The sequence below is a fragment of the Cyprinus carpio genome, chromosome B1 (genome assembly GCF_018340385.1).
Source record: "Cyprinus carpio isolate SPL01 chromosome B1, ASM1834038v1, whole genome shotgun sequence".
NCBI classification, from domain to species: Eukaryota; Metazoa; Chordata; class Actinopteri; order Cypriniformes; family Cyprinidae; genus Cyprinus; species Cyprinus carpio.
In genome coordinates, this window is record NC_056597.1 from 20,948,979 (window position 1) to 21,083,267 (window position 134,289).

The 134,289-nt window shown below is 36.3% G+C and overlaps 2 protein-coding genes across 5 annotated transcripts; one reads left to right on the top strand and one right to left on the bottom strand.

The window, feature by feature from the left end:
• Positions 1-16,089: 16,089 nt before the first annotated feature.
• On the top strand, positions 16,090-93,773 carry LOC109069615 (neuropilin-2-like). Of its 3 annotated transcripts, XM_042716997.1 has the most exons (17): positions 16,092-16,775; positions 24,811-24,988; positions 34,881-35,062; positions 48,359-48,589; positions 49,522-49,677; positions 50,048-50,217; positions 52,829-52,984; positions 61,766-61,910; positions 62,325-62,674; positions 63,491-63,635; positions 74,566-74,649; positions 75,140-75,301; positions 78,320-78,579; positions 79,217-79,310; positions 81,073-81,105; positions 89,793-89,852; positions 91,559-93,773. In XM_042716997.1, exons 1-17 carry the CDS (start codon positions 16,703-16,705, stop codon positions 91,861-91,863), a joined length of 2,784 nt encoding a protein of 927 aa, XP_042572931.1. In that variant the 5' UTR covers positions 16,092-16,702; the 3' UTR covers positions 91,864-93,773. The 3 variants fall into 3 exon arrangements, with proteins under 3 accessions (XP_042572933.1, XP_042572931.1, XP_042572932.1); XM_042716999.1 differs by lacking the exons at positions 89,793-89,852; positions 91,559-93,773 and adding an exon at positions 85,573-89,240 and having other exon boundaries at positions 16,090-16,775; XM_042716998.1 differs by lacking the exon at positions 81,073-81,105.
• Positions 93,774-105,793: 12,020 nt separating this feature from the next.
• LOC109049278 (carboxypeptidase O-like) lies at positions 105,794-110,112 on the bottom strand. Of its 2 annotated transcripts, XM_042717606.1 has the most exons (8): positions 109,920-110,107; positions 109,609-109,669; positions 109,061-109,165; positions 108,500-108,616; positions 108,301-108,394; positions 107,381-107,583; positions 107,194-107,278; positions 105,815-106,328 (listed from the first exon to the last, which is right to left on the bottom strand). In XM_042717606.1, the coding sequence occupies exons 1-8, from the start codon at positions 109,967-109,969 to the stop codon at positions 106,114-106,116; spliced, it is 930 nt and encodes a 309-aa protein (XP_042573540.1). In that variant the 5' UTR covers positions 109,970-110,107; the 3' UTR covers positions 105,815-106,113. The 2 variants fall into 2 exon arrangements, with proteins under 2 accessions (XP_042573541.1, XP_042573540.1); XM_042717607.1 differs by lacking the exon at positions 108,500-108,616 and having other exon boundaries at positions 105,794-106,328; positions 109,920-110,112.
• Between the last annotated feature and the right edge of the window lie 24,177 nt (positions 110,113-134,289).

The following is a 134,289-nucleotide window of genomic DNA, read 5'->3' on the forward strand; positions in this document are numbered from 1 at the left end:
CTCTCTCTCTCTCTCTCTCTCTCTCTCTCTCTGTGTTAGTCTTATTGCGGTTCACCTGTTCATTACATGTCAACAGAAAGTGACAGTCTTCCTCAAGCCACAGGTATTTCTCAACATTCTCTCTCTCCTTTCTCTTTGACTAGCTTTCTGTCGCTGTGCTCTGTAGACATGCTTTTGATATAGACTCAATCTAAAGCCTCTACTCATACATAACGTGCACTACTGTGCTGATTTTAAGTCTTAAAAATCAATGTGAAATCAAAATTAATTATTTTCTTTTTATTTTTTTTTATTTTTTTTTATCATGCACAGCCATCTTATAAACTATTCATCAATGCATATTAATGTAAAAAGGTTTGGTTGGTAACACTTTTCATGATCCAAATTAATTCCCAATGGAGAAAACCATCTTCTGTCCTACAACTCATTTTTCAATATCCTTTTCCTCCCAGAAATCTGTCACATTGTGAAAGAAAATTCTGATTTATAGATCAAAGATTAACTTTTCACAAAAAAATTAATAAATAAATCAGGACGCAAGTTTATACGATTTTGTTTTGTGTAAAAAAACCAAAGCATGTAGTCTTTACACTAGTTTGCCTACTTGGCAGAGTTATCTTTTTAAGGACTGCAGTCCAGCATTAAACCAAAACACACACACAGACGAGTCTCCTAATGGCCAGTTTGGCAGTGTGTGTCTCTGCAGTTATTTGGCTGGCTTTTACCCAAGTCCACACACACTCTCTCATGGTTTCACTCACCCACCGACTGAGATACGAAAACAGACACAGCATGCAAAATACAGACACAGGAGTGCCTTAACGACGAGTGCAACATCTTTATTAAAAGTCGCTTGTAGATTGCGTGACGTTGAGCGAGTAACTGTGTGCTGACCTGAAGTGCGACGCAGATGAGAAAAAATTTGAGATCAGACCCCTAAAAGAGTGACTCTCACAGGCTGTACGAACACACACACACACACACACACACAAAAGCAATCTCCAAATGGATCTTAAATGATGCCCAGCATCCTTTCTTTTTATACCAGCCCACATCCAAATGCACACACACACATAAGTGATAAATAGAGCCCATTAATGCTCACAGGCATTGGATTTAGATGGATAGTAGGCCGTGTGCTCGGAGTAGCACTTTAAAATAAGCTGAGCTTCTGTATTATAAGACAAAGGACATTTTGCTTAAATAAAGATCCATTTACTGTGAGGAAGTGAAAGAGAGAGATTGTAGGGAAGTGAAGGCAAAGAAAGAATCTTAAAAGAGAAAAAAAGGCTGCATCGAACAATAGCTTCCTGTAATATCGAAATGAACTCATCATTTTGTAGCCATTGTCAAAGTAATTGCTTGTTATTGTGGGATTATTGGGTCATAATGAGTCAGGGCATATACTAAGTAAAGGTTTATGGAACTCAATTTGTGGCACGTTTGAAGCAAGAGCATTGCAGTTAGCACATGTGACAATGTCTGTTATTGTGTAAATGTGATTGGCAGAAGAATAAAGTGAGAGCAAAATGATTTTTAAATGATTTTTAATTGGTTTAAAATAATGTGATTGGTTTAAATTGGTTTATAATTTTGGTTTATAATTATATCATAAATGCTTATTTTAGCATTTCTAACATCCGTAAAACTATTATTGTAGAAGAAAATGTTATTTCTCAGAGGTTTCTGTTTCATTTGCATGTTGACCTTTTTCCACGGATATGTTTCCTAAAACTCCTTGAAAGAAATAAAAATAGACTCAAAATAACTTAAAACAATTATTAACACAGTATAGATCTAATACTGATCGCATAAACTGGTATTGGATGACTTTTAGATGGAAATGGCTCAGGTTTGTATTTAGATTTATGACTTTTGATTGCAAACTGAGATGTGATATTATTGGCCTCTATCGGGAGAAATGTCTGAGAAGCTTAACAATTCATATATTTGAAACAGCCTATTTGTGATTTTGTGTTGTATATATGCAGTAAAAATATCCCATCCATGTAGCCATTAGCAAGCAGATGGGGTAAATGAAATATTCAGTTGTCTTTGTTTACATGCTTGTATTTATATCTGCATGAGCAGTTTTCCACACAGCAGACATGTGCACAAATAAAAATGATTTGCATGTTATGTCGTGTCACAAATGCTGTTTGTGTACATTAGAACGCCCCTCATTATCTGAGACAAAACGTGAGCACAGACTCAATCTCATTTCCATAGCAACTCCAATCAGTGATGCACATGCTAACGAGCCCCTCCTTAAAATCCCTCATTTAACCCTCGCAAATCCACACGCACAAACTCAGATTTACTGATGCTTTTTATATTTCCAGAACGCTCTCCCAGCATTTCATATTCATACCCATAAAATGACATCAAACCCTCACATCGACTTCATCAGTACTGACTGACTTTTGATTAATTTTCCTTGCACAACTTACCACTTCAGTAAAAATGTACTATGTGTTTTGGTTGCTAGTTTGGTTTTTTAATTCATTTCATCATCCATCAGGTAAAAAAAAAGTGGGTAAGTGTAATTGCTTAGAAAAGCAATCTCACACCTGTCCTCAACATGGCAAGCAAATGAATGAACAGTTGCACATGTATTCAATTTATGAGTTACACGCCAATGTTTAATAGCTTCTTAGCACTTGAGGTTTGTTGGAATTTCTAACTAGCAATAGTAAACATAACTGATATGCCTTTTTGAACAATGCATCTTCAGAAAACTAAATAGATAGGGATTTACAATATTTAACAGATTGACTTATTCCAAGCAACATAATCTTAGTACTAATTCTTATTCCATATAAACAGTTATCTGTATTTGTGATCTATGTGTGTTCTCTTTATCCTTTACAATTAGCTGTGAATTGCCTCTTAACACCCATTGTTAACACCTCCTTGAGAAACCCTTCCCTGATAACGGCAGCCAATGAGAGTCTGTTCATGAGTGTTTGGATGGCTCAGCAAACGGCTCTGTCTGACAGGAGGAGTGGCGGCTTCCTGTGACAGAGACAGATATATAGAGAGCTGAAGGAGAACTCCAGGATTTCAAGAGGACCACATTGTTTGGTGCTGGACAATGGCAGAATGTTCTGGCTGAAGAGCAGCTCCAGGGCGTTCGGGATTTTAAAAGGTGCATGGAGCAGTAAAAAAGATCGATCTTTGCGGTGTTATCCCAAATTAACCCCCAAAAAGTTTGGGGTCAGTAAAATTTACTTTCATTTAGCAAGAATGCATTACATTGATCAAAACTGACAGTACAGATTGTTACATTGTTGCAAACAATTTCTAAACAAAAAATATCACCATTTCTACAAAAGTATTAGGCAGCAAAACATTTTTCAGCATGAAATGAGAAATATTTTTTGTGCAGCAAATCGGCATATTAGAATGATTTTTGACTGGAGTAATGATGCCGTATAAATAACATTTTTACATGTTTTTTGTTAAAACAAGTCAACATTAAAATAAGAAAAAACCTGTTTCTGAAGTAACTGATGATGAGTATTTTACACTATTAAGCATATTACCTTGCATGTACACAACAGTGCATTCACAATGTTAGCAATGTCCCATGATGCATCTGAGAAGTGTATTGTTTTGATTATAATGCCCTTCATATGGGGTCACTCATGGTGTTTGTTTCCTGCCCTCAGCTTCAGTGTGAGCACAGCTTTACCTTCACATCTTATATAATCAGCTGGCGTCTGATGAGAATGCTGTCATGTCACCGGTAAAAAGCACGTCCATCATCACATCTCCAGCCAATAGCCTGAGGAGAGGTGGGTCACGGGGGGCTGTGATTGGCTGAGAGGTCTCTGGTCTGCCTTCAGGCTAGAAGTATGTCTGTATGAGCCTGTCCAGCTGCTCAAATTTGTCTGTGTGTTCATATCTGTCTGAAGAACAAAGAAACATTTACACCACAACAAAAAGCATTGCTTTTTCTACCATAGTATAGTATTATTATGACTATGAAACTTTGTATACAATTGTACTGAATTGACTAACTATATAAGTATAAAAGATACTTCATACAAAGCCATGTTGCATGTTTAAAAACATGGTAAATTTTATGGTCCATGTCCAAAAAAAAAACAAAAAAAACAAAAACTTACACTTGCAAAAGATTACCATGGTATTACCGAATCGTTGTTGTTGTTGTTTTTTTTTTTTTTTTACATTTACCATATTGGTAACATGTTATTTTAGGAAGTGCCTTAGGATACCATATAAATATCATTTTACATATTTGAAATTATTCTGATATCCTTGTACTGCCACATAGTATTGTGTTTTATTGTCATAGTATGGACATATTACCAGGACCAAAGAACATTTTATTACCAGGGTACCAAATAATTATTATTATTGTTTATTTATTTATTTATTGAGAACTGGTCTGTATATCTTTTTTGCTCTCAGACAAAGGAAGTATAATTGAGAAATGAAGTATAATGTCATCTTTGGCACTTTCTCTGGCTGCTGGCAGTCAACAGCCATTACTAAATGAATCTACTAATGAATCTTTTATCATCCTCTTAAGGTAAACTGTCTACTTTAATTATTGTCTTCATACTCTTTCCACAAATGGTCAGAGTGCTTATATATACACTCACAGGCCCATGTGATATCTACTATGCTAGGCTCTCTTCCAAACCCTAGTAAGCTGCCTCTCTGTCTGCATTAACCGCTAACATAAAATCTTATACATTGAAAAAACAATTTTCACTTAGAAATTGCTAGTAAATTTCACAAGCAATTACAAAAAGTCTCTATCCTGCACAATTCTCATTAGAACTAGTGGTCCAACATCGAATCTCACCAGCACTGATGACATTCACGTTGTTCTTGGACATCCTCTTTTCCATACAAATCACACTACCAAACCAAATTCAAATTATTCAATCTTGTTTTTATCCATACGAAGTACATGACCAAGCCACTGGTGTTGTCTTTTTGCATGATCATTTCCATCTGATTAAGAGCCTTTCTGATGTTATTGTTTCTCATCTTATCTATGATGGAAACTCCAAGTATTTTTCTAAGTGCTGCCATCTCAAATACAAGTAGTTGTTTTTTTCAAGTAAGTGTCCATGCTTTGCAACCATACAAGGCAATCGGGAGGATGAGGGATCTGTACAGTCTCATTTTGGTCTCATTCTTGATGATTGATGATTGATTCCAGATGTTGTTCAGATCGCTCAAAACTTTCAAGGCAATGGCTGTTCTTATTCTGATGTCTATAGAGCAGTCACAGTTTTCAGCGAGTTGTTCCAAGGTACTTAAATCTTTCCACGTGCTGCAGTTCCTTCCCTCTGAGCAACAGTCCTTCCTTTATTCCATTTTTCACTGTTTGCTCAGATTTTTTACTTAGAAGCATCCACTCTGTTTTGTAGTCACTTATCTCTTGCCCATGCTTTTAACTTACCTTGTCGACTCTGTCTAAAACAGGGGTGGGGAACGTTGATCCTGGAGGGCCACTGTCCTGCAGAGTTTAGCTCCAACCCTGAAAAAAAAAATGCCTACCTGTATCCTGAAGACCTTGATTAGCTTGTTAAGATCAACTTTACCAGGGTTGGAGCTAAACTCTGCAGGGACACAGGCCCTCCAGGATCAACGTTCCCCACCCCTGGTCTAAAAAGACCTGAGCATGTTTAAGTACTTGTGTCGAGAGACCAATATCATCGGCTAAACATAAGTTGTCAATAGTTCTGCCATTTACACATGCTCCATGGCTCTCCAGATCATCAAGTGCCTCTTGCATAATGTGCTCCAGATAGATGTTGAAGAGATCTGGAGACAAAATGCAGCCTTGTCAAACACCAACTGTTTGCTGGAACCAATCTGTCATATCGTTCCTGACTCTTATAGCACTTTGCATTTTCTGGTACAGATTCTCAGTCAGATTGATCAGCTTGCAGTGTATTCCATAGTGGTGTAGTACTTTCCAAAGGCCTTGATGCAACACTCGGTCAAAGGCTTCAGTAAAGATTAAGTAAAGTTCTTTGTCTTGCAGTGCGAGGTACTTCTCTACTATCAGTCTGAGTGAGAAAATCTGTTCGATAGTGCCTCTACCTGGTCTGAATCCGGCTTGTTCCTCTGCTATCTGAGACTCAATATCATTCTTCATCTGGCTCCTGATAATTTAAAGGATGATCTTACTTGAGTGGCAAATGAGGCTAATTGTACGGTAGTTTATCATTAAGTTGTATCCCCTTTTTTTGGGATGGTGACCATGAGGAAACTCACCAGTGACCCAAATTTTATTGCAAATCCTGTGCATAATATAAACTATGGCTTCGTTGCCACTTTTGATTAGCTCGCTTTCAATATCCCATCAATACCAGGAGATTTCTGCGATTTGATCTTGGAGATGGCTGTTCTAATTTCACTCTCAAGGATGTCTGGTTCATGCACATTTCTCTTGCAGTTTGGCCAGAACATCCTCATCTGCCTCAGTAGGTGCATTGTAAAGACCACTGCCATACTCATACCATCTATTAAGTACATCAGTATCCTTGGTGAACATGTTTCCGTCTTCATTTCTGATGTTACCACATCTTTCATTTATTTTGACTCCTTTCTTGAGCATTTTGACCTTTTGGAAGAGAGTGCGCATGTCGTTCTTTTGTCTTGCTTCTTCGGTTTCGCAACTTTGTTTGCTGAACCATGCGTCATGGCATTTCACAACCTTGTTGTCTATGTCGGTCTTCAGCTGAGAGTATCATTGTTTTAAAATCATGTCATCTGTGCAGTTGTTCTTTTTTTTGCCCACATCTATGCGTTCATCATCCAGCAAGAGGACTTCATCGGTGATCCACCGAGCTTTTTTATGTCTTCTAAAGCCAATTACCTCTTTAGCTGTCTATCGTGCCATTAATAATGTCGAGTGCATCATCCAAGCTGGATTCTCCTATTGTGTTGCCAAGCACCTCAAAACGGTTCTTGAACTCGGTCTCATAGAGCTCTTTGACTTTCAGTATTACGCAGTCTTTCAATGTTCAACTTGTCCTCTTTATAACCACATCCTAAATTTGCCCATTACTAGATTTTGGTCATTGAACACGTTTGGTACTAGTGCGCTTGGAAAGCTGCATGCATTGGTGGTGCAGCTTCTCCATCTCTGATCAATCATGATGTAATCGATCATCTGTTGCATTCTGTAACCTGGTGAACTCCAAGTCCATTTCCGTGACGGTTTGTGGCTGAACCAGGTGTTCACAATGCTCAGCTTGTTAAGCCTACAAAACTGTAGAAGTCGCTTATCTGTATCATTCATTGATCCATATCCAAAGCGCCCCAAAACACCTTTCCATGCAGCATTGTCCGTGCCGACCTGTGCATTGAAGTCTCCCATCAAGACCTTAATGTCCCTTCTTGGCATGTTATCGATGGTGTGTTGTAACATCTTATAAAAGTCATCCAGAGTGTCATCGCTATGGCTAGTAGTTGGTGCATATGCTTGGATAATAGTGATGCTATAACCCTGACCAGTGAATCTCGCACTGATTAGCCTTGAAGACACTGGGTTCCAATTGATTAGACTCTTGGATGTCTTTTTTGAAAGAAGTAGCCTACACCTCCTTGATGTGTCTTTTCTTCACCTGAATACAAGAGCTCGTGTTCTACGGTGCCTTGTTTAGATCTACGTACCTCAGAAAGACCAATGACGTCCCATCTAAACCACTTGTTAAGTTGGTTGAGATGTAATTCTTTGTTCCTTCCCTGTAACCAATTTTCTGAAGTAGGTTCCAGGGTTGTCCTAGAACAATGACGGGGGACTTGTTTGTCCAGGTGACCACTCAGCTGGCATTTTTCTTTATTTAGTCATCTGCTCATGGTTGTTTCTTGTGGGATATTTCATGAGGCGGTTCCACACGCCTCTCCTCGCTAGCTAGTTCTCTAGCATAGGTAACGCCGTTGACCTCATGGTTAGGTTCATACGCTGTTTAGAAAGCTTTTAACTATCAAGGGTATTACCACACCCTACTCACAACTAGTGAGCTAGACCAGTTACTTAACCGGCGCCGGTCACTTGCCGTTCAGGATTTGGCACGTCTCTTTGACTCTTCGTGCCGCTCATGTCATGACGTCATGAGCTGGATATTTATATTATAAATATAAGTATTATTTAATATAAATATTTAAATAAATATATTAATAGATATAAATATTATTTAAACACTATTAGAGGATTTATTAATATTTGCATTAGCTTCTATTTTTATATTTTTATATACTTTCCATTTTAATTTTACATTTTAGTAATTGTGTGCTTTAGTCATTTTATTATTATATTTTTTTAAATTTCCATTTAATTAATTTTTTTCGTAAATGTAGTGCTTCAACACTTAATCTTAGTTCTCATTTTTAGTTTTAAAGTTTGTTTTCATTTAATAGTATATAATTTTTTTTTATTTCAGTTTTCAATTTACAAATACAGTTTTAGTTTGATTTAACAATAACAAAACTGACATGTAAATATTATTCATGTGAAGCAAATCTACTAACTCTCACAGCTGATTTACAGTAGAGCCTAATGCTAGCATGTTCCTAAGATAGTGACTCAAAACTTAATAAATACTCAGTAAATAATGCTAATATATATGTTTTTCAATATTTCAAATTTCTAATATCCACCATACTGAATGAACGTTTCATCCAGTTCATCTGCATTTATGGAGGGAGACAAGAACATATTTAGCTTTGGTGGACATTAACTGAACATTGCATGTTTGTTTAACATATATTTTCACCCCCCCCCCCCCCACAAAATTTAGTATGAGTACATATAATAATTGAGGGAGAAAGACTTCTGATGAGCCTCTGTTTACTGAAATTGAATTTGTTTCATAATTGATAGTTTACATGAAGCTGCTTTGAAACAATATGTGCTGTATAAAGCGCTGTAAGTAAATGTGACTTGACTTGAAATATTGCAAATACAACTTTGTTCCTTGTCTCTGTGGCACTGATGACGTTTTAAATTGTCCAGCTCCATGTAAGGCTGAATATCTGATCATGAAGATGTTATTGCTAATTAGACAGCATTTGTGTTTATTGTAATGTTTTCCCACTGTGTAAAAAAATAAGGTGTGATATAAACTCAAGTGAGCGAGTATGTGTGGTGCACTGTAAGGGTGGGTCTCCAGCAGGATAGGTAGATTAAAGGATACATGCATAAATTACAGTGTGATGGAAGAGCAGTGGGTGGGCTGGGACGCTCTGAAATGAACTGTGCATATTTTTAGAGGAAAGACAGGCTTCAGTCGATGCTCCGCTGTGTCTCGCCACTTGTGGAAGACAAATTATCGTGCACTGTTCGTAAACTATCTTAGAGGAGTGCTCATGAATAATAAACCATGCTGTTATTAATGGCAGTGCAGGGGTGTATTTTCTGCTTCTTCATGCTTGTGTGTGTCATGGATGTTTAGACGTCATAGTCTTATCTCTTTGTGTACTAAAAGACCTCAGAAGGAAATTTATAGGGGCGAGCGTGTTCACAAATGAGCGCTGTAACATTTAGCATGGTAATTTCCTTCATTTATATTTGTGTGAGTTGCCCATCTCTGTTATGAAGTCTTTGGGATGTAATGTGTAGTATAAACAGTTGAGACAGGTTTATTCAAGATCTGAATTCTGGTAAGAATGACTTTTAAGACTATAGGCCAGCAGAGAGAGATAGAGAGAGATGGTTGGAGTTGTATGTTTTTTTGCTGCTAATCTCCAATAAAGATTACAGACTCTTTCATTTGTATTCTTAATGTGACAGCACCACCGCCAACCAGGCCTTTAGCACACATCTGTTCCTCATCGCTTTTCAATTATCCCCGTGAAAGTGACCCAGTCCTGTTTCGCTGTCGCCCCATCACGTTCTCAGTTTGTGCCATTCGAATGAAAAGCAAACCTATATTACACCTGTTTTCTTACTTTTCCATTCCTTATTGATTGATTAACATTCTCAGCACACTGTTGTTTGGTGAAACTCAATGAAAACACTACATTGAAATCCTGAAATGTCACATTTTTGGAAGTTTTATGCACCATTGTACACAGAAAAACCTTGCTCTTTCCTGAACGCTACAAAGCAGAATGAAAGTATAAAATAGGATTTAATGCTGCCGTCTAGTGAGTCTATTTAGCAGAAATCAAAGTTGTTTCTAAATGAACTCTTTTGTTACATACATGCAAAATATTATCTGAGTATCATCCTGTAGAATCAGAGGTGAAATCGCTTAAATATCTCAGTTGTTTCCCCTTAAAAATCATTAAGATTGAATAGAAGGAAAATGCTGACTCAGATGCTTCTCAAAAATTTCTCTTCATATAAAAATCTTTGTTTTTCCATTAGAGTTTAAGTAGATATTTTAACAGTGTTTTAAACTGTACTCAGATTTGCTAAGATTCTATGTTTGGAAACACGAGTCAGCAATCCTAATATGAATTCAATCATTTCTCATCTAATAGTCATTCGAAACCAATCTATGCAATCTACATTGGCTCTGTGTCAACAATTACTTTAAGTCTAATTTTCCAAGATCAAATGATTTAACATGTTATCCACATTAGTCTGCGTTATGTCATAACTCTTACTGTGTGTCAGCAACTGTCTCACTTGGTGTCTATTTGAATATGTCTCAAAATAGGAAAGACAAAGCTCAGAGTATTAAATGTTTTTTTTAATGATGGAATCTCAACTTGTTTGATGCATGTTTTCCAGATTCCATGCATGGATGAGGAAATGTGATGTGTAGTACTGTAGCAGAGGGCGGTAGGAATGGATATTTAATGTTGACCTCTTACGAAGTAACTATGACTCATATGCTTACGTAAATACTGAAGTTCCTCTGAGTGTCTGCAATGACACGCATTGAGTGTGCATGTGTGTTTATGCAGTCGTACAACACAAGGGAAGGAAGTGCGCAAAGAACCACCAGGAAAATGAAGGTTCTTATTCATTGAATCATATGTACTTTCATGTGAACTGATTACACACAGGATGCATCTTACCTTTTGTCTTGGCTATTTTCAAGCAGTTTTTCTGTCCATATGCGTCAGATCGATGTTTTGGACTGTTGTGTTACAAGATTTTTTTTTATTACAAATTCAAGGAGGACTTGAAGTTAAAAAACAGCCCCTTAGTGTTGTATGGTCAGAAATATGAAAGTCTCAAACTTCATTTAAAACAAAGATTTTTTTTTGTGTTTATGTTGCCACTGACAGCAGGCTTATGGAGTGAAACAGGATGTGACCTCATAGTCTTTGAAGCCCTGCCATTGCTCCTGTGTAGAGAAGGATGTTGAGTGAGACAGACCTGATGACCAATTGTACTCATGGTTCTCTGTTCCTCACACACACACTGGAAAAAATGATTTTGTGGTGAAGTAAATATAGCAGAAAGTACTTTCACTGAATATGTTACTTCAAGCTTGGCTTGAAAATGTCAAGCAAATCCTAGATTTGTAGTCAATTTAAGCATGAAGAAATGCTCATGTTTATGTGTCCTCACGAATTGATTCAAAAGAACTTTGTAATAAATGCAGTTTTTACACACCGAGTAATGAAATTAAATGATATTCAGTTAACTAGTGGACTTACAGATTAGACAACATACATTCAGTCCTTTATATCACTGTGCTGATTTATGTTTCTTAAAAGTAAAATGTATGACTGAGTTTATTTATATTTTATATATTAAATGTTTCAGATCTGCAAGTTATGTCAACGTAAATGCTTTAAGATGCATTTACTGATTTTATTAAATGTCACAAACTAAGGTTTACATATTGTTATATCATTGAAATTCCCTCATGAAAAAATGCAAGCCTCTTATGTACAGTAAATGGCTCATCCATTCATTTTTTTTCTTGCACTACAGACTTTTATCCACTTAGTTTGACCATTTCCACCAGTGACCCTAAACGAGCCATTCTTGCGAATAAACCTTAAGGCTCACACACACACACACACACACGCACACTCACACACACACACACACACACACACACACACACACCCACACACACACACACACACACACATATATATATATATAATGTATGTCACATGGGAATATCTGAACTGATTATTAGCGTGTTTTTATTATCATCATTTTAGATTTTTAGACCGTGGCAGAAAAAACACCCTGACCTTGTCTGCTTAAAGTTAACTCAAATTTGCATAAATGAATAAAAACAAAGTCTAGCAAAACAATAAATTGGCCTTTTTGAGTCATCAGTACTAAAACTGAATGTTAAACATGCTGCTGCGTGTTGCATGAAAATCTGTCCTTCCACTTGCCTACTGTAAATTCCTGGTGTGAAGGCCTTCCCAAAAGCAGTTCTTGGTGAAGTATTTTCGGCATGGCATAGCTCTGCTGTGTCATTAAAAAACCTCTGTGTCTGTAGTTAGAGCTTTTGATTGTAGAGCAGCTTGGTTTGGGTGGGGTGGTTCTGTTCTGTGGCCGCCGGTCCAGAAACATATGACATTTCAGCCTTAGATTACGGTTCTCATTTAATCTGTGCCAATGGGCTGAGAAACACACCTTAAATCCTTAAACCGTGTGGTCTGCACAAAAGTCATGCATGTTGTGGCTTTAGTGTGGAACCTTAAGGCACAGAATACTTCACTGTATGCTTCTTTTAAAATGAAGAAGGTATTAGTCAGTAATTTAAGTTTCAGATTTTATGCTACACTGTTCACATGATCTCGTCATGTTGCATGTGAGTGGCGTTCAGTAATCATCTTTGAAGTTAACTTGCATGGATAATTCAGCTCAAATCCTAACGTTTGGCTCAAATAATCAGTCATAAAGATCACTGCTGTAATTAATTTCAGCTCAGTTGTCACACTGGAAGGGGAAGGTCAAATTGAGTACATTGCATTCTACACTACAATTCAAAAGAAGTTTGGGGTAAATAAGATTATTATTGTTATTTAACCTCTTAAGACCCTGTGGCCTCATATGAGGACATAATATTTTTGTGAATTTCTCTGAGACTGTACATGTTTATTACGCATTTTGGGAGTCATAACAAATGAATAGGGGAAGAAATTATATTTCAATATTCTATGAAATATTATATATTATTATGAAAATCTTGTCAATTTTTACTCCCATTATTACACTTCTTTTTTTCATTACATGTTGCCCCAAAAATACATTAATATGCAAATTAGATTTAGTTTATAGATACATTGTATATAATGAGAAAACACGTTTATGGTCATTTTACACACATTTTGCAGAAAGAAAATTTGTATATTAAATCATTCTGTTATAACAGTTGAAAATCATCTTTATACAAAGTTTGGTAAAAAAAAAAAAAAAAATCTTAAAAACTAAAAATGTATTGGTGATTTAAAAAATCAATTGCATGTTCATTTATTTCTTTTAGTTTTTTTTTTTTTTTTTTAAAGAAATTGAGTTCCGATGTCCTCTACTGAGGACACAGGATAACTTACGAATGAAATATCTTAAAAAAAAAACAAAAAAACAAAAAACAAAAAAAAACAACATTATTTTTAATGCTCTAAATAATGTTAAGCATGTAAAAAATATTTTTTTCCTAAAACTTTTTTCTCGGGTCTTAAGAGTCTTAAGAGGTTAAAGAAATTAATACTTTTATTTAGCAAGTATGCGTTAAATTCATTGAAAGTGACAATTAAGACATTTATAATGTTACAAAATATTTACAAAATGACAAATCAGCATATGATTTCTTAAGGATCAGGTGACACTGAAGACTGGAGTAATGATGCTGAAAATTCAGCTGTGCATCACAGGAATAAATTACATTTTAAAATATATTAAAATGGAAAATAGTTGTTTTAGGTTTTAATAATAAGTGCAGCCTTCGTGAGCAGAAGAGACTTCTATATATATATATATATATATATATATATATATATATATATATATATATATATATATATATATATTAAAAAAATCTTACCGAACCCAAACTTTTGAATGGGAGTTTACATGCAAAAAATAAATAAATAAATAAATAAATAAATAAAAAATATCTTATATTATTTACGATACCAGAAGTTAATCCTAAAACACTATTCCCATGATTAAAAGAGATTTAAAGCTCAAAAAACACAGTATTTTATGGAATAATTAATATAAAGGTTTAACAAAAATTCAAGCTGCATGTTGCATGTACCTTTTAGTATTTATTAACATGCATTTTAATGCATTACTGTACACACACATTTTTTTTTTTTTTTTTGGTATGCATAAAAGACTTACAACCATTAAAAAGTCTTAATATTTCCAAATTTTTCTCGGAAATACTCTGGTAATACTCTTATTATCTGCTAAAATAATAAGAGTAGTATGTAATATGCTCTTGTGAACATATAGGCATTATGTATGAGTAATGTCTAAGAAAAAAAAAATCCTCAATGTATCCTTTAACAGTCTAAACAGATGAGATTTTTTTCTAAATAAGAAACCGTGAAATGTTAGTTCATCAGGAAGGAATGGCTATGCACCAGACATTAATCTAGTCCAACTGCTGTGAAGGTCGACACTTCTGGCTATGCTCCTGCTCTGCCCTTGACGACCCATGTTGTTCAGGTCCTGTGGTCAGGTCTGTCCCCCTGCAGGTCAAATCACGCAATGACTTGAGATTTCTGAGCTGTGGCAAAACATGAAACAAACATTGCCACACGTTGCCTCATGTAATTGTGCATTGCACACCTTGCCTCATATCACGATGACCATTACTATTCACGTGGGCAAAGACTATGAACTTTGCATTTGTATTGCAAGCAAGCCACCTTCCTGGAAAGGTGGACTTGAATTTGTATGATTTATCATGGTTTCATCATATCATATGATATCTTGAAAGTTAATTGCATTCCAGGCTGTGTATTATTGCTAGAGAGGAAGGCCAGTCAAAATCCAAAAATAACATGCACTGTAGCTTTGAATGTGTGTGTGTGTATGTGTGTGGGGGCCTGAGTTTCTGGCAACTGATGAGGTACACAAGTGTGTGAGAGAGAATTAGAGAGAGAGAGAAAGGGAGTGCTGATGTTTTATTCACAAATGAATCATTGTTTTGAAACGGTTATACATTTGACTATAACATGACTCTTAGAGAAAACATTGACACAGTGTGTCTTGTTTGAAAACATAGTGAAAATCACACGGCTATGTAAAACTTCTGATTGGTCTGTTGCTGCATTCGGCAGATGATGATAAACTTAATCTACAGTTCCATTTATTAAGAAATGACCTAACAGATTAATCATGTTTGAACTACTTCATTGAAAGTGATTTGCTAAAATGAATCAGACTGTCAGAGCTGAGAACGCGAGAGAAAGGGATGATTTAATATAAAAAAATATTTAAAAAAAATACTTTTACCATGTATAGTTATTTTGCTACTGAAATAGCCTATTACTACTACTAATCATAATAATCTTAAACGCTAATGGTAACTTTTAAGCTATGACTGATGGATATTTTCATTGAAATTAACCAATTTAGCACAAGAAACATTGATGAATCATAATCGTTTTTTTTTTTTTTTTTTTTTTTTTTTTTACAAATCTATTAACTACTCATTTGAATGCAACTTCTGATAACTTTGGAGCGATGACCGATTCAATGAATAGGCTAAACGAATCGCTAAAATGAATCTGCCTCTAAGCTTTAGAACGCGAGAGAAACTTGAATGATCCACAAACGGAAACTCTTTAAAGAGTCGCTTAAACTGTTCGTGTTTATTTTAACAACAACAACAATTATAAGAAGAAGCCACGAGTGCGGGGGAACCTTTGTGGTAACTTTTGAACGATTACCGATTCTATGGATCCGTTCGTTGAACGAACCGATTCGCTAAAATGAGCCAGACTTCTCAACGCTCAGAGAGAGAGAGAGAGAGAGAGAGAGAGAGAGAGAGAGAGAGAGAGAGAGAGAGAGAGAGAGAATGTTCTCTAATCAGTGACTGAGGGGAGGCGGGCCAAGAAAGCTCAGTGTAATGCGATAGCTGCGCCGCTCAGAAATGCTATTACACACATACTCTCTCTCTCTCGTTCTCTCTCTCTCTCTCTCTCTCTCTCTCTCTCTCTCTCTCACACACACACACACACACTCGCGCTCTCCGGCACATCCACACGCGCTGTCACAGCTCTGCGCGAGCACAGCAGTGCGCAACAACACGCTTCTGTGCGCAACGCAATTCCTCTCCTGTCTGGCAGTTTGGACAAAACTTGGTGCCTCCCGAGTATGACTGAATGACTTTCGAAAGCAAGACGGGATCAGAACATTTAAACCAGGAGGGCAGCGTGTTTTAAGCGGACGATTAAGGGAGAGATCCCTGCGGAAACCTCTATCAAACCATCGGAGACCAATAAGGCGACGGAGCGCAATAATGCACGCAAATCCGTGACAGTTGAAGACCTCTAATTTAGTATTATTTGAGGAAAAGCCGGCTGTTTTATGACAAAGCATGACTTTATGAGTACCTGAAATAGATCATGCACAGTTTGCATTTGCTGTGCGCAATTGGCTAAACAAAACTGCATTTGAATATGAAATTCTGAGCACTATTAAGGCAGAAAGGCTAGTTTTCTTTTCTTTTCTCACTCTGTATTATCGGCGTTTGTTTCTTGGAGAAGATCACTAGTTGAATACAGGTCACTTCTTCAAGGCAGCGCGTTTTTTGGAAAGATGGATTTCTGGATATCTCACCAAGGGATTGCGTTTATTTTTTGCTTCGTTCTGAAAGTCGGCGCAACAGAAAGTAAGTTGGTCTTTTTTTCTTTAGCTTTCATAACGGTATCTGTGTGTCTAAATTCCCATCCAGTGAGGCTATCCGCAAATGGCAAACAGATTTCTCTCCTGGCGAAGCGAAGCGACGTGCGTTTCTGATGTCCATGCAAACCATGCTGGGAAAAGGAGAGCTTCTGGTTTTATTTAGTGGAGAAAAAGAGCAAATTTATATCTAATAAGGGGCAGCCGCACAAATAAATGTGAAACACTTTGTCTGAGCCCTGCAGTCTTACATCCTTAGAATAAGTGCTTTGCCGAGACATTGTATTTTTATTATTTATTTATTTATTTTGTTTAGATAGGCTAGATAGTTTCATGTCTAAAGATGAAACAGAGACATTCAGACTTAGGAATCTGGACAACTTAAGATTTCCAGACCAAACTGGGGTGTAATGTATGTCATAGCCTAGGTTATAGCTAATCATAAAAAGTAACTAAAAAAGGTTCTGATTTCAACGGTAAAGGTTTTAAAGCCTAATCTAACTTTTTTTTTTAAAGTTCCTCTAAGAAATAATTGGCCTATATGTAGATATAAATATAATGCAAACATCAAGAACGTTTTCTATAAAGAACGATAGATACTGATGGACTTAAAGTAGCCTACCGTGTCAGTATTGTTCAGTTGTAGTGTCAAACAGGAATACTCACCACTGTAACGACGAGAAAACAGAGTCACGGCGCGAGCGGACTTCAGTGCACGCGTACAGCTTGGCTATATATTGCATTAGTGTTAATTGCGACGTGTTTCGCCCATTTCTCCCGGAAAAACAAAACAATGGTTCATTAGAAGCTTTCAAAAAAGCAGAAGTGATAAGGCTGCAGTAACACAATGTCGTCCAAGTTTCCACAGGAGAGTGTTCTCACAGATATCGTCAACAATACATCGTTAATTTGAACGTCAACAGCTATTAAGAGAAAGTAAGCATTTTTGTAATTGGTCGTTTGGCTCAAAACCTCTTAGTTATGGAGGTATTGTGATAATATACATACTATTAATGGTGTTTTTGTGCTATTTACAGTCATCTCTATGCCCTAGTCTTCTCAAAGAACATACATTTATTTAGAGTACAGCAGCACCTGCAATTTTAGACCAACAGGTTGAAAAAAAAAACGAAACAAAAAAACGATGAAGCAGCTAGAATTAGTGGTGAAAGGTCTTCAAATAATGGAAAGCTGCAGCTGCGAATGAAAGAACCCTACTTGCTTATGGATGACATTGGCTTGATTTAGGCTCTGTGCCATTGTTGCATTATTGCTCTTGACAGATAGGCTACAAACTTTCATCATTGGAGCAGCTGGCTTACGGGTATGGTGGCATTGCAAATGATATTAGTTATTAGGAATAACCACTTTAAAGTGGTTAGATTAAAGCAGCTTTAAAAAATAGGGCTTGCGCTGTTTGAAGTGCAGAGTTAAGCAGTTGAATACAGATGGAATTTTACAATGTTGTTTATTTTCTGTGATCATTAGCAACGCCTGCAATTACATTTTGATAATTGTTTTCATATTTACTCAGGGGGTAATTTGTGTAAACAGTTTTGATTTGCAAGCCTATATCTTGTTGCAGACAATTATGCCATTATTTTAAGGTTGGGTGTTGAAAAACCCATTTGGACCGCAGCCTGAAAACTACACATGCAGTGCTCTCGTAGGTACTTCTGTAACGCCCCCCTCCCAGAGCAGCATCGACTGCAACAAGCGCAACACAATGCACTGAATTATGGACAACAAAGACACAGCATCTCTTGTGTGAGATCCATGCCTTTAGGGGCCTTTCTCAGTTTTTTTGTTTTGTCCTGGCCAAAAAGTGACACGTTGACCCACATAGAATGATATCAGACTGTCCATGTGTTAACAGTTGCAGTGGCATATTTTCTTCTATTCTCAAAAACACAATTTTTCACCTGCCTCTCTATTCATGCCTATTTACATTTTATCAAACGCTGCACTCAAATCTGGAACCTCCTTAACGAATCCTTCCAGTGTGCTTATCACATATTTAACTTAGATTTTTCTCCTGTTTTAGAAGTTCAAGATTGTTGCAATGATGCGTTTTGGCCTGTTTGCAATTACATTTTTACTGGGTATTTTAAATTTAAGGAACCTGTAACTTATTTAGAGGTAGAAATCCATTATATTTCACCTTGTTTTTGGAAAACAAAGTGACAGAGAGCGTATTAAACTGCTCTTTACTGTTTTTGAGCGGTGTTTGCATGCTTCCATTATGCTAGGATGTAATGGGTGATTGCCAGGGTGTTGCTTTGTGGTTTCAAAGGTGTTCTAGGTGGTATATAGTGTGTTTCTATGCTTTTGCTAGGATATTTTTAGGTGGTTACTTACCCACTTCCCTCATTTTGGTCCTTCTATGGGAGGCTTTTGCCTATTTTATCATCTGCCAGGTAAATTCTCACATCTGATTTTAGGGTTTGTTTAAATCACTAGTATGAACAGTGTTGTAGTTTTAGTAATTATGATAATTGCATATGTTAGCTGCTTTTCTTTACCTCTAAGACAACTTTTTTGTGTCCACTTTAGCATGACATACCTGATTACATTATAAAGAGACACATATAAATACTTCATGTGAACAAACAAATCACTTAGTTCTCCCCAGCGTTCCTGCAAATAGACAGAAAGATGCACACACGTATCTACACACATCTTCTTTTCATCTACAACACCCCGAGTGGTTGTGTATGCCGTTTCATCCTATTTTTCTGGGTTTTGTGAATAGGAGAGATACTAATCTATGCAGAAGCTAGCAGTCTCAGCTCCGAAAAGAAGGTCAGAAATTTGCATTTGGGGCCAGGAAACCACGACCGGATGAGACAGTGGGTGCCGAGAACTCCCTGTATTGCTTGAATTGAGGAGGAATTAAAAACATAGCATAAATAATTGATACGGCCCCTCCTAGTTAGTGTCATTTTGAGCTTTTAGTGGAGCACAAGTGTGGGTGCGAGAGGGAAGACAGACAACGTGACACATTGATGTTTGTAAATTAGGGCACCGCAGAAGTTTCGGTGAGCGATAACTGTAAAATTTATGATGCACGATCAGATGTACACTGGGAACTGGTGACTGAAGTGCATTATAAAATCTCTAAAATCTGATTGGATGAACTGCATTTTTGAGTTTTTGTAAAATAGCTGATGCATGGACACCTGTGACCATACAGCATTTGAATTCCACGTTAATTTAGCAATCATTCTTTATGTCTTAGAAACACCCTAAAGTTGGTCTAATAAATTACTGATTGCTATTAATACATATAATTATTTATTGAATATTGACATCTTGTACCATTTTTATACCACTTAGTTCCAGTTGATAATCTTGTGGTTTATAATGCTCTAACAGTGCTGTTTGTGAAGCTTGGTAGCCCTTTCATAAAGAAATTAAAAAGTGTGGAACCCTTTCCAAAAAGCAAAACCAAGACAAGGGATAATTCAACTGAAGATTCTGTCATCATTTGCTCACCCTCATGTTTTTACAAACCTATGGAAAAGGCAGAATAAGTATCATAAAACTGGTCAATATGACCTGTGCGCCATATTTCATGTCTCTTGAAGCCATATGAAAGCTTTGTAAGAGGAATAAAATGAAATTCATTTCTATTGGACTCTTTTGGTGAGTGCTTAGATGGTAGTGAGACTCGTGAGAAAGAGAGAATGAGAAAGAGTGAGCGAGAAAGCTTTGGTAAGGATGAATGGATCAGTGCTGATTTCCTCACCGCGGGTGACAGCACTTTTTAATTAAGGTGCGAATGGAAGGATGAAGAGAGAAACGGAGAGATAAAGAGCGGGTGAGAGAGATGGAGATATATCATGTTTTCTCTACATGGATGCAACTTATCGCCACAGTGACAGCTCAGCATAGCGATGATTCCATTAATAGAAATTAATACCAGCAGAGAGAAACACAAAACATCTGGGTGTGCATTCAAAACATACACACAAAGAGTGATTCGTATTTAGAGGGCTGTTCGTTTTAGATCCCCTTTTGTTTTTTGACATTTTGACTCTTTTAGTCTTTAAAAGCATCTACTATAGCCTTATATTATTAAGGGATTAGACTAAAAAAAGAAAAATCTGTCATTATTTCCTCACTTTTTATGTTGTTCTAAACATGTTTGACTTTCAGACTGAAATATCAGTCTTTGTTTGCTGGTAATCTTTCCCTCCGGTGATCCCTAACCACTGCATCCAGATCAGTGAGTCAGTGAGTCGAACCTGAGAGGTAAATCTGTGAACAGTTCTTTTGTAAACTAGATTAATTGAAAAGATCTGACTCAAAAAAATGATTTATTTGCTAACCGGACATGGCTACTTTTCTCATGAATGTGCGAACAAGAGCCAGGGATGTGCAATATGAACTAAATATTCATTTAGATATGAAATCTTTTGAGAGAATTGGTTGATTTAGTTCACAAAACTGGATTGAATGATATGTTCACACAGACTCACGGAACCAGTGATCCCGTCACAGTTCGATGACTTTCAGTCTGTTCCTCACAGAAAAGATGGCACACATATGGACCATGTTTATGCAGCTTTTATGGATGTTTATGGTCATATTTGTTTGTCATCATTTTCATTTCAACATCTGCTTTAGTGAAAAGAAAAAGAAAATTGTGAATTTGAAATTACATAAGGGTGAGTAAATATTTTATTTTGGGATGAACAAGCCATTTAAAGTTACACAAACATTATTTTTATTCTTTGTTCATTCCAGCAACCAGGTCTGAAATCTCTTCTCGAGGCTGTCTGTAGCTGCACTCCCCTTCTGTCTCTCTACATGAAAGGACAGATCTGTCTAAAAAAGTGCAAAGCTCGCAAAATCCCCCCTCATAGATTTATCCTCAAGACCCTCTTCCCTGAAAACACACAATAGCGTGATAGACACAGCCAGAGAATACATGCAGACAGAATGAAAATGCTAGAATGATTGCTATCTGTCTGTCCTTTTGTGTTCCTGTAATATATTGGGTAATAATACCGAGATGAGGTGAGGAATTCATGGGAGGAGGGCTGCAAGGGAACTGTCAAGTCATCTTCAGCACAAAATAAGAAGAGAAAATAAGGAAGGAAATTAAACCTATTTTTAGGATGTTTTTTTTTTTTTGCAGTGTGACATTATTTTCACGATGACTGTAAACACAAAAATCCTCAATGTAATGCAAATAATAATAATAATAACAATAATAAATGTTTTTAAAATGGTTTTCGCTGTGCTAGCGTAAGTTAGACAGATGGACACATGCATAGATGGATAGATAGATAGTGTATACATATTTATTACATACTCTTTGTGTGTGCACTTACATTTTACTGGCTAGTTTTCCCCTTCAGAGGATGTAGTTGAAAAGGTTTGGCAGGATTCGGTTGTTACCTTAAATGTCACCTCATTTAAAGTGTACCTTTTAAAAAGACATAATAGCAGTGGAAATGTCAACACTTGAAAGAAGCCCCAACCATCCTTATACCTTTTATTTGGGCTCTTATGACTGGCACAGATGGGAGTCTTGGCTTCAGGCGATACTCAACTCCTTGTCTCAAGATTTTCCACCACACCAATGCATAGTGCTGAAGATCTTTAACGTGGTTTTAGGATGCCCTGCAGCTCGCTTTTGAAGGGCAATTTCACAAGTTTTCAGAAGATTCTGGAGTTGTGCATTTGGGGTTGAGTCTCTTTGTGTCTCATTTTTGTTTTGATTCTCCCTGGCTGCATCGCTATTCCTGTGTTGCTTAAATATTAGAGACTCCATCTGTTCTCATCCGGGTTATGATCGTATAACTCATGCAATGTTAGAAATATGCCCGCTGGTATAGATTCTGCTATACTGTACGTTAGGAGCATATGCGATAAGGGCAAAGTATTCATGAAGTTTGTTCTGTCAGAAAGAGGAGCAGTTTTCCTAACACTAGCTAGACAGCCGTGTTTATCTATGTATTTGCAGAAGCCAACATCAGACCCAGAACTGTCAGTCAAACCACCCTCTTCCACTCTGAACCTGCACTTATTCCCAGTTTCCCTTTCCGACGTGTGCTGTGATGTATCCTGCTAAACATAAGCGTGTTAGCCAGTTCCACTCACCTTTTATGGAGGTGTACATTTTTATCATACAGAAAATGTCATCTTCAGGCTCGTCTTCTCATAAGGTTGATGACAGTAATCATGTGTACCCATGCTCAATGTCTGAGTCATTCCTTTAATGCAGTACCTTTTTAACTCTGTAACCTTAAAAAATTAATATACTTCTATTTTATAAAATATGCACAGGTCAAGCTCAGACACTTCAGCTTTATTCAGTTTAATGTGATTATTTAGTTGCACAAAATGAGCAGGACTGAATTAAAGAGCTTAAGTTAGTCACTGCTAAATGAGGGAGTGACAGATAGCTTGCCTGAGGATGGCATAAAGCTTATTTTGATATATCTCTTTGAAGGCCTTTTGAAACAGGATGAAATGTTTAAGAGTTGAATGTTTTTAGTTGCTATTTACTCACCACACTTCCTAAGGGATGATGTCATTCAGGAACTGGTGTTTGTTAGTTAAGGGGTTTTACAAAAGACTGACAGGATATAAAGTGCATCAAGGACATGGGAAAAACCTATAAAATGATGACCAATTCAAACAATATTTCCAAGAAACATGCTGAATGTTAAAGGGATAGTTAACTGTCTATGCTGTCTATGGAGGGTCAGGAAACTCTCGAATTTCATAAATAATATCTTAATTTGTCTTTCAAAGATGAACAAAGGTCTAACGGTTTTGGAATGACATGAGGGTGAGTAATTAATGACAGCATTTTCATTTTTGGGTGAACTATCCCTTAAATACATTGCTAGTTTTTATTTTTTTCAGAGAAAAGCACACATGCCAACAATTGCATCATCAATTCAAACGTAAATAATTGAACTAATTTAAAATAAATATAATTGTGATAGTTCTGATAAAAAAAAAAACAAATATGTTTGACTTCCATTTATGCAAATTGTGAGTTAAATATTCTGTGAAGGTGACATGAAAATGTGCTGCATAGTAGGAATGACCCATCTGCTAATTCCTCAGTTGTCGTTTGACTGGTATGCGGTTAAAAACCCCTCACTGCACGGTTGTCATGGTGAAAGACCAGAAAGTATTTCTGTCTCCTAATCTTAGCTCCATTTAGAATAATAATGACCAGAGTGATATCCTCTATGTGTGAGGGCAGCATGAAAAAGGGCTGTTGCGCATGTTAGCATGAACGCTAGCATGTGGAAGGAGTGTTTGGTGAAGATAACAGAGAAACCATATTGGGTGAGGTGGTAGAAGAAAAGCTTTGTTATTCTGGATCCCATTGCAGCTTTGGGGGTGACCTCTTGAACCTCCAGAGAAGAGACCTGTGTGTCACTTCCTGTCTCAGAGTTGGCTGTGGTGGATTATTATATCTTGTAGAGAGCATCGGAAATGTGTTGAATGCTTCCAGACTTCTACATTAACATTGGGGGATAACTTAAAAGAACATAAGGTAATTGGAAATGTGGGCGTCATGTCACGGAATTTCAAATTAAAAGCTTTATTTACTGTAGAAATACAGTATCCACATAGCAATGCCATTAGGGAGATGTTATTTTAGCTTTAGGTCAGCATTCCCAACCATTTTTCCCCAAGCAACTTTTATAATGAGATGTATTTTCAAGAGGCCTCTGTGACATCATCAAACAAGCACCAATTACTTGCAGGAACTTGTATTAACGAACACAGTAGGGCTAATGTTGATTTAATGATGGTTTTAACTTCATATAGCATTACTTTTGTCCCTTGTGTGTTTTGACAACTTGATAAGTATTCCTTGGTAGCCATGAAGTGCTCGCTCAGGGATTTGGTAGCTCTTGTGATTTATGTATTTAATTCACAACGTACTGCTTGACCAAATTAGCATTAAGTATGTGGCTAATAACTAACTTACGTAGCACTCTACCTCACCTCACTTTTTTTATTTGTCTATCTCCCTTTTGTCTTAGTTGAGACATGTGGAGGCCAGCTGGATGCCAGTAATGCTGGTTACATCACATCTCCAGGATACCCTCTTGAATACCCACCCCATCAGAGCTGCCAGTGGGTGATCAGCGCACCCGAACCCTCTCAACGTATCGTGCTAAACTTCAACCCCCACTTCGAGCTGGAACGACTGGATTGCAGGTGAGAAGAAAGTCTGGGATAAAGGAAATTAGCTGGAAACAGGGGGAAATTAAGTACTAGTCCTATGGAACGATAAGCATGTGCATGCAATTAATTTACCTCCAGTGGAGCATTTGCAAACCCTGCCCTGTGTGCGGAATTGTTGATGAGGTGAAAGTGGAAGATAAGAGAAAAGAGGGTGTGAAAAAGGAAGACGTCGAATTCACATAATTTATCGGATGAGAGAAAAAGATGTGAGTCAGGGGGAAGGGGTAGAGAGGATGTGTGAGAAAGAGATAGTGGTACGGAAGATTTGGGAGAAAAAGCAACCCGGAGACGTGGAACTATGTGAAGAGAGGAATAACGTTGAGGGTGAAGTTAAGAGAGATATAATAGGGTTTAGAGCGAGCCTAAAGGACTTACGCAGGGATGCAGTGCAGCTGTCACTGGGAAAGGGGGTTGTCTAGAAGGCTTTTTGTGGAACGGTTTCCCCTCAGCTGTAAAATTAATTACGTTCATCCATAGGCTCTCGCTTCTCAGAGTCTGACTTAAATTACAATGACCAGTAGATCGGTTCTACCAATGTCACTGTTTCTTTTACCTTATAGAACAGGGATTGGCAACTCCGGTACTGGAGGGTCACTATCTTGAAGAGTTTAGCTCCATCTCTAATCAAACGTCAGCTCATCAGGACCAAAGATGCCCTTGTCCCTTATAGCTATGAGACTTGGGATATCCTAAAACAAGTGTCTCCAGACCTGCTCCTGGCGGGCCACTATCCTGCAAAGTTTAGATCCAGTTCTAATTAAACAAACTTGAACTAGTTAATCAAGAATATAAACTTCCAGAAAAGTGTGTTGGGGCAAGTTGGAGCTAAACTCTACAGGACATTGGCCATTCAGGAGCAGGATTAGACCCCCTTGGTCTACAAGGTAATTGTTTAAGACACTTCTAACATTTGGACAGATGGCAAAAGGTGTTCTGTTCGTCAACAAATTTTCAAAGGGAATTCAGTTTCTGAATTTTTAATTTTTAATGGGGTGTAGACCTCTAAAGGAGCATTCACACATTTTTAATAGGAGCAGCGACTGCTAGCAATGAAACAAAGTTGAGTAGAGTGTGCAATGTGGCGATCTATTCCCCAAAGTCATGACAAATCTGTAAAAGGTGTACAATGTTAAAGGGATAATTCACACTAAAATTTTAATTTTGTGATCATTTTCTCACCAAACCTGTATGACTTTCTTTCTTCTGGGGAATCAAAAGGAGAAAACTCACCCACAGGTTTGATACAAAATGAAAATTAAAAAATTGCGACTGAGTTTTCATTTTTGGGTGAACTATTCCATTAAGACTCTCTCGATGAATGACAAATGGTCTTGTACTTTGGATGCATTAGTCAAAATTACTGTCTGGGTTTTTACTGTCTGAAATTACTATCTTTCATCTTCAGTGCTGTATTGTCCCTGCTGGTGTGAAACTGATCTTGTTTTTAAGCACTTTCTTTTATGAGTGGTTTAAACCCACTGTGGCTTCCCCACAGGCCGCCCATGTGCATGACAGCAACAGGGAAGGGTGTGTCTCAGTTACATCTGTTGGATTCCCCTAAAAAACAACCAGCTATGAATATACGGTATCATTTAAATTAGGCCATGTGTCAAGTCCTCATATATGCTTGTGTAAACAAGCAAGATATTCGCTTCTTTCTGCTTTGTGGTACATTTGGAGGTTTTATCCAAACAGTCGATGAAGAGACATTGGGATAAAGTGGTAGAGATAGAGAGAAGGACAGACATCAAACATACACACCTCAGTGGCTGATGTCTTTTACTGATACAGCTCAGGCTAATGCCCCCTCGCTCCCCAAATGAACATTCTGGATTTGCTGTGTACAAATGCTCAATCTCTTTTCCTGCTTGGGTGGCTCCATCAGGTTGGACAGCTCTGGCTGTATTTGTTGTTCAGATTAGGATTCCTAAATGAGATGGAGTGTACAGAGGTTTCAGAATGGTATTACCTTGAAAGACATTCCCAATTGGACTCCAAAAACAGGCGAAAATGTCAGGCCTCTTAGTTCAGGGGAAAATGTAAAGGTGGTTGCTTGAGAGTGTGTGAATGAATAGTAAGTTACAGTAAAACAGGGGTGTCCAGTCCTGCTCTTGGAGGGCCACTTTCCTGCAGAGTTTAGCTCCAACACACCTCCCTGGAAGACTCCTTGATTAGTTGGCTTTGGTTTGTTTAATTAGGGTTGAAGCTAAACTCTCCTGGAAGGTGTCCCTCCAGGAGCTGGAATGGACAGCCCTGCAGTAAAACAACCAACTTATTTAGCCATTTCAGAATGGCTGATCTAAAGCGACATGAGCGACAGAGACTGTTGATGATACAACAATCAACAGTACAGCTACTTGTCAACCTTCAGCAATTTAATCGCTGTCAGTGTGGTTGCCCCTTTAGATCTTAGTAGTCTGGTGTAATGAAAATGATCAAGTGTGCTCAGGGATACATTTGCAACTTGCAAGTAGAATCTTGGAACATATTTCAAAGATTCAATGCCAAGAAAGTCCCTAACTTTGGCAAATTAAGTACATAATTACATATATGTAAACCTTGGAAGTGTCATTGCAGCAGTCCGGTTTCCTGACAAACTGATATAAAGCTGTGCATCCTGCCATAGCGGATATTGAGTAAAACCAGCTGATCAGATTGGAGTTTGCCATTTTGAGAAAGCTCTCTTTTTTGTTTGCTATGTGCAATAATTGTACCTTTAGATGCACAGCTTTTCACCGGGGCAATACTCTTTGAGCCTTATCTACAGTATGCATAAAAGGTGCATATCAGTATCTTAGAGTAGTATAATATGAACCCTTGAGGTACTATTATGAACCTTAGGGGTAAATAAGGTACAAAGATGTCCTTTTATGGGTTCTACCCCAGTTCAAGCTGTTGTACCGCTAAAGGTACAATTTTTGCAATTTTTAATTTTTCTGAGGGTGATATTCAACTTTAGCAGGGAATTAATGTTGTTGTTTATATGCCGCCCATTCAGTAGTGGGCTGAAACTGAGCTGTAAGGGCTTTTGTAGTTGTGGCTCACAAGATTATGATACCAGAAAGCACACACTGTCCATTTACCACACTCATTCTTAACCCTCAATACTGAATAAGGGAAAGGAAAGTGGAAATAAATGTGTGATGAAAAATTGCAAGAGGTGTCAGATGCTTTACGCTACTGTGCTTCATAAACTGGCATCTTTCTAATGGTCCACTTCAAGTGTCCGTCTCCTCCATCTGTATTTTGCTATATATACAATGAGTCATCATCAGCACATTTAAGCAAGGTATGATTGAAAGGCCTGGCTCTGTCTTTTAGATGGCAAACACTTACACACACTAGCAAGCACATTTAAATTAACCTTGTGGTTATGAGTGCTGGCTCGGAGTCTCTGTTACTCGGAGGAGCTGCCTCGGTTTCGCTTAGTTTGCACAATTTACTCTAGACAAGGTCAAAACAGCTTCTTGTGCCCTAAACCATACTAACTAATGTGCTTCTAATAAGCATCTTGTGGCTCACATGATGTAGTTAGGATAGGTGTGGTATCAGTGACATTTTTCAAGAAGCACTTTCAGCAGGGAATTTTTATTCCAGGAGCAAAGCCATATGGCTTTTACCTGGAGGGCTGTGATCAGATTGATCTGAGATAGATGCAATAAAAATAGCAAATGAAATATCTGGCCATATCTTTAATGTGGTACTCTTCTCCTTTGAGATGAAAGAAAAAGGGCGGAGAGGTGAGAAGTGATCTCAATCTTTTGCACTCCTATCTATCTATCTATCTATCTATCTATCTATCTATCTATCTATCTATCTATCTATCTATCTATCTATCTATCTATCTATCTATCTATCTATCTATCTATCTATCTATCTATCTATCTATCTATCTATCTATCTGTCTATCTATCTGTCTATCTGTCCGTCCGTCCGTCTTCTATGAATTTTTTTCAGTCCATTCCTTCAGGTCTCCACCCAGTTTGCCTCATTGTCATTCTTCAAATAGATCCCCATTATATTTTCTCACCCTAACACATTACTCTATATGCAAACAGCAAGTTCTTTCTGAATGCTAAATACAGAGTTCATGTAGTGCATGCAGAGGAGGAAGTAAATTGTTGTAGAAGGATCTAAATGTTGTACTGCAGTGGAAGGGCTTAAGTTGAAACCAGATCTGTTTGAGAATCACCTCTCAGACATAAAATACTGACAGTGAGACAGTTGTTTGGGCTGAGGAGGGAATCTAGAAGAATTACTGGTAAGAGTGAGACAGATGTGTGTGCGATGAAGTCTGCATCACTCAAGGGAGTCTGCGCTTTACTCAAGTGATGAAAGTTCTCACGTTTACTATGCAGCGCTGTCTGCAGATGTTGAGGTGCTAAGCTATTGAGCAGCATCAGCGTTTCTAAGCTGATAACATGATATCACCCTATTTCCACTTTTCCTCAGGGAAGGGGATCAATGTATGTCCTTTGCCCTTAATGAAGAATCAATGCACCCAGCACGTTCAGAAGAGTGAGGTCATGGTCAAGAAGGTCACAGACCAGTGGAGCAAAGGCCACAGGGGTCATGTGCATATAAATAAAAATACCACAGTTACAATGAACAGTTATAATAATGGCTATTCTTAGATCAATAATTGCTCAATGAACATTATAAATTATTTCCAGCTCCTATAGTCTTATTGGAAGTTGTTATAAAATACCTACGCAAAGCTTTTGACTGTATATCAGTTTAATTCAAGCCACAGCCTAGTTCGAAATGCAACTATATGTATTATTGGCAAATACATAAATTATTCCTTTGTCAAAGGTCTGTATATATGTATACATCGAAGTTAGCAAAGACTTGTCTTAGTAGCTTGACGATTTAATAATTATTCAAATAGGTCAATAATGTTTTTTTTTTTTTTTTTAGGACACAGCAGTTTCAGAGATGTTTTTAGGGCATTGGAAATATATCAGCAACCCCGGAGTGTATCAAGATATTGATAGTTTTAAAAAATGCAATCAGTCTGGAGCAGTATAAAGTGACACATTTGGGAATTCAAAGATTTAAAGAAGTCTCTCTTTACCCCGAGAAGCCAATTTTCCCCGAAAAAAAAAAAGTTTTAATATCCTTGATGGAAAAAAGGACCTAATGCATTCTGATAAGGCCTAAGGCTTTCAATGTCAACATAATGGGAATTGGGAGACGGCACGTTTTGACGGGAACTTGCTGAGTCTCGGAAGGCCAGAAAATTCTTTTTCCTAAAGGTGTGAGTTTAGGAAAAAAAATGTCACAAATGGTGCTTTAAAGCCAGCTTTAGTGTTGTTTATGAAAGCCTCAGGCTCTTGTGGTCTACCCCAGTCATCTGTAAATGTCAGCGCTGTATCGGACAGCCATGCTATTTGTTTCCCGACCGGATTGAAGATGGCAACCCTCCCTCCCCCTTGGGAACCCTCCCCGGCATCTATTTAATATTTCACAGGCACTTATAACTTATTAGGCTGCCCCCCCGGGGGCCGAGCGTGCGGCTTTCCATGCAGACTCGCAGCATTATTTAATTTCAATTTTAGTGTCTTGGCTGGTTGACGAGCCGTCCTGGAGCACGTCCTGCGGCTGCTGGCCTAAAAGCATGGCAGAATTTTAATGAGCGGCCATTGTGCTATTCGATATTGAAAAGCCAATGTGATTGTGTGTCAGACCGAATTATATTCTGAAAAAGCCATTGAGCTGAGTTTAAGAAAGATAGAGCTACAGACATAGGATAATAAAGATATGCTATGCAGACTATAATAGCTGTTTGGTTCCAGCTAAGTTTCGTTTCCAGGAATCAGCAAAGAAACTACACTTTGGTCAGATGTGAAATGGCTTGTCAAAATCAGTTTTAGTTCCTGTGCTGAAGCGTTTCATAATAAAACAGAAAGCTTAGGTAGGATATATCAGTTCCTTTTTACTAAGAGCCAGTAGACTTTAAATTTTTAAAACATAAAAGTATTTTAGAATTTATATAAAAATAAATTTTCTAATGATAATACCATTCTTAAGCGTCATACTAAAATAAAATAAAATAAAATAAAATAAAATAAAATAAAATAAAATAAAATAAAATAAAATTAAATTAAATTAAATTAAATTAAATAGTTAAAACTTGATTCTTTTAAAAAAGTCAATTTATAAAGAATTGTTTCAGTATCATCATTCAGTGATCACATAATATGGCAGTACCATGGTACTTTAAAATATATATCATCAATAATTACCTCTTGTATATCGCACCAGGCTACCATTAGTTATTTCTATGGTGCTATAAGGTGCATAGAAGAACACATTATTATAGCAGTTTCCACAATGCCTGATATTACTATTTTTATGCGTCCACTGTAATTTACAATATGTGCATATGGGCTCCTGAGCCAAATATAAGATTCAGCAGCGATTTTTAGCAAGCCAGAGGGTCTTATGATTTAAAAACACATGCTGAAGTGTTGTTTATTGTGTAGGTAGTCAGTTTCAGGCGGTTCAGAGATTAATGAGGTCCAGGCTTATGTTACGCCCAGTGCCACTACAACACATCTCTTTTCATTTGAACTAAGAAACAAACACACTGTATTACTGTATATGCACAAACAAACATGGATAGTAGCATCCTTACCCCTGTGTATCTGTCTGTCAGTGCCTCTCTCCAGACAAACTGCTCTTTAGGGCAGCTAGTGACAGCTCGGGGGACTGTGTAGTCCTGAATAAAATGCTTGAAAAACACCGTAGGTGTGAAAAGCAATTAGCAGTGAAGAGGCTGGGGGGGAGAGGAGACAGAAAGTGAGATTGGAGAGGAAGACAAGTCTGAACATGAGACAGGGACACAGGGCCTTTGCCCTCCTTGTGTCAAGCCTCTCTTCCCCGCTCACACTTACAAACATACCGCTGTCTGGGGAGTTTTCATCACAGCCTGTAGCACCTGAATAACCATTGAATCGTGCATAATTAGCATGCATAATCGCAGCTCTATTGCACCGCGGTAAACAATTTGAACTTTACGCCTATAAAACAATGTTATATTGCTGTGATAATGAGAAAAGGCTTCTTGCGTTCAGTCACAAGTGCTGTGAAATTGATACAAGTATTTTTTGTGAGGTAAATAAGTGATCCGGGCATTTCTGTTGATCAATGGGTATCCTAGTTTGTTTCCACTTTCAAGCACATCTCGAAATGCATTGGAGCGAAGTGTAGGCGTCTAGAGACGGTCAATATCCACATTTGACACACTCACTTGTCACTGCTAATCCCGGAGCCAAGAGCCCCTACAAAATCAATTACAACCTAATTACACTTGCACACAGTTTACAAGCCTTCATCCCAGCTTTTCTAGTGTTTGAGGTGAGATGGACACAAAAAGAAAGTGAGTGAGAGTTTGTGTGTGTGTGTGTGTGTGTGTGTGTGGTTTTACCTATAGTAAAGTTCATACAGTAGCTTTAAGAATCAAACTGTTCCCAAATATATTGAATACATTGTGAATACCATGATGATTTTGATTAAGCCACTAAGTTAGGATATTTTTTTTTTTTAATTTGTCCCCCAAATAATGTCTATGATTGAAACTTCAGTAGAAGAAGTTCAATCAGTTGAGTTCAGATCAGTTACAGTTAATTGACTGAAAACTCTGGTTTGTTACTGCCAAACCACTGAATTATCTGTTTTGCTTAGTCTAGGGTTGTTCTCAAAGTTAAAATAATTCATTAGAAGTCTTATGCATTTGAAGGATTTCTGATGCTTTACATGGAAATTTAAGTTTGTTTGTGAATGTCTATGTAGTCTAAATATACACAGCTGTACCTGAAGTCTCCAAGTGTGCGGTCGGCCAGGGGGGTCCAGAGCAATGAAGAGTCAGAGACACCTGCCTCTTTATGTCATTCTGAGGGGCCCGGGCCGTGTCAGGTTTTCACATACATGCTCCCTGAGTGATATGGAGCCAGCAGTTATGCGGCTCAACCAGTGATAATTCAGAGTCAACTGGGAAGGAAAAGTTAAAAAAGGCAAAATATCATGTCTTCATTCTATTCTTGTTTGTAGGGAAAGTGCTGACACATTCATCGACATCGGTGTGTTTTTGAGTTTCTGTACGATTCTTTGGAGACTGCAAATGTTCTTGGTGTTTCATTATAGATTTTTCATATCAGTGTTTTGGTTTTTGGCTCCTTAAAACACCAGTACAGTGATGGATTTCTAAACATTTTGAAGTTTTATTCATTTACTGAATCATTTCATTCAGGGATTTCAATGAACTTGATTCACTGATTTTTTTTTGTACAATGCACCTTCAACTGACAGAAACACTGATTTTTAATTCTTTGATGCACTGAAGGGCATCTTTTGCCACTTTACTTGTCTGTCTTTCCATAGATTACACACTTTACACAACAAAACAAAAACAAACAAACAAACAAACAAATAAAAGAAAAGATAACAAAGGAAAACAAAACAAAACAAAACAAGTTTATGGCCTTTATATAAGTCCCAGTGCAGTTTTATGTTTAATATAGTAAAATGCTATAAAACCACTGTTTCCATTTTGTTTGTATAGTGTCAAGTGATGTGTTGGTTATTATTTTAACCTTTTTTTAACCACATAATTAAAATATTTGTTCCCAGTATTATTAATAATATTTATTAATAATGTTAATTATTATTATTGCCATCTCACATTTTCCCCCTAAACAAAGTCATTCCTTACAGTCCAGTTCTAAAAATGCTTTGTGAATCAGTTTAACTGAATCATTTCATAGAAATGCTTCTAAAGAATCATTTAATTAATTCAGCTGGCATTGGGCTATGAAACACCTTCTCAAATGATATTCATTTTCATCTTTAAGAGTTTAACACTAAGTTAAAACTAAATTAGTGACATTTTGAAGCAACTTATTTGCCTCCAACATTGTAGTAAGTTTTAAAGGCGCATCGAATCATTTTCTCAGTACAGAGAAGTCTGGTCGGCATGTTGTGCTCCAGAGCAGTTAGGTTGGGAATGATGGCGTATGTTTACAGGGATCTTGTTCTTGTTTAGGGGTTAAATGGGGCAAGCATTCCTGAGGTGTGAGAAGAAGTCTGACTCATGCCTCTCTATGGCCAGATTTATAATAAGGAAGCACTCATGCAGACAACCGGCTGGATTTTTGAGAGTCTTTTGCCTCATTTAGACATTGTGTGTGAAGTGTTTTGGCAAAAGAGGGCAACGCACATTAAGGGATTATTTTGGCCGGACAGGTGGTCATTGTCTCAGCTCCTTCAGTCTGTCTCTGAAGTGACATGAAAAAATGTGTGTTTGTTGTGATAAGGCAGCAGTCCACTGAGGGTCAAAGGTCACCCCAGCTCAAATTAAAGCAACTCCTAGCAGTTCCTTCACAGTTACTCATTGCTGCAGAAGATATTGCATTGCACTTACTTGCATTCTTAATGTTTGTCTCTCCCAGAGGAACATTTTTATTGCTCTAAGGTTCCTCTTTTATTGCTTGGGAGACTTAATGGAGACCTTAGTTATGTTTAAGTGTCAACTTTATCTGATGTAAATAATTTACGAGAAGTATCTATACATCTTTATATATTTTATTTTATCTTATTTATTTTATTTGTTTAATTAATTAAAATGTGAAATAATGTCTTTGTAACTATCTGAAAAAAAAAACAAATATTTTAAAGTATTTTATTTTAGTTAATGTTTATTTTATTTCAGGTAAAGATTTTTTATAGTCTTAAATGTAGATGTAGATTTTAGTTTTAACCATAATAATCCTGTTACAGACTTTGGCTTTTTTTGACAAGGAAGTATGCCAATCAAAACAAATCCAAAAATAGCATTTATGCATGTACTGTTTTTTGCTTTTAGGTATGACTTCATAGAGATCCGAGATGGGAATTCTGAGTCCGCGGACCTGCTGGGAAGGCACTGCAGTAACATCGCTCCTCCTGCCATAATTTCCTCGGGTCCCGTCATCCACATCAAGTTTGTGTCTGATTACGCGCACCAGGGTGCCGGCTTCTCCCTGCGCTACGAGATCTACAAGACTGGTGAGTGAGCTCAATCCTGCTGCTGCCAAGTGGTTAAGGAAACGGATCATTTTTTTCCAAGGAAAATTTCTGTTCCTGACAATGAACAGCTCAAGCATTCTCATCCAATCCTCAAGTCCTTTCACATGTGCTCAGGCGTTCTCATACCACATCAAGACGGGATGCTATTATACGTCTAGATTGCGGCTATTATAATCATTGCGTCACAATGCACCTTTACTTGAAAGAAATAACCATTTTAATTTTAATTGCACTGCTAAGCAACACAAGGCACTTTTCCCATTCCACATTAAGTGATTACCCATTATATATATATATATATATATATATATATATATATATATATATATATATATATATATATATATATATATATATATATATATATATATATATATATATATATATAGTGCCTTGCTAAAGTATTCATACCCCTTCATTTATTTCACATTTTGTTTTGTTGCAGCCTTATGTTAAACTGCTTTAAATTACTTTTTTTTCCCCACATCAATCTACACCCCATACACCATAGTGACAAAGCAAAAACAGAACTGTCACAGCTTTGCAAATTTATTTAAAATAAAAAACTGAAATAAGTTTATTGCATAAGTATTTATACTCTTAACTCATTTCTTAGCTGAAGCACCTTAACAGCCTCAAGTCTTTTGGGGGTATGATGCGACAAGCTTTGCTCATCAGCATTTGGCAATTATCTGCCATTCTTCTCCTCGCCTCTTCACGTCTCAAGCTCTTTCAGGTTGGTTGGGGCAGATGCACATTTTCAGGTTTCTTCAGAAATATTTGATTAGGTTCAAGGCCAGGCTGTGGCTGGGCCACTCAAGGACATTCACAGAGTTGTCTATAAGGCACTCCTGCTGTGTGCTTAGGTTCATTGTCCTGTTGGAATGTGAACCTTCTGCCCAGTCTGAGCTTCTGAATGCTCTGGACTGAGTTTTCATTAAGGCTCTTGATATTTTGGTGCATATAACTTTTCTTCTACTCTGATGAGTCCCTCAGTCCCTGCTGCTGAAAAACAGCCCCACAGCATGAGGCTACTACCAGCACACGTGGTCTGAAGAAGATTGAAGATTGAGTCTGGCCACACAGACACAAAGCCCAGATCGGTGGAGTATCAGGTCCTTGGTCACCAGTCTAGACAAGGCCCTTCTCCATCAGTTGCTCAGTTTGGTCAGGAGACCATCTCTGGGAAGAGTTCTAGTTGTTTCAAACATCTTCCATTGTAGAATATGAAGGTTACATGATTCTGTGAACCTTCAATGAAGCAGATTTTTTTCTGAAGTCTTCCTTAGATGTGTGGCTTGACACAAACCTGTATTTGAGCTCTACAGTCAGTTCTTTTAACCTCAGGGCTTGGTTTTTGCTCAGATATGCATTTTCAGCTGTTAGACCTTTTATTAGGACATGTGTGCCTTTCCGAATCATACCCATTCAATTGAATTTGCCACAGGTTAACTTCACTTGAAGTGTAGTAACGTCTGCAAGCAATATGAATGCTCCTGAGCTAAATTTCAGCTGTCCCAGAATTATTTAAGATTTTTATTTTTAATAAATTTGCAAAGATGTTAAAAACCATTTTTTTGCTTTGCCATTATGGTGTATGGAGTATAGAATGATGTGCGGAAAAAAGTAATTTAAAGCAATTTAACATAAGGCAGCAACATAACAAAATGTGGAAAAAATGCAGGGGTGTTAATACTTTCGCAATGCACTGTGTGTGTGTGTGTATATATATATATATATATATATATATATATATATATATATATATATATATATATATATATATATATATATAAAAATTAAAAAAACTAATTATAAAAATAACTAAAATAAAAAATTGAAATAAAATAAAAGCAGATTTTTATACAAGAGATTTATGCTTTATTCATTTTACACTATATATATATATATATATATATATATATATATATATATATATATATATATATACTGTACATATACACATATATACTATTTTTTTATACAAATATAATTTTTTTTCATGGGTTTTATTATTATTTTAGTTCTTCTGAAGTTTGGCAATATCTTTACAGCTCATTTAAGAACATTCTGTAGTGACATGCAGCTTTGACACTTTCGGTGTCAGTTGTATTTGGTGTCGATGTGTTGTGAGGGTCCTGCTGACAAGATTTCTGCAAATGTTAGGATTCTGCATTTCAAAAAGTAAATGAATCCGGTTTATCCTTTCAACGAGGCAATATTTCTTAAGAAACGCTTGGCACACTACACATAATTCATGATTTTTTCTTGGTAACTGTCTCTCCAGATGTGGAGACAAGCAACACATTTTCTTTCGCCACTCAGTGGTCGGGGTGTTTATGTGTGAACTCTCACTCGGCCTCAACCTTTGATTGATGGTTGATTGGAGCAGGCTGGTTTTTGAGGGTCACGAGTGGCTCAGGTTGATTTTGGAGGCGCTCTTGTTACGCTGTAAATCTCGTTAGCGGAATGACCTCCTGCGACCTTTAACTCGCGGTTCCAGAAGGTCGGGGCTCCTCCGTCCTGCTGCAAGGTCTTCAGACACGCTGATTCTTAAATGTTCCCTCAAAGTTTCCGAAACGCTCCCAGACCAATTAAACATCAAGGGAGAGAAGAAAAGAAAATAAACACCTCAGAGTTTAGAGGAAAGGCGGGGAGGGGGCGACACTTAACTCTCTTTATCCCTCCGCCAGCATGCCAGGAATGCCCTCTTAATTGGACTCTGATCTCTCGTCCTTGGGGAATTAGAGTTTGGAGTGCATTGCAAATTTGTGCATGGACTTTGGAGCCATTTGGAGACATCTGTTGGGATTTTACTGTACTAGAAGCTAGATGTACATACTTGCAAGGCATCAGAAAACTATTTCGATATGTTTAAAAATGCTAGGCCCATTTGTTTCGTGCTAAAGGTGTTCTGGGTGGTTGCTAGAGAGTTGCTAGAGTGTTTTGGGTAGTTGCTAGCATGGCCATAGCCAGGGTTTGAAAATGAGTGAGGTCTGGGGTGGGGTTAAGAATTCTGCACTTTAAAAGAAACAGACATGTAGATGTTTGTGATTGTGAAAGATGTTGTTTCTGTTTTGGAGGAGGGATGATCATTGTTATATCATACCATTAGTTTTCATTAATAACCATCGCTAAAATATAGATGATAACTTTGTCTAGTGCTCTTGTTTTTAGCATAATGAAAATTAAACTAGGCCTACTGCGCTGAATGAAATAGCTTAGACTTATTCATATTTCATTCATTCTGTAACCTACTTGTTCTAAATCTGTGTACTAATGTTAAATGCTTGAGTTTTTGATAGCGTTGATAACATTTCTGACAGATAATACTATGATTTGTGTTTGCTTTACCGAATGTGGTATCCTGTCAGTGTTTTTTTTTTTTTTTTATTAATTTTTTTATGGTTATTGTCAGTTTAAGTGCTGGCGTTGCAGTGTTGCCAAATATTGCTTTGAAAGCAACCCACCCCCCAAAAAATTAATAAAATAAAAACCAAACAAACAGTAATTAGTTAAAAATCTTTTGTAAATAAGCTAAGATAAATATATTGCTAAATCTAAACTGCAACTTCCCACATTATTAACTTTCTAAAGTGTCCAATTAAGCAGAAAATACAAATCCAAAGACACTTATTATAGCCTGATCTGGCAACACAACTATCTGAAGAGAGTTTATTTGCATCTAGCAATGATAATTTTCATACCATGGATACTAAACATTATTGCAAACTGTCTAAACTGAATTAAACATGCAGACACTCATATGAGTAGTTCTAAACAGTAAATTAGTCATTCAGAGAACAAATTTAATGTTTGAACATGAAAAATTATAAAAAGAAATTATTAAATATTATATTAATATGAATAAATATTATAAAATATATGATAACACTATTCATACAAATATATTATTATTGCTATTGATAATAATAAAAATAATAATATTTAATATAAAATGTTAAAAATAAGCTGACTAAAATAAACTAAAAATTGTTTTTACAAATAAATAAATAAATAAATAAATAAATAAATTGTAAAAAATTGTATACAAATGGATTCCTGTGTTTACTTTAATTGATTGATTGATTATTATTATTATTATTATTATTATTATAATAACTGCATATCTATATTTTATTTAATATTTATTTCATATATATTGAATATTATTAAATATAATTTTACATTTTAATTTAATTTATTGGGTGGTTTATAGGTTTATTTTACAGACTTAAGTCAAAAGAGGCCACCCTTAATTCTCTCTGATATTGTGGTCTGTAGATATGGCTCAGGTCCCTCCCTTATTCAAGTCTATGGGATTAGACATAGCTAAGTATAATCAGTGGTAATAGTGATATTTGTCTTGGCAAACACCATTAACTACCACTACAGCGTTCCTTCAAGAACATTGCACTAGCCGCGTACTCGTGGGAGTGCAGCGATTAATGTTGTTTTGCAACAGCAATGATTAGCCTGGTAACATAAGCACCGTGGCTTCATCATGGCTGATGGGAAAAACAGCAGAGTTATTCCATCTCTAAGCCTTCACCTCACCTCAGTAATTGCTGAAATCATCACCATTGCCCTCAGGTACTGTTACCACAGATACAGTTGCTAACTCTAGTAGTATGACTCACGTGATAAGCCCACAATCTCATTTTACACTAACCGGAGACAGCCCAAGAACATCTTTTAATAAAGGCATGATATGCTTTTTCTCTTTTGGGATGTTAATATAGCCATGTGTGGGTGTAGCAGAGACGGAGTGGACAGCATAGATATCTGACTTGTAAATGCTTTTCTGATCACTTGTCGTTGGGGATGTTCCATTTTTGTGCTCTATACTGCCTTTTAGTCATGTCGGAATAATCAATATATTTAACAAATGTATAGTTAATTTAATTAAATAAAGCATTTTTATTTTTTTTTAAATTATGTTTATTATATAGACTTACAGTATAGGCAGACTTTATGTATTTATATATTATGTATGTATTTTATACATTTATAAACATTATTACAATATTTATATTACAAATTCTGCTCAGCCATTTTCAACGTGATAATAATAATAAATGTTTTTTGAGCAGCAAATCAGAATATTTGAATGATTTCTGAAGGATCATGTGACTGGAGTAATGATGCAAAAAGCTTTGAAATAGCAGGAATAAATTACATTTTAAAATATATTAAAATAGAAAACATTTATTTTAAATAGTAAAAATATTTCTCAATGTTACCGCTTTTGCTATATTTTGGATTAAATAAATGCAGGCTTGGTGAGCAGAAGAGAATTCTTTAAAAAACATTACAAATCTAACTGTCCAAAAAATTTTGACTGGTATAGTGTGTGTTTGTGTGTGTGTATATCGAAGTGGTGGTGGGCCAGGGCTTTTTTTAAACTTATTAGGAACATCCCAGGAGGAGGACATGAAGACAGCATTAGTCTTTATGCGTAAGATCCTCATGTTTTCTAGACGCTTCTTTCCAAAGGCAAATGACTGACTGTTGCCTTTACCTGTGCCACAGAATAATGGTTGTTTATTTTTAAAATTCCAGGTTTTGAGGCAAAGTAGTTCAGAAAGTCTGTCTCTACAGGTTTTGAAAGTTATAAAGACTGCCAGAAATGAGCGGGGGAAAAAAGGAGCTCATCTTTGAGGGATCTGTTGTTTACACAAACTGCTCCAATCACTAGAATTGTGGGAAAGTGTTAGCGTGGGTGAATTTTATGCGTTTATGTCTGTTTATATGGAGAGGCGTCACAGAGATAATGATCTCTGGTGAACACTTTCCTCCGATGCATGTTCTGTTATCCAGCATTGGGAGCGAGAACAGCAAACCCTCATTCATGTTCTTGCAGAAATCCCACACTGTTCTCCTGCTGACCCTCGGGTGGCATGCTATCACATTGTTATGTAGACAATCTAATCTGCCTAACGCTCCTTTATTTTGTTTTTGGACTTTTACAGCTTGTTAGGCTTAGAGCAACAACACATTCGAAACCTTCAAAGTTGAACAGTGCTGACAAGACACCTTCAAAAAGTTTTTATACAGTTCAATATGCAGCTCCAAATGAATTAGTTCATGCTTTGCTTGGTCTTGAACAGAATCTCCAAAGACATCTGCAGAATCTGCATTCTTAAAATTTCAGTGCATACCATGCACATTGTATGTTTATTCAATATACTGTATATATTTTGTATAATTTGCTAATGCTCTCAGTTACACACTTCAAATTATTTATTTTTTTGCAGGATAGGAAAGAGTAAAATGAGTTCTGAGGGTGTTGAAAGAACTGGTAATCAGGTGGGAATATAAATGGAGTGGGAATGAAGTGGGAATAAGCCTTTGTGATGCTCCAGACACATTGATATGAATGGATTTCCAGCTTTGTTTAATGATAGAAACCAAATCTATATGTCTTTATTTCTTTGGAGGAACACAAAGGATATTTTAAAGAATATTCCAATATTCCATTTGTCCATATAATGAGAATCAATGGGGTCTAAAATAACACTCAACCACATAGACTTTTACTGTATAGACAATAATACAATGTTGTTACTGTTAAGTAAAAACTAAAAACAAAGAATATATATATATATATAAAAAGTTATTAAAAAAAAAAGCTGAAATAAACTAAAATATATTCAATGATAAACCTAAACTTTAAAAACTTACAAAATAATGCTGAACCTCATAAATTTTAATTGTACAGACAAAAAACAAACAAACAAACAAAAAAAAAAAAAAAAAAACAATGTTGTTATTGTTAACTAAAAACAATGTTGTTATTGTTAACTAAAGCTAAAAACAAATATTATAAAATAAAATAAACTGATATGAAATAAAATACAATATAAATATTTAATTAAAATTTATACAAAAATTAGATCAATAAATAAATGTACTAAAATAAATAAGGTTAATTTGTAGTACTAAAATTACTAAAACTACAATGGAAATTTTAATGAATTAAAGTTAATACAATACGAAATTAATGCAAAAACTACTGAAAATGACAATCACAGAACAAAATTACTGAAACTTTTTTTTTAAATAACACTGCGATAAAAACCCCACAGACATTTTTTTGAAATACATTCATTTGTATTCTGGAGAAGAAATAAAGTCATTCAGGTTTTGAACAACTTGAGAGAGCTAAAGATAACACAGTTTTCATTTTTAAGTGAACTATCCCTTTAAGCTCATGCATTCATCTCAAGTATGAGTCTTGCTGCAAAGTTGTTTTAAACTCTGACCTTTTATCTCCCATGGTTGTGTATAACCTCACGGGCCTGTCAAGACCCATCGCTTCCCTAAACCCCTGTTCATCTTCTCCCCATCCCTTACGCCGCCCCGTTTCTCTGCCCCAGTTTAGTCATGCCAGACTGTTACCCCCAGTGGCATGTGCAACACAACAACCCCCTTCTGCCCCGGTCACATGACTGTTACGCTGTTGCCACGGTTACTGCGGAAGACTTCCCGCCGAGCAGACTTCAGGCCCACTGCCGCCTTCTGAGTGCACACTTGAAAGAAAGCGCTAGCAGAAGCGATTAGGTCCATAGGTCTCTGTCGGTCTGGGTAACATCAGTGCCACCCCCCACCTGTGGTGGAGAAGCGGTCTGGAGGTTATCCTGCTCAGCCAGTGGAATTTACTGCCACTTTAACAGTTGCTTTAAATCAGGTGCCATCTGTCTTGGTGTCTCGATATCTCTTCTCCTGTAAAACGGCCCATTTAAAGCCTTCAGCTCTAACTACCTCTTCTTAAAGCAACCAAACCCATAGGAAAGAAAGAGCTTTCCTCTAGATAGCATTGAAGAGAAATGGATGAAAGAGCATTAATGCAACAAATTTACTTAGCTATCGACCCAGAAGAAAACAAACAGTTCAATAACTTGATCTTGGATGACTTTTAATTCCAACTTTTAATCTAATTATGACTTTGAATGTCACAATTTCATTTTTTTATCTCATAATAATGACTTTTTCAGTAATAAATATGATTTTAGCTCATAATTTCAATGTTTTATATATTTATGACTTAGTATCTCACAATTTTTAAGTTATCTCATAATTATGAATTAGTATCTCATATTTTCACCTTTTTGTCTCATAATTATGGCCTTTTATCTAATTTTTGCCAAGTTAAAATAAATCTTAATGCCACTTAATGAAATCTTAATCTCACAATTTCAACTTTTAATCTCATTATGATTTAGTATTTTACAATTTTGACTTTAATCTTACAATTATGACTTATAATTCCAAACTTTTATGTCATAATTATAGTTTAAAAATTAAAAATTTGACTGTTTTTTTAATTATGACTTAGTATGTCACAATTTGGACTTTTTATTTACATTTTTATTAACTAATTTGTGTTCATTAACTATTTAAAAAATTATTTTAGTAAAAGCATGTTAGAATTGAATTTCAAGCTTGTAATTCTGCACAATGCATGCATACTATCTAGTCTATACACTACCATTCAAAAGTGTGTGGTCAGCAATATATATATATATATATATATATATATATATATATATATATATATATATATATATATATATGGAGTATACTTCTTTTTAGCAATGATGCATTAAATTGGTCAAAACTGAGAGTAAAGTTTCCTAATAGCACAAAGAAATCTTGTAGTGGTATTAAAAATTTTGGTAGTGTATTATAATAATTATATATTTGTCCAGTATATAGTGTCAGATGCCTATACTGAACTGGTGGCAGCTGTAAAACATCATGTTCAATCCTGACTCAAGTGCTGTTCTCAATTCTTCTTCCACGTAGATCCCAAAAGCAGATTTGAAACTTAACCTAGCTTAATAAGTGTCCCTGAGCAACGCTTTTTTAATTGTAAGCACAGATAATCTATTAAAAAGCCATTTAATCTTACAAAACTCTACAGCAGACCATAATAAACCATAACCAATCATCCTGGAAAATGTTCCATTTGTTATTTGTTAAAAAATCACTGCCATTCACTCTGCATAGCAGAATGGCAATTTTCCATTTATTCGTTCAATTTAACGGTTAGATGCATGTTATTTTTATTGTGAATTGAATTCCTGGGATGAATGAAAGACAGAAAGCAGCACCATCAGAGTTTCACTGACATCAAGGTGATCTCGAGCGACTGGTGAAAGCATGTGAATGATGCGGTGAGTGAACACAGACTTTGTCGTCCTGCGAGAGGTCAGTTGAACGAGTGACAGAAGGGGAAAATCCCTCGCACGTTTGAGCACGAGGCTCACGCCACTCCAGTTTCTGCCCAGCAACTAACCCTTTCATTGCCACGCCTCCTCCATTACCGTACGGTCAACTGTTGTGACAGGCAGGCCGCAGACACTGTACCGCAGCGGGAGGCATGTCCCGAGGAGGAGGAGAAGGAAGAAAGAGACTGTTTTTGGTGTGTTCAGAAGCATGAACTAATAAGCAGTAAGAGGGGCTGCTCATGCATGCATGCTCCCCGTGACTGTGCTTTACACACATACACAATGCACTCATGCAGTGGCGGTATGCATGGCAAGCTTGAGTGTGCGGGGCAGCCGGCCAAGTGGAGGAATAGAAGCGGACTTTGATGGGACGACCCACTACTAGAGGAGACTAAGAATCACTAAATGAAGAACTTAATTTAGAACAAACACAGACACAAACCTTTCACAAACACCATGGTCTCTTCTGTCATATAAAGAAAAATAAATACTTACTGTGAAGTTCAAAATATTGATTTAAAACTATAATAGCAAAAATAGCTAAATCTAGGCCAACCAAAGTATTCTAGAGTCAAATGTGAGGCCATCCATCTGAGAGCTAAAGCTTGGCCAAGATTGGGTGATGCAACAGGACAATGATCCCAAGCACAGCAGCAAATCAGAACGGCTGAAAAAGAAAAGAATCAAGGTGTTGCAGTAGCCCAGTTAAAGTCCAGACCATATCCTGACTGAATTGCTGAGGCAAGAGCTGTGCATAAACGAATGCCCAGAAACCTCAATAAACTGGAGCAACGTATAGTAAAGAAGAGTGGGACAAAATTGCTCCAGAACAATGTGAGACACTGATAAACTCATACAGAAAATGATCACTATGTTATTGCTGCTTATCGCTGCTACATCCTATAAATACATCCTTCATTTTGTATTGTACAAATATATATGAAAATATGAAATCATAATCATAGGTAAAAGTACATTTAATTCTAAACACATTTAGACAGATCAGTCAGAAAACGTATTTTAAACTTATATATTACTTATATATAACTTATATATTACCAAAATGATTAAGATTAGCCATTTAATACAGGGTGTTTTTAACAGTGGTGGTTGTGGGTGAAATATGAGGCACATGATTTGGGTCAAATCTTCAGTAAATACATTTTATAAGTGTTTATGTATTTAAGAAAATGTATTTGTCTCAATATGATAATATATATATAAGTGTGGCTCATCTTACCCCATTCTCTCCTATGTTCTTCTTTTTATCATTTGCATTGAATTTTCTGCAAATGATTCAGATTTCTCTTGTTAAAAGTGCTTTCTTTGTGTAATAGGGAGGCATGGTGTAACTGTCCTCCACACAAGCCGAAGCAGTGATATTTACATCACTGTGTGTGGGAGAGCGAAGGTAGCGTTTGAAAAGCAGGAAGGCTTGTGTGCGTTTGTATGTGCGCTACGCTGCACCTCGTCTCATTTGTGCTTTCCTCCTGCTTGTGTGGCTTCCTGGGGTTTTTGTCTGTGTTCAAGTGAGCATGTGTATCCAACACATACATTTACTGTGGTACCAACCGTCACTCACATGTGTGTTGAGTGTCACAAACACACTGGAACCTGCTGTTCATTTGGCCTGGAGTTGCACAGGTCCGATGCTCCTCATTAGGCACGTCGAGACACTGACCTCTTGACAGCCTCCACAAGTACCTACAGTATAAGGCCTGTCTCTTCTTTTTATAGAATTCTGGGTAATTTGCTGCCCTCCTCACAGGCTGTTTACCACAAGGAACACTGCAGTGGAGGAAACAGCATCGGTTAGATGGCATCACTGGTGCGAGAAACAAACAAGAGAGACCATGAGTAATTTGCACATGGCTTTACTGAGAAAAATCTGATTGTAGTGGCTGTGTTAGACACCGGAGCCCGTCTCAGAGCTTCTTAAAGGGACAGTCCACTAACAAATGACAATTCTGTCATCATTTGCTCAAAAAATGATGTCATCCTCATGTAATTCCAAACCTGTAGGACGTTGTTCCCTCTGAACACCACAAATGAACATGTTAGGCTGGAGGATCATGTTGTTCTTTTCCATATACTGTATAGATGACGGGCCACTGAGCTTCAAAATATCCCAAACACACACACACACACACATACACACACACACACACACACACACACACACACACACACACACACACACACACACACACACACACACATATATATATATAGTTACATTTAGAATTTGTAATAATTTTCAATTTATTTATTTGATAAATATTAAATATTTATATATGTGTATATATTTATATAATTTTTAGTATTACATTATTATAGTTATACTTATATTATTATAATTACTGATATTTGTATATTTATGTATAAATAAATATAAACACACACATTCATTAATTCAATCATTTATTCATATTTACATTTATTTACTTATTTCAAATTTTTAAGAATGTTTCTTTTCATTATCTGATAAATATTAAATATGTATATGTAAATATCGAGTATATGTATTATTGAAACATGTTAAAAGTACTGATAAAGCATTTGTATATTAATGTATAAATAAATAAAAAACATATGCAAATTTATAGTTAATACAAATGTATAGTTTCAATAATCTATGTGTTTATTTTATAAATATTATATATTTTATATAAATATGTATTATATACTATTTTAATTGTTGTTCTATAATATAATTTTTTGTAGCATAATATTATTTTACTAATTAATTGAATTAATTGAAAAGCAATATGTAAATATGTTAAGTGTATGATCATAAATGTATACATAATGAAAACATATAGAAATGTATTTATTTATTTATTTATTTTTCATTATATTATTTTAATAGTAAAAATTACCCCTTGAAAAAGTTCTGACCCTAATGTCATGAAACATCATAAGTGGCCATTTCTATGATATTCTAATCCCTAAATATGGCTCTGGTTCCTCCTTAATCTTTTGTCCAGTTACACTGTTAGCACCTATAGGTTTGTTTCTACCATGTTTGAGAGCAAGGCATGATGGGCAGCACATTTGAGCGAGGTGAGTGCCGTGCATAATCTGTATACTTTACAAACTGCGTCCATCTTCTGCCACCCACTTAGTCTTGTTTGTTTGGTTTAATCTCTCTTTGTCTCCCTCCGCCTAATATTCACGCTTGTTTTCTCTGCGTCTCATTCAGACAGCATGCCGAGCGCGGTGGCATCGTGAGCAGGGGAGTGGAGAGGTTGAACAGCAGTTTGAAATGTGAATTAGTGGGGAGAGGGGCGTGCGAGAGCTCTCCGAGGCCAGGAATCAGTAACCACGCTTTCATTTTATGACATTCTCTCGCTCGAGTGTGTCTGGTAAACACATGCACAGAATACAGCACCGCAGCACACCTCTGAACAAGAGCAGCCACATTCACCAGAAAATCTCAAAAGGCTTACGAGTGGTTGAGGAATTGCTTACTTTGGAAAATGTGTCTCTTTGGTGAAACACATACGTTTACAACAAATGTGACCCTGGGCCACAAAGTACTCTTAAGTAGCATGGATATATTTGTAGCAAAAGCCAAAAAAAAAAAAAAACATTGTATGGGTCAAAATTATACTTTTTTCTTTTATGCCAAAAATCATTAGGATATTAAGTAAAGATCATGTTCCATGAAGATATTTTGTAAATCTCCTACTGAAAATATATCAAAACTTCATTTTTGATTCGTAATATGCATTCCTAAGGAATTTTTTTTTTTTGTTGCACATATTCAAATAGCTGTATCTCGGCCAAATATTGTCCTATCCTAACAAACCATACATCAAATTGACACTTATGACTGGTTTGGTGGTCCAGGGTCACACATGTTTTTATTTAACAAACTCAGTTTATTCATTGCTTTCTAAGCTGAAGATCCCTTCCGGAAATATATTTAAAAAATATACAGGATATATATATGTATATATTACATTTAAAAAAAAAAAAAAAAAATCAGTCATGTTATTTTAATCCATGTTTCTCTTTTGTGTTTCTGTTTGTTCTGAAGGAGCCGAACACTGTTTCCGAAATTTCAGCGCTCCAACCGGAGTGATTGAGTCTCCTGGTTTCCCTGACAAGTACCCTCATAACTTGGAGTGCTCCTTCATCATCATCTCTCCTCCTCAGACGGAGGTCACACTCACCTTCCAGACCTTTGACCTGGAAAACGACCCTCTGCTGTTGGGGGAAGGAGAATGCAAGTATGACTGGCTGGATGTTTGGGACGGCCTGCCACAAGGTTAGTGCCTGTATTTTAGTCATATACTGTATACATACACAAACTACTGTTCAAAAGTTTGGGATCAGTATGATTTATTTATTTATTTTTTAAATAAATTAGTACTTTTATTCAACAAGGGTGCATTTAATAGATCTGAAGTGACAGTAATGTTACAGAAGATTTAAATTTTGAATAAATGCAGTTCTTTTGAACATTCTATTCATCAGTGAACCATGAAAAAAAAAAGTATCACATTGTCTAGAAAATTATTGAACAGCACATCTGTTTTCAATATTGATAATAATAAATGTTTTTAAACAGCAAATCGGCATGTTCAAATTTTTCAGAAGGATCATGTGACACTGAAGAGTAATGATGCTAAAAATTCAGCTTTGCATCACAGGAATAAATTAACATTTAAAATACATTCATACAGAAAACAGTCATTTTAAATTGTACAAATATTTCACAATATTACATTTTTTACTATATTTTTGATCAAGTAAATGCAGCCTTGGTAAGCATAAGAGCATAATAAACTTTTATTTAAAAATGTTTCTGTGATTTCTTACCTTTTTCCCTCATATCTTTTATCAAATCACACTAATAGTGTGTAGAAGATACAGTGTTCATAGAATTGTGAACATCTCAACCATTCGCACAGTAAGCCAAATTTCTTGGCTTCCCATCTTGCACGCTATCAATCTGGGATCAAACTCAGCTCTTGTCGTGCTGACATCCAGGGATCACATGAGCAAAGGAGGGGGACAGTAAATCAGGGATAAGCAGGAGAGAAATCAGAGGAATACTGTGAGGAAAGCTCGTAATCCATGGAGCCGAGGGAATTTGAGGCACGCGATGCCTCAGCAGATCCACTTCACACTGAGAACCGCTTCTAGCCTGTCTAACTGATCTCAGATCAGCTCATTTCCCTCCTTTCTTGTGTTCAGTGGGACCTCTGATCGGACGATACTGTGGGACGAAGATCCCTCCAGAGATCCAGTCTTCCACAGGCCTTCTGTCGCTCTCCTTCCACACTGACATGGCCGTGGCCAAAGATGGTTTCTCTGCCCGCTATAACATGACTCGCAAGGAAATTAGTGACAGTAAGTATCGTTTTTGTAGGTGAAGTGTATAATTTTCTGATCATTTCAGTCGTCTATCCCAGCAATTAAAAAGAAAATACTATGATGCAAAACATTATCCATGTTATGTTTGTTAATTACATTAGACCAATAGTTTGTGTTTGGAGGCGGGACTATCTGTTTAGTTGACTAATGACAGACAAGGGATGTGTTCAGCCTGTTAAATGCAAAGTTAAATGCATTTAATTTTATTATTTTATATATTTAAAAATATAAATTAAGAATCAAATACATGTAAATACAGTAATAAGAAGAAAGATAAATATATTTAAAAAATACAGTTTAAAAAGTACATGCATTTAGTTTGAATTAATATCTCTTGCTTATTCAGCATTTCACTGTAGCAATGCATTTGGAATGGAGTCTGGTAAGATCTCTGATGATCAGATTTCAGCGTCCAGCTCGTTTTATGATAGTCGCTGGCAGCCCCGTCAGGCACGTCTGAACAACGAGGACAACGCTTGGACGCCTGCTGAGGACAGCAACAAGGAATACATACAGGTGAGCCAGTCATACTCTCGAACTTATTGGTGCATTTGACATTCCTGCAACATTTCATTTGTATAACTTTTTGGCAAATAAAATGTTTAATTTGTTGCAAAAAAAGAGAGGTGATGGAAGTGTAATTTGTTTAATTGGCATCATTCATAAACTATTAAAAGCACAAATTTATATAATTAGTTCAGTTTTGCATAATTTGCTGAATGATTTTAATGAGGCATACTTCAATGTCAGACCATAATTTTATATATTTATTTATTTGTAATTCACTTTTCTTTCTTACTCTACAGGAAAATTTAATTTTTGTAATGTTTTATCCAAATATACCCTACCGTTCAAAAGTAATTGCTGCATTTATCTGATCAAAAATACTGTAAAAACAATAATAATGTTAAATGTTTTTACAATTTAAATGAAATGTTGTCTGTGTTTAATGTATTTTAAAATGTAAGTCATTCTTGTGATGCAGAGTTGAATTTTCAGCATTATTACTCCAGTCTTCAGTGTCACATGATCCTTCAGAAAACAGTCTAATATGCTGATTTGCTGCTCAAAAACATTACTATTATTATCAATGTTAAAAACAGTTGTGCTTCTTAATATTTTTGTGGAATTTTTGTGGCACAGCAATTATTTGAAAAATAATATTTTGTAACATTATAATTAATTATAAATACTTTTGACCAATTGGATGCATCCTTGCTAAATAAAAATATGAATTTCTTAAAAATAATAATAAATAACTGTATTAATAAAAAAAAAAAATAATAAAAAAAAAAAATAAAAAAAAAATCAGACCTGCCCCAAACTGTAGCATTGTTTCATCTAGAAATATGCCATGTTATGAATGAAAAATGGGTTGCATTTGTTGACTTTAAGATATTAACACATATTAAACGATTCTGTCCTTCACAGCCTCATTTGAGTCACATTAAAAAAGCCATTTACCCTGTCCTTGATTTGTTCCCTTTAATTCACTGGGATTCTCAATCTCTCTCTCACACACACGTGTGGTATATTCCTACACACCACTACATTTCCAGAATCTTCTACACCTTCAATAGAGCACTCCATCTTGCACATCAGCATACGCCCCTCAGCTTGAGCGCAGTGTTTGTTGTGCTGGTGCAGACCGATGATGCACGGAAGGTTGCTGTGATGGTAACTGCTCGATGATGGATGAGGACGGTCTAGAGAAATCCGTAGTTAGCAACCTTCTCCAGTGCTATTGATTTCAGAGTTCATAGTGTCTCTCCCCACACCCCTCACCTGCATCCAAACGGCTAGCATTCCTTCTTAAATTTGACAGATTTACAGTATTTTGTTTAATTTGACTTTTATTGCAATTTACTTGAATGTACTGTGTCAAAGTTGAATGTTTTATATAAAATAAAATGACATAAAGTATCACTCAACATAGATATTTGTTGACCGGTAGTGTATATAATACCACAGTTTTCCCAAAAATATTAAAGCAGCATAACATTAATAATAATCAGAAATGTTTCTTGAGCAGAAAATCAGTGTATTAGAATGATTTCTGAAGGATCATGTGACACTAAAGACTGGAGTAATGATGCAGAAAATTCAGCTTTGTATCGCAGGAATATTTTACATTTGAATAGAAATTCAAATAGAAAACAGTTATTTTAAATTGAAATAATATTTCTAGGGCTGTCAAATGATTAATCACGATTAATCACATCCAAAATAAAAGTTTTGTTTACATAATATAAGTATGTGTACAGGGTATATTTATTATGTATATATAAATACACACACATAAATTATATATTTATAAAATATTATACATGTATATACATTTATATATTTAAATTCTTATATTTTATATTATATATAAAATATTTTTAATATATAAACATAACATATTCTTCTTAATATATACATGCATGTGTGTGTATTTATATATACATAATAAATATACACAGTATACACACATATATTATGTAAACAAAACTTTTATTTTGGATGTGATTAATCGTGATTAATCATTTGACAGCCCTAAATATTTCACAATATTATAATTTTACTATATTGTTGATGAAATAAATACAGACTTGATTAGCATTAGTTAAAATGAAAATGATTAAAATTATTCCAAATGGTAGTGTATTCAATAAATATGCAATAAATCATGAATAAGCATAGCTTAAGTGTAATAATAATAATATATCAAGGTTTTTGCAACCATAAACAGCCTAAAGCTAGACTAACACACTAAATTACTTGGTGAAATTGTTTATAATGAACATTAGCATAAATGAATGTAATTATTTGTGCATTTTGCTGTTGCCGCCACTGGAATTCATGTCTGTAGATGGTTTTCATGCTGAATTGTGAAGTGTAGGTCTGGTTTACTGTGGTAAAATGACTGTGGTTTTAAAATAGCACCCTTGCTTTTTCAGACACAGATATGGCTTCACTGGGAGAATAAACTTGTTTTCTATATACATCTTCAAAATAGATTTATTAACTGCAAAGGGACTGTTCATTACTCATATCAGAAATCCTCATTGATCGGCTGTCAAAAGAAGCTAAGTTTGTTATCGTTCCCTGTTTCCCACTTTCATCAATCACTCTCCTTTCCCAGGTGGATCTTCACTTCCTCAAGGTACTGACCGGGATCGCTACCCAAGGAGCCATTTCCAAGGAGACCCATAAGTCCTACTACGTCACCACCTTCAAACTGGAAGTCAGCACTAATGGAGAGGACTGGATGATCTATCGGCACGGCAAAAACCATAAGGTAAGGACCATGCAATACGTTTGTGTTCACTATGTGTTTACAACTGACAAAGAAAACACAAATACAAAGAAATAATCCATTTGTAGGAACAACACTTATAGAGCTGAGACTGGATTCACGAGAATTAAGAGAAATTTGTAAGAACATTCTAGAATTTTTTTCTTAAATTATGAATTCACATTAATTTGTATTGCTTAGAATTGCATTTAAATATTTTAAGAACCGCTTAATTTTATTCTTAGGAAAACTTATTTATTAGCTTACTCATGACGTTTTCCTGTCTAATATAACAAATTCAATGCCCTGGTAAATCGTTATGATAAATTTATCAGTGAATTAATCATGCATTTACCTATTTTTAGGTAGCAAGTACATGGAAGTCAATTTCCGCCACTGAATAAAAAATAAAAATAGGTAAAAATGACTTTTTTTTTCTCAGTATTGCATGATATAAACTCACAATTGTGAGATAAAAACTTGCAATTCTGACTTTTTTCTCACAATTCTTCCTGTTTTTCTCAGAATTGCATGATATAAACTCACAATTGCGAGTTATAAAGTCAGAATTGTGAGATATAGTCACAATTATACGGTAAAAACTCGCAATTCTGACTTATTTTCTCACAGTTCTGATTATTATAATTTTTTTTTGACAGAATTGCGAGTTGCAATTGCAAGTTATAAAGTCAGAATTGCGTTGCGTGATACAAACTTGCAATTTCGAGTTAAAGTCCATTTTTTTTTGGGGGGGGGGGGGAGGGGGCTATTATGTTCTCAGAATTCCGAGTTTATATCTCACAATTATAAGAAAAAAGTCTGAATTGTGACCTTTTTTATTTTTATTCAGTGGCGGAAACAGGCTTCGATACAAGTATGTCTACTTAATTTTTTAGGCTAGAAAATAAAAATGTACTTGTGATCACTTGCCAAGAAATGAACATTTCTAAGAAGTCGTTCTGGGAATACAAAATATTCTTATTTTCTTTTTTCCTTTTCTTTTCTTTTTTTTTTTTTTAGTAATAATAGTAAATAAATAAAAAATAATAATAATGTAACATTTTAGAAACTTCGTGTATTGTGAATCCAGCCAGGTCACATACTAATAAAATCTTATTTTGCCAGCACACCTTTAAAAAACTATCATTAGACCTTTCTTTTCACTAAAAATGTGTGCTTAGATTATTCTAATGAAATCAGAAGGTATTAGATAGGTATTCCATTTGAGCACAAATCCATTGAATTTAATTAGCATAAGCTGCTGTAGGAGGCAACTGAGCATCTGCAGGAAGAAGCAACTCAAGTTCCAGGTGAACTTTGCTGGTCTGAACAGAGAAAGTGACATGGGAACAGGTTGAGAGATGGTTATCTGGAGATGGAGAACAATGAGGCCCTTTTTGCACCCTTATCTCCCTGGCCGTTCCTAATGCCTGTGAGCTACCTGCCGTAAACACACCTGTGTGACCGGTCACACCTGGATCAGCGTGGGATATGCTGATACGCGTTCGCACATTACCGGAATTCAGGGATTTGACCCATTTCGAAGACTGTGTTTCAAATCATTTTCCCTTTCTAGATAAGTTGAGACTGATCCTATTAAGACTAATATGAATTTAGTTTTGAGGAAGGCAGGAATTTTCCAAATTCAATCACAGAGCTTTGGACAAGCCTCAGTACCTCATCATAAAATATTTAAGAAGGATATACAGCATTTGGGTTGTGAAGATTAATGCAGCAAAGTCAAATTATGATGAGGACACAACTGAGCAAACCCGACAGAAATGCATTTGTTTGGCTAGCATTAGCACGGCTAGTAATTAAAGCATCAATCGACCGCCATTGCTTCATTTACCCCATCTGCCCAATGACATGCTAATCTCTATTTGTTTTGACGCTGTCCGTCGCTTGAAAGATCGTCTTTCTCGTTTCGTGACAACTAATCCCACTGTAACCGTGCTGGCCACAGTTTAATCAAAGCCTCGGAAAGATGCTTATGTATTTTAACTTTACGTTGTGCCAAGGGACGCCATGTAATAAAAGAGCTAGGATTAACCTTTTGCTCGTCTTTTTAGTGGATCTGCTTTTGATTAAAAGATTAGTCTCTTGTTTTGGAATAAGTCACACGTGAAAGTAATATTGACCTGCAGATGTGACTGGGCTTAACACTCCGGATGTAGACTAATCCTGGTCTCAAACCACTTTTATTATAGAGTTTAAGATGTAAATTGTTAAACTTCTTTGACAATTTTGAATCCTTGGAATACTGAATCATTTATTATTGTTAATCATTTTGAAACATATAGGGGAAGATCAATTTAATGACATAATGACAGTTGGTAAATTACATGCTTTTTTGCTTTTTACTTATTTATTTATTTTTTTAAATTTGCATTTTGACCATATTAAATGTCTTGATGAAAAAAAAAATATCAAGATATAATTTGAATTTTGTAATATATATATTTAGTAATGCAAAAACTAAAATACAGTCAACACTGAATATAGTTATATAGCAAAATATATATATAAAAAAATTAAAATTAAAATTGTTGGTCATTTTACTGTATTTATTTATTTATTTATTTATTGATTTATTTTTACAGTCCCTTTCTGCTATCTATTCATAAGGGAATCACTTGATGATTAATTAAATGATTAAATATCAATGATTAATTACCCTTGTCGAATGCATTTTCTTCTGTGTAGTGACATATGGACACTTTCAACATGTTGGCTGTTTATACTTAAGGTGTGTTGTTGGATTTTGGTTTGTATAAGCAGAGTGAGCTGTCGGCTCTATCATAAACACACACACACACACACACACACACACACACACATGTATATGTATATGTATATATATATGTATATATATGTATATATATATGTATATATATGTATATATATATGTATATATATGTATATATATATATATATATATATATATATATATATATATATATATATATATTATATATATATATATATATATATATATATATATATATATATATATATATATATATATATATATATATATATATATATATGTTTTTTGTACTCCTGTAGCTCAAGTGGTAGAGCATTGTGTTACCAAGCGCAAGGTTGGGGGTTCGACTCCCCGGGAACACATGATAGGTAAAAAATGATAGCCTGAATGCACTGTAAGTCGCTTTGGATAAAAGAGTCTGCTAAATGCATAAATTTAATTTTAATTTAATTTAATTTAATATATATATATGTCTTTACATTCTTGTGCTTGCCAGTCACAGAAGAAGGAACAAATGTAACCTTATTCTGAGGAAAAAAGCGCTTTAAAATATCACAGTATTCACTTTGTTGCTTAATTTTACCCATACAGTGAACACATTGCAAATACATCATGAATATTTGATACCACTCAGCATTACTGCATACACACATATACAGTCACTAAACCACAAAAAGGTCCCACAAGTGTGAAAAATTGCAGCATACACTGTTTATTATTACAATTCCTATAAATCCCTTGTGGACAGCAAGTAATAAATCTGTCACACAGTCACTTGATACATGATGAATATAGCACATAAAGCCATTTAGCCTTTGTGTTTGCTGCACTTGACAGAAAAGTGACGATTGGGAGAGTTAAAAAGGATGGGAGGAGAGACACAAAGATGTAGGAAGATGGAAAACGAGAAAGACAAAAAGAAATTGGAATTAAGGGGGGTGTTTTGTCATTTCTTTCCCCCATTGAGAGAAAGCTCACCAGAGGGGAGCAGGTATAGTTGAGGAGTGAACACTTCAGTGTTCATTTGCTGTCTCCCTCACACACACATTGTCTGTTTTCCTTCTCTTCAAGACGTTGCTTAAGGCTGGTGAGCCACCAACCGGAACCAGCTTCAACTGTCAACATCTTCATCTAGAGATGAGTGAGGGAAAACAGGTGGACTTCATCTTGATGATTTCCCATTTTGGTTTTTCCTGATTAGTGCTGGTTTAGCAGGATTTCCAGCATATAGTTTCTGGTGCAGCTGAGGGGGAAAACAATGTTTATTGGACCTTTTATATATTTATTTAGTACATTATCTGACATTAAATGTATCATTATTTCTATTTATTGACAAAAAAATGTTTTTTATTAAATTTATTTGATTATGTGGACTGGAGAGTATATTTTTTCAGAGGGCTTAAAGTAGTACACAAGCATATTATTTATTTAATTAATTCATTCAGATGATTCTTTTTCATATGTTTTATTTATTTAACAAAAATATTTTATTAATTATATGAAGACATTTTTTATACAGTTATTTAAATGATCAGGTACTCCATGTACATAAAATAGGTTAAAGGCATTGAACAAAAAATAAATAGAAAGTTAATATACATGAATTTTAATAAACAGTATTATAGGTTTTTATTTATTTTCTTTTTTAATTAATTTCATGTCATAATAAATCTAATGTACATTTGATATTTACTCTGAAATCTTTTGTTCCCGTTCAGATACGTATCTAGCCTTTAAAAGAAGAGCCATGGTTTAACCAACTTTGGGAAAAAGACTCATTTACTGTTTTCTCAACTTAGTTTCTCTGCTCATGTCTTTTGCCTGACATACACTTTCATGACTTTCATCAATACTTAAACACCTCGAGACCTTCTGTCCCCTAGCAGTCTGCATAGGATGTCTGTTCTGACCGACCCAGGGGTGGAGACGGACCCACGCAAGGTTTCACCTCCTAGCGTTGTAGGGACAGTGGAAAGGGTCTTTATAATTTCATGATCTATCACTCGTAGACACACAACATGGCAGGTTTAATTATTTAGTTACCCTAGCTAGTGCTCTACTTCAGCTGGATGGGCGGGACCATCCCATCGTGGGTCACCCGTCGCCAACTCTCTTGTTGTCAGGCAGATTTTGCTCTTGTTTACGACACTGAATAGCTTAAAGATTAAGCTCTATAGATTATTTGAAATTTGGTCATGTCAATATGAAACACATCTTTAGGCTATACAAAAGCATTAGCACTCATCATTTAGTGCACTAAATTGCACAACCTTTTCACAGCAAAAATACAACAACTCAATCTAGAAAGAAAGTTTTAAGCCATTGCTAAAGGCCAGTTCTAAAGAAATTATCTCCCATTATCAAGTAAGAAAAATAGCCTTCGATTGATTGTACAGGAAAAGGTCATTATTCAAGATGACTTGGTCAGGCATTATGGGTTGCTCAGGCTTTATAATCTAAATTAACCTTTGAACTGTGTAACTAGGCTCATTGACAGGGGTCAAAGATCGCTGGTGAACCACTGATGGAATCTTTGATCTCTGCAGGTGAAGAAAACGTTAATGCATTAACCATAAGCAATTCGACCCCTGACCTTCTCTTTAACTGGACCATATTTCTTTTCCTTGTGCTTGATCTACACCCAATTCTAGTGTGATTAATAGTCTTTAGTAGATGCCATTTGATGTGAAAAGAACAAGGCTTGTAAGAATGGAAATACAGTTCATTATGTCAGTCTTTACTGAGGTAAGATCATATTTAATTTTTACAACCCATTTCTTTTTCTTTCTTTCTTTCTTTCTTTCTTTCTTTCTTTCTTTCTTTCTTTCTTTCTTTCTTTCTTTCTTTCTTCTCTTTTTTCTTTCTTTCTTTTTTTCTTTCTTTTTTTTCTTTTTCTTCTTTCCATTGTTTCAATGAGAGAAATATAGCAAGGAAAATGTATGCAATTACATTGTTTCAATGAGAGAAATATACCTAACTACATAAAAATAAGTGCTTCATTTAAGAATGTTTTAAGCATAATTGAAATGAATTGCAAAATAATCAAATTTTTGTGTAAATTTGCTATAATTTTTTATTATATTTTTTTACAAATTATATACACAGAAATTACACATATAATGTAAAAAAATTATGTACTTCATTTTCATGCATGTGTTATGTAAATGTAATCATTAGTTTCTAAACCATTACCAATTAAATTTGACATGCAAATGTACAGATTTTGTTATAATTAACAAACATTTACATAAACATTATTTTATGAATGATTTAAAATACAAATAATTTACTCTAAAATTAGTTTCTAAAATAAATGTTGCATATATTTATGCAAGAATGCACTGTAATTGTGAATTTATTTTAATTTATTTTAATTTTTATTATATTATGAATAAAACAAAATTTGGTATAAAAAATAAATAAATAAAAAAACTATTTTAGTCTTTTTACCCCCAAATTCCATGTTTTTTTTGTATTATTTTTGTAATGTATTAGCAATTTCTGAGTGAAAATTTTTCAAACTAAATCCTACACAAGTTTTTGTTTCGGCGTGGTTACACAGAAATGAATGAGTTGCACTGAATGGACTCTACTTCCATCCCGCTCAGCCTCGGGTTAATTCCTGTCAAATTAAATAAGCCATTTACTCTGATTGGGGACCAGTCCTTCTTTCTCATATTTTTCCAATTCATCTGGTATTTCTGATATTTCCTTCCCATGCTTTTTCAGTCTTGTTGATTGGTCTGTGTTATCATCTCTCAGACCCTGTTCTCCTCCTCCTTGTCTCTTTCGTTTAACCTCTGTCTTCTCTTCCATCGTTATCCGTGAACTCTGTGGAGCTGCCACGATGTTTTGCCACAGAGCTGGATGGCTGACTGCGTCCTATTGCAGCGTCTGGAAAGGGGTCATCCGTCTAGTCAACTGTCTGTCTGTCTGGCTTCAGCAGCCACAACACATTCGAGATCAGCATTTTAAAAAAAGGGTTTGAGAAAACCTTCCCCCACTTCTCCACCCTTCCGTCACTGCAACATTGAAGCATTATGAGTGTGGTCCTTTGTGAGTGTGCCGAATTCCCCTTCTGGGAATACACACACACACACACACATACACACTCACACAGTTGAGTTGATAGAGCATTTGGAGCCTTGAGCATATAGCACAGAAAAGGGATTCTTCCATATGGATTGCTCTGCCCAGAGCCCGTAACTCTCGATGGGACGTGACTTGTGGCCACTGGATAGAGAAGATGAGGCGAACAATGGGGATGAATGAGGTTTAGGCCTTGAGGATAAAAGGAATGGGGGGAAATTTAACGGTGGTGAAAATGAACTCAATAGACTCTTTGTTTGTCTTCGTCTAATCCACTACTTTTTCTAGTGCCACTTGACTTAATCAGCCCGTTTCACTGCCTCACTGGTGTCGGTCATAGTCGCAGCTTTGTAAGTAAGCCAGCATACTTGTGTGTCTGTGTGTGTTCACTTTTGAAAGCCTTTACAGCCCATCTTGGCCTCTGTTACACTTGATCTCAGGTGAGGAATGTTTACGGTTGGCTAAGACACATCCAGCATTCAACCTCCCACATGGATGGAAGAACGCGGATGTGTGTGTGTGTGTGCGCAAGGTCATGTGTTTTCAACCATTTTAACAGTCATAAGTTACAATCTCCTGTGTATTTGTTTTTAAGCCCTATGTATACATCAATGCGCCAGTAGGTGGTGACCAAGTGTCTCCCTTTAGAAATGAGCAGCTAAATCATTTACAGCAAATCATTCATGAACAGAGCACATTTGCGTGATTGAATCATTCATTCAACCAATTCAAAAAGACTTTTCTTTAATTGCGCTCATGCAATTAGTTCAAATGACTGTTGTTAGTTCAGTAAGGAAACAAGGGTTCTTTATGAGTGAGTCATTGAATTATTTACTGAACCGTTTTGTTTAAAACTGTCATTAATTAATGAAGAAAACAGGTGACTGGTCTTAAAAATGCGGTCACCTGTTTAAGTCACTAGCTTCATGAATCCTTGTGACGGTTGTGCAGTTACTTTCAGTAACTTTAGAAATGTTTACTACTTCTTCTTCATCTACAGATTTGATAGCTCATATCTTGTTGTAATACCATTATGTGACTTAAACCTCGAGCTTACTAACTGCATGTCTTGTGTTTTCCTCATTTTGAGAGTACGTTGGTTTACATTTCCGTTATCTGTCAACCATTTGTCTCTACATGGGTACTTCCTCTCTTATCTTTAGAGGTTTTTCACCAGTGTTTAATTTAATCTACCCCTTATCATGCTTTATAGAAAAACTGTAGGATCTCTTATGGTTCTGTGGTATGTGGATCAGAGTGTTTTATCGCAGCAGTTTTATAATGTTCCCACCTTTAATTTGTAACATGCTTTAAGGGATGTCTTTGGGAAAAAAAGATAACAGCAAAGAGAAAATTACATTTACTGAAGTAGGGTGACTCTATGCAACTAACAGTTAAGACATTGCTAAGGTGTTCTAGCTGATGGATATAGCTTGGATTAATGTATGGATATGATTTTGTCATCTGCCCAGATACAAGTATAATCTATGCACACCTTTCCTCAACAAGCTACACAGTTTGACATTTCATTGATGTTCAGCGCACAAACAAGTTACATACCACAGTTTAATACTTAAGGTTAGGGGCTTGTGTTCAGTAAGTTTGAGTGATGCATGAATTAGCAAGCATCACCGGTAAGCTTCAAGCATGCTAGTACATCATTCCCACTGTACATATCAAACTAAGATGTCCTTCAGCTGAATACTTCTTAAAACAGGAGGAATAATATTTATTTTCATTTGTCCTGAATATTTTGCATACAGAAAAAAAAAATCTAAATAGAAGTATCATGAAATAACATGCTTCCTTTGGGAAAAACTCTTTCTGGGTGTCTCCTTTAAATAAAAATAAAAATAAATCAGAGAATAGTTTTGCTGATGCTTTGCAGCAGGTGTAATCAGTGCTGTGTTTTCTCTATGTTGCAGACTTTCCATGCCAACACTGACCCATCTGAGGTGGTTTTGAATCGTATTCCTCACCCCGTTCTGGCCCGGTTTGTTCGTATTCGACCACAGCTCTGGAATAATGGCATTGCACTGCGCTTTGAGCTTTATGGTTGCCAAATTACAGGTGATTGTTCAGAGTTGCATGGTTTGTTTTCATCTTAACATACAATGCATATTTATGAGGTCTTTATATAACTCTTGTCTGTTTAAAAAAAAAAAAAATACCTAAAAATATTCCCCTCTGTTGAAGATCTCAAGTCTATGTTTGTGCATATCCATGCATTTTTTATGTATTTATTTATTTAATTTTGGAACCTTTTTTTAGGACCTTTAGACAAAATAATAATAATAATAATAAAAAAACAACAACAAGAAGAATACGGAGCTCGAGGCAGAAAAAAAACACATCAGTTTTATTCAGAGAACTGTATTAAGTTTACTGTGAGACACTTTAGATAACAGTGTCTGCTACATGACCATTTCATAATTTGAAGGCTGAAGTAAGTGTGTTCTTCTCTCTCATTCTCTTTTCTTTCAGACGCTCCTTGTTCAGAGCTCCAGGGAATGCTGTCCGGGCTCCTCCCTGATTCCCAGATCTCAGCCTCCTCGGTGAGGGACCTTCACTGGGCTCCTGGAGCAGCACGTCTGGTGGCCAGCAGATCAGGTTGGTTTCCTGGCCCTGCCCAGCCTATAGCTGGAGAAGAATGGCTCCAAGTGGACCTCGGGACACCCAAGACAGTGCGAGGAGTGATAACCCAAGGAGCACGGAGTGGGGAAGGAGGAACCAGCTCAGAGAACCGGGCTTTCGTTCGGAAGTACCGTCTAGCACACAGCCTGAATGGGAAAGACTGGAACTTTGTAATGGATAGCAAGACTAGCATGCCCAAGGTATTTATTTTGGCCAGAGCATAATATAAATATATGCAGAATGCTTATTTTATAAACATACAGTACAATTCAAATTGGGGTAAACTATTTCTGGTATGAAACTGTAAAACTAAATTTGGGGTAAACGGTAATTTAAGTAATACTTTTATTCAGCAAGGATGCATTAAATTGCTCAAAAGTGACAGTAAATACATTTATAATGTCACTAAATATTTCTATTTCAAATAAATGCTCTTTTTCAAATAAATGCTGATTTTTCTATTCATTTAAGAATTGTGAAAAACATAAAGTATCACCGATTCTATAAAATTATCAAAAAAATGAAATAAAAAATAGCACAACTGTTTTCAAAACTGATAATAATAAGAAATGTTTCTTTAGCAGCAAAACAGCACATTAACATGATTTCTGAAGGATCATGTGACACTGTAGACTTGGGTAATGATGCTGTAAATTCAGCTTCAGTTATTTGAAATAGTAAAAGGCTTATTTACAACAATTAGAAATCGTACCAACCCCATAGTTTTGAATGATAGTGTAAGTGGTTTGTTACTGTTCTAAGAATATGTATGACATATTCAGTTTTGTTGCTACCAGTCTTTACCATTTTGATTAAGATGGTCTACAAGGTCAAAAACCAAGTCCATTAGATGGTAGTCCAAATTGATCAGTCCAGCTTGGTTCAATGAATCATCATAAATGATTAGCTAAAACCATTTTCTAGGATATTCCAGTAGGGAATCAGGCCATTTGGAATGCATAACTGTTCAGATGCCTATATTCAGTGTGTGTGTAAAACGTCTTTTCTTTCTGTAGCTTTTTGAGGGGAACACACACTATGACACCCCAGAGCTGAGACGTTTTGAGGAACTGGCTGCACAGTTTATCCGCATCTATCCAGAGCGCTGGTCTCCGGCAGGGATCGGAATGAGAATGGAAGTCCTGGGCTGCAACCTGCCAGGTAGGACACGGCTCTCAAATACACCACTATTGTGAAATCATAAGCTAAATTACTTGGTGATGATTGGGCAGTTCCAGTTGTAGGGTGAAATTTATTCTCAGTCTGTACAACTGACACTGAGCAGCTGCCCAGAAACGCACCGTCAGCTGAAAGCTATTGCAGCTTCTACAATGTTTTATTTTTTCATTTTTGGTGGGGAGAAGTAAAAGAGAATGGATAGACTGATGTGAAGAGAAAATAGAAACATGGAAACAGGGATTGTCTCTAAGCGAATTGGATAGGCGAAAGCAACCATTAAAAATTGGTGGAGGCTAGATGAATTTTGTAAGGCTGTAGTGTGATGTCTCAGTTGTGTGTGTGCTGCATTGTTCAAATGTTAGGGGTCAGTAAGATTTTATAACATAGTCAAAACAGTAATATTGTGAAGTATTATTACAATTTAAAATATCTGTTTTCTACTTGAATATATATTTAAAATGTAATTTGTTCCTGTAATGCAAAGCTGAATTTTCAGCATCATTACTCCATTTTCTCTATCTGACTTACTAGAGCATCAACCTGGATGAATACATTCCCATGCCTACAATATAAACATGAAAGCCACACTTACATTACTATAATCAGACGGCGACCCTCTGTGCCAATTATCCTCTCTGTTGTATAATTTATCATAGAGCTGCTGGAGATACATCTGATTGAGTGTGTGTGAGTGTGTGTGTATGCAAATGTACTGTATGCTCCAGTTTTATGTGCGAAAACCAAATGCTCAAAGTTCTAGAGACCTTCAACATGTATATATATATATATATATATATATATATATATATATATATATATATATATATATATATATATATATATATATTATTTTTTATTTGTATAGACTAAGGATAGATATCATATTGAATTGATGCAAATGGAAATTTATACTCTAAAACTGATTTTTAAACTATCCCTTTAAGAAGCACGTCCTCTCTCCCTCGCTCGATTCCATTCTTTTGTTTTAACTTTCTTGCTTTCTAGTAAGTCTCTTCCTCCATTCCTCATCCTCTTCCTTTCCCACCATTTGTTTTCAGGGAGTGTTCTTGCTGTGTAAATGTTTTTCTTTTGTTCCTGTTCTTCTCACTTCTCCTCCTCTTTCTGTTTCTCATTAGAGACCATATTTCACTTTTTCTCATGTTCTTTTTCCCACACACACAAACTCTTATGTTATACATGTTCATCCCACGGAACATCTGTTGTTATGTATGCAAACATATACCTGCCCACATTGTGTTACTTAGTATGTACTTGGTTTAATCTCCCAGTGATTTCTAGTGTTCTGTGTGGTTGCTCGATTCTTAAAAAATGTAAAGTTACATTTAAATGTCAAAATATAGTAGTCAACATTTGAAGTGGATCAAAAAAGTTCATCAAAGTTGTCCCAAGAAAAGAACACATTTTGGTTTTAGGTTTTAGGACAACTTTGATGAAAGGTTTTGATAGACTTCAAAGGTTGACTAGTGTAGTATGAGATAATTAATTAATCTTTTTTGTATTTTATCTCAGCCATGTCGTCACATGAGCATATTTTCAGTTCCTCTGGTTTTATATGCTTTGATCACCATGACGCGATCAAATGTATATAATATATAGTACATTGCATGAATCTGAGGTAAATTATGGGGCCCCAAAGGCAGCTATTTATTTTCCCGGCATGGACTATTGCTCTCTGCTGCCTTGCCAAGCTCTGATTGGCAGGCTGAAATATGCAGGAAAGCTTTATGCATAATTGAGGCTCTATTATTTATTTATATATCTATTTTTTATTATTGATTTATTATTTTTTGCTGAATCAGGGTCTTTGGAGAACGACGTGACAGCTTTCCTGTAGAAAGAGTGAGAATATGATGAAAGCAGAAATGACAGGACAAGAGTAGAGGGAGAGAGAAGAGAATGCTATGGATATGAGCTGAGAAAGGGGGAGCAGAATGGAATGGATGGAAGACAGATTACAGCTATCAACAATATGCTTTCATTTCTTTGCCTTACTTCCCATTACTTCCAACACACTCAGACATGCACACGCGCACACACACACACACACACACACACACACACTGGAGGCAGTGATCTTCCCGCTAGTCTTAATCACATTAAGGCAACTGCAGCCTGTGGTGAGGTGTACAGTTACACGTATTCTTTAAAGAGACGGATAACATACACAGCCATTTTGAAACAGCAATAACCTTCACTCTAGGAAATGACTATAAAAATGGGGCCCAATGTACTGTTAATATGAAAGATTTTTCTGTATTGATTTTTCACAGGTGTTTTATCCATATCTTGAATTACACATTGCATTGTGTTGTGTCGAGTTAAACAAAATCACTGTAATTTAGAGGATGGTGTTCTCACAGAAAATTACAAGCACCTGTTTTTTTTTTTTTATGTTTTTCTTACTGTGTTTAAAAACAGTTATTAAAATTTGAATTATTGAAATTTGAGAATATGTTGAAGGCTACTAAATTTAACAGTTAATGCACAGAAAGAATTTGCTATTATATATATATACACACACACATATACAAAAGCACACACACAAAAAGAAAATTCTGTCATATAATTTTAAAAATATGAGACATATTGAAAATTATTTTTGGTATTTGAAATAAAGTTGAAAAAAAGTATTATATGCAAATCTTAAACTTTATACATATACATATATATGTATATATATATATATATATATATATATATATATATATATATATATATATATATATATATATATATATATAATTTATTTACAGAAGAAACATTTTAAAAACATCAAATTAGAATATGGTGACATGCCAATCAGCTAATCAACTCAAAACACCTGCAAAGGTTTCCTGAGCCTTCAAAATGGTCACTCAGTTTGGTTCACTAGGCTACACAATCATGGGGAAGACTGCTGATCTGACAGTTGTCCAGAAGACAATCATTGACACCCTTCACAAGGAGGATAAGCCACAAACATTCATTGCCAAAGAAGCTGGTTGTTCACAGAGTGCTGTATCCAAGCATGTTAACAGAAAGTTGAGTGGAAGGAAAAAGTGTGGAAGAAAAAGATGCACAACCAACCGAGAGAACCGCAGACTTATGAGTATTGTCAAGCAAAATCGATTTAAGAATTTGAGTGAACTTCACAAGGAATGGACTTTGGCTGGGGTCAAGGCATACAGACTTGTTGAGGAATTTGACTACAGTTGTCGTATTCCTCTTGTTAAGCCACTCCTGAGGCGTCTTACCTGGGCTAAGGAGAAGAAGAACTGGACTGTTGTCCAGTGGTCCAAAGTCCTCTTTTCAGATGAGAGCAAGTTTTGTATTTCATTTGGAAACCAAGGTCCTTGAGTCTGGAGGAAGGGTGGAGAAGCTCATAGCCCAGTGTTAAGTTTCCACAGTCTGTGATGACTTGGGGTGAAATGTCATCTGCTGGTGTTGGTCCATTGTGTTTTTTGAAAACCAAAGTCACTGCACCTGTTTACCAAGAAATGTTGGAGCACTTCATGCTTCCTTCTGCTGACCAGCTTTTTGAAGATGCTGATTTCATTTTTCCAGCAGGATTTGGCACCTGCCCACACTGCCAAAAGCACCAAAAGTTGGTTAAATGACCATGGTGTTGGTTTGCTTGACTGGCCAGCAAACTCACCAGACCTGAACCCCAGAGAGAATCTATGGGGTATTGTCACGAGGAAAATGAGAAACAAGAGACCAAAACATTGCAGATGAGCTGAAGGCCACTGTCAAAGAAACCTGGGCTTCCATACCACATCAGCAGTGCCACAAACTGATCACCTCCATGCCACGCCGAATTGAGGCAGTAATTAAAGCAAAAGGAGCCCCTACAATGTATTGAGTACATGTACAGTAAATGAACATACTTTCCAGAAGGCCAACAATTCACTAAAAAATTTTTTTTTATTATTTTTTTATTGGCCTTATGAAGTATTCTAACTTGTTGAATTGGTGGGTTTTTGTTAAATGTGAGGCAAAATCATCACAATTTAAAGAACCAAAGACTTAAACTACTTCAGTCTGTGTGCATTGAGTTTATTTAATACACAAGTTTCACAATTTGAGTTGAATTACTGAATTAAATGAACTTTTCCACAACATTCAAATTTATTGAGATGCACCTGTATATATATATATATATATATATATATATATATATATAAAAAATAGTATATAAATAATACAAAAACAACACTTCCATGCACATCACACTTTTGCAGTGAGACCTACATTGCAAAGCTGTCGTTGACTTGAGAAGGACGCATAATTATGCTTCCTACCTTTTAGAGCAGCCTTGGAGTGTAACGGTAGAAGTACAGTGGTTTGTGACAACGTTCCCTATATTTGTCTACACACATGTACATACAAAACCATCACATTGTCACGACACGCACACAGACAGGTAGATCCAAGTGCAGTGTTTTATTGAGGCAATCCATAATCAGAAAACATCCAGGCAAAGGTCAACATCCAGGTAATCCGTCCAACACAAGAAACATAAACCACATCCAGAAACACGAAAAAACAGGGAACCAGGAAAACACAGGGTGACATTCAACAAGGACTCCGTAACAATGACAGAAACAACCAGGGTATTTATAGACAGCTGCAAACAAGGTAAGTGGTGACAGCTGAACACAATGAACAGTGATGAACAGATAAGGCTAGTGGGAAATGTAGTTCTAACGAAGGTGACAATAAGGGGAAGTGAGACCTCTAGTGGCCACCCAGGGAGACACAGAACAGACACCGTGACACTACCCCCCCTCTAAGGAGCAGCTTCCAGATGCTCCTCAGAACACAATAAACACAAAACAAAGAGACCAGGAGGGAGGTGGACTGGTGGGGGCAGAACAGGGGGAGGGATGGCGGGCCAGGCCCGTGTAGGGGAACTGGGACCGGCAGCGATGGCTCCGCTGGTAGCCCAGGTGGCTTGGTCAAATCAGGGGGCCACGGTGGACCCGAAAGTTCAGGGGACCACGAGGGACCAGGCAGTTCAGGTGGCCACGGTGGACCCAAAAGTTCAGGGGACCACGAGGGACCAGGCAGTTCAGGTGGCCACGGTGGACCCGAAAGTTCAGGGGACCACGAGGGACCAGGCAGTTCAGGTGGCCACGGTGGATCAGTCCATTCTCGTTGTGCAGACGGCCAGGGAGGAATTCGCCATTTGAGTGGCCCGAACGGAACCTGCCAATCGGGGAGCCAGTAAGGAGCAGGCTGTGGCGATGGCCCGGTCACGGCATTGGGAACGGCATCAGGAACGACCTCAGACAAGGGCACCGCCTCGGGAACGGCCTTGGACACGGGTATCGCCTCCGGAGCCATCTTGTTCCCAACACAGCCCTCCTCACGACACGCACACAGACAGGTAGATCCGCCTCAGGAACGGCCTCAAGAACGGCCTCAGGAACGGCATCAGGAACTCAGGAACGGCCTCAAGAACGGCCTCAGGAACGGCCTCAGGAACGGCATCGGACCAGGGCACCGCCTCGGGAACGACCACCGCATCGGGGACCGCCTCGGCATCGGGCACCGCCTCGGCATCGGGCACCGCCTCGGCCTCGTATCGGGAACCGCCTCTGCCACCGCCTCGGCCTCGGGCATCGCATTGGGAACCGCCTCCTCTGCCTCGGCCACCGCCTCGGCCTCGGGCATCGCATCGGGAACCGCCTCTGCATCGGACATTGCCTCGGGAACCACCTCGGCCACCGCATCAGGCACCGCCTCCTCGGCATCGGGCACCGCCTCGGCATCGGGCACCGCCTCGGCAACGGGCACCGCCTCGGCATCGGGCACCGCCTCGGCAACGGACACCGCCTCGGCAACGGACACCCGCCTCGGCAACGGACATTGCATCGAGAACCACCTCGGCCACCGCATCAGGCACCGCCTCGGCATCGGGCACCGCCTCGGGCACCGCCTCGGCAACGGGCACCGCCTCGGCATCGGACATTGCATCGGGAACCGCCTCGGCCACCGCATCAGGCACCGCCTCGGCATCGGGCACCGTCTCGGCATCGGACACAGCCTCGGGCACCGTCTCGGCATCGGGCCCAGCCTCGGGCACCGCCTCGGCCTCCAGAACCACCTCGAGCCCCGCCTCGGGAACCTCGGGCACGTCCACCTGGACGACAGCGGCCTGCTCGGGAAACGTCCTCCTGGACGGCAGCGGCCCCGCTCGGGAACGTCCTCCTGGACGGCAGCGGCCCGCTCGGGAACGTCCTCCTGGACGGCAGCGGCCCGCTCGGGAACGTCCTCCTGGACGGCAGCGGCCCGCTCGGGAACGTCCTCCTGGACGGCAGCGGCCCCGCTCGGGAACGTCCTCCTGGACGGCAGCGGCCCGCTCGGGAACGTCCTCCTGGACGGCAGCGGCCAGCTCGGGAACCTCCTCCGGGCTTTGAGGAACGGCTGACGCCTGTCTCCTCCTCCTGCGGCCTCTATGATGGCGTGCCGGTGGCTCCTTGACGGAAGACTCAGGCGTTGAGTCAACCATCTTGTCTGCCAACACAGGTGTAGATTCGACCCTCCTGTGCAGTGGTGCTGGGCTGGCGGCCATCTTGTGCTGTGGCGCTGGGCTGGCGGCCATCTTGTGCTGTGGTGCTGCACTGGTGGCCATCTTGGCCATTGGCGCTGGCTCAGCGGCCGTGATGTGAACACTCCCGGGAAACTCTGGGATCTGGCACATCCTGGAAAAATAACTTAATACTGTTTCCGCGGCCATCTTGGGCTGTGACGCTGGGCTGGCGGCCATCTTGTGCTGTGGCGCTGGGCTGGCGGCCATCTTGTGCTGTGGCGCTGGGCTGGCGGCCATCTTGTGCTGTGGCGCTGGGCTGGCGGCCATCTTGTGCTGTGGCGCTGGGCTGGCGGCCATCTTGTACTGTGGCGCTGGATCAGCCGATGTATCCCACCGAGCACGATGGTGCAGGTAATTAGTAAAACCCCAAAAGTCCAGGATCTCCAGCCCCATCATCTCCCATTGAGGCAAAGGATCATCTAGGCAATTGTTAAATAAGTCTTTCAGTGCTGCATCATTATAACCTAGCCCAACCGCCATGGTCCAAAACAATTGCGCCAGGCCACCCACCTCACTCCCCCTTTGGACGAAGGGTGGTTAAGTTCCGGAATCTCCCCCCCTCCGTTCCTCCATGGTGGCTGGGGAACAGATTCGAAATCCCACACCGCTGGATCTAGGCATGACGGAGTCCTTCTGTCACGACACGCACACAGACAGGTAGATCCAAGTGCAGTGTTTTATTGAGGCAATCCAAAATCAGAAAACATCCAGGCAAAGGTCAACATCCAGGTAATCCGTCCAACACAAGAAACATAAACCACATCCAGAAACACGAAAAACCAGGGGAAACCAGGAAAACACAGGGTGACATTCAACAAGGACTCCGTAATAATGACAGAAACAACCAGGGTATTTATAGACAGCTGCAAACAAGGTAAGTGGTGACAGCTGAACACAATGAACAGTGATGAACAGATAAGGCTAGTGGGAAATGTAGTTCTTACGAAGGTGACAATAAGGGGAAGTGAGACCTCTAGTGGCCACCCAGGGAGACACAGAACAGACACCGTGACACACATCTCTGAAAGGTCAAAATCATTACACCACAGTGCCGGCGCTGTGGTGGGGCATTCGAGGGCCGTGCCCCCCCTAGCGGTCATTGATGCCCCTCCTACAGGCCATGGCGTGGCCCAAAAAAAAAAATCCCTTTTAGTTATTATTTTAATATTAAATGTTCAAACTGTAACTTAAAGTAAATAAAATAAAAATAATGGGGAAAATGCATAATTTTGGTTGCTCATGGCACGTTACTAGGCTTCGTCATGGTGAATGCTTATTGGTCGCCGAGTAAACTTGTTACATTTGATTTGCAGCGCGCGCGCAAAATCCATTTCAAGTTGAAGAACAGTTTGTCCGTCTATATTATAGACAGTTGTTAGCAGCTAATTAAAAAAAAAAAAAAAAAACAGGTGAATTGTTGATGAATGTTTGTGGGTTCTAACTGCATTTGTGTTTTATACTTGGCTGTCTGTAAAGATATACGGGCTTATGTCATTTCTGCTTGGTGCGTGCATAAACTGTTGGGAGGTGTGTAACCCAGGTTAAAACCAAGTATTAGCATAAAGTAATAGCAGAAAATACATTTATTTTTGTCCTTTATTTATTTTGTTTAGAAAATGAGTCCTTTAGAGTATTTAAAGTCCTTGAAACCCTAAGAAAAAACGGTGTTTAAAGAAATTATTTTATTTGTTGAAGCACACTTTGTATTTTCTGTATTTTATTTTTTTCCATTTCCTGTATTTTCTTTTCTTTTATCTATTTCTCAAGTTCTACAGAATTTGCATTCTACGCAAATCAAAAACTACAAAATCAGTTAAACCTTATACCCTGTGTGAGTGGCTCATTATTGTTGTGACATCCTTATTCTCTGCAGGCGAATTTTAGTCTTCTGTTGGTCCATACGCAGACATTTGTGTGATGATGTCCAACTCGTTTTATTAAGAAAAAAAGCCTTAAGTTTTCAGAAACATCTATACGAAAACACTTTGTCTGATGGGGACATTTTTTTTGCCGGTTTTTCAAAGCTTCAAACTGATTCAGTGTTTTATTTTTGTCGTCGTAATTTGTAAATTATTTAAGTATAAAAAATATATAGCTATTCATTGTAGGCCAATTTTATGTTTTTTATTTAGCCTATATTATATTTATATTATTATTTTCTGTCCTGTTCTGTTGTTTAGGCTATCTGTTCTGGGCCGGGTTTCCCTCGATGTAGCCTAGCATATCTTAGCTCTTAAAAGCGCTCTCTACGTGCAAGGTTATAAACGTTAGCCGCAATTCCTCGCGCGTTTCCCAAAAATGTAGGCTACTGAACTCATAGAACGCGAGAATGAGTCGCTGTCCATTCGCTGACGTGCTGAACTAGGCTATACTAACCTTATATTGAATCGTATTCTGAACGTTTAACCTAACAATCGTCATCTGTTGTGTATTAGGAATCAAGACAGGTATTAAAAAAAAAAAAAAAAAAAAAAAAAAAAAAAAAAAATTATATAATGACATTTTATATAGATAGATCATTGGAGCTAACATTATAGGGTAGAATGTCATTCTATATAGATCATTGGAACCGTATCCGGTCGGCAAAACAGCAAATTTCAGCGCTGTCTTCTGTTCCTCTTTTAGATAAAACCCCAAGTCTAAAGGCCCGTTCACACCAAGGACGATAAACTATAAAGATAACGATAAAGATATAGTTCTAAAAATCGTTCTCAGTATTAAAGAACAGCAGCGTCCACACCACAACTATAACGATAAAGACAAAGAAAAACGATATCGTTGGAATCACTTTCAAAACGTTTTTTTTTCCCAGCTGATGAACGATAAAAAAATTGACAGCCAATCAGAATCCATCCTGTTGTAACGCGCTCAAGAATTTAAAGCGCCAGACGAGCGTGCGCTTAGAATAAACAGAAGATATCGTTCGCTGGTGTGGACGCTAATATCGTTATCTTTATAGTCATCGTTCTTTTGTGTGAACGGGCCTTAAATCTTTCATTGTCATTCTATATAGATCTTTCAGATTTAGGTCTGGATTTCCATGCTACTATGATGTTGCCAATGCGTCAAAAAAATTTTATCAAACGACAGTGCCCCCCCGCCGATGATCCAATGCCCCTCCAGTAGATCTGCTCTGACGCCGACTCTGTTACACCATGACACACAGCGACCTTTAAACACTGACAGAGCATCTTCAAGGCGTGGAGAGTGTTTGCACATATGTGTACACGTGCACGAGCGTAGTCCCACACAGGTGATGATATTTATCTGTCATGCCTGCACTAATTGAATCAGAAGATAAAGAAAAACAAATGGACAGAGACTGCAGGTGTGGAGGCAAATGAAAGAATGATGGAGGGAAAAGGGATGGTGTAGAGAGGGAGGCAGTTAGCGATAGGGCAGAGGAAGTGGTATTAGCTGGCTAATTGCTTCAGAAAAGGCCATGGCATTACAGTGACAAATATCACCAGCTGTGGCTCACCTTTTATGAATTCAAAATATTAATGTATGCACCGATTCGCTTCCTTTGCAGAAACTACTGTGAGTGACCGTTTGGTTTGTATGTTAGATGTACTTCTTTACTTAGTTAATCTAAAACCTTTTCACTTGATTCTGTTTGTTTGTAAGGTAATGTACAAGATTGCTAAACTATTATTTCACCCTCTAGAAATCTGAATATTGTTCTGCAAGGAAGAAAAATCACAACTCCCTTAAACGTCTTTACATAAATAATTTCTTAACCTCTATTTTTGTCTGTTTTCCATTAAAATACAGTATATACTGTATATAGTGGTGAAAATGTTTCAGGCGTTATAGAAGGCATTTTGGTACCTACAGTTCAAAGTAAACTTAATCTTTGCACTTTTTTTTTTTAAATACCTTAATTGTTGTTGTTGTTTTTTTAACACATAATGGATTGAAGGTCCTGTATATTAGTATGCATATATGTATACATGTGTTGTTTTCATTCAACACCCCATGGCTCGTCTGGGTTTTCTCCCTAAAGCAACGCCATCCATCAGTCTGATGTCATCATTTAAGACAGATGCAAAAACCTGCAGGCGATATGGGGACAAAATTATAGTTTTGCACAGGATTGCATACTGTGCACATAGTTTATGTTCGCCTCTGCGCTGGCATAAATTCAGAGATTGGAGCTTTATGATTTAATTTACGAGTATCTGACTCATGGCTGGCTGCATAATTAAAATGAAAGGGAATCTCATTTGAAATGGAAAGAAAAAGAGATTTGTTTGAATGGAAATGCATTCTGGTCTTGGTTAAGATAAGATTGTTAATTATGTGTTTCCTCTGCAGAAACCTCCACACCAGCTGTAGAGACATCCAAACCAACTCAAGCCTCCTCTGTACAAACCAGCACAATGCAGAAACCCAGTCCAGGTTGGTTTAGATCTATGTATTTTACAATACATGATTTAAGCCTGAGTACATTTCACAAACACATTAAACCTCCAGAAATCAGCTGCATTTGGGTTGTTGTTGCATGCATATGTGAAATGGAAACGAATCAGTCTACCAATAATGCACAGATGTATTTTCACAAGGGAAACTTTGCTTAAGTGAAGTGCTTGTGTATACATGGAGCAATATAATATTTCAAAACTACATAATTATGTGCATGTGACCTTTAAGCACTTTATACCACTTTTTTGTTCAATAAATATCCATATCTCTTTAACATAAGTTACACTATCAGCATTTTCCATGGCTTCTTTGGCAGAGTTGTTGTGATATTTTATATTTTTGCACATTGATGCAGCTGAAGTCAAAGGTCAAAACTCAGTTTAGTTTAAAGTGCCGTTAGCCGTCCAATGTTTTGCCAAGGCTGATGAATATTAATGCGAATGTATTGATGTGTTCTATCTGTCAGTTACCAGCGCTTCCGTGCCGTCTCACAAAGGACTGTGTGATTTTGAGCAAGGATTGTGTGGTTGGACCCTTGACCCGGATTCTGACCTCAGCTGGGCGCTACACAGCTCCAGCAAAAGCACCGCCTTGGGTCAGAGTCAAGATCTTTCCATGGGCTCAAACAGTGAGTATCACACACACACGCACACACACACACACACACACACACACACACACACACACACACACACACACACACACACACACACACACACACACACGCACACACACACACCTTTCCACATTCACATGCATACAGAGGTCGTCATGCCTGTAGGCTCTAGTCTGTGTTCATGCTCGGAAACAAAAAGCGTTTACAAAAACAATCTCTCACAAATATTATATTATATTATATTATATTATATTATATTATATTATATTATATTATATTATATTATATTATATTATATTATATTATAGGGACACAAACAGTTAAACAGTTTAATTAATCCCTTTTTTGTTTATATTGTTATTTATATATAATATAGCATTATTTTTAAATATGCCATTTTTTTATGCCAATATTCAACCAGCTTCTCCATAAAAGATCATGTTGGCAAAGTTTTGGGTGTGAACATCTTGACTTGCACCAAACCGGTACTAACCAGCCGGGACCCACTTAGAAAGTGATGCCAGTATAAACTCAGCAGGGTTATCTCGTGCCCTGTTCTTCATGTAATATGACTTAATTCTAACTCCAAATCAGTTTACCCATAATCATTTTAACACCTCACCCAGATGAGAGGCACTTTGACTGTTTCCAGAACAGCCTTTTAGTTTTCTAACTTCACTACGTGTTTGCGTAAACTCATGTGACCTCATTCCCTCTGTACACGGCGTTCTGCTTTCCACATGTCAGCCACTGGCATGAGATCTAGAAGAGGAAAACAGGATGAATGCTCGGCATGCTTGCTCTCCTCCTTTCTCCCTCCCGAACACTGTCACACTCCCTCTATTTCTATCCCATGACACATCCCAATTAGAAGTGTACACCAGGAACAAAGCATGGCAGTGAAGACAGAAATAACAATTATTGTTTGATTGAAAGGTGGGAGTCTGTGGGCTGCAGATTTTCATGTATATCAAATATGATAAATACATATTTATCAATATGAAAGCAAGATTTCTGGTGAATGACTGGGAAAATAAAGAAATGATGTCATGCAAAACTTTGCTTTTAACTTTGCCTCCCTTGTAGTTTTCGAGTTTGGCTTAATTCCACATTTTATATTTTTTCTTCATGCATATTTAGTTTTATTCTGAAATGCATCAGACTATGAAAGTAAAATAAGTTACCATTTCACATGACACTCTAGGGCATGTGTTGCAGTCATTTCACCACATTTAAGAATAAAGTGCTGACATGGTAAAATCATTGTAATGCTTGGTCTCGACTGACATATTGCTTTTATAAAAAGGCAGCAACAGTAATATGATTGGGATGGCATTATTCAATAAATAATTACATTAATTATTTACAATAAACACAATAAATAATTATTTGGCGTAGTACTATAACTGTAGGCTGTGTAATTTTGCCAAACATTAATATAGAATTCAACTAATGTATATTGTAGATCTGGTATATTTTCAATTATACACTGCTGTTGTGAAAGTTTGGTGGTCGGTAAAAATTTTAAATGTTTCTGAAGTCTCTTGCACTCAGTCAGGCTACATTTATTTGATCAAAATATATTAAAAAAGTTATTTTGAAATGTAATTTATTGTCACACAATCCTTTAGAAATTTAATTTGCTGATCAAGAAATATTTGTATTATTATTTGCCATGTTAAAAACAGGAGAGCCGTGTAATATTTTATTTTTGTTAAAAAAAGAACAACATTTATTTGAGAAATCTTTCTGTTACATTATAAAGTCTTCACTGTCACCTTTGAACAATTAAATGCTTTCTTGCTGAATACAAGTATAACTTTTATTTAAAAATAAATCAATAAAAAATTCTACTTACCCCAAATTTTTGAACAGTAGTGTATATCATTATCATATAATTATATATGTGTTGTAGATGGTGCTAAGCAATATTGTTTAATAATTTATTTTGTTCCAAAACCATTTAAAAGTGTAAGAAGCATTGCAATTTCCCAGGCCTACTTTCTGGAAGTTCAAAAAACCTTTTCAGACTTAAAAGGCGCAGATTCTTGTGGAGAACTGCATTTCCAACCATGTATTCCAGTCCTTCACCTGCCTTCCAGGCGGATTTTTGCATAGACTTCCATGTACTTAAAGCCTCTTTCAAGAGATCATTATTCGTTTCCCTTTATAAATATAGTACTTGCGATCAAAAAGGGGATTTTTTTTTTCACATAAATTAAAGATATTTGCTCCCCACCCCTTCACATCTCCTCATATATGCATTCCCAGTGAAGTTAAAGGGATTGTTATCCTAAACCTATTTTAAATTCATTGCCTTGGAATATTTTAAATGCTCTCCCTGAAAGACTTAACAAGCCATGCCGACAGCTGCAAGGTGTTATAGGCGCTTTCTGACAGTACTCAAAATGTTAAAGACTCCAATAGGTCACATGTCTCCTCCTCGTCCAATCGGATGACTCAGAGAGATGCCGGGCCGCCACCACATGAGCTTTTTTCGAGATCCTTTTGACCTTGAAACGTCTGGAAAGATTATTCACAAATATATAGAGAGATAAAAGAGTGCGCACCTGTCTCTCCACTCTTTCTTCACTGTGGGGGTCGTGCCTTGCCCCCACTTAAGGCTCTTTCACTTTCGGCTTAGCAAACAGACACCTGCCATCACCTAAAGTGCCTACAGTAGAGCCTAGTGGGCTACCGTCGCTCACGAACGACACTAATACTAATGATGAAGTGCTTGACTTTCCCCACACTTGACTTTTCCGTATAATCACACAGCATGACGTTTAGACGGGCGGGACAAGAGAAGCGTGTTGCTTGGAAACACAGTTTGGGTTGAGGAAGTGCTCACTCGCTGTTTGATAGGTCAGACCCGCGGTGACACAAACCAGACTGTTAAAATGTCATGTGCTGAATGGCACTTTTTGCCCAGCAGGGAATAAACAAGATTGCATGTGAAAAACCAAAAGGCTGCAACATTTTCATCTGTCGCTCTGTGTGATACGCCTTGCTGTGTTTGTTCTCTCACAGGTTTGGGAAACTACCTGTACATTGAGGCCAGTCCTGAGACGCAAGGCCAGAAGGCCCGGCTGTTCAGTCCCAGTGTGGATCCCGACACTGGACCTCTCTGCCTGATGTTCTCCTATCAGCTGGAGGATCAGGGAACACTGAGGGTCCTGCTGCAGAACAAACACCAAGAGGAAACCCTGCTCTGGTCCCTCCGTGGAGACCAGGAGCCCATCTGGAAAGAAGGGCGGACCATCATACCTCGATCTCCTAATGAATTTCAGGTGAGCAGATTAGACAAGATATACAATAAAATGGGATTATATGAAAAATGTAATGTATGATAAATAGTGTTGGTAACAACACAATATCATTTGCCTTTCATTTTCATTATAGATTTGCACAAAACTTTTGCAATATTTTATAAATGTCAATGAAAAAACTACTGTGAAATAACCGCATTTTCATTAACTGATGTCAAAACGTAATTATTTCCTCGCGCAATAAGTCACAGTGATGGATATTGGTAGGTTTATGTATTTCGCATCCACTTATAGTCAATGATATTAACTGTTATTAACTGCTATGATAAAGGTTTTTCGTACTTTAAAAAAGTTGAAAATGAGATTCTAATGAGAATCATGCAACTAAAATGGAAGCTCAAACAATTAAAAAATTAACTGAGATAATGTCTCATTACCAAAATCTTTACGGCCCCAAAATAGGTTTAATTTTCTTTATGCACAACATCATTTCTTTTGATTGTGAGGTAAAATGTGACTTTTAATGTCACTTAAAAACTCCAAAGCATGATATTTACTTGCATCTATTGACAGCCCAAATGATTACTCATTTGAATCATCATTTACTTGACTTTCTGTCAGAAATCATGGTGACATGTTCTCATATTTCATCACACAGGTGGTAATCGAAGGATTTTTTGAGGGTACCAAAGGCCATATCTGGATCGATAACATCCACATGAGTGTGAATACACCACTGGAGGAGTGTACTCGTAAGTGTGCACGTTTCATCTTTTTCTTCCATCATTAGGTTTGTCCTTTTGTTGTCATTCATAGCAGCAATTTAAGCAAAAGCCTTGCATTATCTCGACCAGATGTTTCTCCCTGCCACGCTCTTTCTGGTTTCCTGTGAAGTTCATTTTTATCTCTTCATTACAGACGGCCATATTCCGGTTCCACCATTTCACCATAATTTGTTGAGAATTTCTCTCCATAAACCCCTCTATTTACAGTGATCAAACCTTAGCCATCACAGCTACTATCTCAAAGAGCTTCTCAAACATGAAAGGAGGACACACACAAAAAAATACTGCGGCTCGTTGTTTGCCATCAAATGCAAAATGTAGAATCAAATCTAGGCCACAAATACCCCTGGGCCCCGATGCTAATCTATGTTTCATTATTTCCTTTGCGCTTCTCCTTCCATGTTTGTAAACAGAGATTTTTAACGGAATTAGCTGATAGCCCGAGCTTTTTGAGGATGGATCTCGCACAGAAGCTTTGTGGTTTATGGTCTTAAAGACATCAGAATGTGACCATGTGCTCACCGCTGCTACGATTCCCAGTCCATAACTGAAAACCCTGATTTAGTCATTTTTGGCTCGCAGCGTCGCAGCTTGGCTCACTCCGAGGCTACGGGACTTGGTGGTTCATTTCGAATCCAAAAATTGGAAGCCTCCTGAGCTCATGTTCCACCATGCGCCTGCTGTGATTCTTCCTAAAGCATGGTGGGAGAGTTATTGTCGACCTGTGCAGTTGGACTCGCAGTTCCCGCCAAAAAGAGATCCCGGAGCCGCTGGCCCCCACAATAGTTTCTAGTCTTTTTCTAATTGTTTGTGTTTCAAGAATTCAAGCAATCTTCTCTGTCCCTCCATGTTCGCTCCCCAAAACAAAACCATCACAACATGAAAACAACTTGAAAACACGCTTCTGTACCAGCAAACTGAGAATCAAAATGCCTTATCTGAGCACTGAATGGGGGTCCAGGACAGATAATTTAGCTGAAGGAAAAAAATGCTCTTAAGTAATTGTATTTGGAAACAGCACCTGGGTGAATCTCAAAATCTGTTAAGAACATGTCCAGGTCGTAACTTATTCAAAATTAAGATTTTTTTTGCATTGTTACATTATTTTAATGACCATTATGCATCTCATACAATATTTATACTTTTAAAAATTCATTAGCAACAGAAGGACCATTTAAAATGATTCAGTGAAAGTAAAAGTGATATGTACTGTGATACACACATTCCTGTATTAATATGTAAAAAAAAATAATAATAATAATAAATAAATCCAGAATGTTTAATGTTTAATTATTATTACAATTGTTTTTTGAAAAAGTCAATCTTTGGACAGTATTTGTTCTTAGTAAATATATATAGATTTTAATTAAAAAAAAAAAAAAAAAAAAAAAAAAACAAGGTACTATATTTGTTTCTATTATAATAAATTAATAATAATAATACTAATAATAGTAATATATTTATTAATATATACTAATGGTCCTGTTTTCTTTTGATTTGAGGGTTAAATATTTCAGGAACCATTTTAAGGATTGATTTCCTTTGTGGTCTCTGATGTAGGTTATTCAAAATTTTATGAAATTCAGTGCATGTTTTCATAGTCCTCAGCATCTAATACAGTAATGCATGGATGTACCCCACCGTTAACCTCATATTGCAGATTAACATTTTGCTCTGTTTGTCTTTCTTGCTTTCTCTGCCTCTCTCCATCTTTCTCTTCCTCATCTAGAGCCTTTTGCTGCGTTCCCTCCAGATATGACCGGTGAGTTTAAACTCTCTGCCTTGAGTGTGAATGTTTGCACTTCCTGCTCTCTGCCCTGCTCAGCAGTTATTGTTTACAGCAATGATCTAGGGTTCGTTTTACTTCCTAGCATGCGATATTTATGCAGTGAGTTGAGGAGCCTGGGGTTGGGTCGGTTATTTGAGGTGACCAATCCGTTTTTGACATATTTAAGGTCCCAGTTGGGAAAGATGCTCAAACATGGGCTGTCAGCTGGCTGCTGAACCCATGAGGCTGATCTGCCACAATGTGACACAATTTGGCATTCAAGGAATAGTTCCTCAGAAATAACAGAAAATTCACCTTCATGTCGCTTCAAAATTGTATGACTTTCTTTCTTGCATGAAATATTCCAGTCATTATTCGCTGAACATCATCCCTTCTGTCATAGCTCTCAAATCTCATTGAGGTTGTGTCAGTATTGTATCGTTTGATGTCATTGGCTATTCGTAGCAGTCCAAACCAGATGGGTATCCTGTCAGTCTATTTTTGAGACATCTTCTCCATTCAGCCATGCTAACACTTATGCATTCCTATGGACATATTTGGGCATATTTTAGGGTTTAACCATTTGGTCAGACTTTAGTTTGTGGACCAATTCTCACTTTTAACTATTAACTATGACTACTGCCTCAATAAACTCCTAATTTTCAGCTTATTAATAGTTAGTAGGGTAGTTGTTAAGTTTAAGTATGGGGTAAGATTAAAGGGGTCATATGATGTTGCTAAAAATAACATTATTTTGTGTATTTGGTGTAATGCAATGTGTTTATCTGGTTTAAAGGTTCAAAAAACACATTATTTTCCACATATTGTACATTATTGTTTTGCCTCTATTCCCTGCCTTTTTGAAACACGTCGATTTTTACAAAGCTCATCGTTCTGAAAAGCGAGGTGTACACTGATTGGCCAGCTATTCAGTGCATTGTGATTGGCCGAATGCCTCAAGCGTGTGATGGAAATGTTACACCCCTTACCATACTGTGATGCCATGTCCCAGCGTGACGAGACAAAACCAATAAAACCCATTACAAACGAGGCATTTGTTGTATCCAGTGGGGACATAATTATGGATTATAATGACTTATATTGTTTTTTTACACATTGCGTTGCCTATCGTATTGCACCGCAAAACCATGTCTGCATTTGTGATTGGAGAAATGACAAACAACAAGCGCTACTCTATGCTACTTTTCTCAAAACTCGAGTTTGAATCATCAGTGACAAATTCTTTAAATATGAAAACATACTTACAGGTTGTGAATCGGAACAGCCGGCATTGTAGGTTCAGGAAACAGTCCTCTGTTAAATGCGTTGCACACACACAAATATTTGGTTTGAACTGTTCTGAAACAGTGTTGTAAATACAACTTAACCACTGATTTCTAGTTGTGTCTGCTTTTGGAAGGCCAAACAAAGTAGTTTCACTTTCACAATGAAACACACAGCGTCTCCACAACATGGCGGTGGCTGCAACAATACTACAGCGAGAATCAAAGTTACTCCTTCTTTCTTTGCATGAACATTTGGGCGGTGTTATGCAAATCTTCCCACACAGTGACGTAGACATGTGGGGACGTGTTTAAGTGAGGTGTTTTAGGAGTGCGTGATCGAGTCTTAACTTTTATAAAGAATATCTTTGGGTTTGAGACTTTGGGTTTGAGACTTTAGTCTTTGCAACTTTAGGGATCTTATATATGTACAAACAGCTTGTAACACTCCAAAGAGGAAAGGAAAACTTGAAATCGCATCAGATGACCCCTTTAAGGGATCTAAAATGCTGTCTAAAATATAAGGCATTAGTATGTGCTTTGTAAGTACTAATAGACAGCCAATATGCTAGTAATGTGCATGCTAATAAGCAACTAGTTAATAGTGACAACTGGTGCCCAAACTAAAGTGTTACCAAACATTTGATACTATATTTATAGTCTATAGAAAATCTCGAAAATGTATGTAATGAATATACTCTACATCTATCTGCTAAAGGAACTCCTTTGTGACTCATTGGATGGCAAATGATGCTAGAAAAAAAAAAAGGAAGAAAAGGAGTTCATAGGTTCATATGTAAATGCATGCCTGTTGTCGTTTTATTGGAGACATTTAAACTCTAAAACACACATTTTATTTTTATGAATAGCTGATCCTGCACTCTGCTGATCCTTGTGTAAAAAAAATATTTTAGATATAACATGGACAGCTATAAATTACTTCTTTATAGAACAGTTGAAGAAAAGCAGTCACCTGTATGCTTCTAGAATGCATTTGTTTCAAAAATTGGTACCTGACAGAAAAAAATTAAATCATCAGTCTAATGATTTTTCATTAATGATGATCTGTAATCACAAACAACTAGAAAAGGCATGGGAATAGTGAGAAAGGTGTAGGATCCCTTGAGAACTGAGTATTTGTCATGGACACATAGACATGGACTGCAGTCCAACACTGGACACCGAAGCAGTATGATGCTTTTTTATATATATATTTGGCACTCCAATATTTTTTTATTTTTTTTTAAACTTGGTTTCTTTGGAGGGAATACCCAAACAAGCTACCAGCATATTAGCACCTCCACTTTCTTTTGTGAAATGAGTGTCAATAAAAGACACATGCAGAGCCAAGTCACTCTCCCTAATGAGTGGCTCAGTCATGCTCCGTAGCTGAATACAGCCTAACAAGATGTCTGCCTGTGCCGGGTTCTGCTCAGATGGCAGCATTGCATCAGAGACTCAGGGTATGTCTCCTTGGAGTCCCTGGAGAACTGTTTTTTGTTTTTTTTTGGTGTCATTCTTTTCTCGAATGTTCGCTTCTCACACAGTGCTTACTAATCTGTGAGATAGACAAAGCAGAGCTGACAAGAACCTCTGCTTCCACTTGTTGTGTGATCGTAATATTTATTACTATTTTGGTTGTTTTCGTCAAGATATAGGGTTGTTTTTATTTTCAGTGTGTCAGAAATTGCTCAAAGCTGTTTCAATTTAAATTCAACACGTGGCGCTTCACGTTGGCTTTCTAGAGCAGCTGAACTCATCCAGTAGCGTTGTGGCTGGTGTGAAAATAAGCCTATCACAACTCTTGGAGTGTTACACTAGGTGGTTTAATGGTTGTAATTTAACTGAGAAACTGAATGTATGCATATTTAGCCATAAATCTGTAGTGACTTTTTCCCCAAAGATATTGCATCTGTTCTTTAGTTCCATATATTGATGTTATATTTTATTTTATATTGTATTTACTTTTTTAACGTATTTAACTTAAATTATAAAAATACCTATCAAACTATAAATCGCGATTAATTGCATCCAAAATAAAGGTTAGTGCTGTCAAACGATTAATCGCGATTAATTGCATCCAAAATAAAGGTTTTTGTTTACATAATATATGTGCGTGTACTGTGTATATTTATTTTGGATGCAATTAATCGCGATTAATCGTTTGACAGCACTAATTTATGTATTTTTTTTTCTGTGTATTCATTTACCTTAATTATTTATCTATTTATTATTTTTTAGTTTAGTTTGTTATGTGTGCATTTGTATAATTCTTAGAGTTCATATCAAATATCGAGAAAATATCAAAGTGGTGGAAAAGTTACACATTTATCGCCCTTTTCAGCCGCTCTAAATGTAAATAATTATAAAGAAAATTGAATAGAAATGCCAGATTTATGGAAGTCATAATAATTTAAAACATGGCATCCTTGACAAAATTGAAGCGAGAATACAAAAAAGATTCCACATCCTCAGTCTCTCACACAGTCACATTGGGTCTCTCTCAATCTCAGTTGTGATCCATTTCTGATATAGTGGTGCATCAAGATGTATTGATGAAGTTGGCAATGCCCGACCCTATTAAAAACTCCTACAGTGATCAGTTATCTGTCAGCGTTCTGCAAGAACCAGAAGATTGAACAGAGGGAGAACAGAATGCATGTGCCTCTGCTTGGCAAAACAGCCTCTTGTTTTGAATGCAGCCCCAATGTACCCCTAAGACATAACGGTTTGGAGAACTACCAGCACTTGTGTTCATGTATCCACCTGCCCTTTGAGTAGTCCTGGAGAGAGACTTGTCCCAAAATCCAGCATGCAAAACAAAATCCAGATTTATAGTATGGCATTCCCACTCCCCAGGACTAGAGCGGGGCAGTGTTTATTTGCAACATGCTTGGAGTCTGACTCAGGTGCCTATTTGAAAGCACGTTACATAACAGCACTGCATTCACTCCCATTGTTTCACTGTACATGCCTCTATGCAAACCGAACGTAGATCCCTCAACAACTATTCTACTACTGGAAAGAGGTTATTTTATGGTGATTTCGAACAGTGAAACATGGAGCATGAAGCTTATGCCAAATCAGTCAATGCAGCATCTTTCATGGCATTAGTGTGTTTGCGTTTGAACATAGCAGCAGTGTGGTGTGTTTCACAGTTTGTATATCTCTCCACCAGGGGGAGACCTACCAGGCAAGAGTGAGCCAACAATAGATACGCTGTCAGTACCACCTGTTTTGCCCAACTGGTATTACATAATGGCTGGTGGAGGAGCCATCTTGTTCCTGCTCATTGTCATTGTCATGGCCATTAGCTGTCGCCATCTTACGGCCAGGAGGAACCAACCCACAATGGCCTACTACAGCCCCCACAATGCACATTACCCAAACGGCGGCATGCACAGGGCTGGGGTGACACCCAAGTTGACTGTATGGGTTGAGAAGGGCGATGGGAATTCCTACTGGTGACCACCTGGACTGAAGGTTTAGAGGTTTGGCTGCAAATGCTGACTTCCTGAAGGAAGTCCTTGACAAATGCAGATCTCAGACTGAAGAGTTGGAGGAGAACCTCAAAGAACGCTCTCAGATGCTTGGATTCGAATGCTTCCAGTTGAACCCAACACTTCGATTTTTCTGTTTCCTCGTTCTGTTCTTGTTCTTTTCTTTCTTGGATACTGATGACCCTGTCTTACTAGCGTTCTCCGCTTGTTTACGACATCTAGCCAGCTCGTACTCATCAGGAGGGAACTTCTCCAAGAGCAAATCTGTATCTGGCCTCTTGATGAACGGCAAGCCAAGAGGACGTGTTATCCAGTGACCTCAATCACTGATCCTGGACTGACCTTGATCCAGTGTGCTGTACTTATGTTAAATCAATGTGATTGGACAAGGTCAGAACATCGGTGACTTCAGCGCTGTTGTGGACATGCCACAATGTTTGCACTTTGACTAGTCCCTGAGATTGATTACGAGTACTTTACCTGATTATAGAAGAACATGGGAACAGACCTTTGGTTAAAAAGAGAGAACATGAAGCTTTCAGATAAATTTAAGCATATGGACGGAGGCTCCATTTCTGAGAATGTGCTTCTTAGCACTTTTTGAATACAAAGCAAGCATGATTTAATTAGTAATAAGGGAAGGTGAAGTATTGCTTAAAAGGTTTCTGCATGTAAACAACTTGAGTTAAGTCTGATAAATGGAGAGTCTACCTAAGATGATATAAACATATGCTTTCATAATGAACACTGCCTTTAAAGTCAACATGAAATCAAAATTGAGTCTCTTTATCTTGGTCTTATTGTGAACAGTTGATCAATGCATTGTTATTACAAAGAGAAAAATGCTTGTGTAATGAGTTTCTTTTTTCCACTGATGTAACTTAGATCATACCGATTACTGTTTAATGTTATTGGCAACAATTGTTTTAGGCCTCAATTGTATGTAATACAGCCTTTCTTAAAACTTCGCCAATATTTAACACAATAAATTAATGCCAGATAATAAAAAAGCCTCACTGAAAATAGCAGAAAGAATGTGTAAACTCACATTCAGACTCTATCCTTGTATGGAACGCCATCTTTTCACCATCCAATCAGTTCTCACTGAATGAGTCCCATCTAACAGTTTTTCATTATGGAACTAAAATGCATTGCAAATGTTCTTTCATGTTGACTTTAAACATTTTATTAGGCATGGTTTTATATCAACGATGTGCTCAACTTAAATGAAGGGATGGCGCCACTAATGAGATAAGATAATTATGGGAAAGAGGGATTCAGCAAGGGAGTCTTCATATTTTATGTTTGTTTCTGTGTTCTCTGTGGCAGTATCTAGGTTATTCCTTTCTATCTCACATTTCTCACATTTTTTTCCCAAAGATCATCCAAAAGTGTGTTGGCGTGTGTTATTCTGAGCGAACGCTTGCTGGTGTGGAGGCTCCAAAAACAAGTCCCGTAAACAAAGACAGCTGTTTCCTTTCTCCATCTCAATGCTATGAAGAAGCACTGAGCACTGGGGTGGGAGAGAACTTGTGCAGATATCAACACCTGGTAGCAATTTTGGTTCATTGAAGCATTGTGAAGCTTCAGGAGTGATTAGCAGTGAATGCTGTCCAAGATTGCCATATGCTTTTTCATAGCCATATTGAATCATTTACAGAATTGAGTTGTCATTCAGTTTTATAGGTTATATTAATCAGTTCTGTATTAGGACAGGGGAGTGTCACTAACATATTGTGGCAGTACCATTTGATTATCATATAGTATTGCAATGCTACTCCAAGGTATTACCTTAGTACAAATGTCCAAAGGGGTAACTTTAAAGGATTTAAAGGAATAGGTCTCCCCAAAATGAAAACTTGCTGCAATGTTATTTCAGACTATCATGTCTTCCTTTCTTCTGTGTAAGACAAAAGGAAATATTTTAAAGAATTTTCATGCTGCAACTTTATGTAAGTGAAAATTACCTCACCATATATCATTTTGTATAGAACCACATGATAGATTTATGTGAGCAAAAATAAAGTCATTGTTTGCTCAAATCTCATTTTCATTGGCGTATAATCAAATACGGTGGCAAATTTGACATTATAACAAATGACAGTGGTTTGGCATTTACACTGTTCATCTCCTTTTGTGTTTTCATTTTATAGAAAAAGTGTAAACATTTCCTTTTGTCTTTCACATATGAAAGAAAGGCATGCAGGTTTGGAACGACTTGAGTTAATGATGACTGAATTATCATTTTCATGTGAACTATGCCTTTAAGAATATTCAGCGGATCTAGAAAAAGCATTTCAAAGGTCTTCGTGTCGATATAAGAAGTATAGAGCTGTTCAAAATGGAAATAAAAGGATAAAGACCCTTGGCTCCTGAGGGGCTTTTTAATGCCATTTCCTGGTGTGAGGTGGTAAGAGATGTTTTGGCACCGTCATGCAATGTGCTTTTAAAGCAGCCACTTTATCGCTCTTTTCTTCCCTAAACCGTGTCCCCCCTTCTTTCTTCACTCTTAATATTTTTTAATTAGTTAATGGACCAGATACCATTTATTAAAGCTGCTAAAGGCGTTCCGTCTCCCGCCCCGTGTCTCTTGTCGACTCGGGAAACCACATTAATGAGTGCAAGCGCTCTCTCGAGAACACCGTCAACACGTCACCCAGCGAGGCGTGATGCCAAACAGCCATTCTTCTCGGGCTCTTAAATGCATCGCGTATCCTGAACCGAGAAGCTTCTAATAAAGCAAAACAGTCTATTTTTCAAAGAGTGGAGGATTGAGGTTGATGTTCACACCCCTGCCGATTTCTGCTCGAATCCAAATGACTCATACTAACTGTACTTTTGGACACGGGCAGCTCAGGGGTTGTGGAACAGTCGACAGCATTCTCCTCGGAGGTGGGGAGTTGGGTAGAATAGATCGCTCACAATGGATCCAGTCAGGCTACCGCCTTCACATCCGTGATGCGCAAGCTCTCACATTGATTTCTCTGCTTTTAGACACAGCGGGCTCTGACTTGGACATTTTTGGAACAAAGTGACCTGATCCATAAAGCCATTTGAAAGTTATGGGCCTTTTATTGCACTGCAAAGATTACTTAGGTGGTGGTGGTGGTGGTGATGCTTCTGATACAGACTATGAATTTAATCAGAATAATGAGGATGATGATGATAATGCACTTTGCTTTATTAAAAAGTACCTTCTAACTGTGGTCAGCCTATACCTCAACTTTGAAATGAGTAAATTGTTTAAAATGCGAATGTGAACAGAATATTTTTTTGCTTGATGAATTTGTGTCTTGAAAACCTGCTTTTAAAATGTGACAATAAAATCTTATTTTTTTAATCCTCACTTCTTTTTATATCTATTTATATCAGAGCAGTAACAATAGACATTGGCCTATTTTTGCTGCTATATTTGTGTGTTCCCTTAATGTTTAAATGCTGGTGTGCTTCAATTAGTAATTATGTAGGTCACATGATGTTATTCTCTGTACCCTGTAATTATGTTACATGTCTTGCGACCCTTTAATAATTTATTACTTAGCCTCAAGTCTCAAAATATACTTATTTAGATCTCTGTCAATCCAAGGCCCAATACTTTACACAAGTACATGAATGCAAACACTTTGAGTGACACAAACTCTGTTTTACAGGTTATTGTATTTTAGCAGGTATTAGTGTTAATTAGCAAGTTTGTTGACGCTAGATACTGTGTATTGTTGATATGTTTAGAGCAAGTTATCAGAATTCTGAATAATCAAATGTTAAGATGTGAAGATGACTCTAATGCCCTATTGTGTACTGAAGTTTAATTCAATGCATATGCGCTTTTTGACCACAAAACACATTATTTTGTGTCATATTATATATTTCAATACAATGTTTACATTTCTGTCCACAGTTAAAAAACCAGCGGTCGGAAATGGGCGTCTCTTCAATGGGAAGGACCACATAAATTCAGGTTAGTTCACAGTGCATCTGTGCATATGTTTGTTGAGGGGCATAAGGGTTGAGCTGACATTCTACAGTGTGTTTGTGTGGGTACAGTATGTATGTGTTTGTTCATACTCGCATCGCCCTCACCCCGCATTTCTGCAGAAAAGCAAAAAAACATCTCCGGTTATCAGACTTTCCGCCCTTCCCTTCCCTTCGCGCTATCACACAGTTGGAATCCATCTAACTCATAAAGATGTCTTTGTTTTGGCTCTTAAATAAATAAATAAAAAAGACAAGGACGAGTTAATTACCCACCCCGAAATCTGTTCATCCTTATAGACTATCACCCCCCTCCGTCTGTCTTTCTTTCACTTTCCCTGACTTCCTTTATCGATGTATTCCATCTTTTTCTCATTTTCCCCCTACTCTAATACAATGTAATGAAGTCAGTGTTTAGCTTACACTCTACACAAGCTGTCAATCACCTCAGAAGACATTTGTTGTAACTAAAAGGGCAAAAGCTTTAATAAAATGCAACAGATATCAGTCAAAGTACAAAGGCAGCTCAGCTGGTGCGAGTTTTGGCATCAGCTCGCTGTCAAAAGCAGCCTAATTAAGCCTAATGCAAGCGCTAGCAAGGCACAGGGTGCCACAAAAGAGTTTACGGCTTAGTTTTGTCAGCTGAAAACAACCATGCCGACAGAATTCTCCCACAGACCAAGCCATTAGTAAGTATCTTCCTCCATAGGATACTGTGTGGGAAAACAAACACAAAAACTTCTGTTTAGCCTTCAAAGGATGTAGTGTTGAACAAAACATTCTTACAAAAACATGTTGTACAAGTACAGTAATTGCACTGATTACTATATTAATTTACCAAGGTTATACCATGGTATTCTTTTAAGTACTTTGGAGTACTAAGGTATTTACTCCAAAATACTTCAAAGAATACATTGTAAACATGTTAATGGTAAAATATGTTAATACCATTGTCCTTTTTCAATTAAATGGCACTAACATGTGCCATACTGTGGTATTCTTGAAAGCACCATGGTTTACCGTAAAAAATGTGGTACATGAATTTCAATAGCATGGTACGTATATCTCAAAGTACCGTGGTATAACCATATGATGCTATCACTCTACCATGGTATCAAAATAACTATCTGATACAATCACTATATATTTTGTGGGAGATGACATTCTTTTAAAGAATACCGTGGTCCTTACACAAAATCCATGGTAGTACCATGGTACTTTTTCACTTACAAAAATGTTTTTTTTTTTTTTTTTTTTTTTTTTTTTGGACCTGGTAGACCTTTGATTTTTGGACATGATATTATATTTTTAAAAAAACAAAAAAACCCAAAAAATAACACCATATTATCACAAAAAAATCTTACTACTTTTTTTACTTAAAGAATTGTTTGCCATGTTAGTACTGTGGTTTAATTGAAAACTAGCATGGTTTACCATTTAAAACCATTGTAGCTGAATTTCGGTATCATCGTATAAAATAGTACCGTCTGATGCTTCACTGTACCATGATACTACCACAGTACTTTTTGGAAGGCTACCATCTAATGCCATTAATATTTTGGGGGGAGATCATACTCCTTCAAAGAATACCATGATATTACCATTGTATTAAGTCCAAAAACATGTGTTTATGTGCATGAGATTGTCAAGAACATCCTTTTTATGTGCTCTCCCATCCTCTTGTTGTTGTAGGTTTCCAGTTTCCAGAGTGGAGCACAGCCGAAACGCCATCAGAGCCTCCGGTGACACATGTGGTCGATAAGGACAACACTTGGCTGTATTCTCTGGACCCCATTCTCCTGACTATCATCGTCATGAGCTCTCTGGGCGTTCTTCTTGGTGCTGTGTGCGCTGGCCTCCTTCTTTACTGCACCTGCTCATACGGCGGCTTGACGTCACGCTCGTCCACCACTTTGGAGAACTACAACTTCGAGCTGTATGATGGGATTAAGCACAAAGTAAAGCTTAACCAACAGCGCTGCTGCTCCGAGGCTTGAGGAAAACAGATGGGGAGATATCAAGTATCCTAAAATGACCTCAAAGTAACCCGATTTGACTCTTTGAAGAGACGAGCCTCATCTCTTAGTATTCCTGGAATGCATGTCCGTCTCAGCTGGAGAGCTCCTAGACTTAACTTCTCCTGGAGCTTATTTTCCAAGCAGTTGTGCTTATTTAGCTCTAACGCTGCTGCCAAGGACTTCCTCGTCTTTCACTGGATTACATCAAAAGTAGAGAGTTTGGTGCCACAAGGATTGAAACCCTTTCCAGGGCTCAGCCTCAAAATAAATGTCGATACATATCAATGTTCTCCTATTCCAAAAAGATGAGAGTATATCAGTTTAGATTTCCAAGAGGTCTAGTTTTTAAAGTGGGAGATCTATGGCTGGACTTCAGAGCCACAAACGTCTGCCCACCATCATTCCCAAAAGTACATTTTGTGGCCTAGGATGTGGTGCATTGTTTTTAAAGCCTCTGGTGGATTTAATGTTGCTTTATTGTTTTTCCCTCTCAGAGACGTTCAGTAGCCCAGGGTGATTATACGTCATTATTATTGTGTGTTTACAACCCATTGCTTTCAGCCAACCATTTTGTTTCTCTTGTCAGTCTGACAGTTTGGAAATGGAAAAGTAAGACAGATTGAGGGTTCTTAGATTTAGTTTTCGGCAAAGTGTGTTTTGTGGATTGTGTTTTGAAAAAAAGGCACCACACTTGTTTAAAACGACTGAGGATTTTGTCAGTGCAACCTATGGATTGCTGTAACTGGGAGACAGGACTGACAAGCTCATGTGTGAGCTTTGAGCTAGCAAACAGGCATTAAATAATGTGAAATAAGGGTTTAAAGGCTGACAGATATACTGAATGATGGGTTTGAAATAAAATTTATCTTATTTTTTCTCTGGGCGTTAAATAATGCTACAGTTATTGACTAGAAAAAAGACTAAAATCTGTTGGTGCAGTATATCTTGGCTCTTGGGTCAAACAGATATTTTTACACCTCAAAATTAATGTTTAAAAGGTCTGTAAGAGGTAAAATAGTTTAGATTTGGATCGATTTGAAGTAAAAAAAAAAGTGTACACAGAAATATTTAATATATTTTCTTGAAATCCTTTTTGAGATGCCTAGATGAGTGTTACAAAACCTGTCAGTGGTGACCAACATTAATTCAGCTAAAAAATTTTACATTTACATTTTACAGTTGCTGTTCTTTTAGGTTATGTGCAAACAATGTAGGACCTAACACAGAGGCTTGAGGAACACCAATGCTTTCAAATGTACATCATACAGCAGTTCATTTCCAATTTATATTTTTCTCTCTTTTACTCAGTTTTGTTTCCATGCTTAGGCTTTATGTTAACAGGAGACAGGTTTGGTTGCAAATCTGCTCCCCTGTGGTTTTAAAAAGCCTGGAAAAAGGTGGAAGACAGATGCCGTAAATCTTTACCTACTTGCTCAGATGGGATTTCTTACCCTCATACATGCTCAAAAACGCATCATTGGAGTTGGTGGAAATAAATGCACCCAAAGCACACTACACCTCTGCAGAATAAGACACATAATGAGAGTCCGGAATCTTTGATATGGAGTTTTGAGGCACTGACAGCTGAGCCTAGATGTTTCTACTGAACCCTGCTTGATCCATACACATACTTCTTATCTTCTTAAAGACTCTTGCTACTGGACCCCTGGACTTTTGCAAGTGCCTTGGAGCTACTCTGTTCCAGCCTCGGCTCTGGACCTGAAAAAGACTGCTTTGGAGCATTAGTCTGTCTTAAACACTCAAAATACTTGAGAATCACAGCACTGGGTATAATTCCAGTCTCTCTTTGGACACTTTGTACAGAAAATGTGCTTTTTATGATGATGATTATTGTTATTATGATTATTTAATAAAGGATTGTTAACATATTGGGTTGATGTGGTGTTGAACATTTCAAGGTGGATCCATGAGGAACATTAGTTTGATGTTTTACGACGAGTCTTGAGTTTTGAGGTTGCAAGAGCAAGGGCTTATGGGATTGATAAATGAGTAGAATACTTATTGCTCAACATGCTCACACACATGCAACTAATATTACAAATACCAGACCAGTACATAACCTACACTGACAACAAAAGGAGTCTATCAATAGAACCTTTGACTCTATTAAATATCAACACATTCAGTCATAAAACACATACAAACTCGCTCTCACTTTCTCTTTACAGCTATGTCTGCTACAGTTTCTCTCATCTCCCCATGGGCTCCCATTAGCACGGACCTTCAGTCGCCTTCATTTAGGGGCTCACAACATCAAAGCTTTGAAGTGCCTTACTGTTCCACCCCCTAAAGTTCCCTTCATCCCTCCACCTCATACAACCACCCAGTTGCATCCATTTAACTATTTCTCTACCATAGCTTCCTCTCTGCTTCATAGTGTGCCTGCCTTTGCCTTTACTACTCTGGCTGTTTCACTGACTAATGATGGGAGCAGAGAAATACAGCCTAGTAAGGTCAATCAAATCAGCTTTGCTCAAGATCCCAAGAATACCAATAGTATTGGAATTGTGTGGCTTTTGCTACATATCCGTTAAATTGAGGTAATCTACAGTATGTTGGTGTAGTCCCTTAAAAAAAAAAAAAAATATATATATATATATATATATATATATATATATATATATACATACATATACACTAAATTAATGTATTAAATGGACTGCCGCATAGAAATGTAGGACACAGAAACTTCCAAGAAAAAAGGTTCACCCATATGGACATCATCAGATTCTGGACACGGACTGTAAACTTCAAATACTGTAGTCAACCTTTGACCATGATCTAGATCTAGAGAAATATCATTTACCATTCTCACGCTTCATATTGCTCTCAAGATCAAAATTTTGACTAGAACATCAGTCATTTCTAATGTAGAGTCCCTAAAAGCCATTTTGAAGAAATACATCAGTGGTTTTATTGACTGGAATAACATGATTTCTAAATATTTTAAAATGTTCTATCGGCTGATTCTTGATTAATGCAGTTCTGTTTTTAAACTCAACACAAGGCATCTGGATGTGTGGCTTTGATCGGCAAACTGGACTGAGTGATGGAGAACCAGGAAATTGCTCCGAGGAGCCCGGCCGTCGGGCTCTGCTCTTCCACCCAAATTATTCTAAACTTTTGTTTCATAAATGTTGTTTTCCCTCCCTGTCAGATTGAAATCTAATTCTCCACTGGGGCCCTGCTAGCAAAGATCAGAGAGCTTTCCCTCTTTCTCAGTAACCCGGACTTTCCATCAAAGTTCAGCCTTGCAAGCTTATAAGTGATCAGCTTTTGAAGGGGCCGCACTAAGAAACACAAAGAGTGCACAGCTAATTCATCTCCAGAGAACCTGACAAATGATGGAGAACTAGAGGCACACAACTGTACTCCTCCATTCCCCAATGGCAATTGAGTCTAATGTCAGTTTCTGATGTAAAGGGTTTGGTGCGTCTTAACGACTGCATAGAGGGAGGGCTTTCATGTTGCAGATTATTCATTTGCTTTAATGATTTTAGCAGATGCTGTTTCTTAGCAAGGTCACTATACGACCTCCTCGGTCTGGTTGGTTTCATATAGAAACATTTAAGATCAAAAGTTCATAGTTTCTATCTTTAAAAACAGCATATTGTGCCACTGAGTGTCAATAACAACACACCATGCTCTACTGGTAATATTCATGCCAGCAAAACTTCCTCTGCTCTGTCCTTGTACATCCACAGATGGAATTATTTCCAAGCACCGGAGGTCAGAGGAAAATTTTTTAAAAAGGATTTTTTTTTTTTTTTTTAATAAAATTGATCTCAGTGCCCCTCAGTAAATCTCAGTGGAAGCACTGAGTGGAAAAAGCTTGATATGGTTTTGCCAAATCAAACATGATCTGCTAATCCTGCAAGAAACAATTATGAATAAATACTAAATTGCAATTATAAAAACATATAAATAATTAATTATAAATACATACAGTATATTATACAGTATGTGCTATGCATATTTCTGATTATTATTTGTTTTCACAAAGTTATTATTTATATATGTGTATATATTATTATGAGTTAATGAGATTGCTCCTTTTATGTCACCTGTACTGAAATATTTTTTTCGGTTATTTTAAATTCTTGTTTATTTATTTAGAATGTTCCAAAGGTTCTGGTACAGTTAGGATGCTGTCTATGTAGGCAGAAGGCAAAAAGACAGCTCTGGGTTTTGGAACATAACAAAAATATGTTGATCTAAGAACACGAACTACCTGCAAAATCATGGTCACTGATTAGGGGATAAAACATGAATATAACTTGCATGAATCAGCACCTTTATTTATCAAATGAAAGTTTATATTGTCTCTCTAATAGTACAAATTAATTTCCCACATCTATACCTTTCCCTATCTCAAGCTCTGTTCGGGCCTTTGGCTCACTCAGCAGATTGTGGGACGTCCTCCCAGAGCAACAGCCCTCTTCTCCCCTCGGCCAGTAGTTGAAAGCTCTTATCTGGGTCATTCGAGGGGGAAGCGGGGGTCTGTGTTTCCACTGGAGCTAGTGACAGCAGCAGTCACTGCTTCAGACCTCCTGCTCTCTTGCATCTTCATTATTCACGGCACAGGAAATCAGCTCTGGAAGTAAATAAACAGAGGAACTGAATTAGAAAATCAGGTAGTCGTTGGAAACTAAACAGGGTCGAAACTATTTTTATCAACAGTTTATTGTGCAAAGAAAAAGAAAAAAATCTTGGGAAAGGAAGTTCAAATGTACCAAAACACGGCACTGTTGTTGTGGTGTGCTCCTTTCTGCAGTAATATGTGATAATCAACTTTTCTGAAATGAAAATAAGAACAGAAAATGCATTTATAAAAGTGTTTTATAAAGAACATCTTTCTGCCTGCTCTGTTCCTCTGGCAAAGCATTTTAATCTCGGCTGTAAATGGAATGGACAGTAATGTGCAGTAGTTAAAAGTAACTAATCATACTGTGCTTTACTGTGTCAGTTCCCATACATTTCTGATTTTAGTTGCTCAGCAGACTCTTTAAATAAAGTAATATATTATAACTGACGTAAAAAGAATTGCATGAAAATGTAGTGTTTATGTGAGTCGTGCTTGTGTTACAGCTCTGAATGATGTGTTGCTCAAGGAGTTAATGTTCTGCCCAGCTGTTTGGATGTTATTCACCAGACCACAATTAATGTCACTCAAACACATTTATAAGCTCTCATTCAACTGATTGGAAATAATATTTTTTCACATTTTAGTCCTCCAAAATATGTGTATATGCGTGTATATAAATAAATAAATAAGTAAATAGGCCTACATACATACATAAAACATATCAACTTTTGATTTATGTATTTATTTATTTTTTATGGTGCAAAATATGGTGCAGTTACACCATCTACCAGCAGGCAGTAACTAGATGAAGCCAACACTTATAAGACAGTACTATCGAAGAAGATTAGGGCCAAGCAATAATAAAAAAATAAAATAAAATTAAGATTAAAGTCGTTACATTTCAAGAAAAAAGCTCATTAATTTTCAAGAAAAAAGTCAAGAAAAAATGTTGCGATTAGGATTAAACTCATTAAACTTCAAGAATAAATTCGTTATGTTCTCAACATTTTATCTCGACATTTTTTCTTGCAGTTTAACGACTTCTCGTAATTTTATGAGTTTATTCGCAACTTTTTATTTTGACTTTTTTTTTCTTGAAATTTAACGATTTTTTTCTCAAAATTTAACGACTTTAATCTCGAAAAGGTTTTTTTATTATTATTATTTTATTTTATTTTTTTTGCTTGGCCCTAATCCTCTTCCGTACACTACAATCCAGCAGGGGGCAAAAAATCCACAGCAACTACCAATTAAAAAAAAAGAAGATTGTGCTTAATAACAACATTTTTTCCTCACTAAAAGCTACCGTATGACTCCAAAATAAGAACACGGACTATATGGGCTACATTTATGCTGTTATTTCGTTGTTTTTATTCACTTTGGAGAGTGTCAGTCCCTGGTCATTACATTGTAGCCTATGGAAGAAGGCTTTTTGCGAAATATCTTATTTGGCGGCCATACAGATTTGATTCTCACAGGTGAGTAAATTATGACAGATTTTCATTTAGCATGAATTGTTACTTTCTTGTCAGGTAGGTCCTTTGTCTTTGTATCACTCCGTGTATCTTGTGCTCATTTGTTTCACACAAAAGCAATTCGGCCGATCTTGCGTCTCAGTTATTCTCCTGAAAATGACCTCATGAACTAAAGTATTAATAGCCTATTACTGTTGAATTTATTGTCTTTGCTAGGCCGATTTCTTTGTACATAGTAATTATTGGACCTTTAATTAACATATGATTTAATCTATTTAATGATCTATCTATCTATCTATCTATCTATCTATCTATCTATCTAGTGTAAATATGAATTAATTTAAAAAATAAAAACAGCACATATTTTGGATTTGTTTAACATTAGCCTATATTTGACTATTGACTTGACTGTAACTCTAAATTGTGTGAAATAGTGTTAGTAAAGAAGCTTTTGACTGGTAGTGTATGTTTGTAAAGTAAAGAAAGGATGAGATCCATCATCACGTGGACTGAATGAAAATGCAGGTAGTGAAAACTGCGGGCTCTGCAGATAGTGTACTGAAGTGTGGGAAGTTGTGAGATGGAAATCTCCGGATGAGCTCAGGGAGATTTGAATTTTCAGAGTCTGCCTGCTGCCTGTGAATCAAGATAAAGGCTTTTGTTAAGTAACAAAAAAATCTTTCCACAGCAAAACAAGACAGATAAAGACACAAGATATCTATTGAATAAGGGACATCTACAAATGAACAACAACAAAAAGAGGGAAATAGTCAGAAAAGCTGTCATGCTTCACAAGACAAAAGCTAGTAGCTAATAATAAAATATGCAATGGAAGAAAAGTTTTCATATTCACCAATGTGGTAAAATTAAAACTCCGCTCTCCCTAAAAACCTTATCTTTCAGAAGATAAGCAAACCACACATATGCAATTGCTTTCTTCACAACCCACACGCACACACACCCTTGAGCCAGGAATACACACGACGGCCATCTCCAACAATAAACAGCACAAACTGCTACACAAATATTCTCAATATCCGCTCTTTATTTGGGGAAAGGCGTTGTCATGTGTCATATGTTGGATCCCACCGGGACTCAAACAAACATCTCCTGGAAAAAATGGGATAATAAACATCCTCTTGCTCTCCTACTCATAGCCTAAATCTGTGATGCTATATTACACAAAGCAATATAAAATATAATTAATGTACTTAAAATAAAATTTCAAAGAGCACCAAGAAGAATATTTTAGTGCACAGACATTGCATATTCACAATGTCTGAATTATATTATTTCATTTATGACTAAGTTTCATCTTTGTCATTAATATTTATTTTAAAATGTGTTAGATAACTGTTCTAACTATCTATCATGATATGAATATATATATGAATTTGCTTGCTATTATTTAATAGACATATAAAATCTCCAGTCACATGTTGAGTCACATTTTTATTAAAAATAAATTGATGTAATTTATTGAATGTATTAAAATAGTAATATAATATAATGCTCACAACCCATTTTACTTCTATAATGTAGCATGTAAAATACGAACAAAAACTGACATTTTTTTTCTTTTACTCCCCCACTTTTTTTGGAATAACTTGGAACAATTAATTACTCACTATAAGATGTACTTAGAAAGCAACAGGCTTAAATTTGATTTGACTTTATATGACAATGTCCATATGCTTTCCCTATAGTTTTATTGGAGAAATAGATGTAATATCATAAAGATCTAATTTGTGATATGTCTTTCCTCTGGGTGGGCACACGGCTTGCTACAGTATGCCATACAGACGTGAGTCGCCGCCATTATATCAGCTACTAACAAGGATCTTGCGGAATCAAACCGAATAAGCGGGTGGCTGATCATAGACCCCATCATCTGACAAAGTGGTGAGCCAAAAGTATTTTCGGGAGAACATGACAGAAAGCAGAATGTTTCAGGGTGGCAGAAACATTCTCAGATCTGGTTAAAGCAGTCTTGGTGGCAGTTGTCATGGAAACAGATGTGGGCGGCAGGGCCGTCACAGTCCCATTAGTCGAGGTGATGAGTGTATGGCACGTGGGCAGCACCGAAGTGTTGCACTGCAATAATAAGGCATCATATACTGTATGATATGCTATATTAGCATTTCATAAAGGCTTTGTGCAAGACCTAGAAGTCCAACATCAAAACGCGTTTGCACTTGTTGTACGATACATTGATTGGAAAAAAAGAGGGATGATATTCAGAAAGAAAAATTACATTTAATAAATATGAATTGTAATGTAGGAGGCTGGAAAAACTGAGAGGTGGAAGGAGCAGTAAAGACAAAAGCAGAAGGAACAATGGAGAAAAACCCTCACTTGTTTATCATAAACAGCAAAGAGATTAAATTGAGAACAAATGGAGAAGGATTTTTTTTTCTTTTTTTTTTGCATGAAAAATTAATTAATGTTATATATATATATATATATATACACACACACACACACACACACACACACACACACACACACACACACACTGAAGTTGGAAATAAAGTCATTTTAATATTATCTCCAACATTTCTCTTAAAGTTCTCATGAACATGCTGTCCACATTAATTTTATAATTCTATTAATATTTGATAATAGTATTCACTACCATCCAAGTTTGAGGTCGGTAAGATTTTATTTTGAAACATTTTTTTTTTCAGCAAATATGCACTAAATAAAGACTTTGCACCATTGCACAAGATTTTAAATTCAAATTAATTTTATATTTATTAAAGAATTCTGAAAAAAAAAATAAGTATCATGGTTTACACAAAAATATTAAGCAGCTAAACTGTTTTCAACATTGATATTAATATAATAAGAAATGTTTCTTTCTTGAGCAGCAAATCAGCATATTAGAATGATTCCTGAAGGATCATGTGACACTGAAGACTGGAGTAATGATGCTGAAAATTCAGCTTAACCATCACAGGAATAAATTAAAATTAATTTTATAAATAAATTTTAAAATGCATTTTAATAGAAAACAGTCATTTTAAAGTATAATATTATTTCACAATATTACTGTATATTTGATCAAATGAATGCAGTGTTTGTGAGCATAAGAGGCTTCTTTTAAAAACATTTAAAAATCATACTCACCCCAAACTTTTGAACAGTATTGTAAATAATTAAAATGGTAAATTTCTATGCGTACCTTTGCTGTATGTCAGTGATTTTCTCATTTGTGTCTGTTTCCAAAAATAAATAAATAAAATAAAAAATGTGGGAGTGACATCTGAGATCATACCATAAAAACATAATTTAAGTCTCCTCAGATATAAAAGAGCAACTTCTGAGCAATAATACGTTCCTCTGGGGTGATTTGAAGAGGATGGTCTCATATGAGGTAATAAAGAGGTTTAGTTACAGAGGAACCAAAAATCACATTCTTATGATCAGTAGATGCATCATGACAAATGGCGTGTACTGAATGTTTCGACGTTGACTAATGAATACGTCTTAATGTTGCACATTTACGTACGGCACAAACCCGACCGACAGCAAATAAACACTGCAGGCATAATCAAAAACAAACCAATGCTTTCTACAGCCCTTGAACGATCAGTGAAGTAAAACAACTCAAGCCCAGCTGTGCGTCTATCTTGAGACGTCAAGTCTGACTTCTATTTTCACCACTCCAGACGTCCTCTTCACAGATCTGGCTGGAGCCCAGTAGGCGATCGTATTACCTTCATGTCACAGCACACAGCTATGATGGATGGCCGTTGTTGGTACTGTAACGCTCATGCACATTATTCACCAGCATTGCTGCTCCAAACAGAGATTGTCTTTCTCATATGGGGCCACAATAGAGCAGGAATGATCGAGAGGTCTCTGAGAGGGAATGTTTTCTCATGATGGCCCAATGGCATGACTTGTTTTGGGAGTTCGAGTTCATGATGGTTCAATAGTTGCGGGTAAAGGTTGAAAGTCTGCTTCATGAGATCACAGGTTCCCAGGCTTTCTTGTCAGCTGAAACTCTATGATGTAAATTATTTACTTGAAGAATCTCTTGAGACTGCAACTAGTTACGTTATATTTTTGTTTAATACATACAATGATTATCATAATTTTTATTTTATTTTATATATATATTTGTAAATATATTTTAAGCATCTAGTGTTTTGAATTTTATTGACTTTATAAATTTTTTCTTTAAGATTTTTTATTCTTTATTAATTTTAGTGTATTTTTTTTAAATGTAACAATTTCTTAATATTTCTTAATATTTACATTTATTACATACAGTATTAGGGGCATGCTAGTATATTTACATTTATTATATACAGTATTGGGGCATGCTAATATCCCCCCCCCCCCCCCCCTTTGTATCAGTAGACGATAAAGCAGCCGTCTTAGACTTTATAATTTTAGAGATGCACCAATATTAAAATTCTGTCTTAAACTGATAAGCTGAAAATTATTTTAAAAAATTTGTGTGTGTTTAATACATATAATGATTAGTATAATAATAATTGTTATTTTTATTGTACATTTATATATTATAAAAATATTGTAATAAGTTATTATTTTGATTTTGGACTTTTTTTTGTCTTTAAAATTTCGATATTTTTTAATATGAGCATTTTAAATATGTTTTTAAATCTTTATTCATTTTAACGTTAAAACCACAACTTTGGTTTTAAACCCAATTTTTTTTTTTTTTTTTTCCTTTACAGCATAAAGTAATTAATCTGTTTGTTTGTAATGGCATCCTACTACACTAACCAAGTTTGTATGTAGCATATGCTGTGCACATTGTGCATTTTTTCCCCCACTAAATTGGATTTGAACTATTTATATGCAAAATAATAACTGAAAAACACTGTCAAAATGTGACAACAAAACAATGGCATACTACAAACTGCATACTGTTTCACATATAGGCAGTATATATACTGTACAGTATTCAGTAGGCCTACACTGTGCACAAGTATTCCATTCCAGTCATAGCTAGAATTGAAAGAAATATATATATATATATATATATATATATATATATATATATATATAAAAACCAAACATAATAAGTGTTGACCCCTAACCTTTGGTTGAAATGAAGCGAGGTGTACACTCAGCGTCTACCATCTTGATTTCTCTGGGAATTGTTAATATGACAAACAGGGCATATTGTATCTCTGTATTCTCTGTCATGCAGTCAGTCAGTGATAAAAAGAGAAGGGCTCCAGGAGAGGCTGACGTGAGGGAGATCTTTCCCTCATTTCTCTCGTATGTTTAACTTCTGTGCTGTTGAAGACGGGTTGACTGATCTTTCCCACGAGCAGTGATCTGTGTCCCTTTTTCTTTACTTATTAAACCATTATTGTTTTATCTTATCTGTGGTTGCTGATGTTGACAGCAGTTTATACAGGCTTGCAAACATCTTCAGTGATATCTGTGTATATACTGCCATCAGCTGGCCAAAAGGAGCTCTGCAATCAATGTTACAAATCACAGAAAATCATGAAAAACATGATTCTCACTAAAATAATATTTATTATTAAAGCTGATAAATAAGTAACCATTAATAATTTATTCAGTTTAATTATCTGTTTATAAATTTTTTTTATTAATTAAATAATAATAATATTTTTTATCACATAAAATTTTATTAAAATTGGTCAATTAATAATATTTAACAATCTTTTTTTTTTAATGCAGTTGTCTGTTTATTAAATTATATTAATACATATATTAAATAATAATAATAAACTACTTATGATTTTCCCCATGTTTTCCTGATGTTTCTTGGTTTTGGAAGACAAGTTGTTTCTAAAATCTTAAAATCATTTTTTATTTTTAAATGGACATATAATTCACACTTACAACTCTCATCTGATTGAGATACACAGAAACCACCTCAACTGATAACTGTGTATTTATCATAAATCTGGTCTAACAGACTGAGCTGTTATAAAGTGAATCCTCCTGTAATCAGGGCATGGTTACAACAAATTAGATTGGCATTCGATTGTCATGCGCATCTCATCAGTAAAGCCGGTGTTACGAGATGTTCGGTTTCAGGGGGCAGAGCATACATGAATATTCATGAGTTTCCAGGACTTGCGCATGGACGCAGGTGGAACTGAGAATTTCAGTTTACGCTCCTTGTGTCTCAGCAGGTTTAATGGAATATTATATGTATATATATATATATATATATATATATATATATATATATATATATATATATATATATATAATTACAGCATTGCACAAACCTATGCCTAAATTACATTTGTTCCTTTTGTAACAGTTTGTTTTTATTAGTCTGCACGTTTTGTGCAGTCATCACTACTGACTAAATGATTGCAGACATTCAGCACATTTAAGCTCATTGTATAAATTACTTTGATTTTTAGTTTGTTGTAGCTTGAAGTGCTTTAAAACTATGTCTGTTGTAAGTTATCATTTGAGTACGACAGCTGAAATAAACTTGTATTTGTGGAGTACCCTAATCGTTTTCATCTATGCTGGTGTGACTGTTCTTAAACTGGTAGGCTTAGGCTATATTTTCAAAATGAATAGGAATCTAAGACCACACACAAGCATGAAAGTGTTCCTGTAATAAGTGATAGTTTGGATTAAACAAAATGGTATGGACAAAAGTTTAAAAGTAGCCTACATTTGCTACACTGTAAATGGAAAAAAAATACTTCACTGTATCTTATTGAATGGAATAAGCAATTTCATTTTAAAAATAATTTTATTAACAAATGTTCATAAGTGTGCTTGTGCTTGTTTTGATATGATATATATCACGGGGAAGTTGTGGCCTAATGGTTAGAGAGTCAGACTTGCAATCCAAGGGTTGTGAGTGAATGTACAGCACTCTCTCCACCTTCAATACCACGACTGAGGTGACCTTGAGCAAGGCACTGAATCCCCAACTGCTCCCCGGGCGCCGCAGCATAAATGGCTGCCCACTGCTCTGGGTGTGTGTTCACAGTGTGTGTGTGTTCACTGCTGTGTGTGTGCACTTTGGATGGGTTAAAAGCAGAGCACGAATTCCGAGTATGGGTTACCATACTTGGCAGTATGTCACGTCACTTTCACTTTCATATATACAATACCGTTCTAAGGATTTGTATTAGTGAGGTTCTTTGTTCAAGTTCACCAACTGCATTTAGGGCAATCAGATAAATAATATTGAAAAACATTAATATTGTGAAATGATTTTACAATTTAAAATAAAGCCCCCCCCCACCCCGTGATGTCACATCTCAAATTCTCTTCAGTGTCATGATCCTTCAGAGATCATTATAATATGCTGATTTGCTGCACAAGAAACATTTCTGATTATTATCACAGATGAAAATGGTTGTACTGCTTAATGGAGTGTGGAAACCATAATACAACGACATGATTCGTTGATGAATAGAAAGTTCAGAAGAACAGCATTTATTTGAAATAGAAATCTTTTTTACATTATAAATGTCTGTCATTTTTATTATATTAATGCATCCTTGAAAAACAAAAGTATACATTTCTTAAACAAACAAACAAACAACAACAACAACAAAAAAAAAAAACAGCAATCCCAAACTTTTGATTGGTAATGTCATGTATCAAATGGCAGAATCAAGTTAAGAAAGTTCTTCTTTTTTGTATTTGAAAAATATTTTAATATCTTTATTATAAATAAATGTAGAGTTTTTAATATAAAATATAATGTAAATAATTTCTTACTATTTAATTGAATTGTATTTCTATCAGAATCTCACAAACCACCACAACTTTGGTTTTAAACCCAATTTAGCAGATGACTCCCCCCCCCCCCCCCCTTCCTTTACAGCATAAATTAATTAATCAAGTTTGTATGTAGCATATGCTGTGCACATTATGCATTTTCCCCCCACTAAATTGGATTTTAACTATTTATAACAAAAACTGAAAAACACTGGCAAAATGTGACAACAAAACATTAGCATACACATGTCTGATTTTATTGCATTAGACAGTAAAATATCAAACCAGGTGGTTTTTGTTACACAATACTTTTTTGAGCATAAAAGAAAAAAAAAGAGAAAAATTTGAAAAATAAAATCACATGATTGATTTTGATATAGTGGTCTAAAACACATTAGCGCTTGAGATTCATCAGGCGGTCAGTGTTGTTCACAGTGTGGCTGTGGTCGCCGCACTTTTGAAATTCTTATCATGGACGTAGTTTACGATGGACATTGCTCCCTGGTACGCTTCTTCACATGCGGGCTGGATTTGATCCTCAGGAAGAATGAAGCCGTAGTTCCCTTTATCTCGTAACTCAAACGTAAAGGAGTATGGGATCCCTATGAGCCTCGCGAAATCACGTGACGTGCCAGAATTTGCATCTGCGAAGAATAAGTGATTAACTGTCATTCGTTTGATAAAAAATTCATTATTTCATACAGAAACACCTGGAGTTGCTAAAGATCTAATTGTTGTAATTATACCAAGTAAACTTAATATTATATACAACATTAGGGCTGTGCTATTTTTTGTTTATCCACCTCTGAACAATACACCAGAGGTTTTAGACTTTATAATTTTAGAAATGCATTGCTACTTAAAATACTGTCCGATACGAATTTAAAAATTGATAAAATAAAATAAAATACAAAACTAAAACCCAAAAATGATCATTTTAAAATTCGGAATCATGAAAAATGGACATTACTTTTGAGATTTGCTAAAGGTTAAAGTTTTTAATAATTAACTTTAATTGAGCCTTAGATAAATATTCAATACTGATAGATATCTATGAATTAAAATAGGTATTGCTGATAACTGATATGTCACTGTATTGACTGTGTTTTTGACAGGTTTAGGAAATTTACAGAGGTGAAGAAGATGCAGTGACAAGTTTTGAGGTGGAACAAAACTAAAGCACAAGTCAACTTGAGAACATCCCCTTCTCAAATGAGTTCACCTTTTAAATGTGTGTATGTTCAATGTCAGCAATTGCTCTTTGACTCATGAGGATCAATCATGACTTAGGTGTAGGCATATGTGTGTGTGTATATATATACTGTATATAGATAGTGCATCCCCACAATAATGTACAGTATTCCATGAGCGAAGTGATTTAAAATGAGCAGTTTATTTACCCAATTTGGCTATTCATGTGATTTAAAAATGGCAGTCCACTGTTAGGCCTTTTTTCTAGACCCGATTGTCTTCAGGTCATGAGCGTGTACATTGGTTTAAAGTACTCACACAGTATATCAGGTGCAGTGCCCACTTTGTAGCTCGTCCCATGCACTGCTTTGATGGCTTTAGCTGCAGCAAGACCTACTTCCATCTGAAAACACAGAGACAGATGTGCAGATTTCATTCAAAACATACAGTATGCTTGAAAGCTTCCAATCCTAATTTATCCCAAAGAATTTGCTATTCTTCTTACCAGTTCCTCATAATTGGGTGCTGAGATGTTGGGGTGTCCATAGGGGATGAGGATCAGCTGACCGTACGAGTGGATGGTGAGGTAACAGAGCACTTCATTTTGATGTGCTCCCAAAAAGTCCGTGACAGCTTTGGCCTCTGGCTCAGACAGAGCAGTCGGTCCATTATAGATATCTGAACAGCAGTCCCTGGAGATCCCCACCACTAGTGCACAAAAACAGATGGACTAGATGATCGTTTTATTAGCTCCTTGATTGCATGTCTGCTCTCAATAACTGCTACAGCATATCATGCTTGACTCTGCAGAAGCATAGCAAATGTGAATACGAGTTTTGTCGGGATTATCCTTGTAGCTTTTTATTTGCTTACTACTACAATATTAGGTTTACAGGAACACACCTGCAATTTCTGACCTGTAGAGGGTGGGATTGTAGGACAGTCGGGATTAATATAGTACATTGAGTGCTGTTAAGTCATCTGTTAAGTCATGTTTATAACCCTTTATATCTCTTATATATATAGCTAATATATATATATAGCTGATATTTAAATTAATTTTTAAATTATATTGTAATAATTTGCAAATGTAAAAATTGCATCTGTAATGGTTTAGTAGCATATTAAAGGTGGAAATGTCAATAATGTAATACATCTGGGTTACAGGATTATTTATTTGTTAATTTATTTATGTATTACAGGTATGTCACAATTATTTAACCCCTATTCAACTTTGCTGTTTTTAATTCATTTGTGTATATGGCATGGCACAAAATTGTAAGCCTTTAAGAAAATACTGTAAGCCTTTGTGAACTCTATAACAAAGCTTAACTAGCTTTAACACATACTTTAAATTTAGCCCATGAATGTGCTGGAACTGAGAAATTGAAATCGATCTCTAATGAAAAGAAAAATGTTACTTACTCCCCCAGTTAGCATAAAAGTTGCGGTTAAGATCAGTGCCAAAACATGTGCAGTTTCCAGTCCCTGGTGATCTGGACTTCCTCCATAGTCGAGTCTTTAAAACATATCACATATATATTTGTTAAATGTAAAATGTGCAGATATATTTTACTTTTATCAAATGTATGTTACACAGAACACTTAAAAGGATGAAACTCACTGTCTTATCCCTCCAGGAATAAATATATCCGTCCATGTTTAGCACTGGGGTGATATAGAAGTCCAGGTTTTTAAACAACATGTTCACATTCGAGTCTGTTTTGTAGGAGCCCAGGATTTTCCAGCATAACAAACAGTTCAATCCATTTTAGATTAAATTAATTTAATTCAGATTAAATGTAACATTTTATATATGAAGAAACATATAGACACCTATACAAAAACATTATTATCAAACTGAACTTTCATATCAATATGAATCTCAGGGTCAACAAGCTACAATAGGAGCTTTACATTCATTATAATAGCAGTATCAATATTTGTGAGCTCTGCACATACAGTATTTATTACAAATAGCATAGCAAAAAAAAAAATAAAAAATAAAAAATAAACACACTCACAACGCTTAAGAGTGGCATTGCATTTACAGACGGATGCAGTACATTATAAACAATGGCCTGTCATGTAATAAAATGGATATGATATTTCTGGGAGTAACACTTCAGGTGTATGTCGTCATGACTAACTACGTCATATTAAGTTTGATGCAGTGAAGTCTCACCTCTTTAACAAAATGCTGGCAGAAGGCTGGAGCGATCCATTCCCTGGCATGAATCCCACAGTCCATCCAAACAGCTTTCTTGGGTGTGGTGCTTTTGAAGCCGATCTGCATATCAGATGCAAACAAACAAACAAACAAGAAAGTACTATGGTAATATCCTGGCATCATTTCAAGTATATTGAATTATTATAACTGCACCATGCACCACCACAGAACTTTTAGTAATCTAAGTTTAGTTGCAGTTTTATTGTAAAAAAATTAAATTATCAGTGTCATGGCAACATATGTTATTACATTACTTTAAATCATCAAATTAATTGAATCAATTTCAACATCATTTTTAAGTTATGAGAAACTTTAAGTTATAGAACTATAATTTAAGTTACGGCAACTTGAAACTCAAAATCCACCGAGTGGGAAGATGTTTATGATGATAACAAGTTCCCTTTCCATCTGATTCATCCAGGCTGAGATCTATTTGGAGGATTTACCAGGTCAATAAAAGAATCAATCAATCAATATGAATTGCTAGTACAGGATAACCTCACCTCATCCATGGTGTGGTACTTCGTGTAGTCATACGATCTGTGTTCCAGTCCACCAGCCAATCTGTATTGAATTAAAACACTTTACTGAATCAACTGAGGAAAAATCTCTCAGATGTAATGCTAAAAAAAGACTGATCTTATGCATCCAAGTTTATTTGGACATGTCGCAATGTCAGATATCCTATTTAATAAAATAAGTTTCTCATCACTCTTTTTTTCATGAATGCAAAGCTAGAACTTATAAAACTTAATGCTTTGTTCTGTCTTAATTCAACCTCCATCAAGACAATGCCATAACCCTGAAATCTTACCTGTCCAACACAGCCAAGACAACCAAAACAGATATTACTGAGCCCTTCATGGTTTGTTATCCAGGCTTGTTGAACCAGACAGTATGAACCTAGTACAGCCTGACTGACAGTGACTTATAAAGCAACTCTCATCTGATTGAGATACACAGAAACCACCTCAACTGATAACTGTGTATTTATCATAAATCTGGTCTAACAGACTGAGCTGTTATAAAGTGAATCCTCCTGTAATCAGGGTATGGTAACAATAAATTAGATTGGCATTCGATTGTCATGCGCATCTCATCAGTAAAGCCAGTGTTACGAGATGTTCGGTTTCAGGGGGCAGAGCATACATGAATATTCATGAGTTTCCAGGACATGCGCGTGGACGCAGGTGGAACTGAGAATTTCAGTTTACGCTCCTTGTGTCTCAGCAGGTTTAATGGAATATTATATGTATATATATATATATATATATATATATATATATATATATATATATATATATATATATATATATATCTTACAGCATTGCACAAACCTATGCCTAAATTACATTTGTTCCTTTTGTAACAGTTTGTTTTTATTAGTCTGCACGTTTTGTGCAGTCATCACTACTGACTAAATGATTGCAGACATTCAGCACATTTAAGCTCGTTGTATAAATTACTTTGATTTTTAGTTTGTTGTGCTGTAGCTTGCAGTGCTTTAAAACTATGTCTGTTGTAAGTTATCATTTGAGTACGACAGCTGAAATAAACTTGTATTTGTGGAGTACCCTAATCGTTTTCATCTATGCTGGTGTGACTGTTCTTAAACTGTTAGGCTTAGGCTATATTTTCAAAATGAATAGGAATCTAAGACCACACACAAGCATGAAAGTGTTCCTGTAATAAGTAACATTTTGGATTAAACAAAATGGTATGAACAAAAAAATTAAAAGTAGCCTACATTTGGTACACTGTAAATGGAAAACAAATACTTCACTGTATTTTATGGAATGGAATAAGCTATTTCATTTTAAAAAATAATTTTATTAACAAATGTTCATAAGTGTGCTTGTGCTTGTTTTGATATGATATATACAATACCGTTCTAAGGATTTGTATTAAAAAATTATAAACACAACACTTTTGTTTTTATCAGCTTACACACACCACACAAACTCAAAAATCTAAAACTTTTTCTATGTACACAAAAGGCCTACTTCTCTCAAATATTGTACACAAATCTGTCTAAATCTGTGTTAGTGAGCACCTCTCCTTTGCCGAGATAATCCATCCACCTCACAGGTGTGGCATATCAAGATGCTGATTAGACAGCATGATTATTGCACAGGTGTGCCTTAGGCTGGCCAAAAACCAGTCAGTATCTGGTGTGACCACCATTTGCCTCACACAGTGCAACACATCTCCTTCGCATAGAGTTGATCAGGTTGTTGACTGTGGCCTGTGGAATGTTGGTCCACTGCTCTTCAATGGCTGTGCGAAGTTGCTGGAAATTTGCAGACTAATAGACTTGTGTCTTTGCGAGACTTGTTCATTAGCCGCAGCACAGCACTTCACGTCTGATGTCTGACTTACTTAAGTGCAGTAAACAGTAAAACAATTGTGGTACAAATTGGTGTATTTATTAGTGCATTAATAAATGTAAAATAATTTGAATACAAGCACACACACAGCAGCACAGTGAACTGTTTTGCACACCTAAATAGGCTAAATGGAGATTGCTGACATCGCCTCACACACTCAAGTACACACCAGCTCTTACATTAAAAATAAGATAGAAAGATAAAAAAATGAATAGTTTCCATGGATCTAGTCTTTGCTTCTGTTTGTTTGGTGTTTGAATCAAGTTTCCTCTGTTGCAATAGAATTGCTGTCACAAAAAAATCAATCCATGTTTTCACACTGCAAACACATGGAGCTGTAAAATGTGAAATTTTTGTTCTTGTGAAAACTTGTATATGAACTGTAAATCATGCTTTTTACAGTCATTTGACACTTTAATATGTTACTATAGACATTGCCCTGCCCCGTTCATATGGGATTAATTTTATTTGTGCAGGTCTTAAAAAAAGGTATAAAAAAAGTCTTAAATTTGAACTTAAAAATCCTGCAGAAACCATGTAATTATATATATATATATATATATATATATATATATATATATATATATATATATATATATATATATTTTTTACATTTAGTCATTTAGCAGAGGCTTTTATCAAAAGCGACTTACAAATGAGGACAATTGAAGCAATCAAAAACAAAAAACAATGATATATAAGTGCTATAACAAGTCTCAGTTAGCTTAAATGCAGTACATGTAGCAAGGGCTTTTAAATAATATAATAAATAAAAAGAAAATAGATAGAATACAAAAAGATCAGAAAGGTAGTTAGATTTTATTTATTTTTTTAAATAGAATTAGAATAGTGAGTGCAAAAGTTAGAGGGTCACATAAAGATGGAAGAGATGTGTTTTAAGCCAATTCTTGAAGATGGCTGGACTCAGCTGCTCGGATTGAGTTGGGCAGGTCATTCCACCAGGAGGGAATATTTAATTTAAAAGTCCCTAAAAGTGACTTTGTGCTTCTTTGGGATGGCATAATCAAGCGATGTTCACTTGCAGAACGCATGCTTCTAGAGGGCACATAAGTCTGAAGTAATGAATTTAGGTAAAAGGGGTGCAGAGCCAGTGGTGGTTTTGTATGCAAACATCAATGCCTTGAATTTTATGGGAGCAGCTATTGGTAGCCAGTGCAGATTGATAAACAGAGGTGTGACGTGTATTATTTTCGATTCATTAAAAATGTATCTTGCTGCCGCATTCTGGATTAATTGTAAAGGTTTGATAGAACTGGCTGGAAGACCTGCCAAGAGAGCGTTGCAATAGTCTAGCCTGGACAGAACAAGAGCTTGAACAAGGAGTTGTGCAGCATGTTCAGAAAGAAAGGGCCTGATCTTCTTGATGTTGAATAAAGCAAATCTGCAGGACCGGGAAGTTTTAGCAATGTGGTCTGAGAAAGTTAGCTGATCATCAATCATAACTCAAAGGTTTCTGGCTGTTTTTGAAGGAGTTATGGTTGATGTGCCTAACTTAATGGTGAAATTGTGATGAAACGATGGGTTTGCTGGAACCACAAGCAGTTCTGTCTTGGCAAGGTTGAGTTGAAGGTGATGGTCCTTCACCCAGCAAGAAATGTCTGTTAGACAAGCTGAGATGTGAGCAGCTACCGATGGATCATCAGGATGGAATGGGAGGTAGAGCTGAGTGTCATCAGCATAGCAATGGTATATATATATATATATATATATATATATATATATATATATATATATATATATATATATAAATATATATATAAACACACACATCGTAATGCAGACTGGTATTGGATGGTTTGTTAATTGTATGGCTTAAAACTTCAATAAAACATTTGCTGTTCGTTTGGAAAAAGGTGTTTTTAAGCATGAATGAGCTAAGTTTTAGTTGCATTTACACATTTTTGACCAACAGGTGTCAGCAGTGTATGGTGTTTTGAGTTCTTCGAAAAAATGAATCATTTTGCGAAGCAATTGGTCAAATGGATACAATGAACTGGCACAGGACAGAGAATACAGGGAAAATAAATATGAAAGGAAATGAGGAGTGGAGGGAGAGCAAGTGGGAAAAATTAACTAATAATGAGGTAACAAAGGGCAGGGTTGCCAGTTCCCAGAAAATTTCCAACCCAAAGCTGACTCAAAACCTTCTGAAATGAAAATTAGTCTAATTTATACATATTATTTACAGACATTTTAAAGTAACCCGCTGCTCTGTAATTTTTCCCATCACAGCATTTCCAAAATAGCCCAATTGTCTGGAAAACTGCAAGGGGTGGGGCCAAGGCGAGGGACTGACAGAAGAGCACATGGCACACAAACAAACAAAAAGCCATGTGCAAAAAGCACATGGCAAACAAACATGTCAGAAGCCATGTGCTCACACAAGAAAAGACAGAAAAGCATGTGACAAATTTTCATCCACCATGAACTTAAACAGAAAATACAACACGCAACACTGACAAATGTACAGACTAAGTATAGACTGAAGACATCAAGAGTGTAGCTACGATCCGGCCAACGATACTAAAACCACACACATAAAGCAGTGGTTCTTAAATCTGGTCCCGGGTACCCCCGCTCTGAACACTTTGCATGCCTTCCTTATTTAATACACCTGATTCAGATCATCAGCTTGTTAGGAGGAGAGATATTCAAGAACTGAACTGTGTCAGATAAGAGAGACATACAAAATGTTCTGAGCGAGGGGTCCCGACGACCAGGATTAAGAACCACTGGCATAAAGCAAGTCTAATAAGGGTGTCAAGATCCCATCATCAGTGATCCAGATAAAAAAAGTATAACAGAGCTGACAGAACCTTGACACAATGTGGAAAAAGATGTGTACTGCTATTGGCTAGCATCCATTAGTTTAGTTTCTGTGCAGTATTGCTCTGTAATTAACACTCATAAATTCCTTTTCCCAAAGCACAAATAAAGCCTTGGCTGATTTTGTCATTGTGTTGCACGTTTTAGGCCCCGTGCTGAAGTTTGAACATGGTGTTGTTGGGTAGGATGACTAATAGAAAACTGTTTATGCACAAAAATATAGACAGGAAAGCACAAACATTTTAGCAACACTTGTGTAGAGAAAAGATAAAGGCTGAATACACAGTGTGAGCATGTGTTTTGGTCAATGTCTTGGCATGCGTTGTCATAAGTAGTTGTTAGTTTGTTAAATCCACTCTTTGGGACCTCACAGGAAGTGTTTTGGTACAAGCTATTAATGCCAGTTTATTTTCAGATGATAACAGTTATTCTTAAAGTTGTATGTGTTTGGAGTCCACATACATGTCTGAATTTTGTTTTAATATGTGTTATTATTTTGTTGCATCCTCTGCAGTGAATGGGTGCCGTCAGAATGAATGTCCAAACAGCTGATAAAAACATCACAATAATCCACACCACTCCAGTCCATCAGTTAACATCTTCTAAAGTGAAAAGCTGCATGTTTGTAAGAAACAAATCCATCATTAAGGCACTTTAATTTTAAAAGGGCCAAAACAGAAGCCCATAATCCATAATAACACTTCCTCCAGTAAGAACTGTTTGCTTGCTGTGCATGATCTGTACATATTTCTTTCCTGATTCAAGACGACTTTTTCACTGAAAAAAAAAAAAAGCAATATTATGGACAATATTATACTTTACAAGAGGTTAATTGATGGACTGGAGTCGTGTGCATTTACTTGTGGGTTAGTGTGATGTTTTTATCAGCTGTTTGAACTCATTCTCTGTCTGACGGCACCCATTTACTGCAGATGTGATGAATACACAATGTGAGTATGTACTTTGATGGATGTCTTGGCGTGTATTGTTTTGAGTAGTTATTATTTTGTTAAATCCAGAGGACAAAATGACTGACTCTTTGGGACCTCAAATGTCTTGATACAAGTTCTCAATCTGGCATAAACAGTCTGATAATATTATAGTTATTATTACAGTTTTATACAGTCCACATACAGTACATTACTGAATTTAGTGCCAGGAGGAATGCATATATTAGCTGGTATAATGTGTGTTGTATCATATCATTGCAAATAAAATAAAATGAAAGAAAATTCTCATTTAAAGAAATAAAATATATTAAGCATTTCTGCAAGCAAATCATACTGTCACAAGAATATGTATAATCAAATGTCATGGTATGTGGAATATTAATAAGATGTTAAATTACGTTTTGGACCACAGGTGCAGTTTCAAAATGATTTGTAAATTAATTATGTAATGTAATACTGAGCATCTGTCCAGTCTGTCTGTGTTTTTTTTTTTTTTTGCAGCAGCAATTGCTCTTACACAAGCTGTGCATGGAAGTTATATCATGCCTGGTCAGTGTAATGTGTCTGGTATGTTGGGAAAAAGATCCACATTGTAGCTAGACAAGAAACAGGGACACTCCTGCTGTTTTACGGTGTATGCGAGCAGTTCCTGTTAACAAGCTTTGTTAATGAGTATAGCTTGTTTGCATAGTTTTGCGCATTATGTAGATTCCTCATTGTCTTTTTGTGAAAATAAAGTCAAAAGTATGGTATTACCATAAAAATGCCCATGAAAGAAACATGGATATATCTATAAAGGTATTTTTTAGTAGGCTACTTTAGTACTTAGTAAATGTCCAAAACCACTCTAGACACTGAGAGGGATACATCCTCATATATTGATTCATTAATATGGGTTTTCAGTGGGTTTTTAATATAATACAGCACAATATAATTGTTTGATGAAAAGCATCGGATTAGACGTGTTGAAATTAATGAAATCATCCAACTTAAAAACTGTATTAATGTGGGAACTATATTCGCTGATGTTTCCACAGATAGCATAGAGGTTTATCAATATGACAAATAAGAGTGGTAAAATATCACTTGGCTTATCTTAATTCAAACAAGCACTTTTACCTATTAATGTCTTAATGGTGTGTTGCCCCTATGCATTCATCAGTGCATATAAAAAGGAAAAACATTTGTATATTATTGTTCTATTTCATATCTTTTATTTCGAAATTTGTTTTTTTTTTACATCAACATTTAAAGCAAGCTTACCCAAACAAATAGGTTGCAAAACAGACTTTGTTCTGAGAGAGAGAATAAACAACAAGAGCACTTTCTTCACTGGGAGCCATTTGTGTGAAGAGCCTTAACCCATCAATTAATATTTGTGCAAATAGTTTCCTCTTGATTCTGATTGTTCTTTGTGGTTTCTGACTTAATTCTAGTGGTTTCTTTTACTCTTTGAATATAAAAGAAATTTAACAACAACAGCAAATCGTTCACCCAAAAATTAAAATGTATCCAGCCTCAGGCCATCCAAGATCAAAACAGATTTGGAGAAATGTAACATCACATCACTTGTTCAGTAATGGATCATCTGCAGTGAATGGATTCCATCAGAATAAGAGTCCAAACAGCTGATAATAAACGTCATGATATTACTGTAACATGAGAAGCTGCATGTTTGTAAGAATCAAATCCATCAAGGCATATTAAATTAAACTGTTTCTTCTTGGTCTATGCATATTTCTCTCCTGATTCAGATGCGATTACTTTTTCACTGGAGAAAGCATTATTGATAATAGACTTGTATTTTAGCTGGAACCAGCGCTTCAGGTTAAAAATGGCTTAAATTTAGATTTGGTTCTTATGAACATGCAGCTTTTAACTTCATCAGAAGTTAATTGATGGATCTCCTACTGTGCCTAAGTATGTTCCCTGACTAGAAAAGGTCTTTCAGAGATATTTTGAAAAAAACTTTAACTGCATGTTTCATGTTGCTGTTAACCTGTATTTATGGATATGCATATTAGCATTAAACTTTCTCAAATCATCTGCTGCTAGCAATAGAGAAACTCTTATCAGTCAGGTAGTTTTCAGACTGTTGAGACTATGAATATGTTTTTTCCCATCACCACTTTAAAAACAGTCTGACAAAGCCCAACTGTCTGTGTCATTCTTGGAAGGTAATAAGGGATCTTTTGGAATTATGTTTGCTGTTTTTCTCTTCCTGTAAAACTGCATGAATGGAAAATTGGATATGATCTTCTCTGCTTTTAAAGTATTTCAAAATCTTTATGTCTAAAGAATAGATAAAAATTTCAACTAGTTTCATAGTTTAGTTTTTGTCTCCAAAGGTTTTTGTAAAATTCCTTAAAACATACAGAAATTAGACAATTGTTGACATACAGCTAGAGCATCAAGCTATTTCAAATCAGACCTTTTAGTAAAATAAGCAGAATACCTCAGTGTTCCTGTAAAAATGTTTTTGTTTTCTTATCAGCATCTTGAGTCATAAATCTCCACAGTGATCTCAAGCCCTGAGGAATAGGCAGTTCTCTGAGCAGATGCTTTCTGTGACATGGCTGGACTGAAACAACATAGCTGCTGATTGTCAGACATGATAACTGAGAAAGCTGGACGCAGAGGAAACTTGAATTGCTCAGCCGTTTGTGAATGTTATCAATCATGGTTGATCTATCAGCTTTGTTTTCAGATGTTTTTGTCTGACACAAATTGCTGTGCTGACATACAGAGTACAAAGATAGAAAATTGGATGGATAAAAATGTATGTCCATCTCCTTTTCGGATGATTTGGTGAGAAACGTGAGTTTGGTTAGTTCATTTGGTGGATCCCTCTTAAAAATAGGGAGGGCATGGAAAAATGTTCTCTAAAAAAGACCTTATTTTTTTCCTTATAAGTACTTAAGAAGTCAAAGTCCACCTCTGACATCCATTTACTGTGATGTCATGGGTCATCTGTCTCTTTACAAATTGAGGCCTGTAACTTTCAACCATGATTAAGGGATGAAGAACTCTTGTGGCTGCATGGGGATTTTTAGTTTCTACAATCATTACATAATTGTGGTGGTCAAGGGTCTCCTTAAAGACCTGAAGACAGTCATTAAGCATCTTTATTTTTGTGAGGGGTTTCCTAAATATAGAGCAATGTTCAAAGACTGAGCAACAAAGAGAAAGTACAGAAACAGCCTTCCAGATGTGTGGAGATTACATCATAGATTTTGTCATGGAGGAAATAATCTGTTATTTCCTCTATAAAGGAAAGGACAGAATAAACATCTGTCTATCCATCAATCCATCTATATCTGTTTTTTATATCACATATCACGTACTCAGTTTAATATTATTTAACTTTTTAATAATTTACATACATAAATTGCCCTGTGAAGGGACAAATAAAGATATTACTAATAAAGATATGACTACTATTGTTTCAAATTGTGTGATTAATTTGGTGCGCAAGAGGTACTGTTTTCTGTTGTGACCCTAGTTAGTTCTGTTGTTATAAAGGAGTGCTATTACTGCTAGCTACTTGTTCAGTATGTGAGAAATATGGTTTATAAAAAATATTACTTCACATTCATGCTTCACATGACACTTGATGTTTAGTCTACAACCTCTCTGTTGGTATCCAAACACTCACCTCAAAGTCAGTTTTGTAATGTACCACCATGCATACCATAAATGTTCCCTTGATGTTCCCTTAAATATTCCCGTAAAAACAAGTGTGTGAATGAACAAGTAGAATTTAACACTGAATCTGTCTCGAATTCTTTTGGAGAAGAAAACAGTCACAAATGAGACGTTCAATGGTTAAATGTTCTGCTGCATGAGAACTTTACTGCATAGACCCGCGATGATGTCACACCTTCTGGAAATCACGTGGCACTTCTCGTGTCTCTTCTCTGGCCCCGAGTTTGGCCGGGGAAACAAACTGTACCTCACATAACCACATTAAACAGCAGGCTTGTCCTGCCAGTTTACAGTCTTACCCAATGTTGTCGCTGTCTGAGGTTTGACCATCGCTCACTGTACGCTTTAAAGAACCACGAAGAGACGGAAAGAATTTATTTCCTCCCTTGGCTCTCGTCTAACAAAACCAGACTTGTTTGCACTCAGTCTGCTTATTAGGTTATGTAAGACTCACTTCCTTTAGAAAGCGGGAGTGATACACACAACACGGCACCTGTGGGCTCTATATTAAGGAGTGATCATAAACCAAGGCCTTTCATTATTACCGCATCCATTCCAGAATGAACTGGTTTTATATATAGACAAGAGATGAATATTGATTAATATATATTTTAGAAAAAATATTCTTCATTGATTTGTGTATAATTGTTTCTCCAACTAAAACAAAGTAGAAAAACAGTGTAGACGTTCCTGGATGAATCACTGTTTCTGAACAAAACAGTTAAATGATTGATTCGGTGAGTTACTCATAATGACGGTCACTTGTTGGTTTTGTATGAATTACTGTTTTTGAACAAACTGGTTAATTGAATGATTTCATGACTAATAAAGACACTCACACTTGAAGCCACTTGAATCATTCTTGGGACAATCAGTGTTTTTAATGGTTCAGTTACAGTAAATGAATTATTTAATGACTCACTCACAAAGACAGACGTCATTTTTCTTCCTAAACAAATCTGTATTTTTGAAAGAAGTTGATTCAGTGATTTATGACTTTCTCATAGAGACAGACACTTGATGTATATATAAAATGTTGTGTTGAACATTTTTTTTTTACATTTATTTTAAACATTAATTTGATGAACAGAGCTGGGTAGATTACTTACAAATTGTAATCCGTCACTGATTCTAAATTACATGACATGAATTGTAGTTATAATGTAATCTATTACATTACATTTTAATATAATCAGACTACTTGCTTTTAGATTACTTTTAGATGGATTTTTAGATTTTGACCTTACTCATTTCTCAAATTGATTTAAATTGGAAAAGCTTGTACCATATTGATCTAAAAATACAAAGATTAAATATAACAATAATTAACAATGTGTAGTGCATTACACATTACATTATGTCAAGGTTTCCCAAACTGGGATTATAAAGGAACTGCAGTTGTGAGTTCAATAAAAAGCTAATAATTAATTAGATCATAAAAATGTAAAACTGAAATAAATCATTTTAGAATAACATCAATTAACATAAACAATTTTTATTTTATTTTATTTGTTCACCTTCATGTCAAGTGACCATTATCCAATGTCAGAGAACCGTAAACATGCAAATGTGATACTATTAAAATATTTATTTGAAAATATCAGGCGTACTTCAAGTAAATATATTAGGTGAAAGAGGTTCAGATGACAAAAAAGTTTGGGAATGCCTGCATTAAGTAAATATGTTAAATAATGTGAATTTGTGCATTTTAATATGTTTGAAAGACAAAAGCCTTCTAAATACATGATTTAATAACCCAATGAGTGATAATTCAAATAAAAGGAATCAATAAATTATGAATAATATATTAATTAATATTTATATATGTAATCAATAAAAAGTAGTCTGACTATGACTATTTTCAAATATAATTTTATCTAATTACAAGTATATATTTTTTGTAATCTGATTATGTAATCTAGATTACATGCAGTCAGTTACTTCCCACATCTGTTGATTTAAAAATAAAATAAAAATAAAATTGTTATTGCCAATCAGTCATTTCTTGCAGTGCACCAACTGATTCCATCAGTTAGACAAAAAAGATGATAACTGACAGGAAAACTCACACAAATGTATCAACATTTTGCACGTAAATATATTTATAGGATTGTAAGAGCAAGCCAAGAACAAATCTGTCAGGTTTGGCATTCTTTAGGTTAGAGTAGGACATATCTACAATATTTGTTTTAAATCAATATTAAAATATTATCTTTTTGTTTTTCCTTAAAGTTTATTGTCAGTGAGTTCTCAAAAATACTGCACAGTTTTTGAACAGTTTTATGAAGATATAAAATACCACTGAGCATCCAGCTATGGAAAATTTCTGGCAATGTGCTCATGCAAAATACCAAACAAGTCCCCGCAGTTATTCCCTCCCAAAACAGGAGTTATGGTTGCTGGGAAATACCTTAATTAGCACCAAGTCTACGCCTCCAACAGGCAGACAGAGTCTGAGTCATGAGGAGGACAGCAGAAATGACTCGGCTCCAAACGAGAGAAAGTTTCACACCACAGTTAGAGTCCAACAAAAGCCAGTGTGCTGACTGGTGTTTGCACTTCACCTTTTTAGTCCTTCTGGAGTTCCTGTGTTAAAAGGAGAGTCCAGGGTGCGGTTAATAACTGTCTTCCTTTTGAAAGTGTGCGAATATATTGTATCTGAACGGTTTAGATTCCTAAAATACTGTGATGAGATTATGGTGAGGTCTTGAACCCAGCTGAACCCAGCAGACAGGCCCATGTTAAATACTGTGTCCTGTGTAAAAAGCTTTGTTTTCAACATTCCGGTTACTCTCATGAGATGCAGTTATCTCTCAACGCAAATATGCTCTGCAACAAAAGCCTACTACATTTGCAATTCCAAGGCATTCACTGGACTCAGAGTGACCTGTGAGAGAAAATGGCACTGGAATGTACATTTGACATTCTCCAAAAGCCTGGCACCAGGGAGAAAACCAGTGCCAGGCAGAATATTTGAGTCTAGGTTTTGTAAGAAAAAGTGCATTTTTTTTTTAGATACAGTACTATTGTAATACCATTTTTGGACATATACCATGGTTTTTGGACATGCACAATGGAGTACCTTGTAAATGCATGCATGCATATGGTTCGCATTCAGTACCATGTTAAATAAAGTGACACCGTGGTAAAACCGTCTGATACCATCTAGCCTACCACTGATGCAAGGTTTTTTTTTTTTTTTTCGGTAGGAATTGTCTCCACTCAGTAAAGGCCAAGCTATTTCACAAGACAAATAGCAGCAGTTCTGATAAATACTTAAAGACTCAATTTCTCAGACAATGACAAATGCGAGAATAACAACAGCTGCAGAAGTCTAAAATGCATGATTCGTCATCAGTGAATTAATTGCAATGACTTGTTGCTATTGTTCCAGGTATAATGCAATGTCTGTGACATTCTGTGAAAAAATAAAACATTTTTTTTTTTTAAAACCTGTCTGTAGTTTGTAAAAACAAACAAACAAATAAACAGTCCTGTTATGTAAAGCAAGTAAACCTCACACAATATGCTCAAGCATGCAGGTGCAATACTATTAAAAAATTTGAGGGTCAGTAAGATTTTTAAAACATGTTTTTTAAAGATGTCTCATATGCTTACCAAGACTGCATTTATTTGATAACAGTAAAATGTAAAAAAAAAAAAAAAAAAAAAAAAAAATTATTCCTGTGAAGCAAAGCTGAATTTTTAGCAGCCATTATGTCATTATACAGTGTCCTATGATCCTTCCAAAATAATGTTAATATGATTTATTATCAATGTTGAAAACAGTTGTGTTGCTTAATATCTTTGTAGAAACAAAGATGTTTCTTTCAGGATCCTTTAGAACATTTAAAAGAACAGCATTTATTTGAAACAAAACTTTGGTAACATTATACATATCTTTACTGTCACTTTTGTTCAACTGAATGTTTCCTCACTGAGTAAAAGTAGTAATTTCAATAGCTATTACTTACCCCAATATTTTGAATGGTAGTAGACAAGAAAGAAACTATTTACAATGAGAAATATCCACTCAGGAATGATGATAGTAAAACATAGCACATGAATGCACTTGTTTAGGATCAAAAATCAAAGTGCAGATCTTTTTTATTAAATAAAGACAAAGCAATATTCATAGCAAAACTGTAACCACTTGAGTATTGCGAAGAAGCATGCACCCAATACTCAATAGGGCCCAGATGTTATCATGTTTGGGTGCTGGTTGCCCAAGAGTTAAAAGTTCTAAGCTGTTGTTAACACAAAGATTATATCTGTGAGTGACCTGTGACTTTAAAGAGCTACAGAGAGAGCCGCTGAACCCTTGAGAAAGCAGCTCTATGCATGGAGACTGTCCTTTAAGTTGGTGTGCTGTAAGTATTTGCTTTCACTATTAGGTGAATCACATGTGTTTGGTACAGATTGTTTCTTGTTTTTGGCTAGAAGAGATTCGGATGTCTAAACCTTACTTTCAAGCATTTTGTGTGGTCCGTAAGTTAATATTTGCTTATTTCAAATTAGGCTTTTAGGAAGACTGGCTGTTTATCAGAGAAAATGTGCTTTTTAAAGGTTTACTTCAAGGAGCAAGTGTTTCATTTCCGCCGGAGTCTTGGACTGATTCAGTGCTCTTGCATTAGGTCTAAATAAATGTTTACTATCCTTTGAATTTTGTTCTCTAGATAAACACGCTGAAGTTTTTGTGAACAGGATGAAGCTGGTTATCTTTCAGACAGTCTGAAAGCTGAAATACTAGGGCATCACAAAACACATACAGCTGTTGGGTTACATCACCTTCAGAAACTGCAGAAAGGAAATCTGAAACAAATTCTGCTCTGGCTCAATTTTTTTATTATTTTTTTGGCTGTCCAGATCTAATACATTCTTGATAACCATAAACTTACAGTATGTCACGCTTTTTTTTGGCAGGCCTAATATGTTTTCATTTATAGAATTAAAGCTCAAAACGGTTTTGTTATTGTATGTATAAATCAACTTGACTAAAACAGGTTATCTGAGACAGTTAGCACTAAAACAACTTCAACCAGACGACATGAAGAAGCAAGAAAACAGCAGAACAACTGCATTTATTAACATGCCTTTGGTTGGATGAAATGACTCAGGACATTTTTGCTCTCGGCTAGTAGAGAAAACACTTGCCCATTTTAGGCATGTCTCTTTCAACCCAACCTTGTGTGTGTGTCTGTACATTTAGAGAACAGAGAACGCTATTACTACCAGCGGATGGTCAGGTCATACTATCAACAGCCACTAAATCAACATATTCATTTGCCTGGTTTGGGCAAAAGGACCTGGATGTCTGGATGTTGCCAAATAGAGAGATCATCAGGAAGGACATCAAGAATAGACTGTATCGCTAACAAAGAATTGTTTGTAAAATAGGTTTCATCACCTATAGTATTCACATGAGATATTCAGTAGATATAATGATGAAATTCATGTTGCACTGGATTAGTTTTCTATTGCAAATTAAAATAAGGGTGTATGAAATATTTGAAAAATGTGTGCGGGAGGACTTGAATGTATGAGTCAAAACGTGAAGGGACAAACATAGACATTTCTAAAAGTTATAATGGTTGCTACGCCCCTGAAATGAGTATATATAGATTTTGTTAATTGCTTAATAACACAGTGGCCCTGAAAAGAATTTGGACGCATGAACTACACGTACAAACCAAAGTCATTGCATCAGAAATAAAATGGCATTTGCAAGAAAAAAAATAAAAATAAATTCTTCACCATCTTCACTTTTTTGAATCACTATTCCAATGATTTTTAACCAAGTGGTCTCAAGGGCTGCATCTGAAATCTCATTCTTCCCTGCCATATAGTAGGTGAGTATGTGGAAAGAGTAGAATATCCAAATTCACAGTATTAGCAAAACAGTATGCAAAAAGTTTAAAATTACTTACTACTTCCAGCGAGATTCTGAAGTTGACTCGCAATTGTAAATCATTGGCATAATTGGGATGAATGTATTATTTATCTTTATTGTATTTTAAAAGAATGTTTTGTTTCTTAGCCGGTGGTTCTCAACTTGTTTGGCAACCAAACACAATACCAAACTTTTTTATCATAAAAAAAGCATACAAAAATGTCTCAAAAAAATGTATTAACATGAACAGCATAGACCAAACAACATGTATAAAATTATTACCAAAAAGGTGCAATTTCGAAAAATTCTAATTGTCTCACAAATTTGGATAATTCATGTTGTCACCCAGTAATCTACCTCATAAACCACAAGATTTGACACAAATCTTGTTTTGAAGGATGTTAAGCTAATATACCTTGTCATACTGGCATATGCCTATATTCTAAAGACAAATGAATCTACATACGGATTAATTATTAACTTTTATTTGGAATTACAAAATTTGACATCAAAAAGATAAGGGAAACATTATCTCCACCCTTTTAAAAGATGACACACTTTTAAAGTTTGTCATGGTTAGTGGTGTTTCATTATTTGCATTTAGATTATCCCTTCTATTGTGGTTACATCTCAAGTAGCATTTTTGCTAAGATGTGTGGTTAAGATATTGCATTTCTGTGCAAATATAAAGAGCATTTCACTGGGTTCAGTAAAGAAAAAAATCCTGTTGTAGAACCACAGTGTCATTCAGACATTTTAGTGGACTCGTGAGATGGAAAAAGAAACCAGTCAGACACCTTAGCAAACAGCACCTCTTGGGTCTCGTAGAGGCAGCTGTTTTACCAGTTCTCTCACCTTGCACCTGCAGTGTATGTGTATGTATGTATGTGTGTGTATGTATGTGTGTATGTATGTATGTGTGTATGTGTGTGTGTGTCTGTGTATGTGTGTGTGTGTGTGTGTGTGTGTGTGTGTGTGTGTATGTGTGATCAAATCCCACTCTGCACTGCAGTTTCCAGACACTGTTTAGACTTCACTAAGGTGTGCAGGCTGAAATCTGAAGTCTTGCAAGCACCTTACAATGGAGACTTTTTGCACCCGAGTTCCAGCTATATCAGTGTGTAATGATAATTATGTGATTTGTGGCTTTATTATATATAAATCTTCTCTTATTGCTTTTGCATAAGTAGAATGTCTATAAGAATATCAATCTACAGTATTTTCTACTGTGTTTGTGGAGACTGCTTCATTTTCTTCAATTATTACATTTCTTACAATTTCAGATAAACCTGAGCTGACATGGCATGAAAAAAAGAAGAAGAAGAAAAAAAAAACGGATCTGTAGTTGGTCACTTTTACATGTTGGTTTAACAGTCATGGTGGTGAAGAATAAGCTACAAAAGTGAAGAGAATTCATGCCGATAGTTGAAAGTCTGGCTCTGTGCGACTAACAGACCCCAGGCCCACAGTCTAGATAGGAACAACTAAGCAACCCATCAGGTTATTTGGGATATTGCATGGAAATAAACTACAGGTGCTGGTCATATAATTAGAATATCATCAAAAAGTTGATTTATTTCACTAATTCCATTCAAAAAGTGAAACTTATATGACGCCAAACTCGCCTGACCTAAACCCCATAGAAAATCTATGGGGTATTGTGAAGAGGAAGATGCGATATGCCAGACCCAAGAATGCAGAAGAGCTGAAGGCCACTATCAGAGCAACCTGGGCTCTCATAACACCTGAGCAGTGCCACAGACTGATCGACTCCATGCCACGCCGCATTGCTGCAGTAATTCAGGCAAAAGGAGCCCCAACTAAGTATTGAGTGCTGTACATGCTCATACTTTTCATGTTCATACTTTTCCATGTCCAAGATTTCTAAAAATCCTTTCTTTGTATTGGTCTTACAGTAAGTAATATTCTAATTTTCTGAGATACTGAATTTGGGATTTTCCTTAGTTGTCAGTTATAATCATCAAAATTAAAAGAAAAACATTTGAAATATATTAGTCTGTGTGTAATGAATGAATATAATATACAAGTTTCACTTTTTTAATAGAATTAGTGAAATAAATCAACTTTTTGATGATATTCTAATTATATGACCAACACCTGTACTCCTAATGAGTAGCTTTCCATATTCATTTGTAAAACTGCCATTCTTACAATCCATTCTCTTCTATTTGTCTTATTGTGGGACTTTTATTTCTTTTCTTACTTTTTTTTCTTCTAGGACACATAACTTTTGTGTATGCTTCATTCTGAACTATTCATGGTAGAGACAGGAAATGGGATCATGTCACCAAAACACAGTGATGGTTGTGGTGCCATGATGTAATGATGGAATCAGATGAAAGTACCATGGTACTGGATTATATTTACATGTATTCATTTAGCAGCTGCTCTTATGCAAAGTGCTACCCAACAAAATTTCAACTGCACCAGAATAATAATATGGTACAGCTTAAGTGTAAATAAAGAACAGTGAATTACCACATTTATTCACCATAGTATTCCAAGGTACTTTAAAGAATACCACAGTACCATGAGCATAACCATGGTGGTTCTTTGCTACTTTTTTGATAACTTACAATGCATCTAAGGAATTTTGTCTACAAACCAGATTCCAAAAAAGTTGGGACACTGTACAAATTGTGACTAAAAAAGGAATGGAATAATTTACAAATCTCATAAACTTATATTTTATGCACAATAGAATATAGATAACATATCAAATGTTGAAAGTGAGACATTTTTAAATGTCATGCCAAATATTGGCTCATTTTGGATTTCATGAGAGTTACACATTCCAAAAAAGTTGGAACAGGTAGCAATAAGAGGCCGGAAAAGTTAAATGTACATATAAGGAACAGCTGGAGGACCAATTTGCAACTTATTAGGTCAATTGGCAACATGATTGGGTATAAAAAGAGCCTCTCAGAGTGGCGGATCAAGAAGTCAAAATGGGCAAAGGATCACCAATTCCCCCAATGCTGCAGTGAAAAATAGTGGAGCAATATCAGAAAGGAGTTTCTCAGAGAAAAATTGCAAAGAGTTTGAAGTTATCACCAACTACAGTGCCTAATATCATCCAAAGATTCAGAAAATCTGGAACAATCTCTGTGCGTAAGGGTCAAGGCCGGAAAACCATACTGGATGCCCATGATCTTCGGGCCCTTACACGGCACTGCATCACATACAGGAATGCTACTGTAATGTAAATCACAACATGGGCTCAGGAATACTTCCAGAAAACATTGTCGGTGAACACAATCCACCGTGCCATTCGCCGTAGCCGGCTAAAACTCTATAGGTCATAAAAGCAGCCATATCTAAACATGGTCCATAAGCACAGGCATTTTCTCTGGGCCAAGGCTCATTTAAAATGGAATGTGGCAAAGTGGAAAACTGTTCTGTGGTCAGACAAATCAAAATTTTAAGTTCTTTTTGAAAAAACTGGGATGCCATGTCATCCAGACTAAAGAGGACAAGGACAACCCAAGTTGTTATCAGCGCTCAGTTCAGAAGCCTGCATCTCTGATAGTATGGGGTTGCATGAGTGCGTGTGGCATGGACAGCTTACACATCTGAAAAGGCACCATCAATGCTGAAAGGTATATCCAAGTTCTAGAACAACATATGCTCCCATCCAGACGTCGTCCCTTTCAGGGAAGACCTTGCATTTTCCAACATGACAATTCCAGACCACATACTGCATCAATTACAACATCATGGCTGCGTAGAAGAAGGATCCGGGTACTGAAATGGCCAGCCTGCAGTCCAGATCTTTCACCCATAGAAAACATTTGGCGCATCATAAAGAGGAAGACGTGACAAAGAAGACCTAAGACAGTTGAGCAACTAGAAGCCTGTATTAGACAAGAATGGAACAACATTCCTATTCCTAAACTTGAGCAACTTGTCTCCTCAGTCCCCAGACATTTCCAGACTGTTATAAAAAGAAGAGGGGATGCCACACAGTGGTAAACATGGCCTTGTCCCAACTTTTTTGAGATGTGTTGATGCCATGAAATTTAAAATCAACTTATTTTTCCCTTAAAATGATACATTTTCTCAGTTTAAACATTTGATATGTCATCTACAGTATGTTGTATTCTGAATAAAATATTGAAAATTTAAACTTCCACATCATTGCATTCTGTTTTTATTCACAATTTGTAAAGTGTCCCAACTTTTTTGGAATCAGGTTTGTAATTTTTGTAAAAAACATTATTGGAATAATAAATTAAGTCTTGTATGACCAATCAAACACTTATTTTTCTTTGTTTTAATGACACATTTTGATAGTGCAAACTGAATGCTATTTATTGGTGAACTTACAGATGACCTGAGTGACCACTATGAAAGGCTTCATTATTTATCCCAGACATCATGGGAACACAGCAAACAAGACACATCAACGAACCAACAGTCCGCAGACACAAGCACGGTCTGAAGACACGTCAGAGACACTGCTGAGCGATTGAAACAACCATTACCATTCACACACCGTCAACAAACACACACGTCTACCTGTGCAGCAACGCTGAGTCACTGAGTTTCCCTGAGGATAAGGGAGTCTCGCCGCCACTGGCTGTTCACTACAGAGTGTCCCGGAAAACAGGAACTAGTTCAGTGGAGCATCGTGTTTATGTGGAATCCAGCACGTTGTCAAAGCTCCATCAGCCAAACATGAGCTGGATGAGGTAAAGTGACGTTCCACGAGATTAGTATGCAGAAACCGGAATTCTGTGTGTGAATGTGAAGCACTTTTCACAAGAAGGTGAGGAAGAGAGAAAGAATAAGTGGCAGAAAGGGAAGGAGAAGGGAGTTCATCAAGCCATTTTCAGCAGCCATTCCATTACGAAAATTAACCACGGTTTCACTACAAATAAAACAAAAAACCGTGGTTAATATAGTTAAACCATAGTGACCACGGTTTTGCTACACTAATCATAGTGTAACCATGGTATTTGTAGAAAACAGTTTTACTATAATAAAACCATGGTATATTTTTGTAAGGGTTACATCTTTAGTGTCACATGATCCTTCATAAGTCATTGTAATACGCTGATTCACTGCTCAAGAAACATTTCTTATTATTGCTGAACAATGTTGAAAACAGTTGTGCTGCTTTGTATTTTTGTGAAAACCGTGATACTTTTTTTCAGGATTCTTTTAGGAAACAACAACATTTATTTAGTATAGAAATATATTTTTTAAATCATTAATATCTTCACTGTCAGTCAATGAATTAATTTAATATGTCCTTGCTGGTTTTTTAAGTAGTAATTTCTTAAATATATATATCTGACTGACCCTAAACATTTTAACAGCAGGTTGGTTTAAATGCTTTACAATCAATTTAGCATTAAGAGATACATATAGTAGATGTGTCTTTTATTTTGAAGTTTTGGAAGTCTCTTGTGTTTCCTGTTTCCTCCCTGAATTTTATCTGTTTATTTTTTTTGTTTATTCTTTGTTTTTGTTTTTATAAAAACTGAATTTTGGGTTTATATAACCTCACTTGGCTTCATTTTATCACTGCAACCAGAAAATCATTCATTCCTATCACGCAATATATAAGTTTGACAAAATTCTTTGTTAATCATAAGAAGCCCACTTGTCAACCATCGTAAGAAACACCCTAGAAATGCTATCCAGTCATACAAATAAAAAAAAAAAAGATTCTTTCTACCATCTACTTTAATAGAGAAATGACTCAAATATTCATGACTGTTTGTGAAGCTAATATCTAAAATGAGTGTTGCAATTTCGCTCATGTATTTTTAAAGAAATGGACAGCCAGAACTGGATAAGAGAGACTATTAAAAAGTATATAATGTAAAAAGACAGATAATTTTGGAAGAATAGTGTACTTTATACATATGGAAGAAGTTTTTTGCTCTTTATGTACTAATTAGTAACATCTGGCATTTGAACAGTCCAATCTATGTGACTCAGCAATTTTCTGGCTAAAGATTGTGTTTGTCAGGAGACTCCATGGCAACATCTCTTATGTTTAAATAATGTCAAATGTCTCTCAGGCTTTATCTCTCTGACCGTAAATGTACTCCCACCTAGTCCTGGAAGAGCATGAGATGAAAACATCTCAACCATAAGTTGCTACAAATGAGAAGCACTGACAGAAGAGGTTGAAATCACTTTTATATAACTGTTTCATATTATGAAAATCACTGTCCAGTGATTAAAGGGTGAACAAATGTGTGAATGCTTCTTTGTCTGCCCAGGTGAGTGGATCTCTGTTCCTTCCTGCAAAAACATGGAAAATCACTCCACCTCATAGACACACGTGGGCGCCGGACATGATTAAACCTCAAAAATCCAGTTCTGGATTGAAGCTCAAGCTGACCTAACACTTCAGGCCTTCACATTTAATAAAAATCATGTCCTTAGCTTGTCTAGATGCATGAAATCAATCTGTAGGAAAAAATGCTTCCAAATAAATTATAAGTGTGATACATTTTTGCTTTCTTTCTTGTCTTACATAGCCCGGTCATCAGCATAATGTCTGTTCCACTTTGCAGCTTCTTCTGACCAAGAATCACCAACCTAAACAAGAAGAGATCATTTGACTGACACGTACACATTCAAAAGTCTAGGGTTGGTAAGATTTATTTATTTATTTAATTATTATTATTATTATTATTATTTTTATGTAATAAAAACAGTAAAATATTGTGAAATAGTATTACAATTTAGAATAACTGTTTTCTAAAACATAATTTATTCCTGTGATATAAAGCTGAATTTTCAGCATCATTACTCCAGTTTTCAGTGCAGAAATCATTCTTACATGCTGAATTGCTTTATACAAATTATTACCAACTCCATGATTCTTTGACTGGTACAATATGTTGAACACAATGCTGCCAAAAGGGGGCGATGACGCAGACACTGGCGCTTTAGGGATGAACTCTGGGTGTTTGGGAGGAAATATTTCATCGTGGAACTCTTGAGTTTTTGGGTTAGTACACTGCATTGACCATTATACTTAAGTAGTCAATCTTTGCCAACGGAATATAAAAAATGTGGAGACCAAAGCTGTTATGAAATGTTTTTTTTTTTTCAGATGATTTGGTGAATCTAACTGCAAATGCTAGTTGTTATCTGCAGTATCTGTATATGCTTAGCTGAGAAATTATTTAAACAATGAGTTAATAATGCTCAAAGCAGTGAATAATTTGGGATAATGGTCAACGTGGGATGGTCAGTCTCAAACAGTAGATTAAGACTGATTTAGTCTCTTACTGCAGAAAACTACATGCTATCAGTTAAAATCAAATTTGTAAATTTTATCTCAGGCAAGGTGAAAGAGTAATTTGAGGGCGAGTGAAGCTTGTGGACCATCTGGGAGTCTTAGAGAATGTCAGGTCATTTATCAGCAAAGTGGTCTGGGATATATCTGTCCCTGTGCACTAACATCACTGTAAGAAAGAGAAAAGATGGTGTTACTGGAACATTCAAAGAACTAAATTGTTGCATAGGAGATACAAATAATACTTAATATAACTTGAAATCTGTACTAACTGCTCCAACAACAAATACAAAGGTTTGTCAACACTAAATTGGAATGTTGGCATGCCAAGATTAACTTGCTAGCTCATATGGCCCTCTACAACAGTGGTCTACACCGGGGGGCCGGGCCGACTAGGGGCTTCAGGATGACTTACAATTATATATTATTATTAATAATAATAATTCATTAATTTAATCAATATAATATTGTAATATAACATTTATTGATATAGTTAACATTAACATTAAATTAATTTTTGTAATATCAACAATTTTAATATCATTAAAAATATAATTGATATAGTTAATATTATTTAATTAATATAATGTTGTAATAAATAATTTATATGATTAACATTAATAATATTCCTAATATGTATTTACCATGAATTAATATTTATTAGTAATGTTGTTTTAAAGTATCTTACCTAATTAAAATGCTAATAAATAAATAAATAAATAAATAAATAAATAAATAAATAAATAAATAAATAAAATCAAAGTAAACTGTGTGTAATTTTGGTTAATTAATTTAACACAATTATAATTACAATAATTTCTAATTCATTTATAGACAGTTTATGTTATTAAAATGTTATATTTATTAATATATCCATTCTGTTCTTTTCTTTTCTTTTTGCATAAACTATTATTTATTTATTTATTTATTGCACCCACAACTATGGAAACCTCTGTCTAGGATTACAGTTTGTTCATTTTATAATCTCAAATTTTGATTTAAGTAGATGCAAAGGACGTTTTAAACTGATTTAACTCAATGAATTGAGCATGAATTCACAAAATCTCTAAAGATGTCTATTGCACCATCTACAGTGTGCATGAAAGAGAAGGCAAATGTTTTGTTGCACTAATAGAAGTAGAGGGCTTGTAACCCTTTGGAGAATGCTGGATGGTGCTGTCAGTGAAGTCCTGTTTTGCATCAGCTTTGAGGGGAAAAGTTCAGCAAAAGTGCTATGGAGTGAATGTACACACAAATCACACTGACTTTATATGAAACTTACCCTATACAGATCCACTCTGTTAAGCAACTATATGGCTCTCTCAGTGACATGTTGTTTAAACAGCTAATCCTCTGTTGATTCTTCAGCATGTAAAATAAAATAAAAAAATGTGATGAGACTGCAGTTTTCCACAGAATGTACAGGAAAAAATAGCTGGAGGCAAAAACGTGTAGAGGCCTCATCTCTGTCTTGATGAGCTCACCTGTCTGTCGCTGAGTCACGGCCTGTTATGTCAGTTCACTTCTGAATCATTTTTGAACTTGTCAGATGGTCAATGTACTTTTGCTCCACGTCTGCGGTGTTTGTGTGAGTGCTTGTTTGCTTCTGATTCAGAAGGTCCCTTACAACACTGCTGTACTGTAACTGGATATGAGGTGTGAGACGAATTCATACAGAGAAGTGCTTGTGAGTATGTGCCATATACAGAGTTATGAAAAAGTATTTAGACAGCTAACAAGCACAACACTTTACAAATTGTAAAATTTTTACTATGGAAACCTGATTTTATTTTGTTCTTTAAAATAATTCACACAGGCTCATGTCACCTCTTCCGAACTTCTTCGCTGTATTGCAATTCACTGTATTGAATTCTTGTTTTAAGTCTAAGGGGGTGATTACTTTTCCCACATTTTAACTGATAATTTTTATTATGCTGCTCAGTTGAATGCTTGCTTCTGATTGGTCAATTACAGTGTGAAGTCATAATATTTCATTACATTCTATATACAATAGGACACCACAACTTATTTTGCAATTGCTTCCAACTTTTTATTATTATTATTATATTAGCACACTTTTTTAGTTAAAACTTGCATTGCTTTATGCTTTAAAATGTTTA

What these genes read in the sequence shown, in the direction of transcription:
- LOC109069615 (XM_042716997.1), top strand. Translation starts at nt 16,703, where the DNA reads ATGGATTTCTGGATATCTCACCAAGGGATTGCGTTTATTTTTTGCTTC. An exon ending in GAAAGTCGGCGCAACAGAAA is followed by an intron (nt 16,776 to 24,810) that starts GTAAGTTGGTCT and finishes CTTTTGTCTTAG; the next exon opens with TTGAGACATGTGGAGGCCAG. An exon ending in GCAACAAGGAATACATACAG is followed by an intron (nt 50,218 to 52,828) that starts GTGAGCCAGTCA and finishes CTCCTTTCCCAG; the next exon opens with GTGGATCTTCACTTCCTCAA.
- LOC109049278 (XM_042717606.1), bottom strand. Translation starts at nt 109,969, where the DNA reads ATGAAGGGCTCAGTAATATCTGTTTTGGTTGTCTTGGCTGTGTTGGAC. An exon ending in GTCTTGGCTGTGTTGGACAG is followed by an intron (nt 109,670 to 109,919) that starts GTAAGATTTCAG and finishes AATTCAATACAG; the next exon opens with ATTGGCTGGTGGACTGGAAC. An exon ending in CACTGCACCTGATATACTGT is followed by an intron (nt 106,329 to 107,193) that starts GTGAGTACTTTA and finishes TATTCTTCGCAG; the next exon opens with ATGCAAATTCTGGCACGTCA.